The sequence below is a fragment of the Phoca vitulina genome, unplaced genomic scaffold (assembly GCF_004348235.1).
Source record: "Phoca vitulina isolate PV1807 unplaced genomic scaffold, GSC_HSeal_1.0 scaffold8, whole genome shotgun sequence".
Lineage (NCBI taxonomy): Eukaryota > Metazoa > Chordata > Mammalia > Carnivora > Phocidae > Phoca > Phoca vitulina.
The window spans coordinates 17,296,380-17,440,558 of record NW_022589711.1 but is presented as its reverse complement, the minus strand read 5'-3'; the positions used below and the strand labels follow the sequence as shown (position 1 = coordinate 17,440,558).

At 36.5% G+C, this 144,179-nt stretch overlaps 2 protein-coding genes and 1 pseudogene across 3 annotated transcripts; 2 read left to right on the top strand and 1 right to left on the bottom strand.

Moving 5' to 3' along the window:
• The first annotated feature begins 34,327 nt into the window (after window positions 1–34,327).
• On the top strand, window positions 34,328–51,421 carry POU1F1 (POU class 1 homeobox 1). 2 transcript variants are annotated; one of them, XM_032406114.1, is made up of 6 exons: window positions 34,328–34,469; window positions 36,907–36,978; window positions 46,382–46,606; window positions 49,394–49,558; window positions 50,285–50,345; window positions 51,211–51,421. In XM_032406114.1, exons 1-6 carry the CDS (start codon window positions 34,328–34,330, stop codon window positions 51,419–51,421), a joined length of 876 nt encoding a protein of 291 aa, XP_032262005.1. The 2 variants fall into 2 exon arrangements, with proteins under 2 accessions (XP_032262005.1, XP_032262004.1); XM_032406113.1 differs by having other exon boundaries at window positions 36,829–36,978.
• A 5,810-nt stretch (window positions 51,422–57,231) lies between these two features.
• On the bottom strand, window positions 57,232–82,946 carry CHMP2B (charged multivesicular body protein 2B). The gene is made up of 6 exons (XM_032406330.1): window positions 82,662–82,946; window positions 69,478–69,569; window positions 64,842–65,036; window positions 60,835–60,937; window positions 57,601–57,707; window positions 57,232–57,420 (listed from the first exon to the last, which is right to left on the bottom strand). Exons 1-6 carry the CDS (start codon window positions 82,693–82,695, stop codon window positions 57,310–57,312), a joined length of 642 nt encoding a protein of 213 aa, XP_032262221.1. The 5' UTR covers window positions 82,696–82,946; the 3' UTR covers window positions 57,232–57,309.
• A 16,551-nt stretch (window positions 82,947–99,497) lies between these two features.
• On the top strand, window positions 99,498–104,295 carry LOC116633637 (annotated as a pseudogene).
• The last annotated feature ends 39,884 nt before the right edge of the window (window positions 104,296–144,179 follow it).

Below are 144,179 nucleotides of genomic sequence, written 5' to 3'. Positions count from 1 at the left end.
ACATACAGAGCTAACCTAATTTATTGTAAATTTTAAGGCAAAGTTAAATAAAAAAAATGAAAAAAGGGAAAATTGGATAATAATTAAATCCTGAGTTAAATTAATGAAATTATGTAAAAGGATAGAGATAGTGGGGATACTGTTATTCCAAAGGGTGGAACAAAATGCTGTATTTCTGATCTTTCTTATTAGGTTTTCAAAATGATTGTTATACTCTTTACATTTATAAGAAAAAAGGAAACATGAATTTTTAAATCTTTATTATAAAAAATATTGAAACATTTTGACAGCACAAAAGGGCTCCTAGAATTTGTCATTAAGAAATAATCCCATATGTAGAATAAAGTGCATGAATATTTTAGTGCTACATTATTTTTAACAGCAGAAACTTGGAAATAACCTCTTTAATGCTAGGGAAATGGTTACATAAGTATAGTTATCCATAATATAGTTAATAAGTAGGCATTAAAAGTGATGGTGAGACCTGGGTGGCTCAGTCGGTTGAGCATCTGCCTTCAGCTCAGGTCATGATCCTGGGGTCCTGGGATCGAGCCCCGTGTTGGGCTCCCTGCTCAGTGGGGAGCCTGCTTCTCCCTCTGCCTGCCGCTCCCCTCTGCTTATGCTCTCTCTCTCTGTCTCTGACAAATAAATAAAATCTTTAAAAAAAAAAAAAGTGATGGTGAGAAATAATTCATAATACTATGGGGAATGCTTAAAATTTTGGAGGAAAATTTAAGTGTATGTAATCTATATGTGTAATGCACACACATGCACAGTACACACTGCATACATATTTCATAAAATATTTGCTACCTGCCTAAACTGTATGTTGAAATAAATACACAAAAATTGTTCCTGTCATGTAATGGTCATGGAACTTTAGGTAATGTTCCCTCTTTAGGTAATGTTTAACACATACACATAAAATATAAAGTCGTCACAAACATTGAATTGGTCATATTAAGCTATTACTCCCCAGGAAAATACAAAATTATGTCCTATAAGTTTTTGGTCACAACGTTTCATCAATTAATCTATACATAAAACTGGTTTTATGTGTTTCTACTTAAAAACACTATATATATAAATTTCTTACAAGTAATTATGTTCAGTATTTCTTTATAATAAAGCACTAGTCATGGAAGGTTTAACACTATCTTGATTCTGGGTACGTGGCTGTAAATTACTTTGGCTTTCAGCCTCACAACAGTGATGTCCAAAACATTTTTTTAAATGTCATCATCTCATAAATTCACAAGTTTAGCCATTTTCTATTTTTTCCATAACTTCACCAAGCATGATGGGTGTTACTTTAGCACTTTCTGGAGCAGCCTCGTGTACAAATCACTGATTTTTTTCTTCTTTATCCTGGATATGTCATGCTGTTGATTCATTAACATTGGACTCAAGGCCAACAGCACTATAACTCATGCTTGAATGAAACTTATCCAACACATGTATTTTGTCCTCCTTAAGACACAGCACAGCTTCTTGTCCTTAGGAACACTAGACAGAACTTCAGTCCTGTATTTGGAGCCCATTTTAAACAACAAATCACCAACAAAAAGTACACGAATGCAAAACACAAGGCACTAAACTGACTAGGAAAAGGATACGTGCTTACAACATAAGAGCTGAAGCAAGAAGGCAGAGAATGGCCTTCTTTGACCTCAGCTGGTAATGTGTATTGTAGGGTAAATCAAATTTTCACTACTCTGTGCATGTCCACAAATGATCCGGAATGATTATGAAAGCATTGGCAGTATTGATTTGGGGATTACAAATAAATTTTAGTGAGTAAGTGAATTTGCAAATGTAGAGTCTATGAATAATGAGGGTCAAGTGTGCGTGTGTGTGTGTATGTGTGTGTGCGTGTACGTGTATATAACATAGTTTATTGTATTCACATGTTTTTATACCTAGAAAATATAATTGGCTGAGAAATGAAGTTTTTGTCTATAAAAATTATCAATTTTCTTATATATAAAGAAAAAACCTCATTCATAATGGCAACAAATATAGGTGCATTAATATTCTATTGGTAGAAATTCTTAATATATAAATTAACAATTTTTCTTTAATTATAAATTTAATTGGTTCTAAAATTTGATTGGTTAATTATAAGTTTAATTGTCAATAATTTTGGTAGGGAAATTTTTAAAAAATATATTTTAAAGAAATCTGGAAAAATATGTAAAAAAATGCCAAATGGTATTTTCAGAAAAAGAGTACAGAATTTTATAGCAAATATTAAAACAAATTTTAGTCACAGAAGACTAGACAGAAAAAAAATGGAGCATAATAGATAAACCAGAAACACCCCCTTGTTATATATAAACATTTAATAAGTAATGAAGAGACATCATACCTTAGCAGAAAAAAAAAATCTGTAAGTACAAGCATACCTCATTTTATTGTGCTACCTTATAGCACTTCATAGATTCTACATTTTTTTTTAAACTTGAGATAGAGCAGGTGCAAGAGAGAGCATGAGTTGGTGGGGGGAGAGGCAGAGGGAGGAGAAGCAGGCTCCCCACTGAACAGGGAGCCCTACACAGGGCTCGATCCCAGGACCCTGAGATCATGACCTAAGCAAAGGCAGATGCTTCACCGACCCAGGCACCCCAAGAGATACTACGTTTTTTACAAATTGAAGGTTTATTGCCATCCTGCATGGAAAAATCTATTGGTGCCATTTTTCCAACAGCATTTGCTCACCTTGTGTCTTTTTGTCACATTTTGGTAATTCTTGCAATATTTCAAACTTTTTAAAAAAGTATGTTTGTCAAGTGATCTGTGATCAGTGACTATGACATGCTAAAAGCTCAGATGATGGTTACTATTTTTTTTTTTAGCAATAAAGTATCTTTTTAAGATTTATTTATTTATTTTAGAGAAAGAGCACGCAGGGGTAGGAGTGGAGGGTTAGAGGGAGGGGGGAGAGAGTCTTAAACTAACTCCACGCTGAGTAGACTCTTAGATCACAACCTGAGCTGAAACCAAGAGTCAGATGCTTAACCAACTGTGCCACTAAGGTTTACCCAGTAATAAAGTATTTTTAAATTAAGGTCTATACATTGGTTTTTGGATATAACAGTATTGCACACTTATTCGACTACAGTATAGTGTAAATATAACTTTTATATGAACTGAAAGACCAAAAAATTTGACTTGCTTTACTGAGATATTTGCTTTATTGTGGTGGTCTGGAACCAAACCTGGCAATATCTTTGTGGTATGCCTGCAGCGTTAGGTTCACTGATGTGTTTATGTGCATGTGTGTTTGTTTACACATATTCATTAATGTGTTTATGTGCATGTGTGTTTGTTTACACATATATTTTAGCTCATGTGCTACTTCAATATTAATTAAAACTATTGTTTTACTAAGTTATTTTTATTTAAAGCAAGTCCCTCAAAACTTCTGCATCTTGAATTCTCCATTTATAAAATGAAGTAGTAGATCTATAATTCTATAACTGATGATTGATAGCCTTAATATTTAATGGGTTTTGGAGCAGGCCGTCAGGCACATGAAAGCTGATTGAACATGTCTTTTCCAAATTCCATTTTTAGTGACAGCAAGTTGGTAGCTTGAAATTGACCATGGTAGGAATATTTTCACCGGGGAATTAGCAAATGCTAGAAATCAGGCTTTTTTTCTCCCAGAAAATCAGTGTTTGAACATGTGTCCACACACTACTGTTTATACTTTTATAGATTATATCTGTGTTATAATATAAAACATTTATTAATCCAAAATAATTTCTAATGAGTAGCAATTTCAATAGCATGAAGGGATTCTTTGTGAAAACTTGAATTCTGTGAAATTATATTTTGGTATAAACATAAAATAAAGACTGAGAATAATATGGAGATATTTGGGATATAAAATACTAGGTGTTACCCTTTCAAGCATGTGAATGATCTAAGGTAGTGATACTCAGTTCTGACTACACATTTGAATCACATGAGATACTTCCTGGGATCTCTGCCCCCAATATTTTATGATTTAATTGATTTGGAATGGGGCCCAGGCATCCATGTTTGTTTAAAAGTCCCTGAAGTGAATCTGTACGGTCAGATTGTCCTAAGATAGTTATATAGTGGTAAGGTAATAATAAGGTAATTATATAGTGTTCTCTAACTATATAATTAGGGAGCTGCACCTTCCAAGTTCCCATTTATGCCAAGATGTGCTTGAGAATAAAGGTTTGTTTAGTTTTATTTTATTTTTTTAAAGATTTTATTTATTTATTTGACAGAGAGAAACACAGTGAGAGAGGGAACACAAGCAGGGGGAGTGGGAGAGGGAGAAGCAGGCTTCCCGCCGAGCAGGGAGCCAGATGCGGGGCTTGATCCCAGGAGTCCGGGATCATGACCTGAGCTGAAGGCAGACGCCCAATGACTGAGCCACCCAGGTGCCCAAGTTTTGTTTAGTTTTAAAAGTTGCACTTAAAAATTTCAGTTTTTGTACCTCTGCCTTTACAGAGTGACAAGGGAGAATATGGTAAATGAAGGAGCTCAAAGCTACTTTCTTTGGCTATTAAAAAAATCTGTTGCTTAGATTAGCAAATTAAGCTATGAATAGAATGTCTATAATTCTTTTTTTAATATTTCTCTATAGTTCCACAGATTTCTTTTTTTTAAGATTTTTTCTTTTTTATTGTTATGTTAGTCACCATACATTACATCATTAGTTTTTGATGTAGTGATCCATGATTCATTGTTTGCGTATAACACCCAGTGCTCCATGCAGAACGTGCCCTCTTTAATACCCATCACCAGGCTAACCCCTCCCCTCTAGAACCCTCAGTTTGTTTCTCAGAGTCCATCGTCTCTCATGGTTCTTCTCCCCCTCCGATTTCCCCCCCTTCATTCTTCCAGATTTTTTATTTATTTATTTGACAGAGAGAGAGACAGTGAGAGAGGAAACACAAGCAGGGGGAGAGGGAGAAGCAGGCTTCCTGCTGAGCGGGAGCCCAATGTGGGGCTTGATGCGGGACTCGATCCCAGGACCCTGGGGTCACGACCTGAGCCGAAGGCAGACGCTTAACGACTGAGCCACCCAGGCGCCCCTAGAATGTTTATAATTCTAAGGCTGACATATAATTTCCAAATCAGCAGAGAGGAGAACTGGAAAAAAGGAAAATTAAGCAATCTAATAGAAAACAAAAAAAGGAGTGAAGTATATGATGCATAGAAATATCATTTCCCAAACCACTAAGGTGGTCAAAATAGCATCATTGACATAAATCTAAATGAACTAAACATGACAATTAAAAGATTAGAAAGACTTTATTAAAGAATATCCCAATTATATGTTACATGTGTATATGAGAGATACACAGAAACATAAGGAAAAGAGAAAGTTTTAGTCATTTGCTCATTTTTTCATTTATCAAAAATTTTTTTTCTGGAGTGCCTACTATGTGCTGGGCAATATTCTCTATTCTAGCAGTACAGCCATAAAACAAATCCCTGCCCTCTTGGGGGTTCTGTTCTTGGAGGGTGGGGGTGAGGTCAAAGGATGACAGACCGTAACCAAAATAGCTGGTCTATACTATGTTAGTAGAGGGAAGTGCTTTATGAGGAAAAATAAAGCAGAAAAAAATTATACATAATTTGAGGAGAGTGCAATTTAGAATGATTGGGCACCAGGGTGGCTCAGTCAGTTAAGCATCTGCCTTCGGCTCAGGTCATTATCTCAGAATCCTGGGATGGCATCCCGCATCAGGCTTCCTGCTTGGTGGGGAGTCTGCTTCTCCCTCTGCCTCTCCCCCTGCTTGTACTCACTCTCTCTCTCTCTCATGCTCTGTCTCATGCTCTCTCTCTCAAATAAATAAGTAAAATCTTTAAAAAATAAATAGAATGATCAGGGAGGCAGAACAGAAAATGAAATTTGAGTAAATTCAAAAGGAGGGGAGGGTGCTGTTTCAGCAGCATGGATATTGGGAGCTGGACCCTGGAAGGAATTGGCCACTGGGGAGCTTGCCTGGGTGTTCAAGGACTGGTAAGGAAGCCTGAATGAGCAAAAGGAGAGTAGAGGAAATGAGGACACGGAGGTCATGTCCAGATTGCACAGAACTTTCTGAGTCATATAAGGATTTTGTCTTTTATACTGAGTGGAATTAAAAGCTACCAAAGGGTTATAAACAGTGGATGAAACTGGCTTTTAAGCTTAAGAGACGTGCCCTAATAGCTGTGTTAATGAGGAGGGGACCAACCAGGAAGATGTTGTGTTAATCCGCATGAGAGAAGATGGTGATTTAGACCAGGATGGTAGCAATGGAGGTACCAAGAGGTAGAGCCTGTGGGAATCTCTCATAATTGCATAAGAACAAAGAGGAATCAGAGATGACTCTAGTATTTCTGGCCTGAGTAATGGGACATAGGAGATTTACATTAAATGAGATAAAGTTTTTAGGGGTTGCAGATAGGAGAGGGAGAAGGTAGGATTTTGAGTTCAAGTCACTGTGAACTCACAGGAGTGTCAATGGAGATTAAGGCTTCATATAGTGCATTTGCAAAGAATGAAAGAGGAGGAACTAGAGTGAGTTCAAATAGTTTTATAGGAAAGAAAAGAAGAAGAGTGGGGCAGTAGTTGAAGTGCAAAGTAGTGCCAAGACTTTTTACTCACGGGATATATAAGAGCATGTTTGTTTGATGATGGGTTAAATCTCAGGTAGGGAAATATTTTTGAAACCTTTTATATGTATTGACAATAATCCTCAAATTTACATGACATTACCAATATTCAAGTTGAAAGAAACTTTTCTAAACTTTCAATAATAAATACAAAATATATCATTTTTTCCAAATTTCTTATACTTGAAATCTATGGTGATTTATTCTGTTTTAGATAAATTCTACATTTATACTAATTTTATATTATTTTGTACTCCTTTCGTAAAAAGGGCCCTTAAAATTTGTAAGCTCTGGCCCCACAAAACCCTGGATCTGCCTTTGGCAAGATGTCCTTGAGAGGTTAAAAGTAATAGAATTTAGAATACGAAAGGAGGGTTCATTTGTTGAAGTTAGAGATGAGGTAGAGTACGTGGATGAAAATGCAGGGAAGTGGGGAAAGAGACAGTGGGTGCTTCTGGAAGCTTTCTGATTAGTTATGTTTTCTCAGTGAAAGAAGAGGCCAGGTGGTTATCAGGGAATGAGGATGAGAAAGGATATGTTAGAAGTTTGAGGAATGAGGAAATGACATGAAATCAATGTGAAACAGAGTGAGAGAGTGAATGGATTGGGGCAATATATGATTCTTGAGCGGCATTGAGAGGCCACTTGAGGCTGGTGAGCATGAGCATGAAGTATCATTTATCCTGGCCTTTTGGTTTCCCTCTCTGTGGGAAGATGCACAAAACAGCCAAAATGGCTTTATCTGTGTCATTTCATCACACTAAGAGAGAAGGGCAAGATAGTTGAAGAAGTATGCCAGAGAATATCAGAATGCATAATAAGAAAGTTCATTTGGCTAAGGAGGAGAATGAGAACACAAGAGAGCAGCAATAAGAAGTAAGGTTATTGATGGATTATAGGTCCTTGTGGGGCATAAATAATGTTGAAGTTGAGTTATCAGAAATATAGTCAGTAATGTATGGGAAGCTGGATATTTCCATAGAGATAAAAGGAAATGTCACCATTATTAGTAATAAATGACATAGTCTATTATATGCCCACTAGCCGTGGATGTAGGGTGGGGGAGAAATCAAGGAACTGAGTAAGCAGTATCCTGGAATTATTCATCAAATGGATATTGAAATCAGCAAAAATTATGTCAGGAATAATGTTGTAGAGAATGGCAATGAATCTAGATTCTGTTGATGACCGCAATGAAAAGAGACTGTAGATGATGTAGTTAGATGACATGACATTTAAAGCTGAGGAGGTTTTGAGAGGAGGGGGTCGTGAATAATCTTAAAGCCAGAATGAGGAACAAGGGGAAAATCTTCCTTATCCTCTAGCCTGATGGCACTTGAGGATGGAAAAGGGAACTTGTAAACTGCAGAGGAAAGCACTGTCCCAATGGGAGATTAGTAGAAAGTGAGAGGCACAATAAGGGAAGTAAAACGATATAACCGAAAAAAATTAAAACTAATTGATGGCACTATATTAATTCAGCAAAACTGACGAAGGCAAATAAACAATGTTAGGGATGATTTCTAAGCTTTTTGGCTCCATCTGTTCCTGTAGACATAGCCATGATGATTGTTCCACACAGGAGTTGAGACTAGTCCTCGAGAGAATCTACTTGGCACCCACCAGTGCACATTCTGAAAGTGCAAAGGAATTAACACTGGTGAAGCCCTTCTTGACCAATAGGATGGACATGCTTTTGTGTCCTGGGCAAATAGTTCTGACATGCATTCATAAGGTAATTAAGAACATCCTCTGGAATGTAGCACTAGGTGCCAAGAGAGATGATCAACTCCATAAAGCATCCTTGACGGGCTTTCCCTTCCTTTCTTCCTTATTCCACTTGGCTTGTCCCTCCCTCTTGCTTCCTGGCTCATCTCCAAATAAACTACTTGCCTGCAAGCCTTTATCTCAGGCTCTGCTTTTAAAGGAAACCAAGCTAAGTATGTAATTATAATATTTTGTAGCCAGGATACATACATGCATATGTGTTAGAAATAGAACTTATGATAGCTGGTTAGAAATAGTTAGAAATAAATCTTATAATAGCTCTTATTGTGATAATTTATGTGCACTTTGTGTACCTTTAGAGGTTCCAAAAACTTAAGGGAACCTGATTTTTAGTCACATGGCTTCAGTTGAGAAGAGAATCTGATGAAATGTTTAATAGATTTATAAAATCAAGATCTTAAATACTAAGCAAGACTATGACAGTTCCTCTTTGTGCAAAAGATGTCTCAGATACTGAAGATACTGCAACAACTCTAACCACTTTTTAAAGAGGCACAGAGAACTTTTAGCCTTCCTTGAGAATTTTTAAGAACTTGGGAGATAAGCAATCCAGGAAGCTGAGGGTGATGGGCTCTGGGCCTCAGAGCAGCAGAGCCCAAGCCTTAGGAATCCCGAGGAGGGGGATGTGCTCTTTCTGTGGCTCCCAGTCATTCCTTAAACTTGGTCTGCACCCTCCCCACTATAACACAGGCCCACGTCACTGATTCCTTGCCCTCTCTTCGTCTTTTGGAAGTCTCGTGTCTCCGCTTCCCTGGAGCTTATCAGTGAATCTCCAACCTCAGTAGCATCATGTTGCTCATTTTCTCCCCAAAACTGGATATTTCTCTTTATTCAGTTTGGTCTTTCTTGCAAAAGGAAGCTCAGAACAAATATTCCAAAACCTGGTTGTACTTTTTCTGAGAGCGAAGAGACAGGTTAAAAAAAAAATCTTTTGCTTATTAGTTCATAATGGCAAAATAACCAAAAAAAAGTTGTGTGTGGGGGGAGGATTCATGAATCAATTAGCCAACATGTTATTCAGTAATGAATATTTTCTCCTATTTTGAAGTATTTATTGAGGAGAGATTCCCAGAAGTGGAATACTGAAGTAAAAAATATATATAAATTTATAAATTTATAATTTATAATAATTTATATACATAAGTGCACTGTGTTTGATGCCCACCAGCAAATCGAACCCCTTACGTTACTCACAAGAAAGCAATAAACACACCAGTTTGCCTTCATTATAGCTGGCATTATTTTTTTTAAGAAGTTGCTGATTTGATAGTAAAAATGAAAATAAAAACTGACCACACAACCATTAGCATTCTCTCTTACAACTGCCACTTTTGGATAAAGATATTCTGTAATTTTTCTAAATTATTTTTATTAACAGGCAAGTGGGAGCAGCCCACTGTTTGTGTACAGTGTTCATTTGAAACAAAAATTATTGTTTAATTATATCATCATCCATTGAGAATAGTCATCTGAGCAATTTACAAGCAAGGATCCTCATTATCTGTAAAAGCCGAGTGTAATCAATTAAGTTAAATGCTTCAGTGAAGCTGAAAGAATTGCCCCCTAAATATTTATTCTGATTACCTGCTATGAGGATAATGTATACATAGCTAAGGCATGAGCTTCAGAATGACAACCCTATGCAGATTGCTCTCTCTAAACCTTAGCATTAAGCAGTTAACTATGACCACAAAATTTATTTAGTATCAGCCACTATTGGCTAATAATATGAACAGCAGACTAAAATGATTGAACATGTTGGGTCATCAGTAGCAGGAAGTTTCTTTCTTTCCAGATCATGAGGTGCGTTCAATCTGGACAAAGTTAAGTTCATGGGAATTAGAGCTGAAACCACTTAAAGCGTTAGTTCAATATTTAAGTAGCAATGTTTTTGTGAGCACCCTAGTTTGTCTTCATCTGGCCAGGATATAATTGGGATACATACAAAGTGTGTCTCTGAATTGTTCCAGTCTATATCTGTACAAAAATCTGTAGATCTAATTTTAATCTTCCTTTCGAACTTCAGGTTTCCATATTCAATTACTGGCTGTTCATAAGAGACTCAAATTCAAAACATGCAAAATTAAAATTTTCTTTTTTTTTTTTAAAGATTTTTTTTTATTTATTTGACAGAGAGAGACATACTGAGAGAGGGAACACAAGCAGGGGAAGTGGGAGAGGGAGAAGCAGGCTTCCTGCTGAGCAGGGAGCCCGATGTGGGGCTCGATCCCAGGACCCTGGGATCATGACCTGAGCCGAAGGCAGACGCTTAACGACTGAGCCACCCAGGCACCCCTAAAATTTTATCTTTCAACCCATACATTTGCCTACCCCTGGTGTTCCTCATCTCACTGAGTGGTTCCACTCCCTACCCCCTTGCCTAATCCAGAAACTCCATTACCACCCTTGACTTCTCTCTCTACCTCTGTCTGTATGTTCAGCTAATTACCAACTTCTATCTATTCTAACTTTATGCTGTCATCCATTATTTATTGAGAATCTAAAAAAGTGCTAAGCCAGTGCTTCACAGACTTTAATGTGTATACAAATTACTTGGATCTTGTTTAGCTACTAATGCAGTAGCTCTAGAATTCTGCATTTTTAATAATCTCCCAGGTGATGCCCATGCTGCTTGGTCCACAGATCATACTTGACTAGCAAGGTACTAGGAAATCTTCTAGGAGCCAGGGATACTACAGAGCCACAAAGTTCCTGGCCTCAAGCATCCTACATTCTAATGAAGGGAGACAGAAAATATACAAATATATCTGAGGAAAATTAACACTATGAAAATATAAAGCAGAGTAAAGGGGTACAGTATGAAGGTGAAGCTGTTATAGTATGAGAACATGCAGAGACGACACACAAATTAGCATAGCTATGTTCCAATAAAGTGTTAGCAAAACAGGTAATGAGTCAGATTTGGCTGCCCAGAGCTATTCTAATGTGTTGTTCTAGAGTGTTGACCAGGATATATTAACCAAAAAGCATGTATTTCATTTATACTTAGGGATACAGAATAAATAAACCAATATTCACTCAGTAGAGTTTATTTTTTTCACAACTTTTTTTTAAGATTTATTTATTTGAGGGAGAGAGGGAGAGTTGTGGGAGAGTGGCAGCGGGAGAGGGAGAGAGAGAGAATCTCAAGCAGACTCCTCACTGAGCACGGAGCCTGATGCCGGCTTTGATCTCGCAACCCCAAGATCATGACCTGAGCCGAGATCGAGTCAGACGCTCAACCGACTGAGCCAGCCAGGCGCTCCTATTTTTTTCACATACTTTTTGATAGTCAGCAAATTTTATGCTAGCAAACAAGTTTAATGTAGGCTTTGATATTGCAAACGTTGAAGATACTTTGTATTAGAGTGTAACTTTTCTTTGTTTTATAAATATTTCATTCCCTCACGTATCTGTGGTTTCAGTGGTAAGATTATTTAGATAAAATAATAAAATGTTACATTTTTTCTTGAGAATTGAAACAAATAATTATCACTTACCCATGATGCAGAGTCCATTCCAAACAGTTTCATCATGGAACATAATTTTTTATTAGTCAATAAATTCAGTACATTTGGGAATCCCTTTCTATAGAAATGCCACTTTAAGGGTTTTCCAGGCACCAGGCAAAACTTTGCAAAACTATCTGCCCTCTTGCTATTTGTCCTAGAAACACATTCGATGTGTATTCTGGGTGCTTCTCTCTGGATAGACAGACAGACAGATAGATAGATAGATATAGAGAGATATATTTGATCATCTCTGTATAATTCATTAAAGTAGTCAGAAGTCAAGCTTTGACTTTTTATTACAGGTATTATTTAAAAACAATATTAGACTTGTTTTAAGAAAAGTCTATTTTCCTGATAATAACATTCTCCAGTAAACCCTCACAATTCCTTTTGTTTACTAGGCTCTCGGCGTGTGGTAGTGCCACCTGCTGGTGTATTGAAGCAAATGTCCGTATCATGAATAAAAGCAATTTACATGTTGAACAGGATAAAACTGTATTGTGAGGAGCTAGAAAATTAAATAATGTTGAGCACAATTCAAGGTGCATAAAAATATTTCACTGAAATTGAATTTTATTTTTTAAACATTTATTTTTAAATGTAGTAAAATAGTCTTTCTCAGACCTTTAGTGAACTTTTTGGGAATAGTAAAACTTTTTAAACTTTCTCATGAGGAATTCACAACTTTAGGCACCAAAATCATTCTTATTCAACTTTTTTTTATGATTTTCATGAAATGTCTCTAATTTCTCAACTTTCTTGAACAGAATATTAAGAGGACAATTTATCTGATGCACACTCACTGATAACAAATAGACCTTCAACCAACTTCCCACGCGATTTCCCAAGTCAGTTGATGAATGATCACTGCATGCATGCTACTAGCCTCTCTCTTGCCCTCTAGTTTTCTTTTCCTAACCACTTGTATTAATGGAAACCACCTAAACCATCAACAAAAACTTAAAACTGCTTTTAAAATAAAATTTTAAAATAATCAGGATGGAAGTATTCATGTCAGTTTGCAAAAAGGCTTGCAATTTAATGCTAGAGTATATGTAGGGGGAGAAGGAGAGAAGACCAACTTCTACCTTAGAAGGTTTTTTTTTTTTAATTAACAAATGAACCAAAAGATTTAACACCATATATTAACTCTCAGTAACTAACTTTCATTTACCCCATTCCTCCAACTCTTTTGAATAATAGTTAACTACCATTTTCCGAGAGCAGAAAAAGAAGTAGAAGACAAATGGCAAAGTAGACTCACCCTTAAGGTGAAATTGGAGACAAAATTTATATAAATGTAGTAGTTTTCTCATGTCAACTTTCTGAGCATTTCTAGAATCTTCTCTGCCAACTGTCCCCCCATTTAGTATCTGTGTCCTCATGCTGCACTGCATTTACACAGTGCCACTAAAACACTGAATACTTGAGATATTCACTGTCTCCTTGATGCAATCATCAATATGCCCTCCCTGGACTAAAGACTATTGTACCACTCTCTGCTTCCCTTTGGCTAGATGGCTTTCAATATTTCCTTATTTTTTACTCCATTTTTAATTGTCAAATTTTAAGTGCTTTTGCTGCAAGTAACTTCAAATTCCTTTAAAAATATTGTGGGCATTCTTTACACATATTCAATAAATAAATATCTTGTAGCCTTTTTTTACATGAAGGATTTTTTTTTTTTTTCTGGAAAATGATCAGTAAGGCTAGTGACTTATGAATTCTTGGTTACGGTTTTATATGGTTGCTTCACAAATCTTTGCTTGAACCAAAAAGAGTAATAAGAATGTGAGCATTTTATCTACCTGATGGATTAGTGCCAGGTTATGGGGAAGATTCAAGCTCTTGTGGGCCCCCTGGAAGTCCATAATTTGTTTATTGCTTTTTCTACCCCAGACCAGAGCTGCCCCTGTGGAATTTAACAGTGAAGGTGCCAGGACAGCTCTCACCTTAGTTTCTATTCACATGACAGCCCGCTTTGACAAAACAAAGAAAAAGAATATTTTTTAAAAAGCTTTTATTTATTTATTTATTCATTCATTCATTCATTCATTCACTCATTCATTCATCCATTCATTCATTCATTTAAGAGAGAGAGAGAGAGCATGAGCAGAGTGAGGGGGAGATGGAGAGGAAGAAGCAGACTCTCCACAGAGCAGGGAGCCTGATGCGGGGGCTCGATCCCAGGACCCTGGGATCATGACCTGAGCCAAAGGCAGAAACTTAGCCGACTGAGCCACCCAGGCACCCCAGAAAAAGAATTTTTAAAACTTTTGTGGGCTTGCTAATGTAAATAAAATCTAATGTGATTTTTATACAAAAATACTGTGTGTTTACATATTCTAACAAAATGTAGAAAAGCCATTATTAGCACCTATCACTGTGGAGACACATTATTTGACCTGAATAAAGAATACTGTATATTGGGCGCCTGGGTGGCTCAGTTGGTTAAGCGACTGCCTTCGGCTCAGGTCATGATCCTGGAGTCCCAGGATCGAGTCCCGCATCAGGCTCCCTGCTCAGCGGGGAGTCTGCTTCTCCCTCTGGCCCTCCCCCTCTCATGTGCTCTCTCTCTCTCTCTCTCTCTCTCTCAAATAAATAAATAAAATCTTTAAAAAAAAAAAAAGAATACTGTATATTGATTCAAAGTATTAATCCTCTTTTGAGGGGAAAATTCATATATTGTGCAGTGTTGCTTTATCACTAAATAGTGGTTAATACTGGGCATCTGCTTGAATGAGCAACAGGAAGTGACTAATACCATTTGGTGCTAATTTGTTGAGGATTTGAGTTGACATATCTTTGAAGAAACGTTTTCATTACCTTAAACAACTTATATCTTTATGTCAGTTTGTTGAAAGTGTCCTCTCTTCCTCTACAGAACTGTTTTAAGAGATGGGGGGGGCTGGGGGGATGGGTTAGCCTGGTGATGGGTATTAAGGAGGGCACGTATTGCACGGAGCACTGGGTGTTATACTCAAACAATGAATCATGGAAGACTACATCAAAAACTAATGATGTAAGGGCACCTGGGTGGCTCAGCCATTAAGTGTCTGCCTTCGGCTCAGGTCATGGTCCCGAGGTCCTGGGATTGAGCCCTGCATTGGGCTCCTGCTCTGCGGGAAGCCTGCTTCTCCCTCTCCCACTCCCCCTGCTTGTGTTCCCTCTCTCGCTGTCTCTCTCTCTGTCAAATAAATAAATAAAATCTTAAAAAAAAAAACAACTAATGATGTAATGTATGTTGATTAACATAACATAATAAAAAAAAAGTTAGGAAAAGAGAGAAAAAAAAGAGATAGTTTCAATTTGAATAAGAAAACTTCAACTTATGCCATTACACTTGAAATTCTAAATCTATACTTGGAGACTACCTAGCCCAACTTTGAACCTCACAATGTACAATCTCTTCTTGTCAATAAACTACTCTGTAAGAGTAAGGTGGATAATTTTGAAGATGCAGGATTTACCAAAAGCTAGTAGAATGAAAAATGAGTCCTAATTTAGTGAAAAGTGTCTGCTTTTATGATAGAAGATTATTTGCTATCAGAAGATGATGACAAATTATCTCCTCATATGTTATTAATGCTTATTGGGATGGACAAAACGGTCACAGACTAATTCAAAGACTGAAAGGGCTGGCTGTGATTTGCTTAAGTGCAAGAGTGCCTACAGTCTGGGTGGATGTGAATGTCCGGTAAATGTCCTGATGGCCAAATGCCAAAACCTCAGATCTAGAAAAGCACAATCAGTATTTCCCAAGTCACAGGATTCTGTGCTGGGAAATACAAGGGGTCTGGTGTTCATCCATTTGCTTACTTAAGCTGAGATCAGTGCTGGTATAATTTGCTATTCAAAATACCAACTTGGTATATAAAGTGTTTTTTTTTCTTTTTTTATCATTTTATTTTATTTTTTTCATCATGATAAGTATACTCTTTATCCCTATCCCCTATCCCCTATTTCCCTCATCCCCCGACCCACGTCCCTACTGGTAACAGTTTGTTCTCTATAGTTAAGAGTCTGTTTTTTGGTGTGTCTCTTTTTTCTTCATTCGTTTTGTTTCTTAAATTCTACATATGAGTGAAATCATATGGCATTTGTCTTTCTCTGACTTATTCCGCTTAGCATTATACTCTCTAGCCCCATTCATGTTGTTGCAAATGACAGGATTTCATTCTTTTTTATGGCTAATAATATTCCATTATATTTTTACCACTTCTTGTTTTTTTAATTTTATTTTTTTAACTTAAGTTCAATTAATTAACGTATAATGTATTACTGGTTTCAGAGGTAGAAGTCAGTGATTCATCAGTCTTATGTAATACCCAGTTCTCATTACATCACATGTCCTTCTTAATGTCCATCACCCAGTACACCTAAGTAGATATACACATTAGGGGTAGTAAAAAAATATTTTTACCATGAGAGGGAGTATTTAGCAATATTCTTATTAATAGTTGTTTTTAACATATTTTGATATTATACTTTGCAGGATGTAGAAATGTGATAATATTAATCGATTCTTCCCTCAAACAACAATACATTCTACAAATATATTTATTCTCTCTTTGACATCTTCTGCATCCCCCAAATCCAACATTTCCTGAGTTATATTTGACATATGGCAATGCTTTGGCAGTATTTGCAATTTGAGAGGAAATTGCAAAAATGTTTCAAGTAAACATGTAGATGACTTGAGTCATAGCTTGTGAAAAAGGATTAAGTACTAGCTTTGGAGAATGCTTCATTCTAGGCACATATATTTATAGGGAAAGGTGTAAGATATCATGATAACATTGGTGGTCTGATATTTTTACTTCAAATCCTCTTTCACGGTAATATTTTGGCTTAAGCTTGTGTTAGCATGAATTTATTTATTGTCTTGCTCCATTATAAAATTTGCACTTCTCTAGACTCTGATACTATATATATATTGACAGCACCAGTAATAATCACTTATCTAATCATCTGAAATATGTCACTATCCATGTTCGTATGTGAACTTCGAAACAATTTATGGACAGATTATGGAGAATTCTCTCTTCAATACAATACAATTTGCAATTTGTTTAGTGTATGCTGCTAATACATTCAGTTTTATATTTGTACCTGACTAATTTTAGTTACAATTTTACTTTAAAATATACTTTAAACTCTTTTAAATCCTGAAATCCAGAACACTCTGGCATAATCTCATGGATTACTGTGTTTTTTCGTATTGTGTTTTTTCTGTGCATTTTATATCTCTTCCAGTTCTGGTTAGAGATACTACATGAAGCAAGGTATTGTTTTTAAAAATAGTAAAGATAATTCAGCTAGCCAATAATCTTGAACACTAAGGGTGGTTAACAGCTGTATCAGTCAAGGTTCTCCAGAGAAACAGACTCATAGAGTAATAGTGTGTGTGCGCGTGTGTGCGTGAGGGCACGTGTGTGTGTGTGTGTGTGTGTACATGCATTTAAAGGAATTGGCTTAGGTACCTGTGGGCACTAGCAAGTCTGAAATCTGTAGGACAGCTAGCTTATTGGAAACTCAGGCAGAGTTGATGTTGCAGACATGAGGCAGAATTTCTTCTTGTTTGTGAAATCTCAGTTTTTGCTCTTAAAGACTTCAACTAATTGGGTTAGGTCAACAACGTTATTGAGGATCATCTCCTTTTCTTAAGGTCAACTGTAGATGTTAACCACAGCTACAAAATACCTTCATAGCAACACCTAGGTTAGTGTTTGACTAGTTCACCGATCACTATAACCTAGCCAAGTTAACATAGAAAAGTAAACGTCACAATAGCTAGTGGAATTGATTTCTCCTTATTGCCACTTTTTTTCTCTATTACTTCTCCAAAGCCTTTGAGTGAAAGGACAAAATGTTATAGTCATGGGGTGGTGCTATTTTTGAAAAGCTGCTACACTTAAAATTCTGTTAAAATGAAATTATTCCCATTAAAGAATGAATTATTTGTCTTTTGTTGCACAGACTGATTTGGGAAAAAAACAGAGAGGAGTAAATGCTCTAAAAAATGGCATGACTAATGCAAAAGACACCACTGTGGAAAGAAAAAAAAGACTATGTTTTTAACAAAGCCAAAAAATAAAAGCTTTAAAAGAGCAATTATTCAAATGAAGGAAATGAACTGGCTGAATTATGAATTATAATACACATACGCTGTTCTTTTTCTTCTCTATATTTTTTCTTATTGAGGCAATAGAAATGAAAGAATATTTAGTTAGACCAAACAAACACTTGAGAAATATATACATTTGTTTCACTTTCTAAATAAGAGCTTCTCATTCCTACACTGCACAGATGGAATTCCTTACACCTGCTCTGCGTTATCATGGTGGCTTAATTCAACCAGCACTTTGAATGCGGCATGCCTCCTCAGGATTCACCAATGCAAAGTCTCTGAGATGTAAATATTATGAGCTTTTATCAGCATCCCCAGATGGTATATGGATTTACTGTTAGAAAACTTATAAGAGAATATCTCTGATACTATCTGCAATTAAGACTGTAAGGAACAGGGGCGCCTGGGTGGCTCAGTCGTTAAGCATCTGCCTTCGGCTCAGGTCATGATCCCAGGGTCCTGGGATCGAGTCCCACATCGGGCTCCTTGCTCAGCGGGGAGCCTGCTTCTCCCTCTGCCGCTCCCTGCCACTCTGCTACTTGTGATTCCTTTCTCTCTCTCCCTGTGTGTCAAATAAATAAATAAAATCTTAAAAAAAAAAAAAAAGACTGTAAGGAACAGACAGCAAACTACCAAGTCTTCCTCCACCCCCACCCACCCAACACTGCTTCCTTGTTTCTCTTCTTTCTTTTATAACTCCTATGCAGCAACCAAGTAGCCAGGTGGTAATGACATGCCAGTTTTCATAAAAAGAACTGTGGGACTAGGTTCGAACACTGCTTCTGAAAAGCCTTCCAGAACTAAGAATTTATCATCTAAGTAATTTGCTGACTTTTTGGAGGCCTCAATAACTTCAAAAGTCCTTTCTGGCTTTAATGTTCGTAAGCAATGCTAACATGATTGTGCCTGTTACTCATTTTACCTTCCTGTATGTCAGCCTTCAAAATTAGTCAATTATATTTATATCAGTGGAAATTGAAGACTGCTGAAATTGCATATATAATAATATTAACAGTACATTTGATACTCTTCCATATTAATCTCCTCAGATCAAAAATTAAGACCGATCAAACAAAAGAATTATATAGTTGAAAGGCAAAAAAAAAAAAATGAATGACCAATAGATAAATGCTGTAAACCACCAATAAACATCCCCCTTAGGAGTGAAAAAGAATGAATTAAAATGCAATAATCAGATACCATATTCTTTCTATGAATATATTGTTCAATACTTCAAGGGTATGTTGAGAACTTCACACTCCTGAATAGCTAGTAAGAGTATAAATTTAAAGGTCCTTTATAGAATGTAATTTGGCAGTATGTGTCTCAACTCCTAAAATGTTCCACTATTTTCAACAATCCATTTTCATTTTCATAACAATTCATTTTTAGCAGTCTAGTCTGAGGAAGTAACCATAGATGTTAGCAAATGTTTATAAACAAAAATTTTCATAAGCATATATGCATAATTATTCAAATATTGAAATTGTCCTAAATATTCAGTAATAAGTTAACATTACCAAATACAACAATATATATGATGAAATATTATATAGACAGTTAAAATGTCTTTATTAGACTTTTTAAAGACATGGAGAAATACCCATAGCATTAAATAAAGATGATATAAATATATATTGGTAAAAATTATTAACCAAATTTTATTTATTTGGCTAATTAAACACATATGTCCTAGTGGAATTTTTTTTTTTGGTATTTTTGTTTGTTTTTAGTAATCGAGGTATAATTGACATATAGCATTATATTAGTTTCAGGTGGTGTACAACATAGTGATCGATATTTAAATATATTGCAAAATGATCACCTTGATAAGTCTATTTAACATCTCTGCCCATAATAGTTACAACTTTTTTTTCCTTGTGTTGAGACCTTTTAAGATTTACTCTCTTAGCAGCTTTAATAAATGCAACACAGAATTATTAACTATAGTCACCATGCTTTACATTACTTCCCTATGGTTTATTTATTTTGTAACTAAAAGTATGTACCTTTTGACCCCCTTCACCCATTTCGCCCACCCTCCACCCCCACCCTGTGACAACCATTAATCTGTTCTCTGTATCTATGAACCTGTTTTTTTTCTTTTTTAATTCCACATTTGAGATCATGCAATATTTGTCTGACTTATTCCACTTAGTATAATGCTTTTGAGGTCCATCCAATTAAGAAATCAATTAAAAACTGTAGGCTTTAAATTAGAGCTCAAATAATGGGGCACCTAGATGGCTCAGTCGTTAAACGTCTGCTTTCAGCTCAGGTCATGGTCCCAGGGTCCTGGGATCGAGCCCCACATTAGGCTCCCTGCTCAGTGGGGAGCCTGCTTCTCCCTTTCCCACTCCCCCTGCTTGTGTTCCCTCTCTCGCTGTGTCTCTCTCTGTCAAATAAATAAATAAAATCTTTAAAAATAAATAAATAAATAAGAGCTCAAATATTAAATTCAATAAAATTTTACATAGCTATCACAATCTAGTTAATAAAAGGATCTCCATGCTCTTTTTGATCAATATTTTTAAAAATATTTTTAAAATACTCACTTCCTAAGTCACTGTAGGCAATCTGGATAGTGTATAGGTAGTTTTTATTTTATTCCCATTAATCTTTGGAAGGTGAATGTCATTGCCCTCCACTATACTTTGTATAAAGTATTCTTAGCCTCTCAGGTATAAGCTATCCCACCAGGGTGCCCAAATTAAATATTCCCACCATCCATTTCTAAATTCCTTGTCAAAATATACTTCTTACGTGTCCATTTGGGTTTCTGTGTCATGTTATATAAATCTTACAAGTAATGGTTATGATGGATCATAACTGCTTCCTTAGCCGTGCCAGACACACATCATATAGAGCCCTATATCCCAGTTTACCCAGTTCATACCTGTCACATCTGTGTATTTGTTAATAGTACTACTTTTCTTCTAAAAGCTATCCATATTTGGATGATAATTTACATGGTCACCCTCATCATAAGAGAAGGGGACTATTTTTTTTTTTTTAAAGATTTTATTTATTTGACAGACACAGCGAGAGAGGGAACACAAGCAGGGGGAGTGGGAGAGGGAGAAGCAGGCTTCCCATGGAGCAGGGAGCCCGATGCGGGGCTCGATCCCAGGACCCTGGGATCATGACCTGAGCCGAAGGCAGACGCTTAACGACTGAGCCACCCAGGCGCCCCGAGAAGGGGACTATTTTAATAAAGGGATAACCAGTGATAATCATTAAAGACTTGTGAGTGGAGATACCTAGGGAGTAAGAAAGTCATGTTCAGTAATACCATGTGAGCCGCTATGAATTAGCCTTCATGTAGGACTAGTAGTGTTATTGACTCAGTGCCAGAAATGAAATTTCTCAGTGCTTTTGGATCATTTACTCATTCTATTTTTGCCACTGACTAAAATAACTTTTTGAACCTTGATTTCCTCATCTGTAAACTAAGACTGATATATACCATACTAATTACCAAAAATGGATTGTATAATTTAATAAAACTATAGATCATAAGTTCCCCGGGGAAAAAAATATGCAACATTATTTTACAAAGATCTGCCTCTTTTTTGTTACATCTATTTTGGTTACTTCTATTTTTTAATTGATGAACAAGGTATCAGAATGTATTCCATATCTTCATAAGAAGTCCGATTTCCATCTAGCCAAAGGGGTTAAGTTTGATTTTTTTTTATACTTCCCATGAAATTATTCATTTTCAAATACAATCTTTTAGATTTTAATGCTCAATGTTAATTGAAGAAGGTGCAGATGCTCTTTCGCCAAGATCTGCTTTCAGTAAGAGGGATAATACAGCATTGCAAATTACCATTTAAAATCCACAGGTGCACTTACTCCAGGATCTAGCTCTTCCAAATGTGGTGGGCGAGGCCAGGGAGTAGGCGGGCACAGACATGATTCTTACTCATCTCAAATATGTAATTTTAAAAATGTAGTAAAAATCATTATTCTGGAAAGAAGTACATATGAAGAGATGTTGAGAGGATTATATGATAGTTATATTCTTTTTAGTTTTTTTTTTTTTAATTTACTTTTTCAACAAGTTCTAGCTCCCCCCTACATCCAAGATTATTTATTTGGATTAAGTGAGATTTGAGTTTTTTGTTTCAAGTCAATATTTGAAAATGGTAGTGTAATGAGCATATTGCCCTGGTGGCCTTGAAGACAGGCAAGAAAGCAGTCCAGTTACTTACTATGTTTCCTCCAACCCTTCTCTGCAGCTTTTCTAATTATGTTTTATAGTTCTGCTAGCCTAGAATGTCTTTCTTTCTGTTCAAGTACTACTCATTCTTCATGGCTGAATTCCAGCCTCAAGCTCTCCATAAATAATTTTCACAATGACTTCAACTTGAAAAATATTTTCTATTTGCATTCTCCTTTAAATAAGTCTTAGAATTTAGGGTAAAATATTTTCTGGAAATGTTCATTTACATTTTCTTTCTCCATCTTCTCTTTCCATCTCTTCAAGTGCTTCCATAACTTTTAGGCAAGGCTTTTTCTGGATTATGTTTCCAAAAGTCTAGATGGTGAGCCTTCAAACTCTCCAGGCTGAGAGAACAGAGGGGTATTGGTACTAGGAGAAAAGGGGACTTGCAAACGACTCCCTGGCAGGACCCAAGGACCTCAGGTTGGACACCAGGGCTTGAGGAGTTTCAATACTTCCCCAGAGCTCTGAGCCAAAGATGTCTGTGTCTCTGTGTCTCAAACATGGCAGAAACATAACAGTGAAGTCTTGAAGTGACCATACCAGCAACCCAGGTGTGGTATAGATTCACCCCTATTTGTTTCTATTCTATTATCTAGAGATTTTTCCTTCCTTCCTCCCTCCCTCCTTCCCTTCCTTCCTTCCTTCCATCTGTAGCTCAGCTACATATATAAAGAAACCTTTATTTTATGCACCATTTCTATTTGTAACAGAAAGTCTTCTACGTTATATGACTGCCACTTTTCCAGAATTCGAAGTATTAAAATTAGTATGTTTATGGTGATTTTGATATAAAGACCTTTTTAAATATGTATCTATAGCTGAATCTGCATGTCTTTTCCTAAAGGAATCCTTTTATTTTTCTTTAAAACTCAATTTACATCATGAGTTAGATAATCACCTATAAATTCTACTTGTAAGACTGCATTTTTTTTATAAGAGTTGCCTTAATCCATGTGTACTTATTTGATATATGCTCAGAAGCAAAACTCTTATTCTAATGTTTTTCAAAAGTAAGCCAAGAGTCCTGGGACACTTATTAAATAACACTTTCTTTTCCTACTGATTCTTAAAAACATCTTCACCAAAAATGAAATTCTCACATTGACATTTGTACAAGGTATTTTGAAATTATTAGTAGAATTTGACAAATTGTAAATATGAAATATTAAAAACGATTTTGTTAGAAAACAATTCCACTATAATGTTTTTAGGTTCAAGTCTTCTCTGTCTTATGTTTCAAAGTGTTACAAGTGACCCTTACAGATGCTCCACATTAATTTGAATATGCTGATGAAATCACTTGGCTTGCAAGATGTTTGATAGAAAAATGAAACCTTAAACTACCAACTGAGTTTGAACAGATGATGTTTTTCTGCCTAATACACCAATATTCATTAAACAGAAGTATGTGTCCAAAGTTCAGGTATGAATAAAAATGAAATGGCTTTTCTGGGTGCTTACATGTTAATCTCCACTAGGTCATTATTTCTCAATACCATTATGATTTGTACTTTGCTCTTCAATATAAAAGAAGCAATTAAAATATTATAAAGCCTCCATGAACTCCGAAGAACTTTTGTTCTCATTACTAATCATTTGTAAACTGGAATTCTGAGGTTAGCTTTACAAACTTGCGTAATTGACTAATTCTAGGAACTTGTTCTACTCCTATTTTCATCCCTTTTTCCCTAAATTTTCTCTCTGGGTTATGGGTATCAAGTACAAGCAGAGGAAATACTAAGAATAATAATTTAAGAAGACAGAATTCTTTGTAATGTTTTACATTGTGCTTATCATCTCTATCATAATGAACTGAATCGTATGATGGTTTAGTTTGCTTTTCTGTCACATGTGAAACATGACCAGCATTCTCTGCTATAGATCTTCCATGCACCTGTTCCTACCTACCATTAAATGGGGTTCTCAATGGTCTTTAAACACATGGTATAGGATTAATCCTCCTCAATCCCTCCACCTCCCTTCCCCCCAACTCCCTCTAACTTATCCTCTTCTCTTTTCCCCTCACCCATTCCAATCTATTTGACCCCTTGGAAAATAGAGAGAGTAAAAGTAAGACAAATAAGAAACATGTTCATTTCACTGTGCATCAACTAGTCAATGCATGCATTTATTAAAGGGAAATGTATTTGGAGAAGTAATTGTCATGTGTTATTTTTATATTTTGTAAATATCAATACTTTAATTATTCATCATTTATGACTTCTGAATCACTGATTCGATTTTTCATTAGAAATATAATTATATTCAATTTAATATATAATGTATATTTAAGTGATCTTGTTCCATAGTGAGAAGTAATTAGGCGATTCTGGTCAGATTCAATTTTATATTCCATTAGATGACTTTATTAAAACTCACTTTTTAATTTTCATTTATCCATGGTATCTTAAGAATATCAATGCCATTGGTTTTATGACACTTATTGGTTTTATTTATTTTATGTGTTCAATTTTGTCATGAACATTTGCTATTCAGTTCATTGTTTTACTCATTATCATTCTTTATGATTCAGAATTTAGCATATCTAGTTTTAAAAACTTTTTTCAAAACACTTTGTTTACACACCCTACATGTTCTCTGAGAACCGTGGGAAGAACAGCTTTATCCTCAGAGATAGTTCCTTTCTTCAGTGTACAACAAAGTGGTTTTCATTTGCAGAACCAATCTAGTGCAAGGCAGGTGTCTCAGTGAAAGAAATTCTAATTTTATTTACCCTTTACTGAACCCTTCATTTTTTCTTAAACTTCTAGGTTCTGTCAAGAGTAATGTAATTATGTTTGTTTTTATTCGGAGACCTAAGACCTAGACAGTTGGTTAATCACAAATATATATAAATATATATATATACGTGTATATACACACACAATGTACTTACATGGTTAATTGCTATTATTCAGGGCATGAGGAAGCATTCTCCTCAAATTGTCTTAATCTGTTCTCTCCATTTTTCCCTGCAGAGACAAACACATTCTACTTGCTTATTAAAGAACTAAACTTGAGTTTTCCTCCACAGACTTTTTCAGTTACTACATTGAAGGAATTCTAGTACTTGGAGAGATTACTAGTTTCAAAGTAAAGTGCAAATATTTGGAGATTTCTGTGATAGTCACACTACAAGAAATATAAAAAGTATTTTCAAGTAGAGATATATAAATAACAAATTTATATTTAATGAACCACATATTTAACAATGTCAGGAAAATATAGGACAGAGATTAGTCAAAAATCACTTGGAGATCATTAGAATTACACTCATTTAAATAACATGTTGGAATAACATACTTCAAAGCACTTAGGACAAATGGATCACAGAGTAGATGCTCAGTAAACAGTAATTGAATCTGAATTCACATTAGAAACAAATGTCTTATTAAAAATAAAAAGTGTTCTTTTCTAATAATTGAGCACTAAAGAGTACTGTGTGCCTATGTACCAAGAATAGTCCTCAGCATTATTTTTTTAAGATTTTATTATTTATTTATTTATTTATTTATTATTTGTCAGAGAGAAAGAGAGAAGGCACCAGCAGAGGTTGCAGCAGGCAGAGGGAGAAGCAGGCTCCCCGCGGAGCCGGGAGCCCGATGGGGGCTGGATCCCAGGACCCTGGGATCATGACTTGAGCCGAAGGCAGACGCTTAACCGACTGAGCTACCCAGGCGTCCCCTCAGCATTATTTTTAAATAAAGCCTCCTCATTACTGGAATTTTTCAATGCATTTAGTTATGCTGCCACTTAGTTCTCCCACATCTATCAAGCCATTCATTTTTTCCCCATTTGAATTATAGAGAAACGTTTAGCCATATCTGATTCAGAGTAGTGTAGATTTATGAAAGTTTAAGTTATTAGATCTTCTCCTCAAATGATCACACAGAAATTTACAAAGACTTCATCTGCTCATGACAGTCCTGCAATATAAGTAGGAAATATAAAAGCAGCATAAACTATACTTTTAAACTTGGTAGTAAAAACAAGGGATAAGTGGAAGAGGATATAAATGGTGTAGATAATGTTTTAGGATAGGTAGTGTTAAAACATAACATAGTATGACTGTCTTCTGAAAGCCTTGTCTTTCTTCATTGTGATCTGTAATAAGTCTTGCTTGCCTTCACTTTTACGAATTTCTTAACGGAACATTGTGAGTTACACAGAAATGACTAGATTTTTTAGTTGACATATTCTGCCCACCCCTTAAAAACAGCAAAATCCCGAACAATCAAACATAGCCTTTGATCTCTATCAGAGGAAATGAAACACCTTTCTTTCTCCCACTTCACACCCCTGTTTACCTTGTCTCCCTTCTACAACCCCTACATTAGATTATCTTGTATCATGAACTAAGCCATAGCCAGATGATTATAATTAAATAACCTCATTGCAGTAACTAAGGAAAGCATTCTTCTTTCATCTTCAGAGATGCCTAAATGAAAAAAGGAGGCAGACTCCCTCAGCACAATGTCAATTAATTTGCTGTGTTCTGTATTTACTTCTTGTTACACCATATGATATGCTTGTGTCACTCAGTAAGACTACTAAGGAGCTAATTATTTTCTTTCCATCATGAGTTTAAGGAATAAAAATATAACTTCTAATTCAGGGTCAAATAGAAAACATCTCTTGTGAAAGATTTATACACTTCAAAATGTACCTCTATGCATTGTGTGTTAATGCTGTCTAATGAAACTCAGAGCAAAGAGGTTTCCCAACTAAATTAATTCAGGTGCGGCAGTCCATTGTTTAGACAAGACTTACTCTATTTAAGTGAGGGAGACCAATGATAAATCTACCCATGAACTGTAGTACAACGGGGATTTGGCCCTTACGCGTGAGCGTCACTCCTAAGTCAGAGTCTCACCTTGACATTTATTTTCTATAAGTAATGAGTTTACCCTTTAGACAGCATTAAGAGAGCATTCATCTTCAGGAAGGTTGCCAGCCATTGACATTATCTCTTCCTTGGGCAATAAAGAACCTTGATTTCTGGATATGAAGGAATTTAAGTAAGAATGAACTGAATAATGCACACATTCATCGCTGTTTTCACAATCAATAAAGAGCCAAAAATGGTGTGTGTAACTGATGTGCACTTTAAATAATGTCTGCTTCCAATGTGACAGAGTTCCTTTTCAAGCCATATGGCTGTATAATCTTTTCCTTAAAAAACGGCTTTGAGTAAAATTTATCATCTTTTCAAAAGTTATGAGTTGTGGGAATACTATATTTTATCGCCACTAAGACTATCTGAATAAATTAATTTAGATTCATTTTCATATCCTGACGGGAATCTCCCATCTTAATTCCTTTTCTTTCTCCTCTCTCCATGTCCATCTGTATGTAGATCAGATATAGGTATATAGTTATAGATATATTTACATAAATGTTTATATATATAAATGTTTATATATATATATTTAAAATATCCACAAATTTGGGGCACCTGGGTGGCTCAGATCATGATCTCAGGTTCCTGGGATCGAGCCCTGAGTTGGGCTCCCTGATCAGCGGGGAGTCTGCTTCTCCCTCTGCCCCTTCCCCTTGCTTGTGATTTTTCTCTCTCTCTTAAATAAATAAAATCTTAAAATATCTACAAATGTGAATCAGTTTGAAGAGCTCTGAATTGCAAGTTGGTGAAGAAAGAATCATTAACATCAATTAAACACATTATTAGATAGGGTTAAATTATTCAGCAGTGTTAGTCCTTTGCCCCATAAGAGGTAATGTCTATATTATTCTTGTAATATACCTGCATACTCATATAGGTTTATATAGCAATCTGGATGCTGAAAAGATAGAACACTACATCTTTTAAAGAGTTCTCCTCTTCCCCATGTTTTCTCTCTGAAGCCATGTGACAAAAAGTCTGCATATAGAGGTACATAGAGATATGGAACGGATTTAGATAAATCTCAATATCAACATACCTTTTCCTTATATGATAAAAGGCAGTATTATGTAGCTTGCTCAGGCTTCAAAAGGCTTGAATTCCTACACCAGCTCCACTATTTACTATATGACTTTTGGTAAAGCTTTAGCCTCTCTATGACTCAGTTTTTCAGTCTGTACAATGGTGCCTACCTCATTGGATTCATGTGAGGATTAAGTGAAATACCCGTAAAGTATGTACACTTAATAAGCATAAACGTTATTATAAAAAGTCACTTATTAATAATTACTAATATTTATTGAGAGTTTATTATATCCCTGGCATTGCTCTAAGTGAAACTAGTATTAGTATTGTCTCCATTTTGTGGATAAGATAAACTGAGACACTGAAAGGTGAAGCTAATTGTCAATCATTACATAGCTGCTAAGGTTTTGTAAAGCTTGAGTTCAAGACCAGTCTGGCTCCAGAATCTATCTATATGTTGAATCATTATTCTATAGTTTTCAGCTTAAGCAAAAACAGAAAAATTAGAAAAAAACATAGAAAAATTATCTATTATTTCTTAATAGCATGTTTTCTAGATTTGTATGTTTTTCTCAAAATATGATCATTCTGTCAAAACTCAAACAGCATATTTAAAAAAAAAAAAACCCTGGGCGCCTGGGTGGCTCAGTTGGTTAAGTGACTGCCTTCGGCTCAGGTCATGATCCTGGAGTCCCTGGATCGAGTCCCGCATCGGGCTCCCTGCTCGGCGGGGGGTCTCCTTCTCCCTCTGACCCTAACCCCTCTCATGCTCTCTGTCTCTCATTCTCTCTCTCTCAAATAAATAAATAAAATCTTTAAAAAAAAAAAAAAAAATCCTTGGCTTAAATGAAGAGGAGGTACAATGAATGAACAAAACTAACAAGCCTGTCCAGGATTTCTGATATATTTTCCTTTATTACTTTAACCTGATTAGACTTTTCTTTTTATTTATCTGATGGTTTTCAAATTATGCTACAATATTCATTAATATCTAAGCAATTATAAAGAAACTCTAGAAACATAATGAATATGGCAGCTTAAAATATCAAAAAGAATTTTTAAGGCTCCAAAATAACAAAACAAAACAAACAAACAAATTTCTGGACAAGCGGTGCCTGGGTGGCTCAGTCAGTTAGTGCCTGTCTTCAACTCAGGTCATGATCCCAGGGTCCTGGGATCGAGCTTCGCATCAGGCTCTCTGCTCAGCAGGGAGTCTGCTTCTTCCTCTTCCTCTGTCCCTAGCCCCCACTCATGCTCTCTCTCTCTCTCTCTAATAAATAAATATTTTAAAAACCTTAAAAAAATTAAAAACAAAAATTTCTAGGTAAGAGAAAATGTAAAAATTTAAAATTATTAAGAAATGCATAAAAGAAAATATCAATGTATTTAACTCATACCTAAACTATTATGTATGTCAGTGTCCAATATAAATTTAAAAGACAATTAGGAAAATTTTAATCATAAAATGAAACACTAAAAATATTCTTAATATATTTTAAAACATAAATTGCTAATAAAACAAAAGATATTAAATAATGGGGTGAAATACACTGCTAATTAACAAAAAATAATACAAATAGCTAATATAGATATGAAAAATAGCATATTAGCAATAAAAATGCAAATTATATTAAGATGCCATTGTCTTAATAGACTAATATTTAGTATTTAAGCATAAATATTTAGTCTTTATTACTGACATGGAGAATGCAAGAAAATTGTCAATTTCACTCTACTGGTGCTTTTATAAAATTGTAGAACAGTATCAGTCACATTTTAAGAATGTCTTCCCAGATAACAATCTATCCTTCATTGTCTACAAATGCCTGACTGCTTCCAGTGCAAACCAATCCATTCATAAGTATGGGCACCAGGAACACTGCTGCACTTCTAGAACACATCCTTAGCCATGGCCAATCAGAATGTTTCTCTCATAAATATAGACTAAGAAGCTTTGCCTGGCTGAAAGCTTAAGGCATGATCTGGAGATAGATGGAGAATCAGTCAGGCAGAGAGTGAGGAAAAGGAGATAGACAAGTCAGAGATATTTGGCAGATGGCTTTCCATTTTCTATTCAGTCTCTCCCAATGGCCTGACTTTGTTTTCTGTGAGTTCCAAGAAACCCCATATCTCCTAATAATAAACAATTATTTTTTGCTCAACTTGTCCCTGATATTTGAAACCAAATAGTAATAGAATAAATTGCTTGAGGGACGCCTGGGTGGCTCAGTCGTTAAGCGTCTACCTTCGGCTCAGGTCATGATCCCAGGGTCCTGGGATCGAGCCCCGCATCAGGCTCCCTGCTCCGCGGGAAGCCTGCTTCTCCCTCTCCCACTCCCCCTGCTTGTGTTCCCTCTCTCGCTGTCTCTTTTTCTGTCAAATGAATAAATAAAATCTTAAAAAAAAAAGAATAAATTGCTTGAAAAATTAAGCCAAAGACTGGAAGAAAAGATTTGCAAAAGACATATCTGATAATGGATTGTTACCCCAAATATACAAAGAACATTTAAAATTCAACAATAAGAAAACTAACAACCCAATTTAAAAATTAGCAAATGATCTGAATAGACACCTCACTAGAGAAGATATACAGATGGCAGAAAAGCATATGAAAAGATGCTAAACATCGTATGCCATCATGTGATTACAAAATTAACACAATGAGATACCACTGGACACCCACCAGAATGGCTGAGACCCAAAATAGTGACTACACCAAATGTTGACAAGGATGTGGAGCAACAGGAACTCTCATTCATTGCTAGTCAGAATACAAAATGGTACAGCCACTTTGGAAAACTGGTAGTTTCTTTTGAAACTGAACATACACCCACCATGAAATCCAACGGTCACATTCTTTGGTATTTATCCAAAGGGATTGAAAATTTATGTCTACACAAAAATCTGCAAACAAATGTTTTTAACATCCTTATTCATAAAGGACAAGACCTGAAAGCAACAAGACGTCCTTCAGAAAGTGAATGTATAAATCAACTGTGGTGCATCCAGACAATGGAATATTCAGCACTAAAAAGACATGAGCTATCAAGGCATGAAAGACCCAGAGGAATCTTAAATGCATATTACTGAAGTGAAAGATGCCAATCTGAAAAGCCTACATACTATGAAATTTAAACGATATGACATTCTGGAAAAGGCAAAACTATGTAGACAATAAAAAGGTAAGTGGTACCAGAGGCTCAGGTCATGATCTTGGGGTCCTGGGATGGAGCACTCAACAGGGAGTCTGCCTGAGGATTTCTCTCCCTCTGCCCCTTCCCCCATTCAGGCATGCGCACTCTCTCTGTCTCTCAAATAAATAAATAAATCTTTAAAAAAAAATGGTAAGTGGTACCAGGGGTTAGAAGGGAGGGATGAACAGGCAAAGCACAGAAGATTTGTATGGTAGCGAAACTTTTCTGTACTTTTCTGATACTATGATGGTAGATTCAAGTCATTATACATTTGTTAAAACCCATAGAATATTACAAGAGGGAACTGCAATATAAACTGACTCTGGGTGATAATTCGGTGTCAATGTAGATTCATCAATTGTAACAAATGTAGCAGTCTGGTGGGTGATTTTGATAGTGGGGAGGGCTGTGCGTGTTTGGGGGCAGGGGGTAGATGGGAACTCTCAGTACTTTCTGCTCCATTTTGCAGTGAACACAAAACTACTCTTTAAAAATGTCTTTTTTGAAAAAGCAATTTGGGAATGTTTTTTAAGAACTTTAAAAATCTTATAAGACAAACTCAATAATCCCACTTCTAAGAGTCTGTCCTCTGGGAGGATATTTAGATTATATTGTAAAATACAGATTATATCGTGAAAATGCATTGCATAAAAAATTGGATAAAAACATTCATTGCATTGTTATTTATAAAAGCAAAAGCAGAAGTTGATACAAACATCCAACAGTAAAGAAATGGTCAAATTATAATAGATCCATACAACTCAATATTATGCAAAATTATAATTGTTTATGAAACTGTTTTTATTTTTATTTTTTTTAAGATTTTATTTATTTATTTGACAGAGAGAGGCAGCGAGAGAGGGAACACAAGCAGGGGGAGTGGAGGAGGGAGAAGCAGGCTTCCTGCTGAGCAGGGAGCCCGATGCGGGGCTTGATCCCAGGACCCCAGGATCATGACCTGAGCTGAAGGCAGACGCTTAACTACTGAGCACCCAGACGCCCCTGAAACTGTTTTTAAAAACTGATAACAGTTGATAGTACTAAGTGAGAAGACTGTAGTGGAAACGTCTATTTTCTGGCTTTGCACAATTTTAACTAGAGCATTCTGGTTTGCATTTCACAGCCCAGTTAAAAATTTTAAAACTGTTATTAAATGATGTCTGAGATTCAACTGTAGAATTTTAGATAGTATGACAAACTGCTAGGAAAGTTTTTTGTTTTGTCCAGGGAGGATTTACAATGCCCTTCATTATCTACCACTGGGTTGATATATTTTACCAGCATATTCCAAGAACTCTTTTTAGCTTATTTTTTTTAAATAAACTTATTTTTATTTAATCTTCTTAAGGAATTCTCTTTATAAATACATTTTTTTTTTTTTTTGCTTATGTGATCTGAAAATTACATAAATTCTGCAAGAGTGAAATACATACTTTTGGTTACCTGTAGCCTTCTTCTCATTTAGAGAAAACAGAGCTTCAAAGATATAGAATTCAGAATGAAAAAATATGTCACTTTCACAATAAATATTTTTCAGGCAATATCTAATGATTTGGGTAACCCCATATTTTCCTACAAAATATCAACTGGTTACTAACAAAACGCTCAAGTTGGAAGTTTTTTGAAAAAGTATTCTTATCAATATAAACATAAGGTTTAACACAAAACAACCAATTCCAAGTTATCTGGAAACATTCCATAATACAAAATTTCACAAAAGCTAATGAAGCATGGCCCTTGCTTATGTCAGTAATCTCTATGCCTCTCAGTTTACTTCTGTCCGTTATATTATCCACAGCAGACATTCTAAAAATAGTATTGCATTCACTCATTTGTAGAAATCATGATCATTGTACTTGATGCGAATATATTTATCTTTGAATGAACTGTTCGTAGTATATATATCCATATATATATATATATTTTTTTTTTCATGCTCACGTGATATTTTCTGTGTGGAAGGTTTGCACCCAGAGCTACCATGATTACTGTAGGCTCTGGAACAGAATGGTTAAAATTAGGGGCTCTGGAGGAGTCAAGCATAGTTAGGATAGTATGGTAAATAACTCACAGATGTGAGATTTGCATGACGTGAACTATAGAAAGTGCCTAGAATAGTGTCAGCATGAACTAAATGTTTATTCTTAATAAGTAAATTGAAATCAAGGGAAAGATACTATATCACTCATGTTTATCTTCTCTACACAGTACTAAAATTTTATTCAATATTTCTCTATTTTCAATTTATAATATGTAACAAATTAGTTTACATAATTTTTCACAATTGCATTGTTGAGTCTGAATCAGTAGTTGGCAATATATTCATTCTCATATTTTGTCTTCTATGCATCTTTCAATTTAAACTTAAATATTTATAGTTTCTTAGAAATTGTGTAGTATTTCTGTTTTATGTTAGTTTTCAGATTGAATGAAACAATGAAACAAATAAAAATTTGTTATTGTGTTAGTAACACAAAGACACCTAATATTTTTCAATTCATTTTAGGATTATTTCTTGGAGGGACACTTATTTCTGAAGTTCTTGAATCCTTTCTAAAATGTCTGAATCACTGAAGTTCTCAAATCAGGTTTCAGATTTCTCCCTTTCCCTCCATCTATACCCCAGAACCAGGTTCCCTCTTGGGCATGGATTATGTTTGGGTGAGAAGGAAGACGGTTCAGATTGATAAAGCAATACCCCTGGGAAAAGACGATTAACATGTATAAAGGGATTTCCCTGCAGCATAAGTACCAAGCACGCGCCCTCCTGGTGCTCCAGGGCCTTCCTGATGTATTATGCAGGTAGTGTGATTTGAAACGGCCCTTTGAAACAGTAATAGAATAAAACTCTGATTTGGGGAGTAGCAGTTCTCCTCAGTTTTCTACTGTCTGGTGGGAATGAGTTGCCAACCTTTTACTTCGGCTGATACCTTTATACCTCTGAATTCTGAGGCTTCTGCAACTCTGCCTTTGATCATGCATCACAGCGCGGCTGAGTGCCTCCCAGTCTCTAACCATCCCACCAACGTGATGTCCACAGGTACGGACTCCGATACCAGTCTGCATGTGGCCGGGCCGTTGCAGGACGGATGCTTTGAATCTTGTTAGCTTAGAATCTCTTTGCTGCTTTTGTTTTCTCCTTCATTTCAATTCGTCTAAAGTTAGATATGAAGGATATTTTAAAAAGCCAAACTACCTAAGACATTTTTAAAGAATATTATTAAGCGTATTAATTTCAATTGTTGGTTTTATTATAAAGAAGATCTATTTTCTACCAAAGTAAACAGTGAGTCTGGGTGTTTTTAATCCAAAAAGCATTTTTATGTAAACATTTTATGGGTAAGGAACAAAACTAAAGAAATAGCCTAAATAATTTAGTGTTTAAAAGGTGTTACTTTTTTATCTTAAAGATTTATTTGGTTTTACTATGTCTAAAAACAGCCATATACCTTGTAGTAAACACAATGATTCCCAATACCAACAACAATGGATTTGAAAGAATAATATAATTAAGTGATATTAACAAACATTTTTAGCATAACTCAAAACTCAAAAATCAAGGCTAGAAACAATATGTAGCATTTAGAGCCCACAAACTGAGTTAAAATATCTTAAAACTGAGTTCTGAAGAGACTTCAATCTCTGTAACCGAGTTTTAATATTTTCTTATGTAACTTTCTAACATAAAAAATAAGCTTGAAAATTTGAATATATTGTCTCAAATGTAATCAAATAGGTATGTGTTGCTAATGTGTCCTTTATGTGGTAACAAAGTTTTTTAAAGTAGCTTTATAAATAGACAGAGTCTTGAATTGAGTAAATTTATTTCATATGTAAGTTTAGATTAATCTGCAGCTGAATTTTTAAAATCTAGAAAGTAGTTATCTGGATTTGGGTGAAATCATTAATGTAGAGGGTTATTTATTTTTTTTTCCATCTACCAAAGACTCTCATAATTTAAATAAAAAGACAATAATGGGAGTTTCCCCAAACATATTTTTTAGAAAATATAATAAAGTATTTTAACTAAAAATATGTACTATAAATAAATTTAAACAATGATCACATAACTGTATTTTAAATAATAGATATATCTATTCTAAATAGATACTTAAATAATAGTATTTAAATACATGATAATAGCATTGATTTTATCATTTTTCCATGAAATTATAAATTACTAGGTAAGAAACTAGAAATATTGCTTATAATGAGAAGAATACTTGGATATTACATGTGTTTCTTATTTGTTTAATTTTAAATTGCATAGTAAGATTTTTACATGTAATCATTATAATGTAAAATGACTTCAGTTCTTTCCACATGCTAATTATAAAATGAAAATTTGTGCAGATATTTTAAAATATTGAAGATTTATCAATAGTAGAAAATGTTTTGCTTTCTGAGGTGACCTCATGTCTTTAAACACTGAATTGTATCTCAATATTTTCAAAGGATTCTAATTCTATACTTTATAATAGCTCATATTTATTCAAGGATTTATGATCATATTATATTTATGAAAACCCACCATTATATTCAGGATATGAAGGAAAAATGAGAAAATAAAATACATAAAGAAACCGTGGTTTTATTGTCAATACCCAAACTCTTAGTCAACTTGGTGATTCATGTTTAAATCTTGATAAAAATTTTGTAATTTAAATTTACTTTCAAAATATACATTGATTACACAAGGCAAGCAACTATTTATGAATGGTTATGTTTATATACCGGGTTCAACCTTTATAGATCTCAAGTCGTTCAACAATTAATTTTTTTTTGGCCAGCTTTATTATTGTAATTGTTGAACTGATTGTGTGCATGCAGAAAACCTACCACCTCTTGGTTTCAACATCAACATAAATTGTGTCATACACAAAATGTGTCACTTATTTTTCATAAACCTCTGAATTTACTGGGATTTTTAAGATTGTATCCAATTAGAAGCTAGTTGCTTGGCCATTTTCTCTTTGATGGATGAAATTTGTTAGGAGAATAAGCAGAAGTAAAGATTGCTCAAGAGTTGATTTCTGTATTCATTCTTCCAGAGAAAGACCACTATATAATACCGTATTACACAAGAATTTAAAGAGATTATTCTTCTAGTCAGTTTATTGTAATGTCTATATGAGATGGAACCTACAAGAATTCTGCAACTCCCAACTGGCCAACATCCAAACTGGTCAGTCAGCCCTTCACAGGGCACAGAATAGTTAATGAATGCTATCATCCACACTGATGATCTGTGATCTGACTACCTGAGACAAACTTTGATTACTGCTTTTAACCTACTCATCAGAGAATTTCCCCCAAGTGAAAACAAATTACTGCCATATAAATGTGTATTTTTGCAATGAAATGAATGTGTCTTGAATCCTCATACATTTTCTTACCAGTCCCGTCTATTTTGTCTTTGATCCAAACTCCTAAATGTTTACGTGCATATTTCTTGGTGACAACATTGGGAAACACAGCAACAGGACTTCATTATTCTGTTCCTTCCTGTCATTATGGAAACCAGCCATCGACCTATGGAGTGATGGCAGGTAAGAAAAATTGTCTGCATATATGAGATTGAGTTTGGGGACACTTAGATGGATTCTTGGGTCTGAGAGAATCTTGACCAGAGAGTATCATGAAATTCTCATCTCTTAACTTGGGAATTGCTGGTAAAACACTGCTTTATCAAAATGTTCCCTGATATGGGATGCCTTCAGTGACCATAATGGTTAAACCTGATTGCCCCTGTTCTCCATAACCCTGAACTTCTATGCTTAACTCTTTTGTTTGCTTTGTATGATTTTTTACTCTAATTGACGACTACCAAACTGCTGATTGTCACTTACTGTTACTGTTGGGCTCGATATAGTAATAATACGGTAGTGACTAGCCTCATGTGGTTATTTAAATTTTTTATTTAAATTCAATTAGCCAACATATAGTTCATCATTAGTTTTTGATATAGTGTTCAATGATTCATTAGGTTCGAATAACACCCAGTGCTCACCACATCACGTGCCCTCCTTGTGCCCATCACCCAGTTACCCCATCCCTCCAACCACCTCCCATCCAGCAACCCTGTTTGTTTCCGGGAGTCAAGAGTCTCATATGATTTGCCTCCCTCTCTGATCTCTTCCCTTTCAGTTTTCCCTCCCTTCCCCTAAATTATTTAAATTTAAAGAAAAATTAGCTAAAATAAGGTCAAATTTAAAATTGAGTTCCTCAATTGCACTAGCCACATTTCAAGTGCTCACTAACCTCAGGTGGCTATCAAAGCAGACAGCACAAATTTATAAAACCTCTCCCTCACTGTAATATTTCTTCTGGACATTTGATCCATAAAGATAAATAAGACATTGAAAGCTAAGAGTCAGTTGCGGTGGCTTTAGTGATAGTCATTTGAAGTTTTGGCAGCTCACAGTCGTTTTTAGTCTTAAATGAGATTGAAGAGTGAAGTTACTTATGTTTCTCGTCCAGATAAATAAAGCGTCACTAGATCAAGGTTAATTATTTATTGATGCTTGTATGAAAGCAGTGATAACATGTTCCTTAAGGAAGAGGAAAATCTGACCTAATCCATTCAGAACAGACCTTATGACTTAAGTTTAGGATATGGCCAGAAAAAAATTTTGATGGTTTAATAAAGTACACAATTTTGTTTACATATTTTTTTTAGCTATTCTTTGATCTTTTATGTTCATTACTACAGCAGGGAGAGAAACCTGATGGGTGACAATAAACTACTGGGGCTCTGTGTAAGAAAATAAGAGTGTGTGTGTGTGTGTGAGAGAGAGAGAGAGAGAGAGAGAGGGAGACACTTTAGATAAAGGAATCATATCTTTTTTCACTGCTGTGTCTAGTTATCATTCATAATAAGTGATAGAAAAAACGGATTCATGACTATAAATTTGAAATAAAATTGAACAAAAAAAATAGTTCACTGACATTTAACTTCTCCATATTTTTCAGTTTGACACTAAATAAAACACTAAAACTTTAAAATAAAATATTCCAGAACAAATTAGCTTCACTTACATCCTACCACACAGTATTTTGAATAAACTAGTATCCTCACCTTGATGGTAAAATGAAGACTGATGTTCGTAACGATTACCTGTAAATCCTAGCATCTCTTATTTTAATAATTACGAAATAGGGACAACCATATTTTTCCCTTTTGAAAACTGATCATTTATGATTCATATATTTAATACTTAATAAGTATTCATGGTTAATGAGAACAGCCCTTGTTGGTGATAAACTACTTTCATTATAAAAACAGTAAAATGTGCATGTAAGCCGCTAGGGGTGAAGGCAGCATGCTTCGTGTGGCCCACACCGCATTTTGATTATGAAGATAGGAAATGACAAGCACATGGCCATGTGCTGCTGTCTCTTGGAGGGGAGTCCTTGCTGTTCATTCGCAATGTTTCCCACAAACCCAGGTCCAACTTTAGGTGCCTTCTAAACCCAGCGACAGGCAGCAATTGATTAAAGTTAGCACAAAGATCACATCAGCCACAGACCAAATACCTTTTTTTTTTTTTTTTTTTTAGAGAGGGAGAGAGAAAAAGAAGGGGGGTGGTGGGAGAGGGGCAGAGGGAGACGGAAAGAGAATCTTAAGCAGGCTCCATGCCCAGTGCGGAGCCTCACGTAGGGCTCTATCTCAGTCCTGAGTCATGACCTGAGCCAAAATCAAGAGTTGGCCACTTACCTGACTGAGCCATCCAGGCACCCCCCAGATACTTTAAGATGGTTTTTGCTACCACCTCCCTTCCCACCAGATCAAGGCCACTGGCCACTAGCCTAGTGAATCTGCAGCTGGCCTGAGAATTCTAACATGTTTCTGGTTTCTGGGCCCAGGTTCACAGTGAGTCCATGGGCAGTTTGGCTATATTGACAAGTCCCCTCAGCAGGCACTCAGCAAACCCTCTTCCTCACTGCAGTCGAAAAGGAAAGGCTCCCAGAAGAGCCCTTTAAAAGGATCCAAAGCCTGGGTTAGTACTGTGAGGAGCAAAAATGGTTATCCTAAGATTTGAATGTATCACTATAGTCTTAAAAGTAAATATATGTTTTCACTGAAAGAAAAACTCACCATGGCAAGCATAGAGATTATATTTGAATATTTTTTGAGAGTGATATGCTTTATTATTTGTTAGAATGTCACTATTTTGATATATGCTTAGTATGAGTATTTGCATCATAGCAGATTAAACCTCAGAGAATCTGCACTCTCCTGTCGTTATCCCCAGAGAAGCTACACAAACTGAGTTATAAAACACAGGAATTCAAATATAAGAGAGCAAAGGTATAAAATACACAAGAGAAACCTGGCTAATGTCATTAGAATTTTCTGAGAAGTCTCAAGGCATTCATCAAATCAGCCACTTCCACACAATTCACAGAAGCATCTTATCATCTACAACAAAGACAGGTTCATTGTCACACATGCCATATGAAAGAAAAGCTAGAGGAAGACCTATATTTCAAAACATATGAAATTGCTTTATTTTAATGTGGTCCTCTTATAACCCATACTCTGATGCTTACATTTAGCTTGAGCATTGCATTAAATGAATAACCCAGTGGAAGGGAAGAGCTATAGCTAATATTTTGTTAACATTGGTAGAGAAGACTTTGCAATTATCGGATGAATCCACTGTGTCTTATAGTCCAGGTGTGGGCACACCAAAAAGAATGACTAATTGGAAGCAATGAATTAGCCGCACCATGAACTGATTACAAACGTTGTTCAAGTCACTTAATTTCTCTGACTTTCAGTCTCTCTCTCTCTCTTTTTTTTAAACGTACACCCTGTGCTTCACTTTCTATTTATTTATTTATTAATATATTATTATTTTATTATTAACATATAATGTATTATTTGTTTCAGAGGTACAGGTCTGTGATTCATCAGTATTACACAATTCACAGTGCTCACCATAGCACATACCCTCCCCAATGTCCATCCCCAGCTACCCCATCCCTCCCACCCCCCACCACTCCAGCAAACCTCAGTTTGTTTCCTGAGATTAAGAGTCTCTTATGGTTTGTCTCCCTCTCTGGTTTCGTCTTGTTTCATTTTTCCCTCCCTTCCGCTATGATCCTTTGTCTTGTTTCTCAAATTCCTCATATCAGTGAGATCATATGATAATTGTTTTTCTTATTTCGCTTAGCATAATTCCTTCTAGTTCCATCCACGTTGTTGTAAATAGTTTCAGTCTCTTCATATCTGAGTTGTGGTGAGTGCCACTGCTCTATTGAAGTTGAATTGTGGCAGATTTGTACCAACTCGACCTGGTTTTCCTATGATCTTCTCTTTAGATACACTTGCAACTAAATGCCTTCTGTGCCTTCACTCCTGAGAATTTAGATAATTCAACAGCCTACAGTGAATTAAAAATGCTCTTGAAAAGCTCTTCTAGGTAAACACAACATAAAATAACAACAGCAACAGAAACCCTCAAAACTCTAATTCTTGGGTATCTGAAATTGTTTCTGTTCTCGGGTTTCCGAAGCCGGGTGAAACTAGAAAACATGCTCAGGGGGCTGCCCACCCCGCCCGCCCTCCTGTGGAAACAGCGCATCATCAGCCACACAGGGATGAGTGCTAAACCCAGCCAGGTCACATTATATATGGCCAAACCAAGATGAGGTGTGAGAGTCCTCGTTTAAAAATTAAATTTTTTTTTTAAAGATTTTATTTATTTATTTGACACAGAGACAGAGAGCACAAGCAGGGGGAGTGGCAGGCAGAGGGAGAAGCAGACTCCCCGCTGAGCAGGGAGCCCGATGCGGGACTCGATCCCAGGACCCCGGGATCATGACCCAAGCCGAAGGCAGACGCTCAACCGACTGAGCCACCCAGGCCCCCTAAAAATTAATTTTAAGAGAAACGCAAAATAGCGGAGTTTTGGGAATTAACCACGAAGACGAATGTCCATTTTCTGTTGTTGTTTTATTTTTTAATGGGAAGTGGGTAATAAGAGAAAAGATAATTATGACTGAAAGTGCCCTCTCCACCGATCTTACGCACAAAGCAACAGAAATCAGGTTGATGGTTGACATGGAGAAATGGTCAACTTTGGAGCCCATCTCTTATTCTTAAATTATTTTCTTTCTTCTTCTCCTCTTTCTCCTCCTTCCCCTGCTCCTCCTCCATCTTTCGCCTTCCTCTTCATCCTTCTTTCGCCTCCTCTTCCTCCTCCTCATTCTCCGTCTTCCTCCCTCCCACTTCCTTTTTCTCCTTCTTTCTCCTTTTTTCTCCTCTCCCTCCTCCCCCTCCCCTTCCCCTTCCCCGCCCACCTCTCCTCCTCCTTCATTTTGTTTCTCCCTAACTAGTTCTTTTTTTTTTTTTTTTTTTTTAAAGATTTATTTATTTGAGAGAGAGAGAATGAGAGAGAGTACATGAGAGGGGGGAGGGTCAGAGGGAGAAGCAGGCTCCTCGCTGAGCAGGGAGCCCGATGCGGGACTCGATCCTGGGACTCCAGGATCATGACCTGAGCTGATTGCCTAACCAGCTGAGCCACCCAGGCGCCCTCTCCCTAACTAGTTCTGATTATGTTGACTCTGAGGGGAGAATTGATTCTGAAGATTTTTTATCTCTGAATCAGAAAAGGCTGTCCAGTAGCAGTAACATGAGGTATTTTCCCTAAGTTTCCTTAGTCTCTCAATGACTCAATTCGGTCACTACAGCAGGAAAGCAGCCATAGGCGATGTGTAAACAAATGTGCGTGGCTGTGTTCCAAGTAAAGTACACCAGGCAGAGGATCCCTGTTGTATATGGATGGGATTTACCCGTGCACAAAAGAGAAAAGATCACAATTCACATTTATGGTTTGCTTCGCATTGTCTTGTGTGATGAAAAAGAAATACATGGAAATATTCCAATACACATTCCTTTGCCTATCTCCAGAAAGATGGTGTATTTTACTGTACGCCTCTGCTTTCCCTGTGTGTTCTCTTAAGGCTTCAGGCACATGACCTCAGAGATGTTGGCAGTTAGCTGCGGGCAGGACCACGTGCTCCCGAAGAGCGATTTGCCCCATGCCACAGTGGGTTGGGCCAGCCACCTTTGCCTCCCCATTGCCAGTTTTAGAAGATTTACCTCTTCTCCCACTTCCGCCACACGGAAATATATACACAGCAATTTAGAAAGGCTTTGGTGGATTAATCTATAACGTGAAAATATACTTTGGGCTGTATATAATGTGCAAACACGTCCCAGCTCTCTAGCTGGGGGCTTCTCTAGGCTCACAGACAGTTTTGCTTTATCAGTGTTTTGGAAATTGTTCATGAGAACTCTGCTGCACAGGACTCCCCGCTTCTTTTATCTTCTTCCTATTTCGTGCTTTAGAAAGATTTTGAAAATATCTTGCCATAGATACCATACCAGTCACTCTCTACTCTCCCCCAAATACAAGATCACATGATAGATACCGCAATTTGTTCGGCTGTGCCTGGGACTGTCATTATGAATTTCTGTTTAAGGTTAGCTCCAGGTTAACTCCAGGAAAACCATGTCTGTGTGGATAACTGTGGATATATTCACTGAATGAAGAATACAAACATATCACACATCGTGTTTTCCTCTTTGCTCCGGCTGCCAATCGTCGGAACATGGTATCTCATGTGCTTTTTTCATGGACTCGTGTTCAAATTTATTTTTTAAATGTTGATTTTTTTTTCCCCCAGAACATTTATAATGTATAAACTATCTTTATAATTTTCCAGAAATAGAGGTGACTATCTTCTAAGATTTTAATAATTATAATATTTTTGTCTGAAAGTATCTGTTTAATGTAGCCAAATGTGTTTAAACTGCAGATGTCTTTAAAGGAAAGTCATCTGGTTTACAGACTGCCGGAAAAATGAACGAGGTGTTTGTTTTGATGTGGTTTATTGCAATGTTCACTGGACTTCAGTTCTGGTTTCAACTGTATGGTTGATTCATTGTGGCACCCAGCAGAGGTTATTGCTTTTTACTTAAATTTTCTAAATTTTAAATGGTGAATAAAAAAAATATTCTTTCTAACTTACTTACATAAGGCTAAGATGACAAATGTGAAATGAACACAGGACAAAGTATTAACATGGAAGACTTGTTGTGGTGTGTGACTATGGTCAGAAAGAAAAATTGAAAATAATGACCAAGATTGCTAACAAATTCAGAACTTATGGCTTATCATATAAAAGATATGTAACAAATTACTTATGGACAATAAAAATAATTTGACATAGGTTAAATGAGTTATCTAAAGTGCCTTAAAGTACATTAAATGTGCAAAATCAAGCAGCAGTCTGCACATACATACGCAGTGAGATATTGCTCAGCCTTAAATAAAGAATGAGATGGGGGCACCTAGGTGGCTCAGTCAGTTAAGCGTCCAACTCTTGATTTCAGCTCAGGTCTTGATCTCGTTGTTGTGAGTTGGAGCCCCATGTCGGGCTCCCTGCTGGGCATGCAGCCTGCTTAAGATTCTCTCTCTCCCTCTTCCTCTGCCCCTCCTCCCTAAATAAACAAACAAACAAACAAATAAATCAATAAATAAAATGGCCATTTGTGACAACATGGATGGACCTAGAGTGTATTATGTTAAGTGAAATAAGTCAGAGACAGGCAAATACCATATGAGTTCATTTATATGTGGGATCTAAAAAAACAAACAAACAAAAATGAACAAACAAAGTAGAAACAGACCCATAAATATAAAGAACAAACTGATGGGGGTGCCAGAGGAAAATGGGTAGAGAAATGGGCAAAATGGGTGAAGGGGAGTGGGAGATACAGGCTTCTGGTTATGGAGTGAATAAGTCACAGGGATGAAAGGTAGAGCCCAGGGACCACAGTCCATGACACCGTAACAGCATCATCTGGTGATGGATGGTAGCCATCCTTAGAGCAGGCAGAGCGTAACATACAGGCTTGTTCAGTCACTATGGTGTACACGTGAAACTAAGGTACACTGTGTATCAACTACACTTCAATTAAAAAAACTAATATAGTAAGAAAGAGGAAAAACCCAGCAGCCTAATTTTTGCTCACTGCTTTTACTCTTAGAATATTTCATCATTAAGTGTCTTAAGTGACGTGGTATTTTTGAATGATGAAGGAAGTGAAGATTTTAATATATCTAACATCCAACTCTGAAAGCCTAACTGAAAACAAAGTCTTGAGATAAATATCAAGTAAATGCTGAAATAAATGTCATCAGTGTTCTTTTAATGTAGGTTAGTCTTTTCTTTTACTTCAACTAGCAGAAATCCAAAAGTAATAGAAAGCTAAAAATAACCCCCAAAATTAATAACCATTTTCAAAAATGGAACTATGTAATAAATTAAAAATTGATAAAACTGCTTTTACAAATGTTATCTGGTCTGATCAATATACTACCCACTAAAGCATAAAATGGATGATTAACTGACTTTAAAAAATAAAACGATAATTTGGGTTTGTAAAAGTAGCATGGATTTTTTTAGACAGGAATAGTTTCTTTCAAATATTTTTCACAGCAGCTAAATTTATTTTATGCTATTTTGTTTAACACCTCACTTGTATATTTGCTTTGCTTCAAGGAAAAAAAAAAGAGTCTATTGGAGAGGGGTACACTTTATAATTACATATTGTCATATAAATAATACAAGCCAACAATTTGCTGACTTACACTATTCTTTGGTCATTACATATTGATATATTAATGTAAGATTTATATATTCTGGAAAACTACATTATTACTCATGTCTTTGATTTGTGAATATATTTATAGAGAAATAATAGGTAACATAAACTTGATATGTTTTTCCAGTGTTTTCAAGAATGATTATTGTGTATATTCTATAGCAATTTATTTTTAGTTTAAATATTTATTTATAATCATAAGAAAAATTATTAATTACAAAATGTTTTATTTATATCAAAATGTCTTGGTTATATGTGTCATTTAATATAAATCGAAGTGAAATCTCTTCCAATAAAAAAGTGATGTATTGATGAGGAAAACAAATAAAATGTGTGGAAATTTGGCTTATGCTATCCTCTCACTCATGCTCCCCAATTGAGAAACTCTTCTAGTGAAGAATGAAATCTGGAAGCAATTTTTAAAAAATTAGATCTTTTTTGGTAATTTATCATTTAACCCAATCAATTGATCTAATGCTTCATCATTTATGGGTGAATGCCCATCATATCTAGAATTGCACCCTTCCTGCCACTTATTTTTGCTTCTTAAATAATAATCAAGAAATGATTCCATTATATTGTATACTTTTCAAGAAATTTTGATGCTTTTTAATAGAACTTTAAAAATTACCTTTTGTCTAGTCACTCTTTGAATCTATTTAAGCATATTAGTGTATTTTATGTTCTCATAATTTTCTTTTTACCTGCCTTCATTAAATTTTTAAAAAGACATGATTATTTCCCCTTGAAATTCAGCATTGGCTGATAAAACAGTGGAGCTTCTTAATATTGTAAAATCAGTTTTCGAATCCTAAGAAGACTTCCCAGCATAACACTTAACCGTATGCCTTGATGATAATAAACATCACAGATTATTTGTGTAATGAATTAAAACAGAGATCGAAATATACATCCGGGTTTCAGTTGAACCTCAGATTCACAGGAACAGGTGTCTTTTTAAGAGAAATCGAAATAATGGAAAACACACTTCTGAGAGAATTGGGCTATTTCTATTTTAATTATTTGCAATTCCCTGCTTTTTTTCCTTTGGCATTATTTTTGTCTTCACTGCTCTGAGGAAGGTGGAAAAGAAATAATCACATTTATACTAAGCTACTCTGACTTCTGTTTGAGATGGCTGAACGTCAGTTAACCTTTTAGAATCGTGACGGCTTGCAGGGGAATAATAGGTTCTAAGGTGCAAAACTTTTGCTTGTATAGAAATGGGGGATAATTACAAATGGCCCTTTTCTTTCTGTGTTTATTCACAGGTAGCTTAACCCCTTGTCTTTATAAGTTTCCTGACCATACCTTGAGTCATGGCTTCCCTCCCCTGCCCCAGCCTCTTCTGGCAGAGGACCCCGCCGTCACTGATTTCAAGCAGGAACTCAGGCGGAAAAGTAAATTGGTTGAAGAGCCAATAGACATGGATTCTCCGGAAATCCGAGAACTTGAGAAGTTTGCCAACGAATTTAAAGTGAGAAGAATTAAGTTAGGTATGCACTTTTTAAGAGTAACGGGCATACAACTTGGTCTGCAAATCCTTACGATATTACTGTTCAGTCTGTTACACTCTGCTCAGAAGTCCAAGACACTTCTCATTCTGTATCTGTGCTGTGGATTTAAGTTAATCCAGTTATGAAAATCCTACCAAAAAAAAAAACAAAAAACAAAAAACAAAAAACACCCTTTATTCCCTTGTTAATTCTTAATACCCTAAATACATAGGTTTTTAAATTGATATTTTTTCAACTTGCCTACTTCAAGATTAACTTTGAAGTACTTGTTTTTCTCCCTGTTTTATCTGAACTTTTGAGTAGATGAGCCATTCAGATGATTCAAAGGCATAAAATGTGTAAGTGAAATGTATCCTTTATGTTTGTCTTTCCTGTTTATCAATGTTGTTGGTTTCTTTGCTTTCTTCCAGAGATACCGTTTACACATATAAGCAAATACATATTTTCTCAATACAGATTTTTTAACTATTTATTTAATAGAGCTTTCCTTATTAATTTTTACAGATGTTTTTAAAAATGGGTCTACGGCCATACCACCCTGAACGCGCCCGATCTCGTCAGATGTTTTTAAAAATGGGCCTATCAAATTCCATTTCATGAATATATTATTATTATTATTTTTTAAAGATTTTATTTATTTATTTGACAGAGAAAGAGACAGTGAGAGAGCGAACACCAGCAGGGGGAGATGGAGGGGGAGAAACAGGCTTCCCGCGGAGCAGGGAGCCCGATGCGGGGCTCGATCCCAGGACCCTGGGATCATGACCTGAGCCGAAGGCAGACGCTTAACGACTGAGCCACCCAGGCGCCCCTCATGAATATGTTATTTAACCAGTCCCATACTGATGATAAATTTAGGTGGTCTCCAATCTCACATTGTTAAAAACAATCCTACCACGATTCACTCCATAAATACCATTTTGTACCTATATATATGTAGGACAAATGTTAAAGGCACGATTTCTGCCTGTATATTTGTAATTCTGATAGATGTTGTCAAATTGGTCTATATAGAGGTTGTGCCAAGTTTTACCACCACCATGAGTGTCTCTTGGCAAACTCCTTAGAATATAATCTTTCTGAAAGCAGGAGTTTTTTCTTTATCTATTTTTATTTTTCCTTAAAGGCATATCCCTCAGCACTTAGAACAGTGACTGGCAGCACAGAGAATAAATAAATAATTGAAGGAAAACTATGACTTAATCTTTTGGATCTTTGCAAATCAGATAAGTCAAAGTGGTCCCCGTGGTAGTTTTTTTGTTTTGTTGTTTTTTTTTTGTTTTTTGTTTTTCTTGAGAGGGGAAGAGAGAGAACACACATGAGAGACAGTGGTGGGAGAGAGGGAGATAGAGAATCTTAAGCAGGCTCCACACCCAGGGCAGAGCCCCACGTGGAGCTCGATCTCACGGTCTCACGACCCTGGGATCATGATCTGAGCTGAAATCAAGAGTCCGATGCTTACTTGCCTGAGCCACCCAGGCGCTCTGGTGGTTTCATTTTAAATTTATGAGTGAAGATTGAAAAGCATTATTTCATGTGTTTACAGTCATTTGTAATTCTTTCTCTGTGAACTGTCTGTTCATAGCCTTTGCACACTTTTTATTCAATTGTGTTTTTAACATAAAATAACTGTAATAATTAACCTTGATTTAAATTCATGAAGTAGTGCATCTTTTAAATGGATTGAAAAATGATGGTTCCACCCTCTGCACTTGTGGAATGAACCACAGGTAAATTTGTAATGATATTTATTGATGGGCATCATACATAACCATTTTATGCATACAGATATATAGCTTTAGGCCCTGAATTAATATGCAGTTACTATATGGAATAAACACAGCGGTAGGCATCTTTATAACAACCATTTTCAGTTTACTATTTATATTGCTGTGAGGGCGCCTGGGTGGCTCAGTTGGTTAAGCGACTGCCTTCAGCTCAGGTTATGATCCTGGAGTCCCAGGATCGAGTCCCATATCGGGCTCCCTGCTCAGCAGGGGGTCTGCTTCTCCCTCTGACTCTCTTCCCTTTCGTGCTCTCCGTCTGTCATTTTCTCTCTCTCAAATAAATAAGTAAAATCCTTAAAAAAAAAAACAAAAAGAAAAAGATTATATTGCTGTGAATATTTCAAATTCTATGTTGATGGTTGATAATCATCTTGTACCCTAAAAATGGGACAATCTATGAGGATCTTTGGCCTGAAGATAGAAGCATTACCAAATGATATAATAAATGTGCTCAGGGATACATGTAAAATATTTGGGTGATCACAGTCTCATAATAAACATGTTTTCAGGGAAAGTCAGCATAATTCTTAGTTTTATTTGGTACCTTTTAACAATATAGTTGAATTTTGTACTCTTACAGTTGAGATAAAAATATATCATCATATAATTTATGCATTGTATTTAATATACTATATTGTTGAGCATATATCACCAGATATTTAATAATAATAGCAAGAATTTATAAGTATCTTATAAAGTGTTTATGACACATCTATCCAATTTCACTAAATACCGTGAATGGCAGGGGTTCCTGTCTGAATTCTTTTGACTTCTGAAAAAATTAACTAGAAGCATTTTTTAAAGGACCGGACAAGTCTACGCTGAACTTACTAAGCAATTCTAAATTGCCAATGAATATATGCTTAAAAACAATATCTAATAGTTAACAAAGAAAGACACAACGATTTCTTTGATAACCGGCCAAAATGAATGCTTCTGGAAGAGCTGACTCTAACAGGTCTTTCCTGCCCTTTCACAGGATACACCCAAACCAACGTCGGGGAAGCCCTTGCAGCTGTGCACGGCTCTGAATTCAGTCAAACAACTATCTGCCGATTCGAAAACCTGCAGCTCAGCTTTAAAAACGCATGCAAGCTAAAAGCAATATTATCGAAATGGCTGGAGGAAGCTGAGCAAGTGGGAGGTACTGAAGTTACAGGCTCTGTGGTGTTTTAACCTAAGAACGATTGCCTTCCATTGCTAGCTAGGGCTTACACTGAAGCGGAGAGGTTTGAGGTTTAGTTGGGTTTTTTCTCTTTCCGATGAAAAATAAATATGTTTCACATCCCAAAGAGAGGAAGGCTCATGCAAGTGCAAAAATAAGTTTACTGAGAAGGTAAATATAGTAAGAAAAGAAGCTGCACAGGGACAGCTTTCTGGATAATGTGGCAGAGGCGTGAAGTGGTGAAATGATTTTTTTTTAACACATCAAGATTTTCTGGCTCTGTGCATACTGTAGTAATTGCACATGAATTTTTATGACCCGATATTACTGTAACCAGAGCATTTGTGCACACCCGTCTTCCAAGTAAGTACATAAGCAATTGCTAATGTAATAAAATTATCTACTCATACTAATGTCAAGGCTGGAGAAAGAGCAAGGTTTGAAAGCATTTAAAGCAAGTATTCCAAGAATAGTTTGGTCAGGATATCACTAATAGACAGTTGTCTTTGCAAAGTTAATATTTCTGCATTAACATTTGTATCTTGGTCTTGTACTATAAAATAACGTGGAAGGCAAAAATTTAAGACAAAAATGTATAGCGACTTTATTTTGCATTGTTTTACAAAGAAAATTTGAAACTCAAATCTGATAGTTTTTTTGGAACCTACTTTGTTTTTGTAATTATTTCTCTTTTCCCCATTACAGCTTTATACAATGAAAAAGTGGGAGCAAATGAAAGAAAAAGAAAGCGAAGAACAACTATAAGGTATTCTTTTGAGATATTAAAACGCATAGAGGAGATGGAATATATACAATATGTACATATGTAAATATAAATAGAGCATTTGAGGATTATATAGGTGCAACATAACATAAATGTATGTGAATAGATTCACTGAAAAAACAAGATTGGTGAAAAAGCATAACTTAATAATTTAGCACTGAGAAATGGAGAGCTAGTAATTCTTAACATTTGATGGAAAAGTAGGTTATTTGATTCAAGAACACTTGCTCCACAAGTTTTGGATAAAATAGAAATTAAACAATCACTTCTACAAAGAGTGATCATTTCTGCTGTCCTTTTAGATATGTCTCGCTCTGGCAATTTGGTATCTATGTTATTGAAAATAGCAAAACTATTCATCAGTGTTTCAGTCCCTTAAAGTCTAATGTGATTCCTTGCATTTCAAACCAGGAAGATTGTTGGATGATCTTTTGGTAATTTGCGTGAAAATTACAGAGGAAATACTAAAATACAGGTTCTGTTTTGGTTGATGAGTTCACTAAACCGTTTGTCTATTGTAAATAACTAATGATTTCTGAGGGACATTTAGAAATGCCTGCACAAGTGCTCATTTCCTTTTCAGGAAGTCAGTGCCCTCTAGTGGCACAAAGTGGGATAAACATAGAAAGCCCAGAATACCTTACTTCTCAGGATACCCTGCATAAAACAAGCATCTAAATATTCTAGACTGCACATTTAGCTTTGTTGAAGCTTTGGAAGTGTTTTCAGAGTCTTTAAACAATATTTTAATGTTGATATCTAGGATATTCAATATTACTTAATTTTGATCTGCCAACACATCATAAAAACACCATAATCTCACCCTTCTCTACATCCCTCCCCTCAGTATTGCTGCTAAAGATGCTCTGGAGAGACATTTTGGAGAACAGAATAAACCTTCCTCTCAAGAGATCATGCGAATGGCTGAAGAACTAAATCTTGAGAAAGAAGTAGTAAGAGTTTGGTTTTGCAATCGAAGGCAGAGAGAAAAACGTGTGAAAACAAGTCTGAATCAGAGTTTATTTACTATTTCTAAGGAGCATCTTGAATGCAGATAAAATTTATTATTGTGTGATAGCCGATTTTTTTCTAGTTTTCATTCCTTTCTCTTCTCCAACAAAAATAGAAATTAGTTATTTGGTTTGTTTCAAAAATCATTTTATATCAATAACTTTTGCAGAAGCTTTCCTACTTTTTTAAAAAGAAGACAATTGAGTGCCTGGGTGGCTCAGATGGTTAAGCGTTTGCCTTCGGCTCGGGTCATGATCCCAGGGTCCTGGGATCGAGTCCCGCATCGGGCTCCCTGCTTAGCGGGAAGCCTGCTTCTCCCTCTGCTTCTTTCTCTCTCTCTCTCTCTCTCTGTGTCTCTCATGAATAAATAAATAAAATCTTAAAAAAAAAAAAAGGTAAAAAGAAGACAATTTAAATATTGATGAATTATTTTCTTTAAAATAATTATTCTCAGAAGCCAAACTGTACATTTTTAAACCAAAGATACCAATAGGAATAAAACGGTGATTCTCTCTCAGTCTTCCTCTCCCTCTTGCTCTATCTGCAGACACACACACACACAGACACACACGCATGCACAGTGTGCACGTGGGTCTTTTAGTTTAAGATTCCTTTTCCAAAGGCTGTTTATTAGCTTTTTAACATTTCAGTCATAATGCCAAATAAAGAATATCACAATAGACGGAACAATTAGAAAATTGATTAACCAATGTCCTGCTTACTATCAGCTCTGATAGTTTGTTTGAACTTAATAGTTTTTGTTTGCACTTAAGAGCCAGAGGTGCCTTTGAATTTCATTAATGCATTTAGGAATAAATCTGAATCAGAAGCGACAATTTTTATCTTTTTATTCTTCTCAGAGATTTAGCTTTTTTGATGTTTATTTATAGAAAATATGCCTTATGGATTCTTGAACCCCAAACTGCTATCCTATAAGCTGCAACAGCGCAGGAATGATGTCTGGCTTGTTTGCTGTTGTTCCTCCAGCACCTGGGAAAGTGTTTGCTCCTAGCGGGGCATGCGATCTTTGTTAAATGAACAAAGGAGTGTGCTGTTAAAGACCGCTACGAACTTGAAGGGTCCCTACCTTAATAACATAATTTAAGTCTCACAACCCAGAAAATTACCTGGGATCCTATCAAAAAAGACTATCACTTTAGTTTAATTGGTTAGAGTGTGGTTCATTATTGATGAAAAAGTTTGACATATTGAGTATTTAAATTTGGGGAATTATATCCAAGGAACATATTTAATTTATAAGACTGCACTTCTTTGAAACTTGCAAGTAGAAGCAAACTATAAGGTAATAATCTAAGTGACCTTTTTGCATTTAAAATATAAATCTGCTGGCAATGTTTATCTAACTTATTTTATATAACAAAAATGGAAACAATTAGACCAAATTTTATTACTGATTTAGAATGCTTACTAAATAAATTATACTGTCCAGTCTCATGGTTTTTATGATATTAATAAAGACCAAGCATTATACAGATCATAATCTCTATAGATCATATGTGTTTCTGCACACATAATCACCATTAATTGGATGGCTAGAAACTTTGGTATATTTTTAACAAAAAGACATCTTTTTCAGTGGCTTAATCATCTATGCTTAAGTACACATCTAGCACCCAGGAGATGTTGAACAAAATATACATACAAAGGCTTTTATTATTCAAGAATAAATTCCAAATTATTCAGCCATATAGATATGTAAATTCCTTCTCTATATAATTCACCTGCTTACCACACACACTAATTGGGAAGGGATTCTTTAGTTTGCAAAAGGCAGGGATAGGATGTATATATGTACATATATGCATTCTAAATGCATACACAAAAATACATATATGCATGTCTGAAAGTTGCAAATAGAAACAAAATGTAATGCAAAATAAATCTAGAATAGTGACTTTTTGCACTTTAAATATAAATCTGGGAACATTTAATCTTTCTACAACAAAAATAAGCATGTATGTATGCGTCTATCATCATCACATATATATGATCATAATCTTATCAGACATTCACCCATAAGGTCATTCCAGTTTAGATACAACTAGCATTGGGAAGTAATTTTTCTCCTTAAAAGATATTATTTTGAATCAATATTTAATATTGAAATAGCAGATCTTTAGTTATTCACAAGTTAGTTGTAAATGCACTGGTATTTACTATTCACTTATTTGTATTAATGAGTTTTTTGAGACTTTTCTAACTACACTGAGATATTTTAATAGCTATAGATTGATCTTTTTATAAAAATAGAAAATAGTTATTTAGAATCCTAAACTGCAATTAAACAAATAGCAAATGTAATTTCCTATGCAAATTTGGGAATATTATTTGAGAATAAATGGCAAAGCTGACTTTAGCCATAGTCTTTCCATCCTATGTTGTTGTGAACTTTTCAGTGGTAAATCTTCAGAAATTTAGTATAGTCCATTAAAACGAAAAGATCTATTTGTCAATTATACCAATTGGTACATTCAGTTCTATCTGGTAGAGGTGGTTGACACTCATTCATACATTTACCTTTCCATCTCTAATGTGGAAAGATTGATCTAGTAAAAATATTTTCAGTGTTCAGGGATGGGAGCTGTGTCTGTGTGCACCCGCACTCAAGGTCTGGGGAGGATTTGGGGGGGTGGAGTAAGGGGAGTATCCATTATGTGGTGTTCCAACAATTAGTGCCTTAAATCAAACTTCACAGTCCCCAGGCTTCCTCTAAGGTGAATTCAATTCAATTGACTTTTAAAGGAACGGAGTGTAGAAGAATGGTCTTAAGTCCCTTGATGGGACTCAATTTCTACAGAGAGGAAATTGGAAAGTTGATCTGTTTTTCTGCTGCTCCAAAAACCTATTCTTGCAGAATAATGGCATCAAAGGAGACAGTCATCATAGGTCTCTGGACACACACACCCTGTTTTAACAAGGGAGTATCTAAAATAGGAGCACATATTTAAATTAGGCCCACAGGGATCAGGCTACAAGTGTGGCTACTGAGCTAGTAAGGAATGTACTTGCGGCTAAGGGGAGAGTGCAGTTTTCTTCTAAAGGCACTCAAATGCGTAATAAAATATATATCACTGTGCAGGTTGAATAAAATAAAGCCCAAGGCTGCCAGATTCCATCTGGTCTTACAAGGTCACAATCTTGAGCCCCCTTCCAGTGGGCCTGCCATAGCCAGGTACTTAGAGCACAGAATGTAGTCTATATAACACAATCATCTGACAGATGGTCATTTTATGTTTTCTAAGACTAGCTGTTAATTTCATCACTACTGACATTTTCATACCACATTCCACTTCCTGATACCCTGAAATCTCCTCCACACGACTTTTACATCCAGTAATGGAATGTGACATTGCGCTGCATCCTTCTTGGTAACAGAGGTATTGCTATACTCTTTCACTCTCTATTGGTAACCTCTTTTTTGACTACAGTTGTTAAAGTAATCCTTTTTTCAAAAAAGAGAAGTTAGGGAAAGCAAGGCGAAAAAAAAAAGTCAGTACAGTTGACCATTGGACAACATGGGTTTAAACTTTGCAGGTCCACTGATATGCAGATTTTTTTCTTCAATAAATACAGTCCAGTACCATAAATGTATTTTCTTATGATTTTAACATTTTCCTTTCTCTTACTTTATTGTACAATACAATATATAATACAGATAACATACAAAATATGGTTTAATCGACTCTTTATGCTATTGGTAAGGCTTCTGGTCAACAGTAGGCTATGAGTAGGTAAGTTTTTGGGAAGTCAAAAGTTATATGTGCATTTTTTACTGCATGGGGTCAGTGCCCCTAGCACCCACATTGTTGAAGGGTCAACTGTATTTTCATTAAACTCAATGTATAAGAATCCTTGTTTCCTAATCTTAAGGATTGAAAATAAGTTTTATTTTTAGTAGAGGATAGTGTAACAGTATAAATTTATAATGACTGTGAAAATTGCCACAGGAGCATTTTATAAATATAGCCTAATCAGAATGGCTCCACTCTCTCCTTTGGGTCCCAAAGCCTTCTGTAGTATCCACGTTTGACCGAAAATAAAGGAAATCACTAAGACTTAAATGTTTAAAAATACTATTTAAAAATGTTTATCCCCTGGAAGTTCTAGAAAAGGAATCATCAGATCGATTTCATGTGAAACCATCAATTCTTAGGCTTACTCCATTCACAAACATCAGTCGGGTATCAACTGCTAATTCTTAGAAGGCATAAGGAGCAGAGTTACCTAATTAATTTTCTTTCTAGGAAAATGATAAAAATCATTCTTTTGAAAAATTACCAGATATGCATAAAAATGTTAACTTTAGCAGAAGCCAAAAATAGAGTAAAAGATAAGGAAAGAAAGCATAACACCAATAAATCTTTATTGGAATTTTTTTAACAAAATAATTTTTAAAAACAAAAGCCCCCGCATGTAAACAAGAAAGTAAATAAAGTTAGTTGGCATCATTATGTACATCCAAAAATCAAAACAAGTTCTGGGTTAACATTCCATAATCCAGTAAAATGTTTTGACCCATCAATGGTCAGGGAAACTAATACTATCAATAATGCAACCTGATCTTTGAACAGCATACAATAATTTATGAATTATAAACGATATAGTTGGAACTTTTCATTCTTCCCACCAATCCATATGCCACATGTAGACTAGTCCTAAAATGGATTTACATTGTCCATATTAGACCAAAATGTCCATCCTCGTAAATTGACCAGGTTACACCTATCTGATCTCCTCTACAGTTTTTTATGGTGGGATATACTAGAACCCATATATTACAACATAACTTTTTTAAACTAACCTAATCCTAAATTCTACCTCTAACTAATCTCATTTCATTTTTTCTCACTTCCTATACATACATTAAATACCATAGCAACTTCACCTTAAAAAATACTGCTAATACATTAATACACATTTAGGCAGTAATTTCTGACAAAGTTGTAGTTTATTTACCAAGAAAAAAATGCTATTTTTTATTTTAAAATTTAGGTCAAGTATTGTCATAGTAGTGTTAAATTAAGAAGGATGGCTTCCATTTAGAGGGTTCAATACATACATTAATGAAGATCAAAATTAAACAGAGATTAAATTATATCTCATATGGGGAAGATTTTCTCAGTTCTTGGAAGAAAGACCAAAATAGTTTTATTACTATAAAATGTTATTAATTCAGTGTCCGTTTTTGCTAATTACATTCAATTCACTTTTATAAGCTTTACAAAAGAGACCTGGGATAATTTTTCTAAGAGGCCTTAATTTTGGTTTAAAATGTAAGTCTTTTCTGTCAGTTAAAATAATTTAAAGATGTGCACAATATGTTTGTGCTGTTTAAGGCAGGTGCCAAGCACATTTTGAAAGGTAATAAACTTACCAACTAGAAATATTCTCCCAAAGGAAAAAAAAAGAAAAGAAAAGCTCATGACAGTTTTTAAGACAGATGTTTAAATAGCACTCTTCTTTTGGATGATTTAAAAATAATTTGGCAGCTGAACCGCCTATGGTCATACCATATATCGCTAAAAAAGGACAAGCAACAGATACAGAATTAATGATATATTTTTAGTATTTTTACAAGTCTCTTTAGTTGGTGCCTAGCGGCATTTAACAAGATTTTTGTATTCAGTGTAAAAAGATGGAACAGAAATACTAAGTAATGAATATAATTTCTCTATGTCATGCAGGAAAGAAGTCAAACGTTTTACATATCATCACTCCTAAATAGTTCTAATTAAAATCCAAACTGTTCCCATTTTTGCATCCTTGTCATTCTTTGGTAAAAGATTCAAAATAGTCATGGGTTAGGAAACAACTGTTTGCTCATGGTCTTCATTTTTGTAAAAGGAAATCTGCACTGTGCCTGGTTTATACTAAATAATAATTATAAGTAAGCAAAATATTATGGTTTTTCTGACTAATCTACTCCTAAAGCTTTGAGTTGCCGTTCAATCTCTTCATCGGAGATAGTAGCCTTTGAAGTAGAGGCAGATGGTAAGCTTCGGGCAGCTGATGGAGCTTTGGCCATCTATATTAAAGGAAAAGGAAAAAAAATGCATTATCAAACATTTGGGCAAGGACACAAAGGATATGCTGCAAAGACGTTTTCCATTCAAATATAAAAAGATGTCTCTAAGGGCAAAGGCTAACTTAAAGTGACAAAAGCGGTAGAAACGATTCCAACAGAGGATAGAAGACATATTCATACCTTTCCAGAGATTTCAATTCCGATTTCATCAAGAACTTGATTCACAATATCTTGGCTTTCTTCTTCATCATCAGAGCCATCAAAGATATCATCAAGTGTGTCATTGACTTGGGGGGAAGGGGAGAAACAAAATTACAGTTACTATCAAACAGATTTCAAGTTAGATTTACATTTTTAGAAGGTGGCCCAACTATGTGTACATATTTGTAATATTACTCAAGGGCAAACTTAGTTGAACCAACAAACTACAAAAGTCATTTTCAAATGTTAGTGAAGTTCACTTATACATTTTTGAGTTACTAAATCTGGAGTACTTTTCATTGCAACACAACTAATATAAATAATAATTATATAATATAACAAGTCTACTATGATTTTTAAAAATGTGTCTTTAATAAACAACAACAAAAGAAATTCACAGCTAAAGGCTTAAAGTTTTTAAATATGATTCTACAAACTGTATTCACTGAGCTAGTTAGTAGCTGTTAAATCTGACCATGGAATAATATGCAAGAATCAAATATCCTGTAAATATTAGACAATTTACTCTTTTTATACCTATAATTATATTTTCAACTTAAATTTACATTCAACATATAGGCAGAATATTCTAACAAAGTCTAAGGTTGAGTGTTTTATTAAACTTGTCTACAGAATGACATCCAATTTAACCTTGCAAAGATTATTATTGCTATATCCCTCTCTTCCTTCCCTTCCCAAAGTATTTATGGAAAAGTTTCTATATAGAAGGTATCACATTAGGATTATGTCTTGTTTATTTCTGAAACAAAGTGCCTAGCATGTAGTAAAAGTACAATTAATGGACAGAGAAAAATGAAGACCTCAGGTAGTTTACATTTAAGTAGAAAAGAAATTAACAATCAATCAGATTGTAGTAAATAAGAAAGATAATAAAGGGAAGAGATTATATCCAACTGGGAAGAAGTACATGTGAGGTGGTCCTTAAAGGATGCATAGGATTTGACCAAACAGAAATAGAGGGAATAGAATGAGCAAAGACTTGGTGGAAGACAAAAGGAATACACTCAAGGTAGAGTAAGTTCTTCTGTTGTGTTATTATTTAAGGGGCATGAATGGAAAAGGTGTATCTATTATTCTGGGTCAAAGAGCTTATGTCTGATATGGGAAAAAAGATCTGGGGAATCATTTGGGACGTCCCAGCCCTCTCCCAGTTTCACATGTACATCTTAATTGTTTGTGTCCTTGATATAATTAATAAAGCTTGATACTGGTTAAGATCTCTGGTTGTTATGAGCATGATTTGACAATTTGAGATAGATGAGAAAGAATAGAGAGGTGTAATCAGGGATTAACAAAGAAGGATGCTTTCAGAAAAAGTGTAACAAAATTAACCATATTTTATATATATACGTATATATATATAATTTATATATTTGTATTTATATATATGTATTTACATACGTATGTGTGTATATAAAATGTGTGTGTGTGTGTATAAAATACAGATTTCTCAAAGATCCTGTTTCCAAAATTGAACTTGTTCATTCTGGAGCAGCACTGCACAATATAAATTTCAATTGGAAAAAGATTAGATCCATTTAAACCTTGAATTTACCTTTGGATAAAAATACTAATGTTAATGCACTTTACTAGGTCACAGAAGAAATGAGTAATCACCAACAATTACTATTCTTTCAGACCCATTTGCAAAGTAGTAAAATACAAATGAGAACTATGATAGATATGAGTTGTATGAGCCTATTGATTCTCTTCATTATAGCTTAATGGAAAAGTTAATTCCTCTAAGATCTGCTCACACCTGTGCCATCACTGGGAATCACATAAACACGTTAGATACTGTGATCATTATATAAATGACAATTCTCACAGTCATTAAAAATTCACTAATGATGTTTCAAAAAAGTCATATTTTTCAAAGTAAAGATTCACAGTCAAAGCTAAAGAATTTTTGAACTATCAAAGATACACATACATTTTCATTAACTCCTAAAAGGAAAATAGAAAATAGATATTTTGAAATTGAATACTTAAGGTGGTGAGTTTCGTATTCCTGATAATTTAATCAGATACTAGTTTATACACTAAATGCCATTAAATTAAAATGCTAGCAGCTAAGCAGAACTAAACTGGCATATCTCTACATAGTTGTAAAACAATTAGAAAATACCTTTGCAAAATAATGATGTCAGTTTTTACATACCAGGTTAAGTAATGTTGACCAGGATGCTGTAAAAGGTCACTTATTTATTAGCAACCAAATAAAGATTGGAATAGTCTTTCTGGGAGGAATTTGGTATGAACCAAAAGCCTTACAAAAGTTAATACTCTAAAGAGATTTTAAAAATTTAGTCAAAAATAGTATAGAAACATTTATCAAAGGATTAGCAAATACACAACAAATTTTAAAACAATCTTACTGACCAATGTAAGAATGGTTCAATAAATTAAGATTGATGTTATTGAATACTGATGTTATGCAATATTAACACTATTAAAAAAAAGACTTCAGAGAAGATTTAAGGTCATGAGTACATGTGTATATCATACTATTATGTTTTCTAAAAGCAGGATAAGGTTCAAAACTGCACATGTAATATGATTTAACTTCTATAAGATATGGGAAAATATAGGAAAGAAGCATATAACATTATCAGTAACTATATCTGGGTGATGTGATAACAGATTTTTTAAATGAACTTTGTTTCTTTGTGTTCTCCATATTTCCTCTACAAAATGCAATTAGTTTATAGTCAAAAAGAAGAAAACTAAATATTAAATAACTTAGGGAAGAAGAAGGAAAAAATAAGAACAAAAGAGCTCCCCATTATCTCTACCTCTAATAAAAATAGAGATCTTCTCTAGTATGAAAAGAATCAACACAACTCTTAAACTACCAAATTCATACCAGGAAGAGTTCTTTTATTCACAAGTTGGTTTTGGTCCCCTCATCAATTAAGCAAAACCGCTGGGGCCAATATGGCATAAAAATATGGCATATCATATTTTATATTTTTCCTTCCAGTAAAGTTTGATAGGATTTGAGCCTTATACTTTGCCAATTTAACAATACACTAGAGTTACTATATAGACATCTATGCAGAAGGGTGCTGTACCACTGCTTTTTTCAACATTTGTGCTTTTATGGATTAGAATATGAGGTTGCTAGTAAATAAACTTGGCTGATTCAAAGATAAAAAAACTGTAAATTTCATTACAAGTTATTAAACTTACTCATTTCTTCAGTCATTTCCATTTTCATGTTTTCCTTCTGGAAATTCTGCATTGTTTGTAATGTCTTTTGTGGATCCATCTTCTTGTTAACTGCTTGCATTGTCTTTAAATATATGAAAAGATTCATGTTGGCTACATAAATGTGACATTTTTACTATGAATTAAGTCCAAAGAGAACATATCAAATTAGATACAGGCTTTCTAAAGATATACATACTGTCATAATCTAACATAAGACTGTTAAGTAGTCTAGAAAAAAATGAAATACTCACTTGGAAACCATCTGCTTAACATTTATATAATAAAGACCAGGGTGAAAAAACTCATATGAACAGTAGGCAAAAAAAAAATAAAAAACATTGTCCGCAAAAAATCCATTTCAAACGGGAAAACTACATTTGCCTACTATGTGGCAAGTAGGTAATGTCTAAATTGAAAAGAATTACAATTTAAATTTTATAAAATTTTTCATTAAGCTTTTGATGTCTAAATTAAAAAGGAAGATACACAGCATACACACTTAATCCATTCACATATTTTAAACCACGGTTTAAAGAAATGAACAGAACACCAAGTTTTGTAAAAATATGTGAAAAGAACTCTTACATTTTATATTCACAAGTTATTTCATTAAAAGAGATTAATGCTATCTAGCATGGCCAAAATATTTTATACATATTATATATAAAATTTATGTATTATATACAGTAGTTCAGACACTATACAATATAAAACACATCAGTTTCAAAGATACCAAGCAGTCTTTTCACAATCTGTACACAGTGCTACAGCCAAGGTAACCTTTAAGTATAACACTGGATTTCCCCCATCCCCCTCCAGCCCACACATACCTCTGAAGTGGCTTTCCATTGTTCTTAGTATTAAAAGCCAAAATCCATAATTCACTATGAGACCAAACACCACTGAACTCTGCCTAACAAGCTAGTCTTATGGAGCACCATTGCCCTCCAGCCACACTGATCTTTCACTTCCTTAAATGTGCCATACTTTCTCTTGCCACAGGACCTTTGCATACGCTGTCTCACACCTGGAATGCTCCTCACCATTTGTTTTCATTATCAACACTTCAGATTTCACCACTTTCCTAGGGAAGTCGTCCCTGACACCCCTGATTAGAATAGATATCCTTGTTAAATCCTACTCACTACAGATGAAATTCCCTATTTATTGCTGTAAGTTATATTACTTCACTTGCAACTTACAGTATTGTAGCAACTAATACTAATAACAATGGTGATAATGATAATAATAAAGCAGTAAAAGCCTATATAGTCTTAACTATGTGCCAGACACTGTTCTAAGCACTTTACATATAATAACATTTAGAGTTAAAAGACATTTATTTAAGCCTGACAAATCTTACATGCTAGGTGCCACCATTTTCCCTGTATTAAAAATGGAGAATGAAGGCACAGAAGGGCAAAATAACTTGCTGAAAGTCACAAAGCTAATGAACAGAAGTGAGATTTAAATTCAAGTAATCTAGTCCAGAATGTATATTCCTAATCACCGCACTAAACTCTCTCTCAAATGGGCTGTTTTTAAGCATGTATGGGGGCACCTGGGTGGTTCAGTTGGTTAAGCGTCCAACTCTTGATTTCAAGTCAGGTCATGATCTCATCAGGGTCCTGGGATTGAGCCCTGAGTTGGGCTCCGAGCTCAGCATGGAGTCTCTTTGTCCTTCTCCCTCTGCTCCTCTTCCCACTTTCTCTCTCAAATAAATAAATAAAATCTGAAATAGACTGTACAGTTTAAACCCTTGCCTGGTTTTGCTTTCCACTTCATCCCCATCATTTGTTATACTTCCTACCTATAGGGTCTAAACAAATATTTGCTGAATTAATACATTTCTAAAAAGATTAAGTGAAAATTCCAGTTCAGATATCTCTATATGGCAGGACCATATTCGGTACCTTTTCCTAGCCTACAACCTGCAAAAAAAATTGCAAAATAAGTGGTTTTCCCTTTAACATTATTGAAAGGTTACCCATCTCAAGTGTGTGATCATCACATATGATCTTTTCCTAAATTAGATGTTTAGTTCTGTCCGTTTATGAAAGAAAAAAGAAAAACAAAAGTTTCTGTCCTTAACTATGTATTTTTCACTGTAAAAGGACAAAGATCCATCAAGAATAAGTTACGTGACAGAACAAAACTAATATTGAAACTTCCTCTATTTTTTTTGAAACTTCCTCTATTTTTTTAAAGAACATATTGTGTCACTGCACTTACTGCAGCTAAGATGGATAAATTCTATTTTCATGTGCTCTGTAATCTAAAACACAATTATAGTTGCTCCTCATTATTTCCGGATTCCGTATTTGTGGATCTGCCTACTCACTAAAATGTATTTGTAAACCTCAAACCAATACTCATGGAGCTTTTGTGTTCCTCTGTGGACACACAGAGAACAGCAAAAAAATGTGAGTTGCTCAACAGGCTTGTTTCCAGCTGAGGTCAAACAAGGTGACACTCTGCCTCCCTGTCTCAACTCTCAAACCGTAAACAACTGTCCTTATTTGTGGTCTACTTAGTGCCATATTTTTGTACATTTTGTTGGTGATTTTGCCATTATTTAAATGGCCCCAACCAAAGTACTAAGTGCACAAAACTATGTGTCCATGGAGAAAATACATGGTAGCTTTGATTAGGCATGACTTCAATGTTAATGAATCAACATTTATTAACTATGGTGTCTTTCAACAGAAACACATAAAACATTAGGTATAAGCTGGTTGACAAAAACATTGTGACCAAAGGCTAACCCTATATTTCCCATAGGAGAAATGGTTCGATATTCACTAACTGAGTATTCCCAACTTAACAGAACATTAACTACTTCAAATAATGAGAATCAACTGTATATACCATTTTTTAAATATGAACCTCCTACTTTCTCTCCTCTGTGGCTTTCTTTTATTTTGGTCTTCATATTCATATTCCTCCTTCCTTATATTTAACACCTAATGGTATTTTTAAGACCTAGGTCTTCTGCAAAGTCTTTCAGATCATTCAATTCAAAGATCTGTGCAGTTCACTGAAACTTAGCACAAACTGATGTATGTAGTCGGTAGTTTCCCTGTCAGATATACCTTAACCTCCCTGCTCTCTACCCCCACCCCATCCCCAATTGACCTATAAAATCTGTGAGAGCAGGTCCTTCATCTTAGATGTCTTCTTACTCCTTACAGTACTTCACATACATCAAGGGACTCATTATTTATTAAAAAATCAAAAAGCTCAGGGGCGCCTGGGTGGCTCAGTCGGTTAAGTGTCAACTCTTGATTTCAGCTCAGGTCATGATCTCAGGGTCATGAGGTTGAGCCCCACTTTGGGCTCCATGCTAAGTGTGGAGCCTGCTTAAGATTCTCTCTCTCCCTCTCCCCTCCACACCACCCCCGAGCTCACTCTCTCTAAAATAAGCTCACAGTCCTATAAACTCTATAGTAAAAACTTTTTTTTTATACAAAGACCATAAGTTAAACATAAGTTCCTGGTAAAATTAACTGATAAATCCTTCTGACAGAAATCATGTGTCCTTCTGACACATACATGAAAATGAATCAAAAGCAAATTATTACTCAGAAGTAATTAAAACTTATAGCTTAATGAAATAAGACCAAAAATCTTCTGACAATTTAAGGGAAAAAAGCAAACAACACTTTTAAGTCAATTTAAAAAATTTAGAAGCTACACATGACCTTGGAAAAAATCAAAATATCTGAAACAAGAAATTTTATAGTAAATCAATAAAGAATCTACATACATCCAAAACTGTTATAATATTGTAAGGTAACTATACTTCAATTAAAAAATCTAGAAGTAGTTATCTGGATTATCTAGTATTATTAACGCCTTTTACTAAATATTACACAGATTCTGTGCCAAATATACATCAGGAGCTACTTTTAAATCTGATTTGAATACTGACACTTATATGTCTTAGATAAAACAATAAATGTATGGATATAAAGGTTCCCACTTACTTTTGCTGTAGTAGACATTGCTCCCGCCATCTTCATCTGGGAATTCATCACTTTTGTTTGTGTCGACATAGAAGTGACTTTTGAACTTACAGCAAAGGTTCTTGTTTTCTGTTTCCGTAGATGTACAAGCTGTTTGGCTAAAACTCTGCAAGCTTCTTTATTACCAATCTTAGCCATTTTCTTAATTTCTAATTCCTAAGAAAGGAAATAAAAAGAGGGGAATAAAATCACTGAGAGGTAGTCCCTAATGATTAACTTCAGAAAAAAAAAAAAAAAATCAAACACACATCATATACCCTTTTCTCCCTGATCATAAAGAGAGGAAGAGGCAGGTGGGCACCTGGGTGGCTCAGTTGGTTAAGCGACTGCCTTCGGCTCAGGTCATGATCCTGGAGTCCCAGGATTGAGTCCCGCATCAGGCTCCCTGCTCAGCGGGGAGTCTGCTTCTCCCTCTGACCCTCCTCCCTCTCACGCTCTCTGTCTCTCATTCTCTCTCTTGCAAATAAATAAAATCTTAAAAAAAAAAAAAAATTAAAAAAAAAAGAGAGGAAGAGGCAGTCATAAAGTCACAGAAAAAAAGTTAATTTGAGAGAGCAATTTATTCCACAGGTTTACACGGGAAAGACAGAATTCATACCTTCATCCACAAATACAAAGCAAATCTATAAAATAGTATTTACAAAGAGCCCAAAAGAAAATGAAGAAGTTCAACCTAAAAGTCAGTAGGAAAAAGGAAAAAAAAAAAAGACAAAGAGTTGGTGGGACAGAGCAAAAAGAGCACATTGGTAGATTTAAAGCGAATAATACAGACAATTACATTAAGTGAGAAGGTTCACCTAACACCTCAGTAAAAGACATAAACACTACTATATACTACGTCAAGAAACCAACTTTAATTACAAAAACAAAGCTAAGTAAAAATGATAGAAAACGTATTCCATATAATTACTTACTAAAATCTGAAAATCTGGTGTACATTAACATCAGATAAAATAAACAAACAAAAAAACTTGAGAACAAGGAATACTACCAGAAATAAAAAGGGGCATTTCATAATGACAAAGGAATCAATATATAAAGATGTTAGAACAATCCTATACGTGCATGCACCTAAGAACAGTGCTTCAAAATATGTGAAGCACAACTGACAGAACTGAAAGGAGAAACAAATACACAATCAGCATGAGGGATATCAACCACTCCTCTCGATTACATTGCTATAACTGTTAGAAGTAGACAATCTGCAATGATACAGATTTATAAAAAATACTATCATCCACTTGACCTAACCAACATTTATAAAAATGCCATCACCAACGGCAGAATGCTTGTTTTTTATAGATATACACTAAAAAAGAAGAAAATCACCAAAATATATCATATTTTGCTCAGAAAACACGACTCAGTATAATTGAAGAGGACTGAAATCATACAAAGTATGTTCCCTAATAGCAATGAAATTAAACTAGAAATCAGTAAGGAAGGAAAAGGAAGGTATATCATAAATATGCAGAAATTAAACATGGTTCTAAATAAGTCATGGGTTGGAAAAATTTCAGGAGAAATAATATTTTGAACTTAATAAAATGAAAATGCAACATATCAAAATGTGTGGGCTACAGTTAGAACAGTTCTTAGAGGGAAATTTATAGCATTAAAACTTATATTAGAAAAAAATAAATATTTCACAAGCTTCAAAATTGAGAAAGTAGAAAAAAGAGTAAGTAAAACAGTAAATACAAGAAAAAATATTAAACAATAAAAGAAATCTATATAGTAGGAAAGAAAAAATATCGAAAATTAATGAAATCCAAAGCCTTTTTTCATAAGAGGTGGATCAAACTGACAGGCCATTAGCCAGATAGATGAAGGGGGAAAAAAAAAAAAAGAGACAAAGAGAACACACAAATTACAAAGATTAGGAATGCAAAGGAGGGATCACTTCATATTCTAAAGATGTTAAAGGATAATATGGGAATATTATGAATAACAGGTCATTACATTTTTTTTTTTTAGAAATCTTCTTTTCCTTTTTTCTTTTTTTTTAAATTTTATTATGTTATGTTAGTCACCATACAATACATCATTAGTTTTTGATGTGGTGATCCACGATCCATTGTTTTCATATAACACCCAGTGCTCCATGCAGTACGTGCCCTCCGTAATACCCATCACCGGGCTAACCCATCCCCCCCCCTCCCCTCTAGAACCCTCAGTTTGTTTCTCAGAGTCCATAGTCTCTCATGGTTCATCTCTCCCTCCAATTCCCCCTTCCCATTTTTCCCTTCCTTCTCCTAATGTCCTCCATGCTATTCCTTATGTTACACAAATAAGTGAAACCATATGATAATTGACTTTCTCTGCTTGACTTATTTCACTTAGCATAATCTCCTCCAGTCCCGATCCATGTTGATGTAAAAGTTGGGTATTCATCCTTTCTGATGGCTGAGTAATATTCCATTGTATATATGGACCACATCTTCTTTATCCATTCATCTATTGAAGGGCATCTCGGCTCTTTCCACAGTTTGGCTATTGCGGTTATTACATTTTAAAATTTAGTAGACATGGACGAATCACTTGACAGATGTTAACTACCAAGGCTCATTTAAAAAGACATATCCTGATCCATTCTGTATCTGTTTTTTTTCTAAAAATTGAACTTGTAGTTTAAAAACATATCCACAAAGAAAAGTTCCCTCTCAATGGCTTTACTAATGAATTCTATCAAACATTTAAGGAAGAAATACACAAACTCTTCCAGTAAAGGAAGAGTAAGAGAAACCAACTCATGCTTTAAAGTCAGCATCACTCGGATGTCAAAACCAAATAGACACTGGACAAAAAGATAACTACAAATCATTATCTTTCACAAACACGGATGCAAATATTCTTAACAGAATTTCAGCATACTGAAAAAAATATTTCAAAAAAAAAAAACCACATCATTACCAATGGAGCTTATCCCAGGAGCAAAAGCTTGATTCAACTTTAGTAAATCAATAAATGTAATTCACTACATTAACAGACTAAAGAAGAAAAACTACATGATCATCATCTCAACAGATGCAAAAGTGAACCTCTACCCTCACCTGATAACACAATAAAATTTAATTCAATATGGTTCACAGTCCTAAATGTAAGAACTAAAACTAAGATTCTTTTTTGCACTTGATTAAAATAAAAAATTTTCTGTTCCACAAAGGACACTATCAGGAAAATAAAAGACAAGACCAATAACTGGAGAAAATATTTGCAAAACATATATTTAATAATGTACTTGTATTTCAAATATATAAAAAACATACAAATAAATAAAAGAAAACATTGACAAAAATGGGCAAAAAGACATGTAAACAGCAAACAGGCACATGAAGAGATGCTGAACATCACTGGCAATTAGCAAAATATAATTTAAAATGACAATCCACTATACACCTCTAGAATGACTAAAAGTAAAAAGATTGTCAACTCCAACTATTGGCCAGGATGTGGAACAACTTTACTTTCAAATATAGCTGGTGGAACAGAAAACATTATAGCCAATTTTGTGCAAAACTGTCTAGCAGTTTCTTACACAGTTAAACATACATTTACCCTATGATCCAGCAATCCCACTCCTAGGAATATACTCAAGAGAAATGAAAATATGTTCACACAAAGACTTCAATTGCATCTTTATAGCAACTTTATTCAAAATAGCCCAAACCTGGAAATAACCTAAATGTCCACTAGCTGGTGAACAGATAAATAAACTGTGAAACATCCATACAATGAAGTAAATTTAAAAAATTAATACTGATTATATAACACTGATTAATCTCAAAATAATTATGATGAGTGAAGGAAGCCATATTTAAAAAAAAAAGTTCATATTATATGATTCCATTTATATAAAGTCTTGAAAATGTAAACTAATCTACAGTGACAGATCAGTGTTTGCCAGGGAGGAGGGAGTCAGGGAAAGATAGGTGAAAGACATTACGCAGGGAATAGGAAACTTTTCAGGATGATGGATATGTCCATTACCCTGATGGAAGTAAGGTTTCATGAGTTTATGCATATGCCAAAATATATCAAATTGTATGCTTTAAATATGTAGTTTATTGCATGTTAGTAATACCTCAATCATGCTGTTCATTTAAAAGATTTTAAGCAACATACATTTAAAAACATAACAAAAATATTTAAAGATGGGAAAGATAATCTATTTTTTAAAAAGTACATTCATTATCACAGATACAATGATCACTAAAGTATCAAGTAAGATACCAATGAGCTAACATAATTATTTCTTGTAACCCTTTCTTATTATTCAGGACTATTTTATTTTTGTTGTTAACTGAGAATGAAGTAGCTGTGTTTTGAGTAATATTTCCTCCTAGGCATTCATGACTTCTACAAACTGAAGAATAATTTGATTTTATAATCAGCAGAATACACAGAATCCTGATAAAAGTCAGCAGAATGACACAATAAACAAAGGTAAGCAGAAAATGCAGGAAGACGTTAAATGCCATTTCTTAGTAAATCACTTACCACCTGCCATGTGTCTTTTTCTTAGTTAGCTAATTATTCCAACACTAATTTCCAAATTTGTTTGAAAAGTTAAACTGAAATTTAATGTTCTACTTACCAGCTGTTTTTCTTGTTTCTCTAAAGCTGCTCGGTCTCTGATTATAGCTCTCTGTGTACCTCGTAATTCTCGATTCTGTTCCTTTATTACATCTAAGAGAACCACAAAAGAAACCTAAATGTATGAATTCCAAAATTTTTTTCAATACCATTTGAAATATTAGACTTGGAGACCTTAATAAAAAAAAAAAGAAACCTTGATTTACTAGATGTTAAAATTTTTTCATTCAATATACTAAAAAATTAGTCAAATATTAATACTTGGATTATAAATATTAATTATATAAAGAATTACAAAAGATAAGTGCAGACAGGCTATAGTTGGAGGTTTAACCAAAAGTACATATAAATCACAATAAAATATTCCCTTAGAGAACTGATAGTATGCAATGTTTTATGTGGCACATATATATGTCTCTCTCTCTCTCTCTTTCTCTCTCACACTCTCACACACACACACACTTTTCATCTCTTCTTACTCCAGTATGATATGAAATTCCAGGAAGGAAGACAGATCATGTGTTTATTAAATCCTTTTTTCTACACTAAGTCATTATAACAGAGTGAAGCAGCAGACCTTCCAATGAGGCAGACCTGGATTTGAATCCTCCCTCTGCTACTGGATCATTATTTGATGATATCTTGGCAAAATTAGTTAATATTCTAAACTTCAGGTTTCTTATCCATATGATAAGGATAGTTGTTAAGGTGTAAATAACATACATAATTGCCCTGATATACTATTAAATTTCCAATCAATCTTAATGTTTTTCTAACTGAATTCATTTGGATTCATTAGTCCCATCTTTTGAAGAATTAAAGTATTAGTCTAGGCCTGATGGACCATAATTTGGGTTAGTTGTTACTAACAGTAATTTCTTCAAAAATCATAGATATTGATGGTAATTCTTGCCAAAACTGGTCTCTTATTATCAGGAATCTTGCTAAGTGCTGTACATATATTATACAATATTCACAATAATGCTATGGAGTTGATTTTTCTATTATTTTATATTTAAAGAAAACTGAGTGTTAGGAAGTTTAAATAACTTGCCCAAGGTCACAAGGTAGTAAGCAGTAATGCCAGATTTGGATCCAAGTGTTCTGTCTCCTGAATCTGTAATCTTAATCACTTCATTAGAGTACCTTTCTAGTCAAGAGGTAGATTTAAAAACAACAGTAACAACAACAACAGAAAGAATAGTCTCTTCATCAAATGGCACTTGGGACAACAGGATTGTCCACATGAAAAAGAATGAAATTGGACCCCTACATCACAGTGTATATAAAAATTATCTAGGGGTGCTTGGGTGGCTCAGTCGGTTAGGGTCCAACTCTTAATTTCAGCTCAGGTCATGATCTCGGGGTCATGAGATCGAGCCCGCATCAGACTCCATGCTCAGAGTAGAAGTCAGCTTGAGATTCTCTCCCTCTCTTTCTGCCCCTCCCGCTGCCTGCATGCCCATGCGCTCTAAACAAACAAACAAATAAGATCTTTTTAAAAAAATTAACTAAAAAAAGATTAATGACCCAAATATAAAAACTGAAATCATACAATTCTTAGAAGAATACATAGGAGTAAATTCGCATGATCTGGGATTTGGCAATAGATTCTTAGATATGACTCTAAAAGCATGAGCAACAAAAGAAAAAGTAGACAAACTGGACTTCATGAAACTTAAAGGCTTTGCACCAAAGGACATTATTAAGTGGAAAGATATTCCACAAAAAGGGAGAAAATATATACAAACTATATATATGTTAAGAGTCTAGTATCTAGAATATATAAAAAGCTCTTAAAACTCAAAAACAAGAAAATCTAATTAAAAATGGTTGAAGGACCTGAACAGACACTTATCCAAAGAAGATACAGAAATGGCCAATAAACACAAAAAGAAGATGCTCAACATCATTAGTCATAAGGAAAATGAGAGCTACTTCACACCCACCAGAATGGCTATAATCAAAAACGAAAATGGAAAATAACAAGTATTAATAAGGATGTGAAGACTGGTACCCTTTGTACTGCTGATAGGAATGTAAATTGTTCCACACGCTATGGATAACAATTTGGTGGTTCCTCAAAAAGATAAACATAAAATTACCATATGACACAGCAATTCTACTTCTAGGTATAAGAGAACTAGAGTATAAAAAGAAATGAAGTTCAGACACTGTGGATAACAATTTGGTGGTTCCTCAAAAAGATAAACATAAAATTATCATGACACAGCTATTCTACTTCTAGGTATAAGTGAACTGGAGTATAAAAATAAATGAAGTACTAATACATACTACAACATGAATAAACCTCAAACATATTATACTAAGTGAAAGAAGCCAGATATTAATGGTCACATTTTATGATTATGTTCATAGGAAATATCAGAATAGATAAATTCATAAAGACAGAAAGCAGACTGGTAGTTGCCAGGGGTTGGGGAGAGAGGAGAATGCTGAGTCACTGTTTCACTTGTACAGGATTTTATTGTGAGATGATGATAATGTTTTGGAACTAGAGGTGGTGGTTATACACCATTGTGAAAGTACTAAATGCCACTGAACTGTTGTTCACTTTAAAATGGTTAATGTTATGTGAATTTTACCTCAAATAAAACAACAGAGCCAACACCCATTATCCTTTTACTGATGGAACATCACAACTTATGTTCTACACATTCCTGTAACATATAACTTTACTCAGAATAAAGATAACTAATTATATTGAGGAATAGGCAGCATACTAAGAGGTTCACAACAACCACAAACGTAAGTACTATTATCTCACTTATTTCAGGGAATTTGACATTCGGTAAGGTAATCTGCCCAAGGAAGAAAGAGTGCTAGGATTCATATACAGGCAGTCTGATTCCAGGGCCTCTGATTTTAACTACCATATTATGCTATGAAGGCTTTCAGGCAAAGAAGAAATAAAGGTATCGGAGACATAATCCTTATCACTATAGATCCATATCAGTAAAAATATACAAGATTTAAAACAGAATGAAAAACATTTCAAGTCATTATATAAAATATAACTAATCAACTACAATGACTTTCTGAATAAAAGTTAAGATGCCAGAGCTTATCTTTACAAGACATCTATTTTCCCTCTCTTGCATACTGTGTTTCTCAATGAAGTTATATTGGTGGACAGCTCATGCTCAGGATTTTCTAGGAATGTATTCTATAGGTTCCTTAAATATAGAAATAGGAAACCATATCATATATATATAAGAGAAATGGGGGGGGGGGGCTCGACCCCAGAACATTGAGATCATGACCTGAGCCAAAATCAAGAGTCAGACGCTTAACTGACCGAGCCACCCAAGCATCCTTTATTTCCCAAATTTATTAAGCCAAGGGTCCCTTCTAAGAAATCTCTATTAATATTTTTTAGATGCTAATGTTCCATGGAGCACTGGTTGGCATTCTATTGTCACAATTTATTAGTTTCCTAGGGCTGCTATAACAAATACCATAGACTGGGTAGTTTAAACAATAGAAACTAATTTTCTTACAGATCTGGAACCTGAATATTTTTTAGATGCTAAATCTCCATGGAGCACTGGTTGGCATTCTATTGTCACAATTTATTAGTTTCCTAGGGCTGCTATAACAAATACCATAGACTGGGTAGTTTAAACAATAGAAACTAATTTTCTCACAGATCTGGAACCTGAAAGTCCAAGATCAAGGTGTTGGCAGGTTTGATTTTTCCTGAAGCCTCTCTCCTTAGCCTGCAGATGGCTGCCTTCTTGCTATGTCCTCATACAGTCTTTTCTCTTAGTGTGCCCATCCCTGGTGCCTCTTCCTCTTTTATAAGGTCACCCTCCTATTGGATTAGGGCTATGCCCTCATAACCTCATTTAACCTCAATTACCCTTTACATACCCTATCTCCAAATATAGTCACATTAGAGGTGAGGACTTTAACACATGAATTTTATGGGCATACAATTCAGTCCACAGTGCACAATATCTTTCCTCTGACATCTGTAGACACTAAACAGCAAAGCTCTCGTTTCCCTAGATTTAAAAGCAATCATCAGCCTTTTCATCCTCAACACTCCCAATTTTCTTCTTTTGAACTTAGCATGCTATCTTGCCAAAACCAATGAATTGGTATAAAAACACTGACCACTTACCCTACTGTTTCAATGATGAGGGTCTTCTAAAGCCTTCAGAGTACAGAAGTGAAAAAGAAGCCACCATATTGACAAGTTAAATTGTGGTCAGATAACCGATACAGATGCAAAGCAATTGCTTAAAGCCTTGACTGCTAAGATCTAGAATTCTATCAATATATACTTATTCATTATTAGAATAGTATAATATGTAATAAAAAGTATGTATTTGATCATTGTCTTTAGTTCGTGGCACAGAGCTCCTAAAACCCTTGGAATTTCCTTAGTGGTAGGAACATCTTTTAGCTCAAGAAGGTGGACCCCTAGATAGTTTCTGGAGGGCGCTGGTTACCAGAAAGACAAAATGCTTGAATAGAGGGTAGGATGTTCAGCCCCAACCCCCTGATCTCAGGAGAAGGGAGTGGAACTGAAGACTGATAAAAACTCCTGAATAAAGAAGAGATTAGGAGAACTTCGGGGATGGTGAACACACTGATGTGCTGGGAGGGCAGCGTGCCTGAAAAGGGCATGAAAGCTCTGGGCCACTTACAGCCCCCACAACTTTGCTTCCATTTGGCTATTCCTGAGTAAAGCACTTTCCTGAGTTCTAAGGGTTGTTCTAGCAAATTATCAAACTGTGGAGGAAGTTTTGGGGACTCTAGAATTCACAGCTGGTTAGTCAGAAGCACTGGTGGCCAATTGGGACTTGTGACTGGCATCTAGGATGAGGACAGTCTTCTAGGACTGAGCCCTGCATCTGTGCTAACTCCACGTAGTGTTAGGACTGATTGACGTTTTGGACACAGCAGTTGATGTCACAGAATCAGCGAGCAGAAGATAGATATAGCCATCTTTGTTGGGAAATTTTACCAGAACATGTACCTTAATCAAAATAGTTTTATTTCCCTTTTCTTAATTTTATGTAACTGTGTACCATAACTATCACTGTATATTAGAGAAAGAAAAAGAAAGAAAATTAACTACTGCATATTCCATAGCCCCATAGTTAATAGACCTATTAATATTTAAACAGTTCTAAGCTATAAACTGAGAGCATCTAATGTTGCATACTAAAATATAATCATACCACTTTAAAACATATTATGGTAAGAAAAGATAGTAAAACATTTTCTTCATATGAGATGATAGGCATATCCTATAAAAAACAAATCACTCTTTAAAAAAAAAATCCCTATATTAAATCCACATTTAATGACTTGGTCTTCTAGATAATTCAGAGGGGCTAATAGGAGAATGGTTCTGAGACACTTTTAATGTTTTTAGGCCAAGTTTATTTTCCATTATATTTATTTTTTGGTAGGTTTGATTTCCTCCCAAGATTACAAGCTCTTTAAGAGCAAGGAGCACAAGTATTTTATTTATTTATTTGTATTCCCACCACACTTCATGCCAACTACTACCCCAATATAGTATACTTAGCAGTGATCTACGGGAGTACAGACATATACTGAAATGTAAAAGAATGTGACTTATAGGCATAGTTAATACATTTCTTTGAAATGTATAATAAACTCTATTGGTTACCAAGAAAGATGGTTGATAATTTAACCATGAATCTTAACTATGATAGATCTCCTTATACCGTGGAAGATAGAGCACTGAAATAACCAGATTATTTCCCTTACAATTTTCTGCTTTCCCCTTTTTTTCATTCTGAGTCAAGACAATGAGAGAAACATGTACTGGGTATTGCTGACATCTAGGAGATAGAGTGCTTGGCTACTGCCCATCCCTGCTTCCTTCTCTAGGCAAAAGAATATGCCCAAATTTTTATATTCCAGCACTTCATTTACCTTGTGGGGTTGCTGTGAAGCACTTCATAATAGGTGGTAATAAAGAACTTTTACATTGTGAAAATGGCAATGGTACATGGCTGTGACTATGGTATGTTCTCTTTGCTCCCATTCCATGAGGTAAAAAAAGGGTCGGAGGCCGTCCCAACCACTACCCTCTTCTCATCCAAACCCAGCACAACACCTAGAGAAGGCCACCCAAGCCAGCTCCACTGGAGGCATTAAAAGCCTATCTCAAGTCTTTCAGGTTATTTTTACTGAATGAAATATACATGTGTGCACTGGAGTGATCAGGCTTAAATTTTGGACTTAAGAAGATACAGACAGAAAAGGTCATTCTGCTCTCCTTAGTTGTGAATCAATAAGGTCTATCTGCTTACAGGAAAAAAAAAAAAGTCAAAAAATAAAAAAATAAAAACAATACAAAAGGGGCCTCCATGTGGTCCAGCCTAGCTTACTAGATAGAATTCTCTACTGGGGTTTGAGGCTAGGCCCCAACTTGAATTATGGCTGTCCTTCCAGACCCTGCTTATTTACATATAATTTACACATTTAAGGATTGAAGCAAAAAGTAATTATCAACTCTAAATACAGGCACTCATTAATTTGTGAGTTATATTTTAAATATCTTTAAAGTGCCTTTCGTTTGGGGAAAAGGAGATACCCTGTCTCAAGCTTACAGGGTAGTTCAGGTTATTGGCCCAGGGAGGCACTGGTCAGTAGACAGCATCCACTCTACCATATACTGGGTTTTGTGCTTTATTATAAGGTCATGTTTACTACAGGGTCAAGACAGAAATTTTAATCTAATATACCATATCTTCTGCTTTTAAATGTATTTCTTTAAAGAAAAAAAAAATCATTTTGATCCATGCAGTTTTATTGCCTATCAGTTGTCTTAAGTCTAGTGATCACATGGATTGAAAGAGAAGCACAGAATAAACAAAGCACATCTTGCTTTACCATTTTTATTAACTTGCTTTGGAGATCAAGACCTGAGAAGACAGGGAGCTTCTCCTTTAGATTTCATCTGCAATCTCTGCAGCAGCTGTGAGTGTAAGTAGTGGGTCTGCAGCCCTGGGATGGCAGGATAACAGGGATTAGCTACAACCTGATCCTTACTGAATAGAAGAACCACTTGTGTGAAGGGGGTGTGGTGGAGCTCACCAAACAGTAAAGAGGAAAGGAGTCCTGGCTATGCAGGGAGGTACCACCTTCTTGGGTAGATGAGGAGAAAAAAACTGCAAATAGCACAAACTCAAAAGTTAAGGGATAAGAAAGAAATGTTTAAGGTCAGTTCCTAGAAAATGCTGGCTCTGGGAACCAAAGTTACTGAGAGGCAGAGGGAAAATGACAATGAGAGAATGGATGGGGGAGGAATCAGAATTTGATATGCAAGCAAATCTGTTTCTCAGGGTTTGGAAACTGTATATCAAAAAATCAGGGAGGAATGGCATCAGCTTAATTAACCAGTTTTGATACATGGTAAAGAAAAAATAAGAACAAAAAACAACTATGGGAAACAGAAAGAACTGTGGAGGATTGTGCCAACAGATTTTTTCTACATATGGTCCTGGGAGCCAATCATCCATTTAAAAACTAGGTTGAAGTTGAAAAACTCAGCAGGACTTTCTTGGAAGGAGGAGGTAGAATACTAAAGAGAAAATAGGAGTCTAGCCCTATGGTAGCATAAAAGGAATGCTTCCTGCCCCTCCCCCCCCCAGTAAAATCTCAAGTCACTCAAATACTGAGAAATTCATTCAGATTAATTTATTATTAGTAAAATATCAGTGTTTTCAAGAGCTGACGGAAGGTCTTCATATGGGCTATGTGTCAGTATATCTTTAGGTCTCATTTGGTCCTCAAAGACACAGCTTTGGTACCATCATCAATAACAGCTTCAGTTCAGAAAATTGTGAAAGAGCATTTCCTCACTTTAGATAAGAGAGGGAACAAGAAGGAAAGATCCTATGAAAGGAAAGTTTCACAGACTTAGGGACTTGAAGGTAGAAAATAGCAGCAGGAAAAGAAATACCAGTCTTTGGGGTCATGCTAGGGATGCAGAAATACAAAGGGGAGACATTTTCCTACAGAAATACCCATGGATGGTATCCATCCGTCTTCATACCAAAAAGTATGGAGAACTTTAACTCAGAAAAATGCTCAGAAGAGAGTACTGTGCTTCTGAATCCCATGTTCAATTATTTTTCTTTGGTGTGCCAAGAATGTAGGGGCCAAACAGCAAGTAAAATTTGAGTTTTTAAATATTCAGAATAACAAGCACTAACGGAACACAAAGCATCCTAGGAAAGATCTAGCTATTATAGGTAGCACCAGACAGTTCTATCTTATTTGGAAGAAAGCAGAAAAGTTCTGGAGGGGATTCAGTTTATATAGTTGGTAGATTTTATTCTCTCTTAAGATATCAGAAATGTGTCAACCTACCTTCTCACAGGAGATTTATCCCAAGTTAGTCAAAACTCCAGATTCTGAACTCTGAACTACTAGCATACATGGATACAATCCCAATAACGCAAAAACCAAGAAGCTTGCTCCTCTTCTATCAGTAGAGTTCCTCAAATTATGTCTAAACTTGCAGGTGGGTGGCAATGATATATGGATATAGACTATAATAAGCTCTGGATCCTGGAAACACTACTTTTGGTTAGTAAATACTATCATTTTGAAATTTTGTCTGAAATAAACTGCTGCAGAGATACTTTCATGTGTGCTGAAGAGACTCTGCTACCTTGCATAAATGCAATGTAGGAAAAACTCTGAATAAACATAATCCAACTCTGGAAGTGCACAAGGATCTACTTTAGTTCCAGTGAATGCAAGTCAGGAAGCGGGGGCTAAAAAAGTGAGAATACGGGACTGAGATACTTAACACAGTTTGAGGTGGCATCAGAGAAGAGTTCTTAGAGAAGAAAAACACCTGACCTAGTGCAGGCCAGAGGAAGGAAAAAGAGGGTTCTATGCATAAGGACATCATGAGCAAAAATATGTCAGAGAGAGAAAGAGTACTGATGAATATAAGAACAATACCGCTGGACAGTAAAATGGTCAGGGACATGAAAAGAAAGATAAGGACCAGATCAAGGAGGGCCATATGTGCCTATTAAAGAGCTCTCGTTGATCCTGTCGGTACCAGCGATATAATAAAGGGATTTACACTGAGGAGTAGAATAGTCTGATTTGGGTTTCAGGTGGATCAAATCACAAGGCAACTTTGTAGATGAACAATTTAAGGGCTATGAAGCTACAGGAAAGAAAAGCAGAAAGGTGATGTAATAAAGTGCAAGAAAAATGGGATCTGAATTAGAGCAGGAGCGCAGGCACACAGTGGAAAATCATGTGTCAAATATTTAAGAGGCAAAAGGAGCAAAACTTGGTAATTAATTAAAGGTAGGAGGCAAAATCAAGACCTGCCAATACTGGAAGAGGAGACTCAGGAAAGGAACTGACTTAAAGGAGATAGTGATAAATTCTGTTTGGAATCTCTTCAATCTGAGGTACTTTGGGACCTCTAGGTGGAGATACTCAGCAAATCGCTGGTCTGAAACTCAGAAAAATGTAACTAGAGATACAAATTTGGGATCCATCAGCACTTAGGTAATAAAGTAACAAGACTTTGGATAAGATCATGCAGGGAGAGAGTGTACAGTTAGAAAAGTGGCAGCCAAGATGGAACCAAGAAGAACACTAACATTTAGGGAGCAGGGTTTAAAAAAAAGGAAGGAAGGAAAGGAGAAGGGAGGAAAAGAGGAAGGAAAAAAAAGAAAAGAAAAACCTGAAAGGAGAAAGAAAAAAAGTGATTAGAGAAATTTGAGGAAAATATTAAAGAGTTTCATGGAAGCCAAAAGAGAATTTCAATAAAGAAATTATTATTAGGATCAAATGCAAAACATAGGCTCAAGAGGTGATCACTAAAAAATGGCCATTTTGACAATCTAGGAGTCATTGATGATCTTAGCAAGCTCTCTCCGCTTAAGATGTAAAGCAACTGCTATAGAATTGGGGCATTGTCTGAGAAATAAAGGGGTAGGGATGGGAGATGACACTACTCCTTTAAGAAGTTTACACGAAGAGCAAAAAGAGACTGGACAATACTTCCTAAGAAACCCTGGGTCAAGAGAGAATCAGGAAAAGGAGGGTTCTTCCCAGTTCTACTACTATATGAAATTAAAGTTCTACCATTGATTCCAAGGGAAAAAGAGTCCAGTTCACAGATAAATGGTTACCATTACATAGTACCTACCAAAAGTTGAGAATTCCATATACTAGAAAGAATAGCAAAATTAAACTGTGTCATAGGCTCTCTAATAAGGAAATATTATCAGTGATAATACTCAAGGGATGAGGTCCTGGTTTTGCCACTAAGTTGTGTGACCTTGGGCAAATTACTTAGTACTTTGTATCTCAATTTCCTCACCTATGAAGTGAGGATGATAATAGTACTTACCTTCTAAGTTTTGTGAGAATTAAATAAGATGCTGCATACAAAATGCTATCACAGTGCTGGCTTAGAGTAGGACCTCAAATTTGCCTTTATTGAGGATAACAGACAACAATTACATAGTGCTTAAAAAATTTCACTTTTTAAAAGACATAATTAGTTGTGCATTTATGACAAATCCTCATGGCATCCTGATTTACAGGTTCATAATTAGTTTCAATAAGCAGGTCACCATTAGTCCACTTAGGGGGAAAAAAAAACCACTGTAAACACATTACCCTATGTATATGTGTATACCTTATAAATCAGTAAAAGGAAAACCAAATACTCAATTGTAATTTCAAATTCAAAAGAATCTTTCTCTTCTATGGCATTGAGGTACAATTCTCATTAATTTCTGTAACAAAGTATACACTGCAGAGGCTTGTTCATCTTTGTGTCAAAAATGAATTAAACATAACTCTGAATGGTAATAAGTGCTGTACTGTTGTCTCCCTTTTTAATTTACAAGTGCAGTAGTCTTTAATGATATAGTATGCAACTCTTCCAGCCAATCCAAAGAAACAAAAAGATTCAATTATTCTCCAGATCTATGTGCAGTTACATATTTCCCTTATATATCAGAATTTCATTACTGCTGAAACAGATAAAGGCAGCATACAGCAAAAGATCTTATGATCAATAATCAACGAGTCCGAGGATCTGGGAGAAAAGCATAAAAATACATTATATTTCATAATATACAGCCTCATTACTGCTAAGAAGAATGCTGTCACCTTTTAAACAAAACACCTTTTTAATAAAACAAGGAGTAAAAACATCAACAAAGCTCTATTATCAGAATAATGAAAGTACAAATCTGTAATTGAAATGTCAGTAAGTGATCTGAATTGACATAATAATGTAAAAAAACATCAAGTATGCAGTTTGCTAGTTACGGTAAATGTACATGGTGGCCAAATTTACATTCAGAAATTTCACACATAGATCTTTAAATCAGTAGTATAGCTCCTAAAGTCCTTAAGACTTTCTTTTTACAAATAAATCTATTTAGCAAAAAACATTATTTCTTGGATGAATTAACCCAACTACAAATGAGTATATAGTTAAATACCCTCACTGCAAATCCTCACTTTTTTTTCTTTTTTATTCTGTTCTATACTTAAAGTACAATAGTCCTAGTATACTGTGCCTAGAAGCACAGTGATGAAAATACAGAACTGATATTTATGTCTTTGAAAATATTTGACAGATATTAAGCAATTAAAGCTGTTTGGACTTTAATGTTAAGATTTTTTTTTAAATATAATTTGTAACATCACAGTAACAATGGTACAACTCTTTTCCTCTGTTTAGCAAATTGTCACTATAAAAAACTGAAGCAAAAAAATAAACCATTTCCCCCCTGAAGTACTATACAATAATTGGAAACCACAATATTGGTACTGAAACAGTGAAGAAAGTGCCACATTAAAAATTAGACAAATCCATCTCACATAATTGTCCTATATCCTGTACCAACTTGAAAGGTATTCTAGGTACTGTAAATGGTACTATTTAGTTAATAAAAAGTCCATAAATCGAAAAAAAAATTTTTTTCACCCACTCAGCGTAGGCAAAAATGTATTATGCTGTGTACTAAATCAGGACTAACATTACATTATGTGTTGAAGTGAAGGGTAGAGTGGCAGAGTAAAAGTGATGTCTTTGTTATCCTCCCGAAAATAATGTTGCTGGCACTGGAACAGTCAATACAAAGGAATGAAGGAGTTACCCCAGGTCTGGACTCAGCACCCAGTTTGTACCAATCACTGTCTAGCTACCACGGCTCCTTTTGTGGCAGGGTTAGACCCTTACAAAGAACTGATTCTTTGGTTGAACCAACAGCAACCTAAACTCAACATGTAATAGGAAACACAATTTTTAAATAACTTGAATGAATTTGATTCCTGGTGGCAGTCAATGTAAATATCAAAAAGTAATTAATCAGTGTTATATATACATTACAGTAACTGCTTATAAACAACAACTTGTATATTTCTGTACATTCATTTCTTTCCTCTTAAGATGACATTGAGCTAAATGTCTGAAACAATGCAAGTATCTAAAAATGTAAACTTCTATGCAGACAATACATACCACATCTCTTACTTTAGATAGCAAAAGATAATCACAGGGAAGGAAAAATACATTATGAAAACTAAACCCAAGGTACTTCCCTTAGGTTTCTTTTATATTTCTCCTGGAGTCAGTAAAGAAGCAGTTGTTTCACATCTCTATTGATGGGATATTCTTAAGGGCAAGCCGACCCAGACCTAGGTTCATTTTGTAACTGGAGCCTGTTATCCCCTCCTCCAGCTGAATACAGTTTTCCTGTTTGTACGCCTGTTAAGTAGTACAGCTCCAAACTGAAGGAGCAACAAACCAACAGATGAAACCAACAAGAAACTCATCAAATCTCCGTCTAATGACACTCAAGGGCCAACCGCATCCTGTCCTCGAAATGCTCAAGGTCTCGCTAAAGGAAAAACCGCGGGTGGGGGGAGGGCGGTAAAGGTGGTGTATGTGCGTTACAGAGAGAAGAAGCCAGATTGCTCAGGTGAGGTTGAGGTGTGGCGAGTCAGCAGAGATGGGGAAGCAGAGAAGTGACGCACGAGGGCGGTCACCTGTGGGGCCACTCGATCCAGCCCCGCCCCCAGGGACAGCTGAAAGAATCGTGGCCGGAAGCCCCCAAAACACGCCAGGGAAACGCAGAGCTGGGCCCCTTTGGCCCGGCCTGAACTCACCATCCACGGTTTTCTTCTTGAAGAGAGACGCCATGGTCAGGGACCGCGCCTGGGCTGCCCGGCTTGGCCCGGTCCGACCCGCGACTGAGAAAGGACAGGAGGGAAAGGACAGGCCCTTAGAGGGTTTGGTGTGACGGAGCGACGGGCCAGAGAAGAGGGCGGGGTCTCCAGGCAGGACCCGCGGAAGGCGGGTATCGGCGAAGCCTACCGCAGCCGACTCGCCCCGAGCTCAGGTGACCGAGAACTAAGACACTTTTTGGAGAAGTCACTTCTAGGCGGCGCCTGCGCATTAGGCTCGCGCGCCTGCGCACTGCGGCGCCTGAAGCTGCTGCCTCTGCCCTCACCTCAGCTGCTGCTGGCTCTTCCCGCTTGCGGGGTCGCGGCGTGGCGTGTCAGGTGGGGCTTTCGGTGGCAGCAGAGCGTGGGAGACCGTCGGCGGTGTCGGGAGGCTTCTCTGTGCGGGTTCCGTGGGGACATGCTAACAGAGATGGGCCTTGTTTAGCCCTTGCTTCCTTGTTTGGGGGAAGCTGGAAGTGGGGGTCTCCAGCGTCTTAGGACAAGTGTGGGTCGTCCCGGAACCAGTTGGTTTACAACCCATCCCGTTGCTGTCAGTATCAGTACTTTCATAAGTGCAGGGGTTGGTTGCAGGGCTGTGGTGCGTGCCTTGGCGGTGTTTGTCTCCGGAGTTCACGTTCTTTTCCGCCCTGACTCGTCAGCGATCTCCCGGGCGCTAGTCCGCGCAGCCCGCTGTGGGTCCCGAGGCGTTCACCTGCCTCGCTCGGCCCAGGGCTCCGACCCCCCGGCATGTCTCTGGGAATTCTGTTCCTAGGCTTGAGAATAGCGGTGAGGGAAGGGAATAGGGAACAACTTTCATAATGCAACACTATTTACTATTCTTGGCTGGAAACATAAAAAAAATTTAAAAAAAATCCACACATATTTGTATACTGGTTTAAACGTCTCCAGTTCTATTTCTTAAAATCTCGATTTCTTGTAATTGCTTGAAAAAAATTCATGACTATGCTGTGAACCTATTAGAATGCTATATAGCTGGATCTTGGTGCTTAATGTGGGAGGAGGAACACCTAAAGGAAAAGCATAATAAATTATTTAAAGAATACTTGTGCGTATAAGCATAAATATGGAAAACGCAATCTTTGGATCAAGACCTTAAGTTCATTGTTTTACTTCAGTGTGTGTGCGTGTGTGTGTACACATCTCAGTTTAATATATTATTTCACTATTTAGAATCTTAATTTTGCTGTGAACTTTTTTCCTTCCAATCTATTAGAGCTTTAAGCAACACTGTCTTCCACAGGATAAAAATAGTAGTAGCCTTTGTTTCATGTCATTTCTGCCAGGGAAAACACTCCAGTAATAGTGTCAATACTATTAGTCACCTCTGGCTTTATGAATCATGTCTCAAAGATTTCTAAGTGTGGGAGTCAGACTTTGCTTCCCCATTTTTTTCTCTCTCATCAAAGTCCCCAGGGCCACTGATAATCCTCCTGATGTTGCTAAAATTTAGCTAAGAGACTGCTCTTGAAAACTTTCTCAGAATAGTAATATGCAAAGTATAATTGTCTTATTCATCCTCAAATTATTCTAGATATTACAGGACAGTGAAGAAGTACTCAAACGGGAAAAGATGTAAACAAGAATACTTAGGCTCTGCACGCTAGGCCTGGCCTTTCTGGTGTAAACTCCATTGCAAAAGGCAGTTTACCCTGGCTGCCTGTTGTAATGAATGGCATTGAGCTGTGCTTGAATGCATGAAAGGCAATAAGCTGTTATGTACGTAGTAATCGTACTCCTCCCTGCTGCAGTCACCCTTGTTTTATTACTCCTATACAATCCCCCCCACTGACCCAATTGTAACAGTTGGGAAAATGCCAAAATACTTAGCTGCAACCATATGGAAGACCCTCCAAAAGTGCACAGCAGGAGCTAAAGAAAGGGCTTGTTCATTACAATAAAGACAAAATAAAAATATGTAGTATTTAAACTCAGCACTCTAATAGCTTGATTCTCCCATAGTTTGAAGCAGGCAGATATTAGCTGATATGCACCAGACTGTCTGGCATTCACTCTGATTAGTTGGTGACCAAAGTACCAGTTCATATTTTGTATCTCACTCCTTATTTAAAGGGCATGTACACTTTAATATAGCTGAGAAGCTGAGACTTAGGACACCACGGAGCCAAAAACTAGAATACATGGGTATTTTTCATTTCTTTAAAACAATCATCTTAAACGAAACAAAACACAAAAAAACCCACCATCATCACAAACAAACTCACTGAATCAATAAGACACCTATATAAGCATGGTGGGTAGAGAAAACATTTCAATTGTATTCTTTTTAAATCTCATTAAGAAATGATGAACTAATATCCTATGGTCACATCATTATGACCCAATGCTCTTTTTTCAGATTGCTCAGATAGCAAAAAAAAAAATTACCTATGACACATACCATGCTATGGACGGGGGACATGCCAGTGAAGAAACAAATACAGTTCCTCCCCACTCTTCTCTTACCCACCTTGCTACCAGTTTTTTCATCTTTTCTCATTCACTTGTTACAATTCTGACACCAATTCCAGTATGTGTGTATTTTTTTTCCCCACACCAAGCAATTCTCAGACATCATCTATGTGTTCTATAATTGAACTCAATTCTGACACTCTCTACTTGGAAAGAGTGTCAGATTCCACAGGTTAAAGGTTCAGTCTTATGGATTGCCCCCCCCTTCAGATGTCAATCACAAATCCGGGTTGTTACTTGTGCTTCTGACTGACTAGCTAACAGAGATTTCCATACCCTTCCCTCCCCATTATTGCAAAATATATAAAGGATACAAATCAACAGCCAGAAGAAGAGATACGCAGGGCAAGTTTCTGAACGAAGGAGTTTTTGTTCCCTTGGAGTTCAAGGCCCCAGCACAGTGGCATATAGAGGCATTCGGATTTCACCAACCTGGAAGCTCCCTCAACCCTGTCCTTTTGGGTTTTCACGGGCGCTTCGTTATGTTGCATGACTGATTAAATCACCAGCCAGTGGTGACTAAACTCCATCTCCGACCCCCCTCTATTCCCCAGAGATTGCAGGGATGGGACTGAAATTTCCAGCCATCTACTCACATTATTGGTTCCCCTAGTGGCCAGCCCCCATCCTTAAGTGCTTTCCAAAAGTCACCCCATTAACATAAAGTCAAGTGTGTTTGAAGAGGATTTGTCATGGCTATCAAGATACCTTATCACTCTCTTTTGTTTTGTTTTGTTTTACCCCATGTTCTTCTTTTTTTATTATTATGTTAATCACCATAGATTACATCATTAGTTTTTTGATATAGTGTTCCATGATTCATTGTTTGCGTATAACACCCAGTGCTCCCTGCAGAACGTGCCCTCCTCAATACCCATCACCAGGCTAACCCATCCCCCACCCCCCTCCCCTCTAGAACCCTCAGTTTGTTTCTCAGAGTCCATAGTCTCTCATGGTTTGTCTCCGCCTCCGATTTCCCCCCCTTCATTTTTCCCTTCCTGCTATCTTTTTTTTTTTTAACATATAATGTATTATTTGTTTCAGAGGTACAGGTCTGTGATTCAACAGTCTTACACAATTCACAGCGCTCACCATAGCACATACCCTCCCCAATGTCTATCACCCAGCCACCCCATCCCTCCCACCCCCCACCACTCCAGCAACCCTCAGTTTGTTTCTTGAGATTAAGAATTCCTCATATCAGTGAGATCATATGATACATCTCTTTCTCTGATTGACTTATTTCGCTCAGCATAATACCCTCCAGTTCCATCCACGTCATTGCAAAAAATGGCAAGATACCTTATCACTCTTATCACTTAGGAAATTCCAAGGGTTTTAGGAGCTCTGTGCCAAAACAGGACAAAGATCAAATATTTATTTCTTATTATAAAAACAATATCACACTTGTCCATCACAGAGAAGCAGGTTTTGGCTCGTTTTAAGAAAAAGAGCTATTCTAAAATGGGATGAGTGCTGCGTGAGTTATAAGTTCCTTGTCAAGGAATTGTTCAACGAGGAGCAGGTTGTTGTAGACAGGATTCCTTTAAGGAATCAAAAGCTTGATTAGAAAGTTTCTAAGATTTCTTTAAAATCTGCAATTTTACTTGGATAGCATAGAGTTCAGGCCAAATACCTTGGCATATGGTGTTTCACACCCTACAAATAATACTACCAAATCCTGTTGGCTTCACCTTTAAAGTTATGATAAAGCCCCGAAGATATAGTATTTCACCATTTTGAATCATCCTGATTCAGGTAACCTTTATCTCTCATCTGGATCATTATCACCTATGTTACTGCCTTGCTTCTATCCTTACCTCATTCCACTTTGTCTTAACATAGTGTTGCAGGATTTCTTTTCCTTCTTCCTTCTTCCTTCCGTGCCCACGGTTCTTCGTCATGCCACTTTGAAGACTGAAGAAGTAGACCAGACAGAGTGGTGGGCAGCAAAGCAAGGTTTACTGAGTGATAGTAAAACAAAGTTTATTGAGTGATAATACAAAACTCCTGAAGAGGGAGGGGACCCAATAGGTTGCCACCGAAGTTTCTAAGTCTAGGGGTTTTTATGGGATTGTTGGAGGGCTGTTTTAATCTGATTAACCCTCCCTGCGCCTGTCATCCAATTGAGTTTTTGTCGTCTACCTACCACGTGGGAAAGGGTGAAGAGCTGGTGTAAAATCCTTTTAAGGGTGATTTCCTCTTAGGGCAGGAGGTCCTCTTGTCCCTGCCTGCCTTTCTTCCAACTGTCCTTCATTAATAGGAGACAGAGTGGTCCTGTTAAAATATGGATCAGATCATGCTGTTCTGTTTCTCAGAAAGAGATCAATGTATTCCCAATACTTAGGTCTGGAGTACACACACATGTGTGCACATGCACGTACACACACACACATCTGTTCTACAGACTAAACTTCTGTTGTTTATTCATTAAATGTCCAAATTTTTACCATCCAGGTTGCCCTCCTAATAATTTCCCTTCATTATGGGGGCGCCTGGGTGGCTCAGTCGTTAAGCGTCTGCCTTCGGCTCGGGTCATGATCCCAGGGTCCTGGGATCGAGCCCCGCATCGGGCTCCCTGCTCGGTGGGAAGCCTGCTTCTCCCTCTGCCACTTCCCCTGCTTGTGTTCCCTCTCTCGCTGTGTCTCTCTCTTCAAATAAATAAATAAAATCTTTAAAAAAAAAAAAAAATTTCCCTTCATTATGTGTCACCCAGGTGGAACACAACTATTTAGATGCAATCTTAGAATTATACCATCCATTTCTGCCCTTGTTCTGTGTACTGTATTTCTGACAGCACTCTCTTCAAGTGCATTAGCGTTTTTGACGACCATTCTTTGAATCATATCAAACTTTTAGTCAAGTAAAACTTCAGCACTTTTTAAAAAAATACAAATTTCTGCTTAGTCCTCCCCATCCTCTATTTGATTAATGGATAATTTTAACCTAAAAATCTAAAAACAAAACTTTTCATGCATCACTAGAGACATCTATTCATCTTTGTATTTATTCATTTATAAGCACTTTTGAGGCATTGTAGTTATCTCTGAATCCATTTATACTAAATCATCAAGCTTTTATTTAACTTTCAGTTTTAAGACCATTTTGAAGATTTTTGTAATTTTTAATAAGACAGAAAGACATTTCTGCTTAAATTAAGGTACATTATGGGGACGCCTGGGTGGCTCAGTCGTTAAGCGTCTGCCTTCGGCTCAGGTCATGATCCCAGGGTCCTGGGATCGAGCCCCACATCGGGCTCCCTGCTCTGCGGGAAGCCTGCTTCTCTCTCTCCCACTCCCCCTGCTTGTGTTCCCTCTCTCGCTGTGTCTCTCTCTGTCAAATAAATAAATAAAATCTTTAAAAAAAAAAAAAAAAAGAAAAAAAAATTAAAAAAAAAAAAAAAAAAAAGGTACATTATGCCTATGTTTTATTCACATTTTATCAGTTATAGTAACCATAAAGGTAAAAGAGATGAGTTGAGTTTGGCATAATTCATACCTGAGGAAAAAATATTCACTCCATATGATCAATGGTTTCTTTTCCAAGTATTAATAAAACACAATTTAATAATCTGTTTAAAATTGTTTTCTAGAGTATTTCATAAAATAGTTTCCTCTTCTTTGAAAACTGGATATTTGCCATTCATTGGCTTTTAGTATCTTAGGTTAAAATTTGAATGGATGCCCTCTTCTACTCTGTTAGCTCTTGAGGTGTACAATGTCAAGGTTGAGAGTGCTGACTCTGGACACAAACTGCCTGGATCTATAACCAACTCTGCCACTTTTCAGCTAATTAGACCTGGGGCAAGTCACTGAACCTCTCCATGTCCATTTCATCCATATAAAATCACTTTCATATGGCTGTTGAAAGAATTAAATAAGCTAATACATATAAAATGCCCAGCATAGGCCTGAACACATAATAAGTACTAACAAGGTATTATCTATCTGTAGTATTGTTTCCAGTTTACCTTTCCATGTTTTCTCAAGAGTAATCTCTTTACTTTGAAATTCACTCAGTCCTAGATACGTTCACTCTATCAGCTACTCCTCCCCATTGGTCTATTTCTTTCTCCTCAATTTAAAAAAGAAATCTGTTTTTCTTGTCCTTGATTCTATTATTTTTATGGGAGTTGACTTGTAGTCTAACACTGGTTTTTATTATATTTATTTATTTATTTGAGAGGGAGGACTGGGGGAGGGATAGAGGGAGAGGGAGAGAGAGAATCTTAAGCAGCTCCATGCCCAGCATGTGAGCCCAATGTGGGGCTCCATCTCACAACCCTGAGATCATGACCTGAGCCGAAATCAGGATTCTGGAGCTTAACCGACTGAGCCACCCAGGCACCCCTTGGTTTTCATTATCTTGAGAAGATTCATTACAGGTTTCTTTGTATTGGTTTTTTCTTCCTGGCATCAGCTCCTAAGCTCCTTGGGTTCAGAAAAGATGTGTTGTCATACTCTTCAATCATTTCCCTAATGAAAGATACATATATTTTTTTTTAACTTAACAATGCAATAACATCTTTATATATCTATGTTTTAATATTTTTAATTCAAAAATGACATATATTTAATATATTTGTATTGACTTGACATACTCTATTTCAAGCCTCCCTATATATGAAGGGCATCCAACATTATCCATCTCCATAAACAACATAGGTCTAGAGATCCTGGTTCAAAATCAGTAAATAATTTTGTCTTAGCTCTAGATAAGGATTTTGTGTGGATATCCCCTTTTTTATTTCCTATTATACTTTGGTTTAAATTTGGGCATACTGTAAGATATTTTGTTATTTCATTCGCTACCTTACACTATATTTTGTTTTACATTCAATAATGCTACAATACAAAATATGACTTTATAAACAAAATTACAACTAACATGTCAACTTACATAGCCTTAAAAAATTTAGAAACATAGTGTAGGACGGAAAGAGTTATTGGCAAAGTTTAAAAGTCTCTGATTTCTTATAAAAGGTAAAAAAAAACAGAGAAATGAAATGGCTTTTCAAAGACCTATAGCTAGTAAGAAGCTCGGACATGTGAGGACATATGTGAGGACAGACTCTTCTAGTGTGTTTATACTTCATAGCCCCATATAGGGTCTGTTTGTCAATTCCCTTGCAACTGTGACTAGGCAGGTTGTATGTGTTCAGGGGGCAGGACAGCCAAGAATGTGGACTAAGGTTGCTACTTCCAACATTCACTCAACAGAAGCATACAAGGTTTGATTTCAGGGAAGGGTAAGCTACGGAAGGATCTCCTGTTACACCTCCCCTCCTGGTTCCCATCTCTTCTCAGTGCTCAACATCCCCTCGTGGATCCCCCTCTCTCAACTTCTCCAAATTCAGAGCAGCTAGGCAGCACTTATTTTACTTGACTAAAGAACAACACTCAAATGAGATTAGCTCAAACATATGGATAATTTTTGTACATTTAAAGCCAAGTAATGCATGCACCATTGTCGTATGTTTCAGCATGTTCACTATGTTTTAATGTTAAAATGTGGAATTTTTTCTATAATTTCTGAATCCGTGCTTTATAGTTCCAGAAATTCGCCTCATTTCTCTTTGTCAAATCTTGCTTTTAAAAATATATGCCATAAAGAATAAGTCAGACTAGTCAGACATTTAGTCAATGAAAAAGCTAAATGAGTACACTAAATGTGTGTGGCTGCACATCATTGGTTTTATAGTCTAAGAGAGTTCATGTGTTATTTGGAATATGTAACAACATGATCCTTTTTGAAAAATAAAATAAACTTTGCCCTGAATTCCTCATAGTGTTAATAGTAGTTGCACATGAGTAAATCAAGACAGAATTTGTGCCCCCTGGCACAACAGAACATATGTATATATTTGCTCTTCAATCCAGTAAGGACTCTAGAGTGCAGAACCACTACCACACAAAATAGAAATGAACTTCAATATAGGAGTAATGGATTTGAATCTTCAATAAAATAAACCTTAATAGCTATCTCACTTTCTATTTCAAATGAATAGAAATTAGGAGAGGCTCTGGATGTTAGATCTTGTAAATTAGTAAGTATAAATAATTTGCTAAAACAAAGGCATTGTGTTTTTCTGTACAAATAAGGTGGCCTTTTAATAAGGCCCATTTCAAGCGACATTTAAGTGGTCTTCTCTTCATCGTTTTGTTCAGTCTTGTAACAAACACTTATAGAGCAGTTACTATATAAAATATGTAATGCTTGTTAGTAACTCTGAGGGATGTAAAAATGAAGTAGATATGAATTTTGTTCCAAAGAAGTTAAAAGTCCAATAAAGATATTAAAGGAACATCAAGAATTAGATGACAAGGGGGATGCCTGGGTGGCTCAGTCGGTTAAGTGTTTGCCTTTGGCTCAGGTCATGATCCCAAGGTCCTGGGATCAGCCCTGTGTTTGGCTTCCTGCTCTGTGGGAAGCCTGCTTCTCCCCCTGCCTGCAGCTGCCACTCCCCCTGCTTGTGAGCTCTCTCTGTCTGATAATAAAAAAATCTTAAAAAAAAAAAAAGAATTAGATGACAAGGAAAAATATGTGGCTATAAAACTTGGGGCCACTAACAAAACTATGTAATTAATTGAATTTATAACTGTAAATTTGATATTTGGAAATCTTTCAGATAGCTGGACTATAATTAATATATTGAATTTAGAAATTTATCTTCATTTTAAAAATATGTTAAGTATATATCTCCTTTTACATTTGTTTCTCTTATGTTCAAAGGAGGTCATTCAGAAGTTCAAAGATGCCTAAGAGCAGATGAAACATTAAAACAATTTTGAAAATAATTTTAGACATTTTTGATGCAAAGAAATATAAGAATGTCCAAAGTGCAGAAGTCTGAACTTATTGATAGACACAATAGTAATGATAAATAATACCTGATTGTATATAATGTTCAGACTCCTAGAGATTACTATATTGTATTTACTTGGTTTAATAGGAGGACTGCTTATCTTTGCCTTCTCTACTTCTACTGTAATTGTGAGAATTACAATTTAGGCTACAAGCCACCATTTCAAAACATAAAATAAAAATTAAAATTTTAATATTATACTTATATTATAAAATTTTAAGATAATCATTCATAAACAAAGACGTGGATATTGTTTGTTGGAATCTTCTTGTTAATATGTTTTTACACCTGGTTTTGGGATTACTCTCTACCTGAGACTAACTTTGACAAGATTCTTATGATAACACAATCAATAATCATATTTAGTGATGGTCTACTCTATGTACAGTATAAAGAGATATAAAGAAGTATTAAGATAGGGTCTCTGCCTAATTAAGAATAATCTATTTTTGATGATGACAACCAACCCTACAAGCAAAGTTACTTGTGGTAAGAGGGTTAAATTTGTAGCTAACAATACCAACTGGATCTGTCACATCATAATAGACTTTATAGGTTACAGCAGTTTTTATGACAATAGTTGTTGCCTCTGGAGATGTAGAATCTCAAGTACAATTTGGGGATTAGTTGGCACAGGCTACTGGTTTGTAAGGGAGCCTGGTTAGGAGCTATTCTCCTGATCTCTCTATGGAATGTCTACCTTTTGTTTTACTACCAGAAGGATGCTGTATGAGTTTGCTATTGTTGCTGTCACAAATTACCACAAACTTAGTGGCTTAAAACAACTCAAATGTATTATTTTACAGTTATAGAGGCAAGGAGTCCACAATTATCTCACTGGACTGAAATCCAGTGATTTCTGGAAGCTCGAGGGGCAACTCTCCTTCCCGCCTTTCCAGTTTTTAGAGGCTGCCTGAATTCTTTGGCTCCTTGCACCTTCCTCCGTCTTCAAATCCAGCAGCGTCGCATCTTAAATCTGTCTCTGACTCTGACTCTTCTGCCGTTCCTCCACATTTAAGTTCACTTGTAATTACACTGGGCCTCCCACATATTCCAAGACTGCCTCTTTATTTTAAAGTCAGCCGATTAGCAACCATAACTCCAACTGCAATTTTAATTCCTCTTTGCCATTTAACGTAACATTTTCACAGGTTCCAGGCATTAGGATGTAGATCTCATGAAGGGATAGCATGCTACCTGCCACAGGTGAGACTAATTTTTAAATACAGTCTGAATCATTAGTTCCGCATAACATTCTTTGGGCTATTCTAGTTGGAGAATTTTTTCAATGGTACCTAACACCTCCCATATGATTATAAAGAGCACCGTTGACCTTACTGATATGCATATGCTGTTCTTTACTATTACTGTGCCATGGTTAGATGTGTACAAAATGGTCATCTCATCTATCTAGCCTTCATTTGGCAGGAGTATTTTTGATGCTTTCTCATATTAGCCCTAATAGATTTCTAGAAAAGGGAGTAAAAGATATTTGGACAAACCTGACATGAAATTTTTCATTGAAACAGACTTGGTTTAATACTTTGTTCTAAATTCTCTGCTTGAGGGATATAATACATTAGTATTTAACCAAACTTTTATTTAATTGATATTTAATTTTGGACTCGAGCTGCATCCATAGTATTAACCACCAACATATTTAAAGTTTAAATAATGGACTGCTTTTTTTTTAATCCTTCACATATATCTAGCACATAAGGGTCCAATAAATATCTGTTATATTGAGTGAACAATATGCAATCAAAATTTAGCTTGCAATGAAATACATTTCAAAAATGCATATTTATTTATTTATTTATTTATTTTTTTTTTAAAGATTTTATTTATTTATTTGAGAGAGAGAGAGAGAGAGAGAGAGCATGGGGGGGGAGGGTCAGAGGGAGAAGCAGACTCCCCGCCGAGCAGGGAGCCCGATGTGGGACTCGATCCCGGGACTCCAGGATCATGACCTGAGCCGAAGGCAGTCGCTTAACCAACTGAGCCACCCAGGCACCCAAAAATGCATATTTAAATATATCACTCAATTTTATTGAAAGACCAACTAGGTAATCTAGATCAAAATGCTCAATAACTTTATTCAGTCATCCATTTCTTCACTTTTTCATTCACTTGTGCTAAAATTTTAGAGGTGAAAGAGATCTTATAGGTCATCTATTACAAGCTCTTTGTTTTGCAAATAAATACATCAAGGACCGATAGCAAAAAATTGCTGAACCTCACTGTTGGCCAGTGAAAGGTCTACAGCTAGAAACTCAGATGACCCAACTCTCAAGCCAATGCTTGACCTGTCTCAGAGATCTGTCTTAATAAGAAAGCAGAGAATACACAAGAAGAGATAAGATCTGGGAGACAGTCTGAGAAATCTGCTGTTGTTGTTGATACATTTAAACATCTTAACTTATGAAGAAATGACAAGATGTTCCCAACACCTTCAGTGCCTAGGATATAATTCATGTAGTTCATTGAAGCTGGTTGTGTAGATATGAGGGGCCAGACCTTTGGATAAACTTCTCATTCTCTTAGGTACCTTCAAGCTAGGAATTTTTTTCTTTCAACAAATAATTTCTGCCATTCAATGTGGAGTTCAGGAGAGTACTCATTAATATTCTTATAAAGATAGTCTAATTTTGATGAAGACAAAATTATTCTAGGTCAGAAGCATAAATGGGCAGAGGTGAGATCAGTCCCTAAAAGGAATGGTGCAGAAATGGGATTGGGATTATAGAGATGAGATTTTTTGAAGATTTTTATCCACAATCTGCTAAGGAAATGAGAACATGATGAAGGCAATTCCCATGAACAAGTCAAGATGTACACATGTACCCAGATCACCATTTAATTTCTAAGCCATCAGAGACCATTCTTAATTTTCAGTTTTCTCAAATCCGGCCTAAGGTTATCCTGGTTGGGGTACTAGGGTAAGGATTGAGAGAAAGTACTAGCATTTCCATGAGACATATATTCTACATCTGCATTGCGGAAGCCAAAAGCACAAAAATAAAAAGGGCAGACATTTTAACCCCAAATTACAAAGATTCAGCATATTCTAGGATATGTTTTTACACTGAAAAATAAATTACAACAGGTTTTATGTCAAGAGAACGCATAATGACAAGCTAGACTTTTCCAAAATAGGATCAGAAATGTTGGTCAGTTACATTATATGCATACAAATATAAATTATGGTTAACTTTAGTCATTTAGTAATATCTGACATTACAAGAGAGGGTGGTTTCTTTTTCTACATTTTGCCCATAATCCATTACATAGTAAAGCAGATCTAAGCACAGGGTTGTGTTACCAAAGGAGGTTGGAGATTCTCTCCTTGGGGGTCATAAATATAGTTTTCCATCTGCTGGAGACTGTTTAGGTGAAAGATGCCTGAAGTCAGGGGCTGGATCAGATGATCTCTGGGGGTCTCTTCCAGCCTTTTGAGTCTTTGAGAGAAATTTCTAATCAGCATGTTAATGAGTACTTTAAATTTGTATTCTGGTTTCCTTGAAGATAATTACCAGAAACACTATGCAGAGAACAGCGTTTCTAAATACCCGTTTAAAAGAAGAAGATGAAAGAAAGAAAAACAACAACAACACAGTATTCTGTTTAAAAAGAAAAAAAAAGAGGTAATACAATGTGACCCACTTGATATCAAAGAAGGCAATTACCTGAGAAGGTAGTATGGTTCAGTGGTCTTGGTAACGTCTGAAAAAGTCCAAGGCTACTGGATCTTTTCCCTGTCCTTATGATGTCTTGCTGTGTGACCCAGGGCAAGTCACTTGACCTTAGTTTCCTCACCTGAAAACACAAGACCCCAGGAGTTGTGCTTGATTACCTGACCCATAACAAGCTACAGGAATTAAATGAAGACTGGCATTTCATTTTGGGCTTCATCACAGCTGTGGCAATGACAGATGGGAATCATATGACTGAGGTTAGCCCCTGCGCTTCGTTAACTGACAGGAAAAAAGTCTGAATGACATGGGTGGTAAACTAAACTTTGAAAACCCTGGAAGAGATCTTAATTTAGATACTATATAGATGAGACGTGCAGCAAAGATTTATTTTTATTTTGGTATTATGGAAAATCAATTATGATATTATCCTGTGTTTCATTAATCTAGTTTGTCCAGAATTGGCCCTGGGAAAAACAGTACTACCTAGGCCAACATCTCTTCTTCCTGTACTTAGTTTTTAGAGAGGAAACAACCTTTTTATTAATATTGACATATAGCTTTTTTGTAAGTAAGAACAAAAGTGTAGGGGCACCTGGGTGGCTCAGTCATTAAGCGTCTGCCTTCGGCTCAGGTCATGATCCCAGAGTCCTGGGATCAAGCCCGCATCAGGCTCCCTGCTCTGTGGGAAGACTGTTTCTCCCTCTCCCACTCCCCCTGCTTGTGATCCTGCTCTCACTGTGTCTCTCTCTGTCAAACAAATAAATAAAATCTTTAAAAAAAGAACAAAAGTGTATCAGTCCAAATTACATTTCTCCTTGTGTCCTTTCTTTACCTATGGTAAAGTAAGTTTAATCTGAATTTTTATACTTGTCACAAAATATGATTTTCTGTGGGTGACTAAGCTGGCATTTTCTAAACCTGGCACCTAGGGTTAAATGCTTAGCCCCATGCCATTTTTAAACAACACATTTTTGTTTTCCACCAGAGATCACCACTTGTTTTAATAAACATAGCCTAAACAAGACATCAAATGAGGTAGGAATTTAAAAACTATGTTTTGACACACTCTTTAAAGAAGACGAATAACAAATTAGAAAAAAAAAAGAAACAACTAAGATGATATAAAGATGAATTGATATTATGTTTGTGACCAAGTTTGGAAAGCTATAACATCTATACCAGATTAGAGATATCAGAATTCTTCTAATAACCATTATATTTCAATACACTATATATTTCCATTAAAGTGAAAGAGCCAAATCCATCCTGAAAACATAGTTGGCATTTTGTTAGAGATTGCAATTATATGCAGCCTTTTGTTCACAAACATTAAAGAGAGGGCAGGGCTATCACTGGAAACACTGCTCTACCTAAAGGTTTGGGGAATCATAAATTCTGGTTCCGACTCTGCTCTTCAGCTCTTAGATGGCATTATTCCTTAGTGCCACCATCTGTACAGGATGAATAATCATATTTTGCTAACTCACAGGTGTGTTGTAAAGGATAGACAATAAAAAGTAACGCTGAACATATAGCCATTCTCAGGGCCCTGATAATAAGGAAAACAAATGGTTAAGAGATACAAAATAAATGGGTTGAACCTTATAATAAAATTCTGAGAATTAGGGACACCTGGGTGGCTCAGTGGGTTAAGCGTCCACCTTCGGCTCAGATCATGATCCCAGGGTCCTGGGATCGAGTCCTAATCGGGCTCCTTGCTCAGCAAGGAGACTGCTTCTCCCTCTGCCTGCCTCTGTCTCTCTCTTTCTGATAAATAAAATCTTAAAAAAAAATATTTAAAAAAATAAATAAAATTCTGAGAATCACATTTAACTTCATTTAAAAAAATTTTTTTTCTAACGATGTTTACATACCAAAATTTTCATATAACTTAACTTTATTCACAAAATGTACCTCATTTGGACTTTGGCATGAAATTCCAAATGAAATGAAATTCGAAAGTCCAGATCAGGTACATTTTGTGAATAAAATTACATTCCAAAGTCTTTAAGGGACAACAAAGGAGAAAACATATCCTGAACCTACAGAGTTTTTGTATCTCTCAGTGGAGGGATCAGGAAGTGGTAGATTCTCACTGTAAGTCTATGCAGTATTTAATATTAAATTACAACTTTAACTGAAGGATTGAACAGTATATTTTATCAGAACAGCAGGGACTATGGCAACTGTTAAGAATTGAAGGACTACCTTTTTGCTTCCAGTGTTGACATTTATTAACATGCCCAGCAAGCCTTTGTGTTTCTGCTTTTTGAAGTTTGAATTCCAAGGATACCAAATCAATATGCCCAATTTGGTTGGATATCTAACCCCAGATATTCAGAGTACACATAGGGTCACTAAGGTCCCACTTTAGCTTATTAATAGTCTATTCCCAAATATAGGAAAAATTATTGTGAACCAAGAAATCATCCCAGGTGGTTACTTTTTTTTTTTTTGGCAGAGAGAGACAGCCAGAGAGGGAACACAAGCAGGGGGAGTGAAAGAGGGAGAAGCAGGCTTCCCGCCAAGCGCCAAGCAGGGAGCCCAATGTGGGGCTTGATCCCAGGACCCTGGGATCATGACCTGAGTCGCAGACGCTTAATGACTGAGCCACCCAGGCACCCCCCTTCCCCTGCCAGGTGGTGACTTTTAAAAACATGTTACTCGAACTGATGGCTACCAGAGGGGAGGTGGGCAGGGGGATGGGTGAAATAGGTGATGGAGATTAAGGAGGGCACTTGTGATGAGCACTGGGCATTGTATGTTAAGTACTGAATCACTAAATTGTACACCTGAAACTAATATTACTTGGTATGTTAACTACCTGGAATTTAAATAAAGGCCCCCCCCCAAAGTATGTTACTGAATGTTAGTAATCTTTTGATATGTGGGAGAAAGATAGTAACTCCCACTTCCTTCTCCTCCTGCTTGGGAGAACATTTCCTACCATTTACAACCCAATAAACACCTTTTTGTCTTGACCCCCTCACCCTCCCTGGAAGAAAATCAGGATTAACACAGGCAGAGATGGAAGTTAAAGTTGTGTGTTTCTAAATTCCTTTCTTTTTATGACTTTCTGGGAGGATTTTGCCCTCAACATTACACTTTCTTTTACCAACCTCTCTTAGCTTCTTCCTTTTGTGAAATTTGAGCTTCTTAAAAGAAAAATGAGATAAGTAACACAAATAAATATGTTGAAGAATGCGGCTTCAAGTGTTAGGAAATTCAGAAGGAAAGAAAATGTCAAGTGTGGGTAGTCAAAATTGTGAAAATCATACATAGTGAATGAAAAGCACGGGTCAGAGAAAAAGCCCATTTTGTGATTATCACCGGTGAATTGTGGTTTCATTAGTGCAGTGCAGAAGGTCGAGATACTGTGGGGTAAAGAGCAAGTGATGGTGAGAAAAAGTGAAGTCAGCAAGTATAAAACACACTTCAAAATTTTGAGCGTTCTCTAAGTAATGTAGGAAGTGAAGTCATCTATTGAGAAATAAGTAAATGGGTAGAATTGTGAGTAGAGAACAAACAGAGAAGTTTTGGAAGAGTCACTGTGCTGAATTCCCTTGGAATCAACAATATTTTGTTGTTTATAAGGAAGAATTTTTTTCCCTAACATTTTAACAGCTGATGGCAACTTAAAATCATTGCTGCCTGTCTTGATGTAACTTTTATTTCCAGCATATATGGGAACTCGGTCATGGCTATTCATATTGTCACTTAAATTGAGTTATGTGCATTGCTGAAAATGTCATCAAAAAGATTACTTACTTTGTGATTCAGTATCGAAACAGTAAGTTATTTTATACTCAGAAAGGTACGTACCCAGAACAGTGGGGCATGAATTAGATATTAATGAAGCATTCATTGGGAGGGGCGGGGATGAACACAATTCTATAGATTTCTTATAAAGAACAACCAAAAGCTTTAATGAGATCCAAGAATATAAGACACATATATTTATTACTGAGTTGTTCGTAAAAAGAGTGGCTACCACACAGCAAGCAATGCAATTGAAGGAAAGGAAAATTGCCATATACCTCAGAACAGATGAGTGAACTTTGAAATCAATGAGAATTTGGTGTGGCCAATCGAATTATAACACAGGATTATCTTTAACGTGTTTGACATCCATTGGTCAGAAACTTCCAGCTAACTGAAGAGTAGCAAGTTCATTTCCAGCAACTAAAGCACCTTTACTTCTTTCAGCTGAGGAAAACTGAATAAATATGTTTTTTTGTGAAATAAATATACACTTAATCAAATAGGATAAGCTAATGAATCCTAGAGATCTTTGGTATGCTGTAAAATTATAATGTTAATACCAAAGCACTAAATGAAGCATGGATGAAGAAAGGTAATGTATCACCATGACACTGTGCATAACTGCCAATGGCCAAATGTTTCCTCCATGTTAAATTTTAACCTCAAACTATTTCTGAAGAATATCTCAGACTATCTCCTCAAAAATGCTACTATGTATTTGCATACACATGCATGGGTACACACACATACAGATGGTTGGTGAATGGCTTAGCTGATAAACAAGATAAATGTTTTCTGAAAGAGACAACTAGGAAACTTTCTTCACAAGTGTTAATGTTTTACTTCTTGATTTTATTTTGTTAGTGGATATGCACCAGGCTAGTTTAAAAATAAGCTTACTCAAACTATATAATGACTTAGTCATTATTGCTGCCAATGTGAGTGAACAACTGCAACCTCATGATTTTCAATCAACCAACCATTTAATCACCATCTGAAGAAGGCCACTCTTTCTTGTTTTTGAAAGAAAACTATCTATTGACACATTGTAGTAAGATTGATAAAGTGTCAGATATCAAAAACTGTCAAATGGAAGTCAAGAGTCTAGACGAAAATTTTGAAGAAAATACTGAAGATGTAAGAAACAACTACACATCAGGGCACCTGGGTGGCTCAGTCAGTTAAGTGTCTGACTCTTGATTTTGGCTCAGGTCATGATCTCAGGGTCATGAAATTGAGCCCCACGTAGGGCTCCATGCTCAACAGGGGGTCTGCTTGAGATTCTCTCTCTCTCCCTTTCCCTCTGCCTCTCCCCCCATGCATTTTCTCTCTCAAATAAATTAATAAAGTCTTAAAAAAAAATAACCATGCATCCACAACATAGAAGCACAGAGAATGACAATCGGTGTGAAAACATGCTCACTGATGAGTGAGTCAAAAAGAATCTCAGAAGAGTGGGCTCTGAAAGTGAATATATTTTAAGAATTCCATAAGTAATTGGGATTGAGACTTTGAAAAGTAATATAACCTGCCCAAAGTAATACAGTTTGCTTAAAAATTACATTTAAAATTTTTTGGATATCCAACTAAGCCTAAAAGAGCTCTTTCAGTAATGATACAATTTTTGAAAAATATGTTTTAAGAAAGTATTATGTTATAGTTTAATTGGCCGAGTTGTTTCCTTCTCAATCACAAATAAAATAATGGTACTTCTAAGAATTGATGGCATCTTAAATAAAGTACTGTAACAGCAATTTTTGTGATGTTATTTGCCACCTTTCTTTCTATGCTCTCTCATTCATTGATTTGTGCAGCCCATAATAAGTATCAAGTTTGTTCTAGGAATTCCACTAAAAACTAAGGATAAAAAGGCTAATGAAGCGTAGTCTTGTGATTAATGTGTCCACAGTCCAGCTGGTGAGAAAAATAGAAATAAATAATTATACCATAAGGTGATAAGCACTGTAGTAAAGATTTCTACAATAATGGTATTATCGGAGTGCCTATGAGAGAGTTGCTGCCTCTCTGTCTGGGAGATTTTGAGGAAATGTAACAGAAAAGAGACTAGAGATTAAGTCATGAACAAGAGTTCATTGGACAAGAAAAGAACATATTTTGAGCAGAGAGAACAATATATGCAAAGGCCTGCTGGTAGTGATGGGTCCCAGAATATTCAACAAATAGGGTGAAGATAAGAATCACAGAAACATTGGCAGCAGAGGAACTTACAGGGGTAAATTGGAACCTGGTTTTGAAATATCCTTTTTGTAGCAATGGGAAACACTAGAGAATTTTGCCCAGCATTTGATTTTTATATTTCTTTTTATTGTGGTAAAAAATACATGACAAAAATTATATCACTTTAAAAAGTGTACAGTTCAGTACTATTAAGTACATTTTACATGGTGGTACCGACATCTGATTTTTAGAGATAATTCTGTGGTGAATAAACTGGAATGCAAAGCCACTAGATAAAAGATGAATTGAACATTTCAATTGAGATATGATAGGACCAAAGTTAGAATTGGAGACTACAAGAGGGAGACAATTAAAATAAAATTTGTAGGAAGAGGATTATTTGAGGGGAATACAAATGAGTTCCATTGTAGACATGTTATTTTGATATGTATATGAGACATCTGTGGGAAGCCCTTCAGTACACAATTGGAAATATAGTTTCAGAGCTCGGGGAAGATGTGGAACTAGAATCATTAGTCCTGTTGAAGTGAATTATCTTAAGGAACCTCCAAGAAAGTGAAGGAAATGAAATCCAGGATGGGACTTTGATGAGACTCAGTATTTAAGAGCTCACTAAGAATGAGGAGTTAATAAAGGGCACCGTGTAGGAATAGCAAAGCACTAAGAAAGATACCATAAACATCAAATAAGGTGGGGCTGCCTGGGTGGCTCAGCCGGTTAAGCGGCAGACTCTTGATTGCGGCTCAGGTCCTGATTTCAGGGTCATAATCTCAGGGTCGTGAGTTTGAATTCCACATGAGGCTCTGTGCTCAGGGGGGAATCTGCTTGAGGATTCTCTCTCTGCCTCTCCCTCTGCCCCTCCCTCTGCTCACACTCTCTCTCTCTTAAATAAATAAATAAATAAATAAATAAATAAATAAATAAATAATAAATAAATAATCTTTTTGAAAAAATCAAATAAGGAAAGTATTTCAAGTGGTAAAAGCATCTAACAAGTATCAAATATTATATTCAAAGAGAATAAAGCTTTTAAAATGTACATTGGATTTGATAATTAAGAGGTCATTGATGAGTCTAGCAAGGGCAATTCCATTGGCTTGTTGGGGATGAGGTTATGGGCAGAAGTGGATTATAGTGGGTTGAAGAATGATAGCAGAAATATTAGGAATAAAAATATGAAAGAATAAGAATAGTGATAGATAATATCTATGGAACACTTATACAGTGCCAGGCATTGTGCAAATGTTATATAACATTATGCCATTTAATTCCCGTACCAACTTTTTCACAATAGGTATCAAAATTTTATAGGCTTAGGAGAGTTATATAACTTGCCCAAAGACACACACACACACAGACACACACACACATATATAGCTTTCTATAGTCTCTTACAAATACTAAAGCCAGGTTTACACTAGTTTATATACCATTGACAAAGAGTAAATGGAAACTTAAGATATTTACAAAAGTAACTACAAAATATCCTTTCAAGACATTTGACCACAAATGGAGGGAAGGAGATAAATCAGTAACTATTGGAGGAGGTAGTGATACTGAGGCAAGTTTGGGGCTTTTTGGTTTGTTTTGTTTTCTTTTGGAGGGGTGGTGGAAGACAGAGTTGTTTTTAGATTGAAGCGGACTCAAACTATTTTAATTAGATAAGTAAAAGACCGTTTCAATAATGCAAAAGAGAAAGAGAGCCCAAAGAAGGAAAGAAAAGACAATTTTCAGTTCATGGGTCAAAGGCTTACTGTCTTTCTCAGAGAATAATCTGATCTCAGAGACAGAAGAGGAATTTGTGGCATTATATATAGATAACTGAATATGGTAGAGAAGTAGTGGAGTTTTTTTCCTGATATTCACTTTTTCTGACTGTGGAATATGATTGGAGACTTAAAGAGTATAGTAAATATTTACAGAGTATAGTAAAGAATATCGTAAATATTTATAATGAATGTCTCAAAGAGTTGGAAAAGAATTTCTTTGAATTCTTTGGATATTATGATTCTATTGAGCTGGGTGGGAGCTGAGCGCTGAGACCTAGAGCTAAAGCCAGGAGACTGAGGAAAAGCAGACCACCGGGGCACTACTCATTTCCCCGGCTCTGATCCCAGCTGGTGTACCAGGGATCTAATCAGGCCTGTGTCAGCCTCCCTCTTGAGTAGGCCAGAGATCCCAGCTAAATAGCCACCCTACAGCTGCTCCCCGCTCCAGGTGGCCCGGCGGGAGTTCCAGACCAGTCTTGTCTCCCGGGACACTGACACAGCAGACAAGTTTATTGGCGCTTGGGGCTGCCACAGTTGGTGTGGCTGGTTCAGGGGCTGGCATTGGAACAGTGTTTGGCAGCTTGACCATTAGTTATGCCAGGAACCCGTCTCTCAAGCAGCAGCTCTTCTCCTATGCCATTCTGGGCTTTGCCCTGTCTGAGGCCATGGGGCCCTTCTGTTTGATGGTCGCCTTCCTCATCCCCTTCGCCATGTGAGGTTCCATGAGGGTCACCTACCCGTCCCTGCTGCTTCGACTTCAGGCCATGCCTGGTGCTGAAGTGTGCTAAGCTTTACCATTAAACACAACGTTTCTCCAAAAAAAAAAAAAAAAAAAATTCTATTGAATTACAGTAGTAAGTGCATTATTGGTGCAGTTTAAAGTAGAAACCATTACTTTGTGTGAATACCAATAGACATTGTTATGTAATTCACCTTTCCCAGTGTGTGAGGCATTGATAATAAAAGAGAACAGAAGATGATGCCCCTATTGATCCATGGACAGTGGTTGGCTTTAAGAATGTACTAGAAAAGATGAGAAAGGGAAAGAATCAGGAAAGTGGTGAAAATATCATTATGGGGAAAATCAGTATAGGACTGCTAAGCAGGGTAGGGTTAATTATAGAATTGCTGGCTGGGATCAAAGAAATGTGATGTAGAAAAAGAGACTCATAGATATGAAGTAAGCAGCGGTTGTCGGAGAATCTCAGAATTTAAGCTTTCAGAAGCACTTCTGAGAGTTGACTAGTTCGAGGGTTCCACCTTAAAAGGATTTTGCTGAAGAAGGAGGAATGAGAGATCCCCAAATTAAAATCATGTCCGGAAAAAGTAATTTAAAAGTAAATAGGGGTTTTACATAATTTGAAATTTTACTCCCGGTTGAGTAATTCTCTCAGCATATTATTCAACAGTAGCTTTGACAGAGGAAAGTAATTCTCAAGAGTACAATTCCAATAAAAGCATAGAAATTCCTAGGCCTAACTTCTGATTTTGTGAAAATCGATCCTTTTTCTCACACCTCTCTGAAACAGACCCTCTGCTAGTACACAGAGCAGTTCTGGTTAATGCGGCTACAACTGCTACTCTATTTCTAGAAGCCAGCATTTCCCTCAAGGTTAAAGCTTACACCTGTGAAAACATAACCATTACTCTTCCTCAAGGGTTAGTTTTTGTTACTTGTAATCAGTCACTGATGATTGGCAATCATTTTTGAGGACATTTACTCATGTTTTCACATCTCTTTATCACTAAGACTGTTCTCAAGTATTTGCATAGTATCAATTTGCATAATGTACTCCATCAGCATTTATGTGACATTTTATTATTTCATCTTTTCTATTGTCTTTTTACCCTCTGCCTTTAACATGATTAAGAAGAAAAAAAGAAAGCTTTCAATGACAAAGTCACCCAAAGATGGAGCATAAACAAATATCCATGTCTACTATTTTATTATTTTACTATTTAGATAATTCTTACTAGTTAATAAGGCAAGAGATTTCTTACTGAGTTGCATTTTGCCCATGATTAGCTTGTTTTTATCAAGAATATAGAAACTACCTGAAAACTAAAATCTAGATATAATCAGCTAACCTGTGTTTACACATTTTCTTTAAAGCTAACTTACTTTATAGTAATTAGTATGTGGCAAAATGGGCTCTTGCCACGCTACCTGGTCCTGTCCAAATGCTATTTGTCATAAAATCTTTCCTGATTTCTCCACACACAGTTAAATACTTCCTTATCTGTGTTCTCAAGGAACTCTGCTCATATATGTCATTTATCATTTATCACACTGCATTATGCAATCTGTTTGCAGATCTGAATCTTTCTTTAGACTTTGACCCATTTACGGTTGAAGTTGTCTTATTTATCTTGGAATCCACAAAAGCAATAAATGCATGACTTGAATTCTTTGTAATTCAAAACAAATTTTTAAAAACATTTTTGTTGCAGTATGAACTATACGAAAAAAATTATACAAATCCTAAGTGCACAGCTCGATGAATCATAAAGTGTATTCAATGTTGTTCATGAGATGACCTCCCCAGACTCACTCTAAGTCACTCCTCACTCAGAGGGATTTCTCAGACCTACCATTATTGACCCTTCAGCATCACTTTCCCTTCCCCTTGTCCAAAAGTAACCACATCCAGACTCCTGACATCATAGATTAGTTTTATAGCTAGTAGCAAAAAACTGCTTTACATAGTTTTTGTGACCCTGTGTGATTTGTGGGTAAATGAATTTGTGCTTTTTCTTTTTATCTCTTTATTTTATGTACATATGAATAAAACACAAACTGGTGGCAAGTTCAAGAATCAGAATAATTCAAATTTAACTATACCAATAAAAGTGTCAGGTAGTATTAATAATGTTCATTTAATCTGAACATAGTGAATACGTATATAATACACTAAAAAAGTAACTGATAATCATTTCTCTGATTTTCCAGGAAGAGAGAAACAGGTAATTTTCACTTCTTATCTCAACCACCATGTCATTTCTAAGCTAGAAATTTAATTGTTGTCACGGACTGAATGTTTGTGTTCTCCTAAAATTCACGTATTGAAATTCTACTCCTCAGTGTGATGGTATTTGGAGGTGGGGCCTTCAGGAGGTAGTAAGGTTCAGATGAAATCTTAAGGACTGGGTCCTCATATGGGATCAGTGCCCTTACAGGAAGAGACACCAGTGAGCTTGGTTTCTCTTTCACCTTGAACACACAAAGAAGTCATGTGAGCATACACTGGAAGGTAGCCATCTATAAGCCAGGAAAAGGGCTCTCAGTAGAACCTGATCACGTTGGCATGCTGCTCTCAGACTTCCAGCCTCCAGAACTTTGAGAAATAAATCTCTGTTGTTTAAGCCACCCAGTCTACGGTATGTTGTTATGGCAGCCCAAGCAGACTAAGACAGTGGTATTTTTACATTTTGGTATTTGGTATTTGGACCACTAACTTCTCATGTATTTGTAATAATATTTCATTTTCCCGGGGTGTGTATAGGAAATGCTGGCGAAGCCCAGCTCTGTCTTATTGCAGCTAGTATGTGTATTAGTTTCTTAAAACAAACTGAATTTTGCAACTGAGAATTTGATGATAGCTCCTTTTCCAATGTTAATGTAATTAAACATTGTCGAATTTAGATTAGGTCTTCCACTTAGAGTAGTGGTTCTCAATGAGGGTGATTTTGCCTTTTAGGAGACATTTTTTGTTTGTCACAACTCATGGTGTGCAGGTGGGGTGGGGTGTGGTGGGGGAGGTGCTAATAAAACCTAATGGGTAGAAGCCAAAGATGATGCTAAGTATCCCATGATCAGGGAACAGTTTACCACAACAAAGCATTGCACAGTTCTAAATGTCAATGATGCCAAGGTTAAAAACAACTGAATTAAAAGAAATTTCCATAGATTCCTGTTATTTGTTAGATATTTTGATGCCTAAACTTTAATAAATTTTGAGTTAAATATGTCATTTTTGTTTTGCTTTACATTTTTAATTTCAAGGGGATTAATATCAATTTAAGGGAAATTGAATTAGAAATGCTTGGAGAAATACAGGCATGTATTTGAATGTATTAAAAATGTTCAGGGGCACCTGGGTGGCTCTGTCAGTTGGGCTTCTGCCTTCGGCTCAGGTCATGATCCCAGGGTCCTGGGATCGAGCCCCTCATCAGGCTCCCTGCTCAGCGGAGAGCCTGCTTCTCTCTCTCCCTCTGCTGCTCCCCCTGCTTGTGTGCTCACTCACTCTCTCTCTCTCTCTGTCAAATAAATAAATAAAATCTTAAAAAAAAATGTTCAAACATGACTTCTGGTACATTCATTCTGTCTTATAAGTTTCAAGAAAAGAAAAGGCTGCCTTGATTTAAATGTGCTTTGGACCATATTCAGTTCCAGGTAGACATTATTATTTACAGTAATAATTACAGATATTCTGAATGATCCAGATACATTCTTCAGCTCTCCTTAACGCTACTGTATTTTTTTCATGAATTGTTAGATACCAATTCTAAACAATTATTTTCTTAAGCTTCAACTTGACTAAATTTGCATCCCCTATTTGTGTAAATTAGCAACATGTGAACACTTTTCTAGTGCAAAGAATACTAGATATGGTTTACTTTCTAGAACTTGGGTCATGGGATATTTCTATACTTGAATGTTGTGTTTGGCTTTTTAAAAATGGTTACATTCAAGCAGCGATTCTTTATATGACTTTGCCGAAGGTAAAACTCCAACTAATGGTGTCACTTTAGTAGAAAAATGCTGTTTACTTCTTACCATGCTTTATAATAAAGCATGTATATTCGTAAAGAAGGAGAGGAGGACAGAGGCAAAAAAGAGCAGCAGAGGAGACAGATTACAGGGGGCTGTATATATTATCACCCTGAAGTCAGTAGGGAAGGCTGCTAAATGCTCTTACAACTGTAATAGCCTATCTCATGTTAATTCTAGCCTGAAGCTTCCTGACACTTCTTGTTCAGAGATAATGGGGACAAAACTACTCTTTTTTTTTTTTTTTCCTGAACAGCAGATTTTTTTTTTTTTTCCCAAGGACGTCAAATAAATTAAGCAGTCTTTGCAAACAGCAATACAAAAGCCTTTTTGCTTTGTAGGAATTCCCAGTAATAACATGCAAGAGTTATTACCCTTGATACTTAGTACATTTTTTAATGGCTAGCAATAATCGTTTTGATTGAATATTGGCTTATAATAGGCTTGTAAAGGAATTCAAGCACCCTTAACTGCTTTCAACCTTAGCTTCATGTGCCTCGGGAAAACCTTTCAAACAATAGATCTTGGAGTCATTAACGTGGACATATTTTATAAAAATGAAAGTTAATACCTATTAACCTCAAAATTGAAGCCAATTAAAATTGACTCTATATTAGTTTTTAATACTTCAATGTATTATTGATTGTCTTCTTTGAAAGAGGAAATTATTTTATGGCAACTTGCAGTTTAATTTCCTTGGACATTCAGCTTTCTTTTAAGCAAAGAAATTTCATAGTTTTCATAATTCCTGGTATATAAATCAACTGGAATTTTATGTCCTGAATGTCTCATCTAAATATTCCAGATTTCTTCAACCAGCTGGGGAAAAATATTAGGATTTTTTGTTTGTTTGTCATAAGAAATATAAGAAAGTATGTTGTTTGAAGTATTGGAAATCAAGGTTGTTTTAATATTTTGTTTGGTATTTATGCCTCCTCAGTGAGAATGCTTCGGAGCTATACCGTTTTGCTAGACTTTGAGAGTAAGAAAGAAATACTCTAGAGGCTAATCTACTGAAAAATATGTGAAGTGATTCCACTCTGAGGCTGTAGCATCCACTAAAAACTCAGCTTCTACAGCATGAAGGACTGCAAGAGAAGCAGGTTTGAGGCTAAATTGGACTCTGAAGAATTATGAAAAATGATTTCTTACTTGTTTTATCATTTCCTATCTATCAGGACAGGGTAGTATCAGTAATTGAAAAACACACTAGTTGAGACCCTGCAGTGTTTCTGCCCAAAGGACACCACAGTGAAGGGCTATGGGGAAGATGGCTATAAATTGAAAGGTCTGTATCTGCTACTCTTTTTCTTCTTTGAAGCCACCAACAGTAAAAATGACAGAATCTCTTAGATTGCCAAGGAATTTCCATTATTATCAGCTTTTTTTTTTTTTTTTTTTAAGCCACTCAACAATGCACTTCTGGACTACTCTTGCTATTTTCCCATGTAGATTTTAACATTTCTTTAGCTTTCATTGGTTGATGATTTTGATTCTATGCTGTATGTGGAGAATTGAAATGTTTACTATGCCTTTACAGCACGGAAAAGTCCATTGCCTTCTTGAACATATACAATTTCATAAGCTTCATTAGGTTGTGAGACCATGTAATAGGCCTTCATTTAATAGTTACTGAATCAGTAAAGAGATGCTCACATATTCTTGCACATTTAAACAGACCACTGATTGAAACAATGGTGGAAAACAAACTGATTAGAAACCAGTTGGTCATAATTTTAGGATATATTTTTGACCTGTATGCACAGAATAAATGGCGTTGACCCATAATCAGTAGCGTGCACTTGTTAAATCATGCCCAAGTGCTGGTGTGGGGTTAGGCCAATTCCTTTACCGATCACAATTGTAATATTGACTTCTGGGGCGGATGAGAGGGTCTGTCACCTTAAAACATAACCAATGGGGGTATAATTGAAACATGACTTTAGATTAATTAGTATCGTATTCTAAGCAGGCATTTAAACACAACAGTAAACTCTGGATTATCCACAACATTCATATTAGTGAGTAATCATCTGTCTTAACGTTGCTCCCTCACCAGGTTTGGTTCCCCTGTCCCTCCTCAGTGTCTTTGTCCTGCCACTCTATACCCATCTTGGGACCACAAGCCTCCCCCCTCCCCACCACACACCCCCTACAATGATGTCTCAGGCCAGACTCTTTGCTGACACCTGCACTAATAGCAGGGTAGATTATCTACTGTTCTTAATTATCTCTCCCACAGCTTGCCTCCATTAGCTTGGATAATTGACTGTATGTATAACAGTCTTAAGCAGAACAATGTGCTATAGGAAAAAATTAAGGGAGAGAAAAAATGAATCTTTAGTTTATATAAGATTAGCTATGTGTGGTGTCAGGCATTGTACAGCATCTGGAGTTTTGGGGGGAGCATCTGGTTTTCGTTTGTTGGGAAAGTCATTAAGAATTCGGAATGCGCTTTTTAAAGATTAGGAGGAAGTGCTGTGTAAATTCTTCGTTGGAAAGGTATTCAGGAGAGAGAGTTTTAAGAGGGACAGGTGCACTCTCATCCGTGAGAAGACTGGAAGCAGGAAATGATGAGAGCTGGTAAAGAAGAGGCAGATTGGCCATGAGTTTCAGAGCTGCCCTGGAGGCCTAGAGAGGGTGAGGATACAAACTCAGGGGAAATTGTTCATCAACAGAACAGTTACAGAAGAAGAAGAAAATGTATTTCTATATTCTTTTGAGTCAATCCTATAGATTGCCCCTGTAATTTGTATCTCTGACATGGGTAGTTATCCCTATTACATGACTAGTAACTCCAAGTATTGAATAGACTTAACAATTTCCCCAAGTTGACAAATGACGACACTGGCATTTAAACTCAGAGTATGATGCTTGAGGATGCACTGTGATTCAGCATGTTATTTGTACCATTTGGACTGTTTTCAAAAATTGTAGCTCAAAGTTGTATTGCTTTAAAAGCAAACAAATAACAACCCAAATAAAAATAATACGAAATTATTACTACAAGTCTATATTGCCTTAAATATGTAAATAATGAATATTATATATAGGGAAAGTGAGAATGAAAGTACATTTGTGATTTAATTGTCAGAGCACTTCCTCAAAAGAAAGAAATCTCGGGGTGCCTGGGTGGCTCAATTGGTTAAGCTTCTGCCTTCAGCTCGGGTCATGATCCCGGGGTGCTGGGATGGAGTCCCATACGGAATCCCATATCAAGTCCCATATCAGGCTCCCTGCTCAGCAGGGAGTCTGCTTTTCCCTCTCCCTTTGCCTCTCCCCTCCTGCTCATGCTCTCTCTCTCTCTCAAATAAATAAATAAAATCTTAAAAAAAAAAAGAAATATTGAATTATTACTTTGCTGCTGAACAATTCTGTAATCCTATTTTTATCGAAGTATTCCTGAGATTTCTTCTTTTTTTTTTAAGATTTTATTTATTTATTTGAGAGAGAGAGAGAGCACAAGCAAGGGGAGACGCAAAGGGAGAGGGAGAAGCGGTCTCCCTGCTGAGCAGGGAGCCGGGGATGTGGGGCTCGATCTCAGAGCCCCAGGTTCATGACGGGAGCCAAAGGCAGATGCTTGACTGACTGAGCCACCCAGGCTCCCCAATAATTGAACATTTCATATTTCTTTGCGTTAGATTACATAATAATGCAAACTTCTTTAATTTTACTTATTTTAAAATTAATTTTCATAACGAAAATAAAGGTCACTTATATACTTATCTATTATGAGCACTTTAGATAACCTACTAAGACTTCCTGGTATATTATTATTATTGAGGTTCTAGGGGAAAAAAAAAAGATAATTTTGCTCTCACACTTCTTATGAGTTGACCTCACAAAAATGAGCGTGCAAAAAAGAAAGTGTACTTTGAAGTGATTTGTTAATAGATCTGGTGTGAGACATAGTTGCTTAAAGCTTGTTCTTTTTTTTTTTTAATTCAGATTTCATCTTGCTTTGTTTCGCATGCTGCTAGAAGTGTTTGAAGCTGAAAGGTTTTCATTTGTGTTTTTGCTGACTTGCACATTTCATACAATAGGCCTTGTTATTAAGGGTCTTATCATGGTCAGTGCAATTTGCAGTGTTAGCTAATTTTTGAAACTAGTAGTGAATTTGAAATTAATTACAGACTATTTTGGGTTCATTAGTGTCCATGAAGCGTTGTATGCCTGTTTGTTCGTTTTTAATTGATTAGAAGGGACAGAGACAACAAATGCGGCTTTTCTCCTATGCAGAAACAAAGTGGGGCGATCTTCAACTAAAACAGAGATGGTAGGAACAGCAAAGACAATATAATCAGATGATTTGGCAATGAGAGAACAGCTGCATCTATCCTCTCTGCTATTTGGACATCCCGAAGCATGGACTAAGAGGGACAATGTTGAAATAATTAAGCGACAGAAACAAAGAAAATAACGCAAGTTTTACAATTTCATGCATATTTACCAGAAGGGGCCAAAGTTCTAAGCATTCTGTATAATCAAATAATTTATTAGGTTTGTGAGGTTAACTGCTTACAGCTAAACAACTTGTAGCTTAATTGCTTCTCAGACTAGAGTAGAGTTAGCAATGTCTTTCTGCCCCTTATCCCCAAAGCAGGAAACCCAGCCTCGGGCACTGATAGTGCTCTACAGAAAACAGTAGGTAGCATAATTCAGCCATGTCAAATTAATGTTGCTATCCTGGGAACATAGATAGCATAATGAAGGAAGAATAAGGACATTTAGGAGAGAGAGTCCTTCAGTAGGACATCCCTTCTGGTTTCCGTTTGTGTGCATAAAATAATGATTTATATCCCATTAAAAATAATATTCTGGGAATTAATTTTGAGAGACTGGATATGCGTTTTAGATTCACCCTTTTGTGTTCCTTCTTCTTTTTAATATTTGGTAATTCTCTGTCCTAACTATCCAAGTTTCTACCAGGGTCAGGGGGTGGAGCATTGTATAAAACCTGAGCAAGGAAATACTGAATTGAATATATTTTTGTGTGTGCAGTTCTCTATATAAATCTCCTTGTAAGCCAAGTCCATGACTGCTCTCTGCTCCTGTGGTTTAAAGTCATCCTCGCTCTCGTTAGATGATAGATTATCAGCAAAGAGAAACAGCAGGTTTGAATTCACAATGATAGATAATGGGCTGAATAAAAGTGTGCTCTTGAACTTGGCTGAACAGCCAGCCTCATCACTTGAGACGTTTAAGAATACACTGGATCAAGGAAAAGAAAATGCCCTTCAGGGAAAATCATTTTCTATATGCATAGATAATCTGTCTTTTCAAGATTTTGTTTTCTGTGAAAAGTGGAACTAATGATATACCAACAGGCGTCTGAGAAGTCTTCCTTAAACTCGCACACACACACAAAAGCTGACAACTGCTGCGTGAGAGTGGAGAAGAGGCAGCCTGTCTAACTCTGGGTGACGAGTGACAAATCTGGGATGGGCTCAGCCATGCCCACCGTGCACCAGTCAGCTGAGCACCTAGTGCCACGCTCTAGGCCATCCTTTCAATACCATTTGTACAATTCACAGAGAAAGAAGGGGAACGAGGAGTAATTCATACAAATGATTAGAGAATCATCTAAGACGGTGAGGAGAGAGGATCGTACTTTTCCAGAACTCACAAAGTCATATTTTGACATGCTATGATGACCTGTGCAGAAATCACCTCCTTGAATTATTTGGCAAAATACACAAAGTACTGGTACATGAGAGTTCCTAAATCATCACTAGGAAGATACTCAAAGGTAAGTTCCCAAACTAAGTTTCATATGATTAATACAATTTCAAAAATTATACCGATTCAAGGACTAAAGTATTAGCTTTATTTCCAAAACAATCTTGGACACAAATGCAGTGGTGATTAAACAGAGTGAGAGAGAGAGAAGGAGAGACTGAAAGTCATCTTACTCCATTATTTGTTTTAATCAGCAATAGCAAATGAGATATGACCTGTTCCAGATATTTGGATTTCTTAATGCGTTGCAGTAAATAGATTGTTGTTCATCTTTTAATAGATTGGACTCATTGCCTGGGGAGGGGCACTGCATTATAATTAAAATGTTGCCAGAGGGGTTACTAGAGAATATTTCCCCAGGTTCTAAATTCCTTTAACTGGAGTGTTCGTTGTGTTTTATAAACATTTATGTGTTACCATTGAGTAAACTTCTGAGGTTTTGATTTTTATTTCTCTTGAAATTTTTTTTTTAAAGATTTTATTTATTTTTCAACAGAGAGAGAGAGCGAGAGAGGGAACACAAGCAGGGGGAGTGGGAGAGGGAGAGGGAGAAGCAGGCTTCCCGCCGAGCAGCCCCATGTGGGACTCGATCCCAGGACCCCGGGATCATGACCTGAGCCGAAGGCAGACGCTTAACGACTGAGCCACCCAGGCGCCCCGATTTTTATTTCTCTTTCTGAGAGAAGCATGAGGGCATTTTATATTATCTCTTCTAATACGCAGTGTATCTGTGGCTAAAAGGAAGTTAGTTCTATAAAGAAAGAACTAAATATTGTAAAGGTCTATCATCAGATTTTTATGTATTTCTGAATATTGCAGATAAAAATATGCCTTAGAAAACTTTCCAATCAGTTTCTGGGAAAGAAAGTTTGCATAAAGAAAAGTAGTGTTATCTTCACCTGATCCGCAAGTTGCCTTTATTTTCCATTTTCACAATACTAATTCCAATTTCTTCGCCGGGGGAAAGGAGTTGTTTACCCAGGGCAAGGATCACCTTGCTGCTCTCCCTCCAGCCCCAATTCATCCCTGGGCTGCTCTGGTCCTTTTACCCGTTAATGACTAGAACCAGGGAGATGAAAGAAGTAGGAAAGAGCTTACTGACAGGCACAGGTGCATTCCAGTGAGGGTGCTCTGTGAACGTGGTCGTTTGCTAATAGGGATACTCCCCGGGGGGATGGTTTCCCGGGTTTCTCAGGTACAGGTCTTGCTATGCTCCTCCATTTGCAGTACTTCTGAGGTGGGCACTACTGGTCTCAAATAGTCCATTCTACTTATGATCCCTACTTCAGGCCCGGGGGTATCCAGACGTCCATCCTTTGGTTGGAATGACATCAACTTACCAGGCAGTGATCTATGTAACATTTAAAAGGGCTTCAGCCTGCACATGGTACACATCTTGCCACAAGTCAGGGAATAACATATACCTTTCTTCTGCCTTTAGTGAGATTTGCTCCTGCTGCAGCCTCTTTACTCTGCCAACCAGTATATATGGACCTTCTTCTTTTTTTTTAAATTCTCAAAGTCCTTTATTGTACAATGTTATCTGTTTGGGAAAGAGGTGCCAAAGGACTAACGGGTACATAACGAAGTAGATAAATATGCCAAGCCTTTTCTCTTTTCTTTTTAAAATCAGGCATTGTAAACAAGAAAGCAGGCATTAATTACATAAAAATAGTTTTCCATGGGGCACCTGGGTGGCTCAGTCGTCTGCCTTCGGCTCAGGTCATGATCCCAGGGTCCTGGGATCGAGCCCCGCATCGGGCTCCCTGCTCAGTGGGAAGCCTGCTTCTCCCTCTCCCGCTCCCCCTGCTTGTGTTCCCTCTCTCGCTGTGTCTCTCTCTGTTAAATAAATAAATAAAATCTTTAAAAAAAAATAGTTTTCCATAGTAACGTAAGTCATCTTGTTGTTAGCAGCAGCAAAGGAAGACAGCGATGCAGATGTTTACCCTCCATGGACCTTTTAAGATATGGTCCTGGTACCAGTTTCTGTGCCTAACGATTTTCAAGGGCCAAGTGCTTCTCTTAATTTCAAGGGCCAGTGCTTCTCAATGATCCTTCCACTTGGTCTAGATCAAGAGGGAGAAACTACCGGAAATTGGTGATAGGTTGAGGGTTGCAAATCAGCTGTTGCCACACTCTTAGTAATCTGCACAGAGTGCACCACCTCATTTTGGGAATGTGGCAACATACAGCAGCTAGAGTTTGGTTCTTGACCTTCCGGCAAGAGGTTAACTAAATACAGAAGGAGTTGTGCTTTAAAATCCTTTTCTATGTATATGCGGGTGCGAGTTTCCTGAAGGCCACAGAGTCACGATAGAATTTTTGCTGGGTGAACGAAATAGATAATGTTGTAGGGAGGTCATTCCAGCAGCAGCCCAGGCAACAGATGGGAGGAAATGAGATCTATTTTAAGGAGATGTGTCAGGGCAGCGTTGCAGTAACCGAAATAAGACGCAATCAAGGAATTAGAATCTGTATGACATGGTTATTCATTGCAGACAGGGAGTGAGAATAAGAGACATTAAACAAGGTTTGTGGCTTAAACAACAAAACACAAAGTGATGCCATTAATTGAGATGGGGAATACAGGAGAAGGATAACCTTGGATCAAAGATGGTGGTCAAAGAGTCCCTGGGTTATGTCATGAAAGATAGCTATGTGTTTACACACATATATGCATGTTATCTATACTAACATTCATGTGTATCATGTAAGTTCTTCTCAATGAATCGTTTTGCCACCTTTATATAAAAATCCAAATTGGAAGACTCAGAAAGAAGCACAGGATTCAGGTGGCCCCATTGCAAACTTCAGGCAAGATTCTGGTGCTTGGGACAGGTAAACAAATAATAAGCATCGTTTGTATGTTTCCACACACAGATCAGAGCCCTCTAGATGGTACATGTATACTTTCAGCTAGAGATCATAGGCACATAACTGAACTATTAACTTCATACCACACTATTATGCTGGAGTTTGGGAGGCCATTTCAACTGGGGTTTCATCGAGTACATTTTTTCAAATGAATAAAGCTTTGTTCACCTCTGCAATGGCTCATCGCATTCCACCAATTTAAAGTAAATAAAGAAAATGGGGATTCAGCTTGTTCACATGGAATCAAGAGGTGTTAGTCTGGAAATATTTTCTTGTGAATCAAAATCAAATAGTTTGGTTGAGTGATGGCTAAAATATTTCAGGGCTTTCTGAAGCCAAGTGGAATGGCTGCTTTTTTCATGCTTCTATCTCCTTGTCAGTGTTATTTAGAGAAGGTCTCATGTAGAGAGCAAAATGGAGTCTCTCATGTCAAGCAGGAGCCTGTGACAAGCAAGGGCCTGTGTCAAGCAATGACGCAAGCAGTTAAGGGATATCAGCAGGACCAATATCAGCCGACACCCCAGAACTGATAACGAGCAGAACCAGAGGAGGCAGAGGAGGTCTGCAGGGACCCAAAACCAATTAAATCCCTTTAAAAAGGGGACGGTTGGAGCTCAAACTGTCAGACTCTTCAGACCTGACCCCTCTATGTCTGACCACTTAAAAAAGGCAACTGTTGCCGAAGGCTCTGCCCAATCGATCTCCAAACAGAACCGAGAGCCTTCTCTGCTTGAGCATCAGACGCAGTCAGTGCCCAGCGCTGACCCGGACCAGACCTAGGCCTTAGCTCAATTGCGCGCCCTCATACTGACATGGCGTTTGGTTTGTTCACTTCCTGCACCCTTCTGTTAGCTTGTGCGTTGTGTGGCTTGTCCTCTGTCCTGCTTTGCGTGCTGTGTAAGAAGCCAAGTTTAATCACATGGTGATCATTGAATTTGGAATCCTGAACCTGCTTTATAATTGTGATTTAATTTTGCTTTATGATTGAATAAAGCTGACATTGTGGAAAGACACAACTGGTGTGTGAGCCTTCATAGCATGCTCATGACACCTCAGAACCAAAACCAAAATCAAACACAAAGAAAGTCAGTTTGTCAAGTATAGGGCTCATGATGTGTACCTTGTACTTAGATTAGGTCTCAGCTCAGTTAAAAACATGATTTATTCCTAAATTACCCACAGTGGCTGTGTTCAATTGTAGATGTGACCATAACTCCTTTCAGTTACTCCCATCAACAGGTGGAATCTTTTCCTCCATTCCTTGAATCTGGGCAGGTCTCATAACATGCTTTGGCCAATAGAATTTGGCAGAAGTGATGTACTGGTTCTGAGCCCAAGCATCGAGAGGCCTGTGTGTTTCTTCACCTTCTCACTCTTGGCTGCCTAGTGAACAAGCCTAGGCTTAACTGCTGTATGATGAGAGAATGATCCAGGTATCCCTATTGTCCCCAGATGTCAGCTGACCAACACCCAAACAAAGTGCTAGACTATCTGAGGTGGCTGGTATCCAGCTATTCCACCAGCTGAGCGCAAATATATGGATGAGTTAAGATCAACCCAGTCTGACCCAGATCAGCAGAACCATCCAGCCAACTCGTAGATTCATCAACAGTGATAAATGGTGGTTGTTTTAAGCCTCTAAATTTTGGGGTTGTTTGCAAAAGCTAACTGTTAGAGAAGCTACTCTTAATAAATTATTGGCAAGCCTAATTTGCTCAAGTCTCCTACTTTCTGAGATATTTACTTAAGTTAAAAAACCACAGGGATTTAAGGCAGACATACAAGCCAATGATCAAAATAGGTACAAAGTGCCAGTTATCACATAAACAAAAATCTAGACTTTGATCATAACTATACTTTTCATTGGTGTTTTATTTATAATTATGATAAATTATGTAACTACAACATAGACTGAGGGAGGTGTTATTTTCTAACTTTCAAATTTTAGATTGTTCAAATATTAAGGAATATTAGTGGTATTAATATTTTTAAAACAGGAAACAAAAGTTTGTTTACTTCATTGATTGCCCTATATTTGGAATTTATATCAAGAATGGAAGAGAGTTAAGTACTTTTCTGTCCATGTTCCCTCACTATTTTACTGCTAATTACAGTGTTATGATAAAATCTTCCATCCTAAAATTCAAGATATCCAGACCAACATATAGGAAAATATGTATATACTTAATAAACACATTTTAAAAAGAAAGATGTCAGCAAATAGAGAGTAATAGGGCCACTACTTATTCTCATGTCATACTGCCCATCATTAGTGGTTTGGATTTAGCTAATTTCTATTGGGATCAGCAAAGAGCACACTGTGACTAATTATCTAATCTATACCTCCAGGGTTTTAGTTATGTTCTCTTGTTCAGTTTAAAAATATCCACATGCAGTACAAGATTTTCTATAGCTTTTAAAAAGAATTTTTGGTACATAAATAAACACAATTAGCTATTATATTAAATGACATTAATCTACTTGGAACATTTCCAACAAGCATGGTCAGTATGAAAGTAGATATCTTTCAAATGGAAACATTATGTTTTATTCATAAGAAAATGTGGATAGATGGGGCGCCTGGGTGGCTCAGTCGTTAAGCGTCTGCCTTCGGCTCAGGTCATGATCCCAGGGCCCTGGGATCGAGCCCCACATTGGGCTCCCTGCTCTGCGGGAAGCCTGCTTCTCCCTCTCCCACTCGCCCTGCTTGTGTTCCCTCTCTCGCTGTGTCTCTCTCTGTCAAATAGATAAATAAAATCTTTAAAAAAAAAAAAACGTGGATAGAGTCAACTGAATTCATTTTATCGTGATATTACTAACATTTAATAAAACTATTTTTAAAAGAACAACATGGGAACAATTAGAATTTTATGATTAACACAAGTACACTTTTGAGCATCTTTCACAGTTTCCAGGTAAAATGAGCAAAGCTAAGCATAGTGTGCTTCTTTTTTCTTTATTCATTTAATAACCACATATAATTTACTCTGTGGCAGACATTGTTTAAGTGTTTATGAATATCAGCTCCTTTAATCCTCATAAAAACCCTAGAGATACTTTTATTAAAGTTGAGACAAAAAGAAAAATTGAGACAAAGAGAGGTTAAGAAACTTGATCAAGATTACCTGGCTAATAAATAGAAGAATATAGATTTCAACCCAGGAAGTCTGATTCTTATCATCCATGTTTTAATGACTATTCTATAAAGTCAGTTTGTTTCCTGAGTTCATCACATTGATATCATTAAATATTTGGTCTTATATGCCAGAAAAGAGACAATATTTCTTTTCCTAAAACCATGAGATAATTTCCCTGGTATGGGCTCTCTTCAGCTATTCTATGTAATCTTTCATGTGATACTGCACTCACACTGCTCAGAGTTGATTTTGCCTTTTTTTAAAGATCTAACAGCATGCTAGATATCTAGATGAAGGCTAAAGATGTTTTTCAAGTATCTGATATGTAGCCTAACCAATGCTAGATATAGAAAAGTTCTTGAGTACTTGGTCAATAGTATTATTTATTTACTGTATTATATAATATATATGCCTATATGTAGGTATATACTTACAACTAAAATTCACTGCACTGAAAAACATTCTAAATATTCCATATTATAGTTGCCTAAAACCCAAAGTGAAGCAACAGATGGAGGGGAGGATACAGAGAGTCGCCAGGGGTGCTTGCTAATTATCGCGTACTACTGTAGCCACCAGAACTGTATGTAAATTGTCAGTTGTATATTATATTTATCACCAATGTCATCCTTTATCTGCAGGCTATTTTCAGAAGCTAAGTACTCTGCCCAAACTATTAACCACTTCATTTAGTCCAAAGTGGAAAGGGGGCTTTTATGAGTAGAAATGTATGGTGGTGGCAGTCGAATTCATAATTTAGTAATGCATCATGAATCCTTAACTTTCCCATTTAAATATTCTACTTTGTGGGCAAATACAGATTCTCTTTCAACAGTATGGCCATAAAATATTATCTCCAGGAAATAAAAAATTATTCTAATGTGGCATAACACCAAGATATTATTTCTCAGTCAACTTTTAGCTATATTATTCCTTCGGGCAATATTTAATGCTGCCATTATAAAATATTTTGACAGAACATAATTTCTGTAAACCTAAATGCTGCAAGGGATTTTTTTTTTTTTTTGAGATAAACTCAACCTTATTGTGGAAAAATCAAATGAGCTTTTTTAAACATGGGAGGTTATGTTCTGTAGAAGGAAATATGACCATTATGTAGACAAGACAATACAATGTCAGTTGAAACAATATGACTCCTGCAATATTCTATTAAGAATGCATCCAAATTTTATATGTCAAAGTGAAAATGTAGATAGATAATGACTGGAAATTTAAGTGTAGGTGTCACTTAGAAACTATTTTTAAAGTTAAGGGAATGAAATTAAATAGCAAAAGAGTGTTATAAAATATCAGGTATTCTGACAAGTGTCTGAAGACCCACATGGGTAAAAGAGCATGAAGAAGTAAATTTGTGCAGCACGGTAACAGTAGGTGAAGTCATGCCTGTCTAACTTGTGCCTTTTCTTTTGACTTTTCTTCTGACTTGTACCTTTGAGAACAGAATGAGGAAGAAAGAGTGAAAAGAAGTTTACCTTTAGGTAAATGTTAGGGAGATTATATATTACAAACACTCAGAGAGAAGTTAAACAGATCAGTGTTTCAAGACATAGGTCCTTTTTTTTCTGGAATTATTTGTAGGGCACATATGGATCAGCTGTGGTGCATGTATGAAGTCAGGTAGACTTATTCTAAGGTTTATGAACTTCAAGTCTGCCAGAATAGATGATAGCGAGTAACATGAGTTTGCTTCAGCATGCCAGAAAGAAAAGGAAAAGCAAAGTTGTACTATTATCTACATTTCAAGTGAAAATGTGAAGAGATTTTTGAATTGAACAATTAGGAAAAGTGAGAGCCCCCCCCAAAAAAATCAAAATGAGGAGGGAAGATCATAAAAGGGAAAACACAAATAATGATCCAAATAAATGCAAGTTAAAACAAGGATGATGTATTGTTCTTTGTTCATCAAAATGAAAAGATTTTTATTTTTTATTTTTTAAGATTTTATTATTTATTTGCCAGAGAGAGAGAGGGCACAAGCAGGGGGAAGAGGCAGGCAGAGGGAGAAGCAGCTCCCCGCTGAGCAAGGAGCCCAATGCAGGACCCTGGAATCATGACCTGAGCGAAGGTAGACACTTAACCGATTGAGCTACGCAGGTGTCCCAGAATGAAAAAAGTTTTAAATGGTAATTAAAATACTAAGTATGCAATAGTGCAGTTGTTCTCAAAGAGTTATCCAGGGACCCCTGGGAATCGCCAAGGACTTTTCACAGAAACACATACTCAAAGTATTTTCATAATAACACCATGACATCATTTGCCCTTTTCATTCTCTTTCTCTCACAAGTGTACTGTAGAGTTTTCTAGAACTTAGTTAATGTGTGATGAGTCATCACTCTGATTGTTAATGGAATGTGTGCTTATGTGTTTAAATTTTTTTTCTAGTTTTAATGTCTAATATGGTAAATACAAATAACAATCACATAAACAAAAGCTCTCTGGGGCCCTCAATAAGTTTTAAGAATTTAGACGATTCCTGAGACCAAAAACATTGAGAGCTGTTTATGTAGTTGTAATGAGCACATCAACAATCTTCCAGAGGGTAGAAACTACTTAGTTTGAGTCAGGAACCTTAAAAACAATCATTTCTTTGATCTCATATTTCAACTGACAAGAATCAAATCTCAAGTAACCATCAGAAAGCAGACTAAATACTACTTCTAATGATAAATGTCATAATATGAATTTAATAAAATATTGGAATTATCCAGAAAATGAAAATGTTTTAATAAATGCTACTAAATATAGGAAATCAAACTCTAGAGATTTAGGAAATGGTTTACAAACAATAATGGTTTTAAAATAATAAACCCTAATAAAATGATTGCTTATCTCCCTATCTAGGGGGCAGAATTGTGTGGTGGACATTCATAAGTCTAGTATGCCCTCTGTGGACAAGGTGCCCAGGAGCCTGCTGCAGCAGAAGTTGTTGGCTATTATGTGATATTTTACAGGCCACATAATCTTTTGAAAGCTCAGACTAGATCTGCCAACTGAGCATTGTAGTGGTTCCTCCAGACAGTGCTGTATTAAAGAGACGTTGCCTATAGCATTTGGTATGAAGCTTGGCATATTGATCAATACATGTTAACTAAGGTAAATATCTATGTAAAATGTTGGAAATTAAACTAAAAATATTCATTTATTTAACAAATGTTTGTTAAACAGCAACCATATACCACATACTGTTCTAGGCACTTGGTTCAGATTGGTGAACAAACAAACAAAACAACCCAAAACACCACTGTGGAACAGATATTAGAGATGGTTCTCTTTGGGTGGTAGGGTTGTAAGTAATTTTTTCCTGTAGATGCTAACATATTTTTCCAAATTTTCTATTATGAGCATATTAGTTTTAACAGAAATTAGAAACATCTATTAAACATAGAAGAGGCAAACAATTTCCATTCTTGATCAATTTTTCCATTTTTTTAAATTTAGAAAAACCTAAATTTGTGAAGGAATTATGTGGTTTATTTTAGAAAAAAGAAAATGCATTTTCTAAGGAGCTACAATTAGCAATAATCCAATCTGTGGCTAATTTTGTAAAGTGTTAAACCAATGGAATGAAAATAACTGTATGATATCTGGCAAATAGAATTTGGGATAGGTTAAATGTATTAAATAAAGGTTAAATGGCTAATAGTCAATTAAACAAGTAGCATGATGTTTCAAGCTTTCTGAAAGCTTGAAATTTTTAATACTCATAAAATATTGGAAATGTTTATGCCCTCTGATAAAGTAATCCCACTTCTGGGAATCTATGACAAGTAAATTATCATAAAAATGTGAAAACACTTAGGTGAAACGATATCAAGGTACTGACTTTTAAATGGAAAAAAAAAGAAATGGAAAAAGATAAAGAAACAACTTCAATATTAAATGAGAGGGAAAAGTTAAATTAATTGTCGGACAGTAAGGAAATAGAATCTAATATAGCCATTAAAAATAAGCTTCAATGATTCTGAGGAATAATTTCTGATAATGGTGTTGTGGACTGAATGCTGTGTCCCCGCCAAATTCATACGTGGAAATCCCAACCTCGCTCCCAGCCCCCAGCCACGTGATGGTGTTAGGAAGTAGGGACTTTAGGAAGTAGTTAGGTCATGAGGGTAGAGCCCTCATGAATGGGGTCAGTATCCTTATAACGCTCTGGAAGACTCCAGAGAGTTCCCTCACTCTAGTCACCATGTGAGGAGAGAAGGAGAAGATGGTTATCTATGAACCAAGAAGTGAGATCTCACCAAACAGTAAATCTGTTGGCTGACTTTGGACTTTCTAGCCTGCAGAACTGTGAAAAAGAAATGTTTGTTGTTTAAGCTACACAGTCTATGGTATTTTTGTTATAGTAGTCCAAAGAGATGAAGACAGATGGGAAAATATTCATGATATAATATTAAATAGAAACTCAGGCTGCAGTGTAGTATAAAAGTTAGATCTTCACCATACACAGCCATAAACATGCACACTCACTCACTGCTCCTCCCCATATGCTTAGAAAAAGAACCTGAAAGGAAACACTCTCAAATATCACAACAATTATGTTTTCAGATATTTTACTGTAAGCATGTATTTTTATTTTTATCACCTGAACAAATAGGCATAAGAATGAAAATACCATGAATATGTCACTTATCCTGAAGTCTATGCAGTTTTCTAATATTTAAATTAAAACTGTACAATGACCTCAGATCCTTTTGGAAGAAAAACATTCTACTGGGGTCCCAGTTTCCATGAGCAAGCTGCTGTCTTCAGTCCCTCTTTGATCCTAGGCATCCACAGCTAACATGTCACCACGTCCTGTTGTAACTTCCAAATATCTTTAGCTCCCAACTTTGTCCCCTCCCTACCCTATCTTCTCCTGTTTATCATAAATCTAATCCTCAGCTTTCCTTACCTCCTGTATTGCCTCTGACTGCTCACCTTGCCACTTTCTCACCCTCTCCATTCTCATCCTTTGGAGTCCCTAGGTGACCTTTCTAAAAGAACTATCCAGTCGGATCACGTCCCTGCCTGAAATATTTCAAAGGTTGTGTTGTTCATATAACAAACAAGGCTCTGGTAACCTGATCCCTGACTAGTTTTTCAGCTTCATGTTTTACCAATCCCACCTGCGGTCCTACCAAATCACTGGCTTTTCCAAACAACCTCTGTATTCCTTCATACTTCCTTGCATTTGTAAGGATTATTACCCCTCCTGGAATGGGCATCACTGCCTATAACTCAATTAACCACAATTCAATTTCCAATATTCAGGTAAAAACCCTCTTTTCCATTAATCCTTCTCTGACACCTCCTGTGAGTACTTTGGGTGTTCTTTTTTTGTGCTCCCAGAGAGCACCTCACTCTTTCCCTGTGGTATTGTGACCATTCACTTAGCAATCTCCCATACGGCACATTTAAACTCCATCCCCAGAAGTTGGAAAAGTATCTGGTGCTTTGACGGTTCTCATAAAGTATTTTGCCTTCATAAGCATAACCCTTCTCCCAGCTTCATTTCTCTTCTGAGTTTCTCCTTCTGCAGAGGTACCTCTTTCAGGATACACCAAGAGTGGGGGTGCACAGTTAAACATGGGAGCCTCCTTTAAATATTGGTACTGCTTGGGAAGGGCTTTAGGAACCTAATCTCCTGATTGCCATTTCCATATAGGACTATTAAACAAATGGTTAATCTTGGGGTGCCTGGGTGGCTCAGTCGTTAAGCGTCTGCCTTCAGCTCAGGTCATGATCCCAGGGTCCTGGGATGGAGCCGCACATCGGGCTCCCTGCTCCGCGGGAAGCCTGCTTCTCCCTCTCCCACTCCCCCCTGCTTGTGTTCCTGCTCTCGCTATCTCTCTCTGTCAAGTAAATAAATAAAATCTTAAAAAAAAAAAATGGTTAATCTAGTATTATATAAAATATTCCATGAATAGGCTCATAGAAAAAAAAAAAAAGGACATTCTGTGGTCAATGTGCATAGGCAATACTGAATATCCTATTGTCTTCTTGGAGAATGACAACACACATAAGTTTGTAAAAAGTGTTAAGAAATCCTGCAGGAAAGAAACATTTAGTTTTAACTCAGGATTTCCCAAAATCATTTACCATGGATTTCCCTATTTAAGTCAGAAATAAAATAAAATAAAATAAAATTAAATTAAATTAAAATTAAAATAAAGATAGTACCTATGAACATTTCAGGGAACTACTGAGAAATAGCAAAATTTCCTTTAGGCTCCAAACTGACAATGCCTTATAGATTTCAGAGGTTTTCCAGGATTTTTTTGAAAAGAGCTCACCCCTCAAATAATAGGTTTTATTGTAGAGAAAGGTCAAACTCTCCTTTCAGAGTTTTAAGGATTAAATACTTTTTACAAAGTACATGGCACAGTGCCTTGCACACAGAAAGGACTCGATAGATCTTAGTTGTTATGATTACTTATGTGACTATTATATCTTACTACAAACTCTGTTTGTAAATCGTGTTTTTACTCTCCAAATTATTTTGACTGTAACATTTGAACTACATATTTTATGTATAAATGATTTATGTATTACTTATATTATAATGCCAGAACTTGACATTTTATCATTGAACTATATTATTTAAAAAGATCACGGGCTTTATAAAAATGTTATATTTTATAAATGATGTTAAGTAAAATATGTTATATGGTTTTAAAACAGTTTTTTATAAATTAAACTTTATATAACAATCAAATTACAGAGAAGCCTACACTAAAGAGACAACTTCTGAACAGGGGAATAATATTTACAGGAAATATGATGAAGATTTAATATATTTGATTTTAAAAGCATTTTAATAGAAAAATATATAGAACAGCAAGATCCTAATAAGTGGTAAAATGCCATGACAAACAATTTGCATTACAGAAAATGAATTGCTAAACATATGGAAATATGTGGGCCCTCTCTAGTAATAAAAGAAGCACAAAATTTAAAAAATAATACATTTTTGGTAATACAACAAAAATATAAAGTAATTAAAATGCTCTTTGTTCATGAGAATGGTTTGGAATTTTTAACTAATATATTTGAAATTAATAGAAATTTTTGGCAAAGCAATTTAGCTTTGTGTTTAAATTTTTTAAGAAAGTTTACTCTGAGAGGGGGGAAAGATGGCGGAGGAGTAGGGGACCCTATTTCAACTGGTCCCTGGAATTGAGCTGGATATCTACCAGACCTCTCTGAACACCCAGGAAACCAGCCTGAGATGTAAGAAGATCTGGATCTCTACAAACAGAATATCGCAGGTGGTTGGTTTTGAGGTACGAAGCGGGGAGCCATGATTCCGTGGGCAGATATCGGAGGATAAATGGCAGTGGGAGGGTGCCTGGCCGTGGGGATCCTACACCACCGGTGAGCAACAGCCTCGCGCGCTGCGGACAGGCACAGACTCGCAGACCAGTAGCGGCGGGGAAAGGACTCTAGGGCAGCCCCCGGGACGGAAACCCGGAGCAGCGGGGTCACGCCTGTGAACCGCAGCCCCCCGCCAGAAACCTGGAGCGGCGGGGTCGCGCGCGCTAGAACTGGGAGCGGCTGGCGGTTTTAGAAGCACAAAGGGCAGAGACCCGCCCCAACCTGGAGGCAGGACTGGGAGCGCTGCAGAGGGGCGCACAACCCAGGACGCTGCAGTTTATAGCAGCACGGACAGAAACGGAGACAGTGTGGCCTGGAGAGCTCACTGAAGAACAGACTGCGGTCTCTCTGCTCTGAGGCAGAGGGTTGGAAACGGTCTCTTCTGCTCTGACTCGCGGAAGAGACGTGGAAAGCCGCCAGGGAAAGCTGCCAGAGAACAAAAGCCCCAAAAGCTGATTCCCGCTGAGCCCATCCCCCGCCACAGGGGCACAGGGCAACTCCGCCCAAACAGGGTTGCCTGAGTAACAGCGCGGCAGGCCCCTCCCGCTGAAGACAGGCTGGGAAAACAAGAGGCCAGCAACCCTAAGGTCCCAAGAAAACAGGTGCATCTTGTTTGGGTTCTGGTCAATAATTTGGACTCAATATTCCCTCAAACACCCATCAACAGAATGACTAGGAGGAGGAGCCCCCCAAATAGAAAAGACTCAGAGATTATGACTTATGCTGCAGATTTACAAATGGATGCAGATATAACCAAGATGTCGGAGATGGAATTCAGGCTAGCAATTGTGAAGACAATGGCTAGAATGGAGAAATCAATTAATGGCAACATAGAGTCTCTAAGGGCAGAAATAAAAGGGGAATTGGCAGAACTTAAAAATGCTATCAATGAGATCCAATCCAATCTGGATAATCTAATAGCTAGGATAACTGAGACAGAAGAGAGAATAAGCGACCTGGAAGACAATATAATAGATAAAAAGGGAAAAGAGGAGGCCAGGGAAAAACAACTCAGAATCCATGAAAATAGAATCAGAGAAATAAGTGACACCATGAAGTGTTCCAATGTCAGAATAATGGGAATTCCAGAAGGAGTGGAGAGAGAGAGAGGACTAGAAGATGTATTTGAGCAAATCGTAGCTGAGAACTTCCCTAATCTGGGGAATGAAACAAACATTCGAGGCCTAGAGGCAGAGAAGACCCCTCCCAAGATCAAGGAAAACAGGCCAACACCCCGGCATGTAATAGTAAAACTTGCAAATCTTAGAACCAAGGAAACCATCTTAAGGGCAGTTAGGGGGAAGAGATTCCTTACGTACAGAGAGAGGAACATCAGAATAACGTCAGACCTATCCATAGAGACCTGGCAAGCCAGAAAGGCCTGGCAAGACATATTCAGGGTACGAAATGAGAAGAACATGCAGCCAAGAATACTGTACCTGGCAAGGCTTTCATTTAGAATGGATGGAGAGATGCAGAGCTTCCACGACTGGCAGAAGTTGAAAGAATATGTGACCACTAAGCCGGCCCTGCAAGAAATATTAAGGGGGGTCCTATAAAAGGAGAAAGACCCAAGAGTGATCTACAACAGAAATTTACAGGGACAGGGGCGCCTGGGTGGCTGGGGCGCCTGGGTGGCTCAGTCGTTAAGCGTCTGCCTTCAGCTCAGGTCATGGTCCCAGGGTCCTGGGATCGAGCCCCACATAAGGCTCCCTGCTCGACAGGAAGCCTGCTTCTCCCTCTCCCACTCCCCCTGCTTGTGTTCCCTCTCTTGCTGTCTCTCTCTCTCTCTCTGTCAAATAAATAAATGATCTTAAAAAAAAAAAAAAAAAAAAGAAATTTACAGGGACAATCTATAAAAACAACATCTTCACAGGCAACATGATGACAATTAATTCATATCTTTCAATAATCACTCTCAACATGAATGGCCTAAACGCTCCCATAAAATGGCACAGGGTTGCAGATTGGATAAAAAGACAGGACCCATCCATATGCTGTTTACAAGAGACTCATTTTGAACCTAAAGATACATCCAGACTGAAAGTGAAAGGATGGAGATCCATCTTCCATGCCAGCAGACCTCAAAAGAAAGCTGGGGTAACAATTCTTATATCAGACAAATTAGATTTTAAACTAAAGTCTGTAATAAGAGACACAGAAGGACACTATATCATTCTTAAAGGGTCTATCCAACAAGAAGATCTAACAACTGTAAATATCTATGCCCCCAACATGGGAGCAGCCATCTACATAAGCCAACTGTTAACCAAAATAAAGAGTCATATTGATAACAATATGTTAATTGTAGGAGACCTCAGTACTCCACTCTCAGCAATGGACAGATCATCTAAGCAGAAAATCAACAAGGAAACAAGAGTTTTGAATGATACATTGGACCAGATGGACCTCATAGATATTTACAGAACATTCCACCCTAAAACAACAGAACACTCATTCTTCTCGAGCGCACATGGAACTTTCTCCAGAATAGACCATATACTGGGTCACAAATCAGGTCTCAACCGATACCAAAAGATTGAGATTATTCCCTGCATATTCTCAGACCACAATGCTCTAAAACTGGAACTCAATCACAAGAAAAAATTTGGCAGAAATTCAAACACTTGGAAGCTAAAGACCACTCTGCTCAAGAATGTTTGGGTCAACCAAGAAATCAAAGAAGAACTTAAACAATTCATGGAAATCAATGAGAACGAAAACACATCGGTCCAAAACCTATGGGATACTGCAAAGGCGGTCCTAAGGGGGATATACATAGCCATCCAAGCCTCACTCAAAAAAATAGAAAAATCCCGAATTCACCAACTAACTCTACACCTTAAAGAACTAGAGAAAAAGCAACAAATGACGCCTAAGCCACACACTAGAAGAGAAATAATTAAAATTAGAGCAGAAATCAATGAATTAGAAACCAGAAACACAGTAGATCAGATCAATGAAACTAGAAGTTGGTTCTTTGAAAGAATTAATAAGATCGATAAACCACTGGCCAGACTTATCCAAAAGAAAAGAGAAAGGACCCAAATTAATAAAGTTATGAATGAAAGGGGAGAGATCACGACTAACACCAAGGAAATAGAAACAATTATTAGAAATTATTATCAACAACTATATGCCAATAAACTGAGCAATCTGGATGAAATGGAGGCCTTCCTGGAAACCTATAAGCTGCCAAGACTGAAACAGGAAGAAATTGACAACCTGAAAAGGCCAATAACCAGTAATGAGATTGAAGCAGTGATCTCCAAAGGCTAGTGAAACAAAAGCAAAAATGAACTTTTGGGACTTCATCAAGATAAAAAGCTTCTGCACAGCAAAGGAAACAGTCAACAAAACAAAGAGGCAACCACAGAATGGGAGAAGATATTTGCAAATGACACTACAGATAAAGGGCTGGTATCCAAGATCTATAAAGAACTTCTCAAACTCAACACCCAAAAAACAAATAATCAAGTCAAAAACTGGGCAGAAGATATGAAAAGACACTTCTCTGAAGAAGACATACAAATGGCTAACAGACATATGAAAAAATGTTCATCATCATTAGCCATCAGGGAAATCCAAATCAAAACCACATTGAGATACCACCTTACACCAGTTAGAATGGCCAAAATGGACAGGGAAAGAAACAACAAATGTTGGAGAGGTTGTGGAGAAAGGGGAATCCTCTTACACTGTTGGTGGGAATGCAAGTTGGTACAGCCACTTTGGAAAACAGTGTGGAGGTGCCTCAAAAATTTAAAAATAGAGCTACCCTATGACCCAGCATTGCACTACTGGGTATTTACCCCAAAGACACAGATGTAGTGAAAAGAAGGGCCATATGCACCCTTCATAGCAGCAATGTCCGCAATAGCCAAACTGTGGAAAGAGCCGAGATGCCCTTCAACAGATGAATGGATAAAGAAAATGTGGTCCATATATACAATGGAATATTACTCCACCATCAGAAAAGATGAATACCCAACTTTTACATCAACATGGATGGGACTGGAGGAGATTATGCTAAGTGAAATAAGTCAAGCAGAGAAAGTCAATTATCATATAGTTTCACTTATTTGTGGAACATAAGGAATAACATGGAGGACATTAGGAGAAGGAAGGGAAAATGGGGAGGGGGAATTGGAGGGAGAGATGAACCATGAGAGACTATGGACTCTGAGAAACAAACAGGTTTTAGAGGGGAGGGGGGAGAGGGAATTGGTTAGCCCGGTGATGGGTATTAAGGAGGGCACGTACTGCATGGAGCACTGGGTGTTATACGAAAACAATGGATCGTGGATCACCACATCAAAAACCAATGATGTATTGTATGGTGACTAACATAACATAATAAAATTAAAAAAAAAAAAGAAAGTTTACTCTCTTTATCCAATAATTCCAGTCTTCATAAATTTCTTGCTTGAGAAGGATAAAAAATGAGTGTCAATATGAATTTATTAAGCACCCTAATAAAAGATGTTTAGAGCAATTATTCATTTTGTCTAGGTCAAATGGCAAGAGAACATCCTATTTCAGCCTATTTTACTCACATAACTTGTCACTATTTCAAATTAATATTCAAGTTAATTTGGCTTTCCCAAAAAAATCCAAGATGAAAATGATAATTATATTTGAATTTTTTATGTTTTAAAAATATAGACATTTCAATGTCAAGACTACACTATTATTATCTGCCACTTTTTGTGGCATTTTTTCTTTAATCCTCAGAATTGCATTTCTAGACTAGACTAGCTATACTTCCTAGAGGACAGGGACTCTTGAATTTAGCCTTAAACCCTCTGTGCCTAGCAGAGTATTTGTCGTGGAGAACACATTTGATGCATGTTTGTTGACTGAATGTATGAACGAACAACTTCTTAATATTAACCTCTTCTATTTGGAAGTTTTGCTTTCTATTTTCTTCAAGGATGTGTTCTTTGTATTTTAGATTGGTTGTTTCTATTCAAATATATGCAGACCCTAAGGGATTGTTTCCATATAATTTTATTCAGATGGTTCCAATCTTAAAAACAAACACAATCTTTCAAATCATCTACCGTTACTAATTTTTGGCCATTTTCCATATTTCCTTTTCTTTGTCTCAACTTCTGGGATATTTTATGGCCTAATTTTTTAGAGCTAAGCCATAGCTTTTGTGGCAGAATGAAGAAATGGGAGGGATTTTAGAGACCTAGTAATCCAAACTTAAAGATGTAATAACTGGGTGTCAAATGATTTGCTCACTATTATGAGAACAACCGATGGCGAAATCAGCGCTAGAACCCAGAGTGGATTGCATTGCCCCAGGCTTCTTTCAACTATAATCCTAAATTTGAGTTTTATTTTTCTCTGATTTTTTTTTTCTTTTATCTGTTCATTCATTCAAAAACCGCATATTGAAGGCATCCTTTTTCTAGGCCTTGTGAGGGTCATCATCAGTCCTCAAGAACAAATGGAAAGGTCATTTGATTTGAATGCATACACTCGGCAGTTAGGGATATGGAAATGTTCTCTCCCTCATGTGTAATCCTTCTCAAATTATTTCAGATCTGTTGTTTTGTGTCTTAAACAAGCTGATTCAGCCTCGTGTTTAACACTGAATTCCTTTACTACTTTTTAAATTATAGCCTTCCCTTGAGAAACTTGATTAATTCATATTGCTGAAATTATCACTTTAGTGCAAATGACATATGGTTTCATTCTGTTTCTAGTCTCTCTGGTTTGGAACATATTTTTGAAACACTAATAGATTTCTTATCCTGGAAGCCTCTTAATGCTTTGACATTAAACATAGGCATTAAAAAATGTAGCAGTGTTAATTGAGAATGGTAATCAGGATGTGACCACTGGGTCCTATTTCGTGTGAGTTAATGTAACTCAATTATGTCTGGTATCCTTAGCATGGAACTTTAACAATGAGCTATTGTTTTAATTTTATATTACTTCTATATAGAACAGTGCTCTTCCTAAAATAACAGTTTTAAAGTTTTCAAAATATAAGAAATACTTAATGACAAGTTGATGCTTGTGTTTACCAACATTCTTGAGGTCTCTTTTTTCAAGTTCAATCTTTTTAAAAGGATATTTTGTTATTTTAAGTGCCCATATTCCTTATAATACAAGTAGTTTTCTTTTTATTGTTTTTTTAAAAGCCACTTGTCCTTAAGTTTGAGAATTCAATTAAATGCTTTAAAAAATTGCCAATCAGTAGGAATAAGCAATAATAATAATAATAGCTGGTTGTCCTAAAATGCCCATTTAACAATTGAGATTTAAATTTAAGACTTTCCTACACCAAATTCATTTTCTCCTGCCCTATACTGAATCTGCCTCTGTACAAATATCTCCCAAAGTATGACACTGGAACCAGTATAAAAATAGAAGAGCAATTGCAAGGATGGTTCACGGGAGATAATGAGTTCATTGTAATAAAAATTATAAAGATCAATACTATTTGACTCTGGCTGGATACTCTGCAACCTCTAATTTTAAAGCCAGTGAAGACAAATTGAAATGGCCAGCACTAAATCTACTCCTGGAATTCTAGAAAAAGTAAATTTTATTCCAGAAAACGTTTTGGGAAGAAAGCTTGCTGATTTGTCTTTTCAGTACTTGACTCTGGTTCGTTCCCTTATATTTTTGTTTTGTTTCTGGAGAACTTTCACATCTCAAGCTCCGTTTTTTTATTGGCCATTTTCTTTTCATCCTCTCAAGGTTACTGTTCTATCTGTTACAATTTGGATTTGGTCTCTCTCTTTACCTGCCCTCCCTCAACCCAAACCATATGCTTTGGCTCCCTCTCTTTAGAGGCCTGTCTTATTTACTAAAATTAGCCTATAGGACAGATACTTTGATTCAGTTCTTGGTTTGTATAACAGGTTGGCAACTTTCAGATGCCAATTACCAAATTTGTACACCAAATTTATAGTGGCTTACACATTAAGGAGTCAAGAAATGATTTCACATAACTGAAGTACATTAAGAGAGCAGGCTATAGACTAGTATGATCAGATGCTCAGTGATGTCAGCAGGTACCTGTGCTTCCCCCGCCGTGGTCATCCTCAGTGTCAACCTCATTCTGAGCTACTTTCCTTTGTGCTTGCATTATCAAAGAGAAGGATTGTAACTTTTTGGGAAGAAGAACTTTCTCAAATGTCCTCAGCTGACTTCTCATATCTCACAAGTCTAGGTAGGATATTGGACATGGGATTTTCATAAATGGTTTAGAAAACCTATTTGGGCATCAACTACTAGTATATGAACTCTGTGAGAATAGACACTATCTAACAAGTTCATGACTATTCCCAGTGTCTAGATATTCTCTGACATGTAATAGGATTTCACCTTATAATCTTGAGTAGATACTCAAACCCCCATGACTACTATTTATGGTAGGTAACTAACTATAAGACATAGATGAGAATGCTCCCAGGAAATCAGCTGAAAGATGCACAGTTCATTATCTCACCATGCTTTCCTCAGCTCTTTGAGATTCCTGTCCATGCAATCAACCCTCCTTTAATTCCTAGAACAATCTGGATTTAAGAGTTTAAGTCAGCCCCTTTTCTGTCTTTAATTCCTTCATCAGCTTAATGGAATTAATAGTGCCTCCCTTAAAGAGTGGTATGCAAAGCCTCTAACGCTGTGCCAGACATATAGAAGGAATGTGATGAATGGTAGTATCTTTTTCTAGATTCTTGATTAGTACCAAACTAATCAAGATTACAATATCCCCCAGGCCCTACATTATGCCAGTGGTCATGTTTATGACAAATCTGATCTGAGACCTTGGGTCACAGGTGGTTGACACTTGGGCCTCACATAGTTTTGAACCCTCTCTGGTGTTCTCGCTCTGAAAATGTTTTTGGCACTAGAGCATCTATACCCAAAGTCCAACTGTACTTGTCACTGGCCTCAGCTTCTGATTTGGTTTCCATTTTAATTCATGTTCTCATTGCCTGTCTAATTCCCTAGTAGCCCCTGGGATGAGTGAGCCTTGCTTTGCTCTGATTTACTCCCTTGTATGGGAGGGGGCACTACTTCAGAATGCAATGGGTAACTTGGATTCCCATATCCAAAAGACTGACTTCCTCAAGACCAGTATCTTCCTGCCGAAGCGCACATCCAAGTGTCATCTAACTACATTGCCCATCCTTATGCTTATCTGTCTTACTGTTATATCTCATTTGTAAAGCTTCAAACCTCAAGCCCAGGTATTTACTAAAGCCTATCATACTTTGTAACTCTATGACTTATGTATCCTGCAGAATGGCTAATAGCAACCAAACCTTATAGTGACCATTCTGCCCTCTGGGATTATTTAAATGCCAATCTTTGGCTATAATTCCACTTGGGGTATTATTCAGACATTCACATCCATGTCTTCTTCCCAATTCTACACCTGACTTGACCCACTGTCTTCTCAAATGTGCATAGATTTCAAGAGTTATAGAATTTCCTTCTCATTGCTTATTTTTAAGAGAAAATATAAGACTGAGTGTGGAAGAAAGATATATTGGAAGTGATATAGGGAGGAGAAGGAAGGAGGAAAAGAGAAGAAAGCTAATTAAAGTTTGTAGTTTTTAATATCAACAATCCTGATTGTTAATTTCTGACTCAAAACAGTTTTTATTTTTTAGTTTTTTTCAAGCTTTTATTTAAATTCCAATTAGTTAATATACAGCACAATATTAGTTTCAGGGATACAACCCAGTGATTCAATGCTTCCATACAACCCCCAGTGCTCATCACAAGGGATCTCCTTAATCCCCATCACCTATTGAACCCATCCCTCCACCCACCTCCACTCTGGTAACTATCAGTTTGTTCTCTGTAGTTAAGAGTCTGTTTCTTGGTTTTCCTGTCTTTTGTTTTTTCCCCTACATTCATTTGTCAAAACAGTTTTTAATTACTTCTTTCATCAATGTTCATCTTGCAGATTTTTCTGGAAGGGAAGACGATGCTGAAAGAAAACGTCTCTGCTTACCTTAGTTAATTCCTAATGGTTAAGCTCTTCCTACTGGGCAGGGAAAGCAAATATAGAGTGTGTCCAGTGAAGAATATCTGATAACTAAATGGCACATCACCAGCTACAGTACTATCTACGGGGGGTTCCACTCAGTCCTGATGATGGGAACAGTTTGTACATTATTCCCACTCATGGTATCTAATGATGTACTGATTTACATTTTTTGTACCTCTCCCCTACTACTTTTATTTTTCTTCATTATTTTTGAGGGATCTATTCCTGTGGTCCAAGTCAAATTATTTTTTGGATTGAAATGTACTGTAAGGGTATGGGAGAGTTTTAGAAAAAACCTCCCCATATGTCATGAACATATTTGCTCTGCCTATACCATGCTTTTTCCTTACTATGGAAAGCAGATTAAATTGACGAGCCCATAACTCTCATTCTCAAACAAAATACCCTGAAGTCTCTGTTTACCTTCTAAGAAAGTCTATGTAGAAATCATACACGCTCTGTTAAGATAGCTGCATGTATGCATATATGTAAATGGGTATATTTTGATTTTTTTATCTATACATATATGTGTATGTGTGATCTATCTATACTCATGTAAATGCTATTTCTCTAACTAGATATCCTTTTATACTTATATATCCATATTCATATCCAATTCTAAATTTACATCATCTTTGATGCTTTATGGAGGAGGACAAGGAGTCTTTTTGTCTTTGTTAATTAATTTGAATAAAGAAGGAATGTTGTTAACGTATGTTTTATAAAGTATTTGGGAAAGCTTGTCTATCAGTGTTCTAATATTTAAAAAAAAGGAGATTGGGATTGATATATTTGTACCCTTAATGAAATAATAGTTGTGCTTAGAACATCTCTCCTAGCCCAGAGATTCAAATTTGCCTACAGGGGCTTAGCTACAAGTCTAGGAAAAACACACTGCTGCTTACCTCCAGTGCTCTTTATTTATTTATTTTTTAAATTCTTATTTATTTATTTGACACAGAGAGAGAGAGAGAGAGAGAGACAGCGAGAGAGGGAACACAAGCAGGGGGAGTGGGAGAGGGAGAAGCAGGCTCCTGGCTGAGCAGGGAGCCCGATGCGGGGCTCTATCCCACGACCCTGTGATCATGACCTGAGCCGAAGGCAGATGCTTAACGACTGAGCCACCCAGGCGGTCCAGTGCTCTTTAAACCTCCTAAGATCAAGGATCCTGAAATTCTTTGAAGAGCGACTGACTCTTATTTTCAGACAGAAATCTGGAAGCAGTGTGAGCATATGAGGCTGTCCTAATGTTGTTAGATTTATAAAGAAATAAACCAGCATATAAAAACAAAAGGTTTGCCTTTTTGAATGGGCGGTATAGTATCCATGTATTTCCTAACAACAGCTATGGGTCAGAATATACCAGATCAAACTGTGTGGAAAGATAAAATAAAATAAAATCAGTGTCAAAAGTCTAAGAACATTAGGAAAGCACAGCTAACAGAAATCCTAGATGTAGGAAATTCCTGGGGCTTCTGTGTCAGTTGAAAAAAAAAAGTGGGTAAACATATGTTTGGTGTAGTTGGCTGTTTTTGATTCAATGTTGTCTTTAAAAAAACCCAAAACTTTAATATATAAACATAATTTCAATTAGAATACCAGAATTGAAGTCAAGGGTTTGATTTTGTAGCTGAGACATTTTAGGTCACACCCAGTGGTGGGAATTTAATTGATAATCTCATGTCTACTTTTTCATCTTTAGTATAGGAATCTGGACTCTATAAATAACCCCTTTTCTTGCACCGCATCGCTTGCTTGTTAGTTTTATTTGCAGCAGTCAATCTATTTCTGGTTCTGTAGATAGCGAACTATACACAGTGCTGCCCGCACGCCCACATTCCTGACATGTAGTCACTGAACCCTCTTCCTTTCTGAGATGAGGACATCCCTGGGCATTCTACAAAAATTTCAACTGGAATCAATCCTCAGTTGGCTCTCTATACTCCACTTTAGTAACACACCCTGATTTCAAAGAAATGCTGACATGTGGAAGATTAGCATGAAGGTGAGAGGGAGGAAAGAAACCATGCCAGTAAGCCCTAAACTTATGTATGTGTTGAATATTTCATGGGTAACTGCATATGGGATTGAGTTTTTTTAAGTATGTGTAACATCTGGTTCTTTTTTTCACTGAAATCATGTGCAGTGTTTTTTTCTACTTAAGAGCAGATTTTCTATTGTTTCATAAATAATTTTGCTATTGTACCAAAGGCATTTGTATTAATTCAATATGGTGCAATAAAAGTGTTGTGTGGAATGGATCTGACCATATTGTTTATTGATCTCTCCACTTACTTGCTTTACATTCATCTTCAGCCTGCTATCACATCAAGTTTTTTTGGTATTCATATGGAGGCAGAAATTAGATATAGAAGGAAATCAATCTTTTCTTTCTTTCTTCTTTCTTTCTTCTTTTCCTTCCTCCTTCCTTCCTTCCATCCTTCCATCCTTCCTTCCTTCCTTTTTTTTTTTTTTTTTTTTTTTGGCCTGGTGTTAGGAAGGCAGGAGGAGAAAGGGGAAGCACAGAATCTAAGGCTGCTTCATTCTGCAAGGTAGAAACATATATATGTAAATGCCCCCGCTGTTGCTCTCCCCTTAACAAAGCAACAGCACTGCTGTGAGTATCGGAGACTTACCAGTAAGGAATAGACCAGCAGTTCCATCCTGGGTTGCATTTTGCCACAGCGATGGACATAAAAACAGCTGAGATCTTGTTGAGTATCTGGGAAGAAAAGTGGATTTAAAAGCTCCACTTGTCTGTTTTACAAACCAGAAAGATTTAGAATTTTTTCAATTTTGTAATAACTATGACTTCTTTTTATAAGCCCAGTCTTAACTTCCATTATGATGCAGGATGAAGACTTCACCCCATGCTCAGTGATCAAGCTGAAGACACCCAGGAGATACCCCTCTCTCTCTCTCTCTCTACCTCTAGGCACCCTGGAATGCATAGGTCTTATCTGCCTACCTTTATGCTAAATTTCTGTCCTGCCCCGCTGTGAACTCAAAATAAGCATGCCTAAAACAAATCAACATGTTTCTTCCCATTAAATTAGCATTTTCTTCAGCCTCTCTTAGCTCTAACAATGGACCCATCACTTCGCTGTTTCTGCTGCCACCACACTTTAGCTAATGCACACTGCTTAAGGTTTGACAAATTCAATGGTCTTTTCATTCATCTGCCTGTTCCTGTCTTCTAACTGGATCTGAAAACTGGTATATTGATTGAGAGATTTTTTTTTTTAAAGATTTTATTTATTTATTTGACAGAGAGAGAGACAGCGAGAGAGGGAACACAAGCAGAGGGAGTGGGAGAGGGAGAAGCAGGCTTCCCGCCGAGCAGGGAGCCCGATGTGCGGCTCCATCCCAGGACCCTGGGATCATGACCTGAGCCGAAGGCAGACGCTTAATGACTGAGCCACCCAGGAGCCCCTGATTGAGAGATTTTAATACATAGCACCTGCATATATATTTTAATACACATTTTGCCTCCTTAATTTTTCTCAGTGATTCTTTGCCGCTTAGAGGATAATGCGTAAACTTTTAAGCCTGGCATGAACAGTCCTACCCAATCCAGGCATAATTTACCTAATAGTGCACACCTTGTCATTGTTAAGTGGTTTTGTACGGGTTTCATGGTTGTGAAAGCAATTGCCACGTTTGAGTTGGGTGATAGTCTAGTTTTTTCCAAATTTATGACCCTACCATTCCTAACTCTTTTGTCTTTAATTCCCACCTATTCCCACTATTCCTGACACAAACCTTGTGTCTAATTAATATGCACATCGGAGATAAAAAAATTTTGGGGGGTGTATTTTCTACATATCCAAAACCAGTTTACCTATTAAAGACTCTTTTAAATGCCACCTCACTCATGCATTCTTTATTGGCCACCTAATCCCACTCTTTTGACTTTATGTTGTACTTATTGTCAGAATCTCTTATTTAGCATTATAATCTGTTGAGATGAATTACTATTTGTTTTTTTATTGATGTGGGTTTTTGATTAGATTCCAAGTAAAAATCCCAAGTAAAAGAGGATGCCTTATATCACTTTGTTTCCCCACATCTTGTACAAGTGCTTTGCACTATGCATGTTACAGACACCCACTGAAGGCTACTTGGTGGTGTTAATGATCCTTTAACTTCATCACCGTGACTCCTAGTCAACTTTTAGTGCCTGCTACCAATTTTCCTGCTGCGCCAAACCTAATCTGACTGTGAAGCCTAAGTCAGTTTTACATTCTCTGAAAGTTCTTTCATACTTTTAGCCAGTTTCTATTTTTCTTATTACCCCAATTGGACGTATAAACAATCTTCTCCCTCTTCCTCACCCCCTCCCTCCTCTCCCTCTCCCCTTCTTTTAAAGATTCTGGGGACACAGTAAGCTCTTACAGGAAGGATTTATGATTGACTGGGAACTCTTCTGAAAACACCTGAAGCTTTTTCCAGCTCACAAATCTGTAGGCTTCTATGAAAGCGTTGTGCTGTTATGCAACTAGGTCAGCGGTATATCTGGAACTTAACAGGAGTGGAGATAAAACCACAGAGGATAGTCTGTAACTCCAACCAAGCATGTCTGCGTAAAAGCCAAACTAAAGGGCTATGTGGACAGCTCAAGGAGACTTCGCCAACCAGCTGGAAGTTGGGGTGACTTCTCTGCCCTACAGTACACTACTTCGTGTACTCTGCTCTTCCAGGCCCTGCTTCTGCATATCTGAAGTTTAGCACATGTTTATCAGGCCGGCCAAAAACCTGCATAGAGAGGAGATCATTCAAAACCCAAAGAACACACGGCCAGCTCAACCGTCTCTGTTATCACAGTCCCAGGCATCCCCAGGGACTAGCCACACATTTTTGCATGACTTCATTCTCTGGTTTGTGCCAAAAAAGACAACAGAAGGGAAAGTCCCGCGTAGACAGTTATGCCAAATGGAAGTGGCGCCACTCTACCCAGGAGTGGCAGTCCTCGTAAACCGGGGCTACGGAGACAGCCAACGGGTGGGGCAGCCCAATATAAATATAGATGATATTTGTGGTTTAACTCCCACACAGTTATGCACAAGACATTATGGATTGGCTCACAATTTGATCTGGTATTTTTAAAAATACTACGGCATAAATAAAAACATGACCTAAATGCATAAATAAGGGTCTCTGTCTACCATGTGCTAGAAAAATATGTCAGGGTCTCAGGACAAAAATAAACATGATTTCTACCATGTGCTAAAACTATTAAGTTTTTCCCAATTCAAAATTAAGCAAAACATGAGTATTAACTAGTAAAATTAACTTCTTTCTCTCTTCCTATTATACCTATAGACAAAGACAGGAAAGATGAACTTTTATAGTGCTCATACAGTGCTTTTAATTGATACTTGGAAGCCAATCGAGATAACTCATTATAGAAAAAAAACTTCTGTCCTCTGCCCTATACTTCTATGTGGAGGGAATTTGTATACTGAAGATAATCACCTGAACTTTCCTTTTATTTGTATTCTATCAAATCAAATCACTAGACTTTCTTATTGTTTTGAGTAAAAAGAATGTGTAAATCGGGGGGAAAAAAGCAAGAAAGAATGTTCTTTCAAAAAAACAATATTCAACCAAGTAAATTTGATCTAATTGGCTTTATTAACCAACTTACGAATACAGCAGCAAGTACAGGAAGCTTCTCTGAGAAGCGCTACAAAATGGGAGCTTTTTATAGGAAAGAGGGTGGGGCAAGAAGTTATTAGCAAAAGAAAAGAAAGAATTGTTTCAGGGAAGATCACCTTCCCTGGGGTGGGGGGTTGGGGTGCAGGGAGTCTTAGTAGGTGGAGCACTTCATCTTTCTTTGGGTGGGAATGAGAGAGGGCCCATGTGACAGATTATCTCATGGGTGCTAAACAGAAAATTCTGGACTGATTGGCTTAATATTCCACCCCGGAGAAACTGAAACTGCAATTAAGTCTTATTTTGCTGTCCTGGGGGCAAATGACTCTATCTTGGGCCTGTAGCTTTCTTTTTAACAGAACAAAGGTTTCCATGTAGAAACAGATATCAAAATTTTTTAAGTTTTATTATTGTTTAAATTATCGTGAGGATTTTTTTTCCAAATGAGAAACTAAGAGTAAAATGGAATAAATTGAGTGATGAGTCATAGGTATTACTTAAGTATGATTTTCTAACAGACTAAAGGATATCAGTTGGTATTTTTGAGTTTGTTTTGCTCTGAGGGAGTGAATAAATTCCTTTTCATCAGGGAAAAATTCAAATTATATATGCAATTTCTATAAAGCAAAATTACCTTCTTCTACAAAATTTGTAAGTACTTGGACTGTGCATAGTATGTCCATGGTTATTATTTGCCTAAATTAGTCCTCGTGTTTAGATCTTTTCTACCTTAAAGAGATACCACTTTTTCTTTGGTGGTAGTCCTCACACCCCTATCTTTTGCAGGGCTTGAAATAGCACAGCTAATGTTGTTATTTTCATGTAACTGATTAGTTAATCACCACAAAATTGGTGAAAAAAGAACAAGCTTTGCACCTTACAGATAAGAGTTCAAATCCAAACCCTATGCTGTAGCTTTTAGCTATACTTCATTACGCTTCATTATATTTTATTTAAATATATACTTCATATTGAGACAGGGAAACTAAAGGGACCTCATGGAAGAAACTGCTTTTTTGCTCCTTTCCCTGCTTCTATTTTTGCTAGGAACCTGCACCCCTACCCTACGTATGGCTTATCGTTCAGATAATGTATGTCCTTCTTATAAAGGTGAAGGAGCTAACAATTTCTTTGGAGTTTTCCAGCACAATAGATAACATCTAAGGAGTGACTGGATGGGGTTATTATGAACATTTCCAAGACCCCTGACTCTCCAAGACCCCTGGCTCCAGAGCATACGTGACTTACAAGGGACACCTTAAACACTCATCTTCATTTCTGGATGCCTGAGAAGACAAGTGCACTGGACCACCATCCTCAATAAATACCTCAGACCCCAAGTAAGGATGAGCTTCACTGTTCTTTCCTTTCCAAGTCTCCTAGATACTCTGTTTTGCACACTCTATATACCCACACTCTCTCTATATCTTCAATAAACTCTGCTCTCACTTCCTCTCAGCCTGAGTTTGACTTCTATCCTGCACAAAACCAAGGACCCTCTTGGCGGGTCCTGCGGGACACCCTTCTAGGTCCTCGGACTCAGCCATCTTGCATCAATATTACTTAATTTCTGGGACGCCTGGGTGGCTCAGTTGGTTAAGCGTCTGCCTTTGGCTCAGGTCATGAGCTCAGGGTCCTGGGATCGAGTCCCTCATGGGGAATCCCGCTCAGTGGCGAGTCTGCTTCTCCCTCTCCCTCTGCCTGCCGCTCCCCCTGCTTGTGCTCTCTCTCTCTGACAAATAAATAAATAAAATCTTAAAAAAATATATATTACTTCATTTCTCTATATCTTAATTTTTTCATTTGTAGAATGACGATAATTTGTAGTTTTGTTGAGATAATTTATAAAGTGCCTGGCACATGATAGGCCTAAATAACTGGCAGCTCTTTTAATGACCTTTTTTAATCAAAGAAACCTATGCTGTAAGTGTTTATGTATGACTGTAGGAAAATAACGACCCTAATTTCAGTTTTTACTACAACAATGAGGACAAAAAGATATCAGTAACACCTGGAATACAGCTGATTGCAGCAATTCAATAGGAATATGGTCAAATCACCCAGTAAATAATCTTATTAATACAATCCAGAATGGGAAAG

Excerpts from the sequence above, each read along its gene's own strand:
- CHMP2B (XM_032406330.1), bottom strand. The coding sequence starts at position 82,695 with ATGGCGTCTCTCTTCAAGAAGAAAACCGTGGATG. Across the intron at positions 69,570-82,661 it reads CAAGAAGAAAACCGTGGATG|ATGTAATAAAGGAACAGAAT; the intron begins GTGAGTTCAGGC and ends TGGTTCTCTTAG. Across the intron at positions 57,708-60,834 it reads GGAAATGACTGAAGAAATGA|TCAATGACACACTTGATGAT; the intron begins GTAAGTTTAATA and ends CTTCCCCCCAAG.
- POU1F1 (XM_032406113.1), top strand. The coding sequence starts at position 34,328 with ATGAGTTGCCAACCTTTTACTTCGGCTGATACCTTTATACCTCTGAAT. Across the intron at positions 34,470-36,828 it reads CACCAACGTGATGTCCACAG|TCCCGTCTATTTTGTCTTTG; the intron begins GTACGGACTCCG and ends TTTTCTTACCAG. Across the intron at positions 50,346-51,210 it reads AAGCGAAGAACAACTATAAG|TATTGCTGCTAAAGATGCTC; the intron begins GTATTCTTTTGA and ends CCCTCCCCTCAG.